Source organism: Oncorhynchus tshawytscha, linkage group LG12, assembly GCF_018296145.1.
Source record: "Oncorhynchus tshawytscha isolate Ot180627B linkage group LG12, Otsh_v2.0, whole genome shotgun sequence".
NCBI classification, from domain to species: Eukaryota; Metazoa; Chordata; class Actinopteri; order Salmoniformes; family Salmonidae; genus Oncorhynchus; species Oncorhynchus tshawytscha.
The window spans coordinates 61083665-61227287 of record NC_056440.1 but is presented as its reverse complement, the minus strand read 5'-3'; the positions used below and the strand labels follow the sequence as shown (position 1 = coordinate 61227287).

The window sequence follows — 143623 nt, the reverse complement described above, 5'->3', positions numbered from 1 at the left end:
CCATATCTACATGTACATACTAACTCAATTAGCCCGACTAACCGGTGCCTGTATATAGCCTCACTACTGTATATAGCCTCACTACTGTATATAGCCTCACTACTGTATATAGCCTCACTACTGTTATTTTTCACTGTCTTTTTACTGTTGTTTTTATTTCTTTGCTTATCTATTGTTCACCTAATATCTATTTTTTACTTAATAATCGCACTGTTGGTTAGGGCCTGTCAATAAGCATTTCACTGTTGGTTAGGGCCTGTCAGTAAGCATTTCACTGTTGGTTAGGGCCTGTCAATAAGCATTTCACTGTTGGTTAGGGCCTGTCAGTAAGCATAGCACTGTTGGTTAGGGCCTGTCAATAAGCATTTCACTGTTGGTTAGGGCCTGTAAGTAAGCATAGCACTGTTGGTTAGGGACTGTCAGTAAGCATTTCACTGTTGGTTAGGGCCTGTCAGTAAGCATTTTACTGTAAGTTTGTTGTATTTGGTGCACGTTACAAATAAACTTTGATTTGACTGTAACAAACGTGGAATTCTAACTAGTATGCCTCACTGCTACTTCTAGTAGTGTCACCAGATTCCGTATTGTTTACTCATACAGTATCGTCTCTCACATGTTGCCCACAGACTCACACACTCCAGCACAGAATAGACCCTATCCTCTCACGGCACCAGCGAGATTAAACCTGGGCCTAAAGTGGTCATCGCTTGCCTCATTCACAGGTTTGTTAATGTGAGCTCTTTTTTTTTACCCATCAGTATAATTTATGTGGAAAACACTTTTAAGAGCTTTCCTTCCCTAATCTAATTCCCACATTTTTAATCTTTCTGTTTTAACGGTATCCATTCTGTACACAATGGTGGAGCCAGGAACCTGTCCCCCTCAGGGTCACACTGTCCCCTGGTGCTGAGTGTACTGGAGAGTAAACACAGCTGGGGACACACAGGGAACCAGTAACCACACTGTGTAAATAGCAGGGGAGCAGGACAGACAGACGGTCACAGGGCTCAGGGCAAATAATCAAACTCCAGGTGGGACTCACCTCCCCTCTTCTCCCCTCTTCTCCCCTCTTCTCCCTCACCATCCCTCTCCTCTCCTCCCCTCTCCTCCCTCACCTCCCCTCTCCTCCCTCACCTCCCCTCTCCTCCCTCCAGGTCCTGCTGTCTTTTTATGGCAGCATTAGTGATAGAGATCTCTGAGTACTGGCTTCTCTTTGAAGGCCATATCAGAAACAGCTTTGACATTAAGTATCAAACTCTGTTACATTGGCCATGACCTCATAGCTCTAACTGTGGAGTGGAGTCTGAGTGTTAGGCCTCACGTGCAAACCTTTACTGCCTAAAGGTCTTGGGTCAAATGTGATCCTATCAAAAGCAACGTTTCCCCCACAGATTTCTTTGAGGCTGATTTCGGGGGGAGGGTAACAGACTGATTGATCTAAAAATGACAAAAGTGCATGTTGTGTCTCAGTTCAAGGGTTAATGCAACATTTATTACTGGTCATTTTGGGCCATCCTGGCCCTTTGATGACAGACATTCTCGGCAAAGGTGGCTCTCTGGGTGTACGTGGGTGTGGGTCTTTACTGGATATTAGCTCTGTAAGAACATTAAGCATGCACCACTTGATCTTTAAAGGTGTGAGAAAGGGGCGAAAGAGGGATGTGACAAAAAAAGCATTTTACGGCCCACCTCTAGAATATAACCCACCCTTTCCATGGTGCTGAACTCACTGCACGTACACAGCGGAAACGGAAACAGGAAGTGATATCACCTGAATCTCTTCCTTCAGGAAATGTGGATTTCTCAATTGGGACGTAGCCCTTCCTTTCTCTCTCTCTTTTTGATATCCTTATTCAGAGCATGAAACAAGTGTCCATTCTTTAACAGACAGGAAGTTCATTGTTCCAGGTGCCCTTGGTGTGCAGTAGCTCTGTCTCCCTGCCAGCCCCGGATCTAGACCAACCACCCTAACCCTAACCCATTAAAAATGTGGGAATTAGATTAGAGCAATCAAGGTGACAGACAGTGATACATTCAATATCGCCTTGCACACTCTTGCCTGCATCTACATGAACTAGGGTGTAATCATTAGTCCAACAGTCGCAAATGAGAGTTTCTATTAGACAAATTCAGGTATGTTTTCCCAGTTTCGTTCCGTTTGCTTCCGTTTAAGAAATGTTTTCAACAGAATTGGTAGAATGAATACAATCCTGATCACGTGCTCTCCTCTTCTCATCTTTTTGTTTCTCTTGTGGACTTCAGGTCACAACCCATCAGCTGTCTGTGACCAGGCAACTTTCTACTTTTTTTTTTTAAACCTACACACAGCCTACATTGTTATCACATCAATGTCAACATAACTAGTTACTAAAACAAATGCCTTAGTAAACCCGCTACAATCATGCAGTACAGTGTACAGTCAGAAAGCAGTTCAGCAGTTACACCAGCAGGACGCGGAGGCAATAAATTAATTAAACAAAAGCTTACTTTGACTTGGAAGAGTTCCAGTTTTGGATAGCCATAGCCATTTAGCTAACATAGAATCCCTCTCTGTTCGAGACGGGTGTTTGAAAAGGCTAAACTAGCTAGCTCCATTCTCCAGCTAAGTGAAAGTTAATACAACCAAATCTCTCTCTCTCTCTCTGTCTGTCCCGAAATTCTTCTCTTGTGAAAACTTATTGTTTCATCAGCTGTCCGGGTGGCTGGTCTCAGACGATCCCGCAGGTGAAAATTCCGGGTGGCTGGTCTGCGAGTGTGAGGTCGGTTGGATGTACGTTGAAGATATGGTAGAGAAATGAACATGAAATTCTCTGGCAAAAGCTCTGGTGGACATTCCTGCAATCAGCATGCCAATTGCACACAAAACCTGAGACATCTGTGGCATTGTGTAGTGACAAAACTTTTATTGTCCCCAGCACAAGGTGCACCTGTGTAATGATCATGATGTTTAATCAGCTCCTTGATATGCCACACCTGTCAGGTGGATGGATAATCTTGTCAAAGAAGAAATGCTCACTAACAGGGATGTAAACACTTTCTGCACAGAATTTGAGATAATTCTTGTTGTTGTTGTGAGTATAGAACATTTCTCAGATCTTTTATTTCAGCTCATGAAACATGGGACCAACACTTTGCATGTTGCATTTATATTTGTGTTCAGTAAATGTACAGGGGGATTACAGATTTCCAAAGGCCAAGGCGGTCCAACCAGCATCAGTGAGGGATGGACCCTGAATTATGATGAATAGGCATGACCTTTGACCAAATTAATTATACACATTGGAAATTTGCATGGTGGTTTGTGTCTTTGTGCATCAGTACCAAGAAAAGTATTTTGCTAAAAGGACTTTGCAAAGAAAATGTATCATAGGGGAAAAAGTGGCAGTTTTTATAACGTTATAAAATTGAGAATTTGTGGATTTGAGCTGAGCATATTGTTTCATTTACGCATTATCTGAACTCATAAGGACAGTGGTATGAACTGTTGATCCCTGAACTGCAATGATGAGTTGCTTGGCATTGGGTGAGATATGAGTTGGAACGTCATTAGGGAAAGGGATTTTGTGTGTATCAAAGATATGATTTTATATAGAATAGCCTAAAATCCTAACTGTCATCAAGACCAACATGGATTCCTGCAGACCAAATTCACAATGCACAATCTGAAAGGTCATTGAGAGACCATACGCTCATGACAAGGCAGATTCCAGCACATGGCCCTACCAGTCAAACAGTGTGAAATAAAATCCCATAGGAAATTCATCCCAATCATCTCTCTCTCATTGGATCGTTGACATTGAGTGATGTCATGCTCGTGCCTTGGCACTCAGATGACTGTATTTACAAACAGCCCCAGGGACTGGAGACGGGTGAGCCTGTGTCAACCTCCTGCCCCCCTCTATCCATTTTTACTTTTGTCAATCACGTCTGGTGCTCTTTGGCCTGGTGCTGTCTGAGAGCGACAAGAGTGGTCATTGTGGTGTGGGGATAGAACCCCCCCCCGCCTCCACATAGAGACAAACTCCACTGATTTGAACCACACTTTAATCCCTCCAAACCAATCCTCCCACCCAATCAATTACTAGCGAGCTAAGTCAGCGACGCCCTCATAGTAGACAGACAAGACTCACCACATTCACTCCCCTTTCCACTGAGGTGCATCAAAGCTCCAATCAACAACACGCATACCTGCCTTAGATGTGGATTTCGTAGGTGGCGGAACCGTCCTTACATTTGATTGCTGTTCCATAATCATGTTATTTTTTACCATGCCGTCTCCCATTCCCATTAAGATCTACGTAATTCTGTTCCCCTGCAATTGACCCCCTACGCAAGCAAACACACCGCGCCAGTCTGAGGCTACCCTGTTGTTTTCAGTGGTTAAGCTGTCCATGCCACATACTGTGCAATATGTGTTCAGCCTAGTGTGCACAGTCAGACCACATATAACAGCATTACATCAATTCCACTACAGTCCATATCCTTATGTCATTGGAGTGGGTCAGTGTGACGCCAGTGAAATCCAGATACAATCAGAGCCCCGCTAGTCTAGTGACGGGTATATTGTCACAGGACCCAGTCTACGTATTGATCAGTATCGGGAAATGCCCATTATCTTGAAACACAAGGTCACAAACAATAATGGGGGTTCACTGGGCAATAACTGCCACCACTGCATTGATAAATTCCCATCAAAGTGACTCAAGAGGAGCTATTACTATTACATACAAAAGTATTCATTTACACTAGATGAAGGGAGAATGCTGGCCTCGACTTGACCTTTATCTGAACTCTACTGATTCTGTACTAGCAGTACAGATGGCAGCTGTATAAATGAATTTTCCCCAGCGTAGGCCCCCTAACAGGCATAATTGCTGACCTCATTTGTTTACTGGAGACAACAACAGACTTTAGCCACTGCAATCAAAGACATGTTTAGAGAGCCAGTTTTGTGCAGATTTTTTGTATGCTGTAATTTACATAATTGGGGATTTGAAAAAGAATATGAATGTCTTTTGCTTCTCGTCATCTCCTCCAGATTGCTGGATCTAAGGGGGATTGAGAATACCTGCAGGAAGCATAAGCCACGCTGGGGGTCCCGAAAGAGGAAGACAGCTCACAGATGACAGAGAGAAGCATCAGAACTGCCAGTATTTCAGTCATAGACTGTCTGTTACCCAGAGCTCTTCTGTTCCTGGAGACGTAATGCCCAATCCTCAGTGTATTGTGGTCAAATTATAATAATGACAACTATCATAGCAACATTGATGATGAGGTTGAGTTTGATGAGTATGATGGAGTTCAGTTTAGTCAGCATCCTCTGCTCCATTTCCACTATAACCAGATGTGTGCTGGTGCGTAGTGTGTGTGCATGTGTTCCAGTGATCCCTCACCTCTGACGTTACTGCCCCCCCTCCCCCCTCCCACTCAGTCAGAGTTCACGGAGACCAGGGACAATGTGTAAAAGGGTTATATTGATGATTCTCCTTGCCACTTTATTGTTAAGCCAATGGGTTTTTGGTTTTAGTTTTGTATTGCCTTCATCTATTCAACATGGCATCTTATTGGCTGGATTTGCGTGGCTTGCTTACGAGGGAGGATTTTTAGGTTAGAATCGTCCCAGTGAACGAGCACTAAACTAGTGGTAAATTGTTGGTGCAAAGCAGTGTACTGTACATCAAACGTGATTTTTATACTCCCAAGTGATGATTGGAATGTACAATTTATATAAATGCATTTGTAAATGTTATTAGAACATCACACATAAGACGCAGCGTTTTTTTTTGCATATTTGTTGTGCATTTTGTTGTAGAGAATTCCAGCTAATGTTATATTATGTATTGTACTTCTTGTATAATTTTGGTAACTACGTTGCCCCAGTGAACAAGCACCAAACCAGCGTGCATGAGTGCAGAGTTGGATGGTGAACCGTGCATTGCATGACATGCTGTGCTGTTCAGAAACATCTATTTTGTATTTAGTATGGATCCCTATTAGTCTTCCTGGTGTCCAGCAAAATGAAAGCAGTTTTTACCATTTTAAAAACATTACAGTACATTCACAGACTGGGTGCCCTCAGGCCCCTACTCCACCACGACCACATACTGTATATACAGTACAAAATCTATGACTGGTGCTACAAGTAGGAGTCTGTGTCGATGTACTACAGCGCAGGAAGAGTACTGTTACATGTGCATGGGCACAGCTCTCATGTAGGGTACATTTGGCTGGGATATGATGTAGTTCTAGTTGCATGATGTAGCACCACTGCCATGGGACCTGTTGGTGCCATGGAATGGCGTCATTATTTGCTGTGCTGGTCCATTGAGGTCATTTTTTGGTGCCTAGTCTTCTAGCACGGTCCTGTTTTGGACATGTATTCACTTCAACTTCCCCCACGAGCCCTTGCCCCTCAATGAGGTGGATGACATCATAGGTTAAAGTAATAACCTGCCAAAAACACTAACACTAACCTGCACCCGGGACACCAAACAATGGCGCCGAGATCCTAGAGAGGCTGGGGGGGAAAGTCCTGCTGCAATTGGGGGTGACCTAACTCTGTCTGGTTTTCCCTTTTCACAGTATATAAAAGAGCAGTACAGGTCAGTAACCTTGCTCTCTTTGGCAGATGTAAATGACCTCATGCGTTATAGACCACTATCGGGATCACTGGCCAGCCAATCATTAGAGACCTTGCCTGGTGGATGTAGGAGACAGAGGCTTAGAGACAGGAAGACTATTTTATCCACATACTGTAGGCCCACAGCCATGTACCCTTTCAACCACATCTCTATCCCCAAGTTCCCACAGTCATACAATGTACTCTACTCTCGGATGTTATGGGATAGGGAGAATGGTTCTGTAAAGAAGACGTTTTTCCATGCAGCAAATGTTTATATTTGATACTGCATTAGTGTATGCATTTATATGCAGTAACCGCGCATGGGTTCATATTAACTGATATTAGGACTGAGAGAAGACGTTCTGGCCCAGCTCCCACAATGCACTGTGCCAGTCGTGTTGGCTGAACTTCTGGTGGACTCACATTACGTGGGAGTTTGAACTTGATGGAGCCAGCGGTCAGCGGGACTGAAACACTCCCCCACCCAGAGAGGAGCCAGCAGCTAGTGCTAAATTATACCAAATTACCCGGGGTTAACAAGGCACCTAATGGAGGGGTTACTGTAGTCTATTCCTCCTCCATGTGTCCCTGCCGTGTGTGTGTGTGTGTGTGTGTGTGTGTGTGTGTGTGTGTGTGTGTGTTTATCCATATACCTATGCGTGTGTACTTGTTTGTGCATACCTGTCCTCACTGTCTCCAAGGTTTTTGAAAGTCTCCTACGCTGGGAGTATCGCATTGTCTGGCTCTGCTGGTTCAGCGCACGCTTGACAGTTTTATAGGAGAACACAGTGTAGACAGGGGTGCTGGCGGCGGGGTGAGGCGGAGAGGGGGTGTCTGGCTTTAACAGGCGGATATGAGGAACGTGTGTGTGTCTGATCACTGCTCTGTGTATCTGTGGAGCATTAGAGAGACGCTGGCTGGCGGGGGGTAGTGTGTCTTTATTAAAAGCTCTATGTCTACTGCCACAGGTTGAGGTCATGGCAGATGTGGCCAATTCCTTTGGGTCAGGGAGGCAGATCTGCCGGAGGTGGAGGGGGGTTGGGGCTGATTGTAGAGGCATGGCAGCTGTGAGAGTGCTGCGTCGACTTCTTTGTGAACATGAAGCAGCAGACAGACAGACACAGGGTGACCTGGAGGTTAGGCGGGTTTAGAAGACACATAGACAGACCAGGGGCTCTGACAGAGTATCAGCCTCACTCCCACCATATCTTTACTCTGGCCAAACGACACAGATAGCAGAGCATATACGAGAGGGGAGAAATTGTCAAAGCCAGCAGATACAGGTTACATTTTTACATCAAACATGATGGACGGAGGCTATTATGAAGAGCTTTTTGATGTGAGCACCTGTTGACATATCTCTGGGATGAATGACTGACCAGACATTCAGGGGAAAAGGGTTAAAGGGGTATCTCTGTCTGTCTTGCAACCTGACCCTGGTCTTAAACTGGGTGTGTGGTCATCCTGGGAGAGGCACGGTGACGAAGACCAGGTCTATGCGTGCGCGTGTGTGTGTGTGTGTGTGTGTGTACGTGTACGTGTGCATGCGTGTGGGGCTCCAGGTCAGTTGGGTGGTCAGGTGACAGTCTGGGACTTTGGGTGACAGTTCCAAGTTTTTAATGCACTAGATGATTTAAAGACACAGATGCAGAGTCAACTTCCAGCTGGAGGTGTGACTTCATGAGGTCATAGTAACAAGTTTCACCCTCAGTGAGTACATTTACATGCATACTAATAATTTAATATTAAACGGCAGACTGGAGAATTATTAATTTAAACACCTTCATCTGTTTATCTTAACCGGCGTACAAGGACGGCTTGTACGTCATAAATCGGCTTGTACTTCATAAAGGACGTACAAGCCGATTTAAAACACTTTGTGTTCTGAGCAATATTCTGAAATATTAGCACATATAAGCACCTTAATCAGAGTTAGAAGCGCAGGCTTCTTTCTTTTGCGCAAGTGAAGTGATTTCGGGAAAAACCTTAAGTATTCATCTTCGAAGTAGTTTTTACATACAAACTATTTCTATCTGAACTCCGAATCAAATTGGCTTCACAAAAATAACATGGTCGCTGTGGTAGAATGTTTAACAAAAACAGTGGCGGGGTGTCTGCTTTGTTGTTGTTTGAACTGCAGATTGCGCTTTTAACTCAGAGACAGTCTCCTTGACGGGATTTCCAGAGTGTTTCCCAGAACTTGTCTTAGAAAGCCTTAGTGAGGAATCCATGGCTTGTCTCCTGGACTATGACATAGAGCAGAGAGACAGAGGGGTGCCTGGGAGTTCCCATTCCAAAGGTATGATCATATCCCTGTTCTAGTGAGAGGGAAAGTCCACCAACACACAGATATAAGGGATGTGGGGGGTCTCTGTGTGGTCCAGTCCATGGGGCCAGAGCGCCTAACACCTTTAGGTTGTCAGAGGTCAGTACCAGGGCTTCTGTCCTATCTGACACTGAACAGGGCACCAGTCATCCTGCCAAAGTAAAGCTCCTGTATCTGCAGGTCTGCTCTCACTGTCATGGTGACACATAGGTTAGATAGTCCTATTAGGGCAGAAAGAGACTCAGAATGCCCTCAGAGAGCCCCCCAACAGGGCATGTCCAGTACACACAGACAGAACATGGTTGTGTGTCCCTGATATTTCAAGGAAACACGCTTAGCCCAAACTAGCCTGTCATTAGCGGAGAATGCAGTGCACGGTGGGTTGTATGCATGAATGGGTTTTTATCTCCACCTAGCTCAAAGTGTGCATGACAAGAGTGGATATAATAAATACCCAGGCTGCCTCCTGTGGCGGGTAGGGGGAGGGATGGGGAGAGATAGCTATCTGTTTGCATTCCAGAGTGGCACACAACAACACAATCAACACATACCATGCCAGCCCACAAGGCAGGGGAATCAGACACGAGAGTGACTGGCAGAGGGGTGCCAAAGACGGCACCATGCTCTCCCAGAGGAATGTCTTTTAACTGCATGCATTCTCTCATTTTCTCTCTCTCCGTCTTGTGCCCTGTTTGTCCATCAGATCCATTCTAGCAACAACACTGTGTGTGAAACATTATTGTGCAGATTCCCTCACTCACTCACTGATTCACACAGTGTTGCTCTCACTTCAACCACCGTTCCCCTGAGGTTCTCAGTACCACCCTGCTGAAGTAGATATAGTAGTTCTATGAACTCAATCAGTCTTCCACTCTTCTCTCCTCCCTTCCAATGCAGGCCTATAGGGGAGACATGGTGCAACTCTGTCATTTGTCTGGCTTATCTGGCCTTCAGAAGTCCTTTCATCCAACCTCTCTCTCTCTCCCTCCCTCTAATCCCCTCTGTGTCTCTGCTGATATAGTGCTTTTTGAGGAGTGCTGCTGCTAGAGATACTCTGACTCGTCTTTTCTTGTGGGGAACAGACTTGGATACTTGTTTATACACAGCTAATCCATCCTGCTAATTCTCTATGATGCCAGTCAATAGAGATATTGTCCAGTCAATAATAATTACACATTGCCTTAATTTATCTACGTTCTGTCCGTATTACACGTTCCGCAGATGGAATCCCCGCTCACTCAGACAAAGTAACTGTCCTACCTTCCGGATACAGATCCCATGGCACAGTCAGAGCACAATGAAACTATTCAATTAACAAGTGCCCTGGAATGGAATGTGGGCAAGAATGCATGTTGAGGCGAGAACTGGACCAGACTCTCTCACCCTGCAAAGGCTCCTTTATTATCCTTTATGTGGAAAAAAAGTACTTATTAAAACCAAGGCGAGGAAGGGAGGGGAGGAGTGACAATGCAAGCATCTGCATGACATAAATGAAATGACAGGCATTTGAGGAAAAGGGGGATAGTCTCTATATTACACTTCCTCCTGCTCTCCATCTGTGGTACGTCTCCTTCACAATACATTTTACAGTGTCCCACCTGGATCAGATCTGAGGGGACTGGATTCTTCTGAGGGTGTATGGTGGCCCTCAGCTGCAGACCTTTACTGCCATACTGCAGTAATGTCATCATTTAAAAGGGCCAGCTGGGTGAAGGCAGGGACATGTGTGTCCAATACTGTCCTGGGTCATAGAGTGATCAGGTATCAGATCAGGGGCTCTAAAGGAACAGATGAGATGCAATGTAGAGGGAGGGAGTGAAAGAGCATGACAGAAAAACATGCGGCGGGGAGAGATAGGGAGGAACACTGAGGAGATAGGGAGGAACACTGAGGAGATAGGGAGGAACACTGAGGAGATAGGGAGGAACACTGAGGAGATAAAGAGAGAAGTAGATGCTGACATGAAATGAGAGGGTGGCAGGCATTGAAAAGCCCCTGACAGGGCTGAAACCTCAATTGCCTTCATTGCTGTGAGCGTGCAGCCATTGTAAACAAAGCCTGGGACGTGACACAACAGTGGTAAGCCTGATCACCGACAACGATGAGACAGCCTATAGGGAGGAGGTCAGAGGCCTGACCGTGTGGCGCAAGGACAACAACTTCTCCCTCAGCGTGATCAAGACAAAGGAGATGATTGTGGACTACAGGAAAAGGAGGACCGAGCACACCTCCATTCTCATCGACGGGGATGTAGTGGAGCAGGTTGAGAGCTTCAAGTTCCTTGGTGTCCACATCACCAACAAACTAACATGGTCCAAGCACACCAAGACAGTCGTGAAGAGGGCACAACAAAACCTATTCCCCCTTAGGAGACTGAAAAGATTTGGCATGGGTCCTCAGATCCTCAAAAGGTTTTATAGCTGCATCATCGGAGCATCCTGATGGGTTGTGTCACTGCCTGGTATGGCAACTGCTCGGCCTCTGACCGCAAGCCACTCCAGTCCATAGACGGTTCTCTCTGCTACCGCACGGCAAGCAGTACCGGAGTGCCAAGTCTAGGTCCAAGAGGCTTCTAAGCAGCTTCTACCCCTGAGCCATAAGACTCCTGAACATCTAATCAAATGGCTACCCAGACTATTTGCATTGCCCCCCTCCGTCCCCCCGTCTTCTACGCTGCTGCTACTCCTTGTTATTATCTATGCATAGTCACTTTAATAACCTCTACCTACATGTACCTATTACCTCAGTTACCTCGACACCGGTACCCCCGCACATTGTTGTATATAGCCCCACTATTGTTATTTACTGCTGCTCTTTAATTATTTGTTATTCTTATCTCTTACTTTTTTTGGTATTTTCTTAAAACTGCATTGATGGTTAAGGGCTTGTAAAGTAAGCATTTCACTGTAAGGTCTACTACACCCCCGTTGTATTCAGAGCATGTGACAAATACAATTTGATTTGACTTTAGTCTCCGTTTAGCATGTGCATCTCTCTCTGCTTTATAAGAGGCCTTCTGCACTCTACCTCATCTGGGGGGAAAACATGACTCCATCTACAGAGCACCACCTTCTCAGGGCTCACCCCTCTTAGGCGACCCACAAACACAGCCTCTCTCTGGGCAGTGTGCCCTCCAGATGCTGCCTGGCTGCCCTGGTGGGGGTCTCCGGAGCTGGTGCCCAAGCAGCTGCAGCAGGATCCCTAGACATCATGGGCAGGGAATGTCTGACTAATCTCCTCTCAGGGCACTGAACAAACAGTGTGCTGCTGCTGAGTCTGTTGAATGACTCGCTATGAACAAACAGGTCTAGTCCTACACTCACACATGGAGGGGAAAGCAAACACACACCTATCAAAGTTATTTGCTTTGGATGCTGTCTGTTGTTTTCTGCTTCATCTCTTGGAGAGAGAGAGTGGGAGAGGGAGAGAGAGAGAGAGAGAGAAAGCGAGAGACAAAACAGATAGACGAAGAGACAGAGAGAAACAAAGACAGATAAAGGGAGAGTTTACAGCAGTAAAGTTTGTCCGTGTCAGTTCCTCGGCGTACATATCACCGGCAAACTGAAATGTTCTCCCTGTTCACCCACGACTGCGTGGCCAAACACGACTCCAACACCATCATTAAGTTTGCTGACGACACAACAGCGGTCGGCCTGATCACCGACAACAATGGGACAGCCTATAGGGAGGAGGTCAGAGACCTAGCAGTGTGGTGCCAGGACAACAGCCTCTCCCTCAATGTGAGCAAGACAAAGGAGCTGATTGTGGACTACAGGAAAAGGCGGGCCAAACAGGCCCTTATTAACATCAATGGGCTGGAGTGGAGCGGGTCGAGAGTTTCAAGTTCCTCGTCATAAACGATGAGACCAAGGTGCAGCGTGATATGAATACATTCCTCTTTAAATGAAGAAATAACACAAAACAAACTAACAAAATGAACGTGACGCTACAGTGTATCACACGAGTGCTGACAGGCAACTACACATAGACTGTCACAGACCGCCCCTCTGTCCCGAGCTGCCCCTCTGTCCAGTGGGGTCATTAAGTAGGGTCGCCTTGGCTAGGAGGCCACGGAAGCGGACAAGGTGGGGGACTAAGACTATGGTGAAGTGGGGGCCACGTCCAGCACCAGAGCCGCCACCGCGGACAGATGCCCACCCAGACCCTCCCCTATAGGTTCAGGTTTTGCGGCCGGAGTCCGCACCTTGGGGGTACTGTCACACCCTGACCATAGTTTGCTTTGTATGTTTCTATGTTTTGGTTGGGCAGGTGTGATCTGGTTGGGCATTCTATGTTAATTGTCTAGTTTGTCTAGTTCTATGTTTGGCCTGATATGGTTCTCAATCAGAGGCAGGTGTTCATCATTGTCTCTGATTGGGAACCATATTTAGGTACCCTGGGTTTCACTGTGTGTTTGTTCCTGTCTCTGTGTTTTGCACCAGATAGGGCTGTTTTGAGTTTTCACATTTCATTGTTTTTGTAGTTTATTCATGTATAGTGTTCCTTTATTAAACAAATATGAATCATCATCACGCCGCATTTTGGTCCGCCTCTCTTTCACCTAAGGAAAACCGTTACATAGACAATAACCCACAAAACCAAAATGGACAATGGCAACCTAAATAGGATCCCCAATCAGAGACACCGATAAACAGTTGTCTCTGATTGGGAACCAATTCAGGCCACCATAGACCTACAAATACCTAGACATACAAAAAACCCATAGATATAGATAAACCCCTAGACAAGACTGTTAAATAGCCATCGCTAGCACAGAGAGGTTGCTGCCTACGTACACAGACTTGAAATCATTGGCCACTTTAATAAATGGGACATTAGTCACTTTAATAATGTCACTTTAATAATGATGTTTACATATCCTGCATTACTCATCTCATATGTATATACTGTATTCTATACTATCTACTCTATCATAGTCTATGCCGCTCTGACATTGCTCATCCATATATTTATATATTTTTAATTCCAATCCTTTATTTAGATTTGTGTCTATTAGGTATTTGTGGTGAAATTGTTAGATATTACTTGTTAGATATTGCTGCACTGTCAGATCTAGAAGCACAAGCATTTCGCTACACTCACAATAACATCTGACCCCCCAAAAAATGATTTGATTTGATTTGATAAAGGCTTTTGTCATGGACATGGTGAATGGCATGTGAGCAAGTGTGGAATCTGTTGCCATGGCCCCCTATACTGAGGCATTGAAAAACATCAGTTGCCGAGATTAACTACAAAACAAATTGATTATTTTCACCACAAATGCCCATTTTACTAAACCCAATGGTATTTTGTGGCTCGGCCGTTGTTTTGACGGGTCACCAAGCAATCTTCACAACACTAAATGCTACATTACTTCCCTGACCCAGTCACACGCATATTGTGATAGCTTCTTTATGGAGAGGCCGTGTGCTTGCCACCATATGACGTCAGCAGTAAGATTCCCTCATGATGCTCTCCTCTTTAACCCAATTACACCATGTCATTTCATAGCCTTTCCTCCTCATTACCGTAATGGGTTTAGCATCAGTCAGACCACGGTCTGGTTCTGCTCACTCATTCACTCAGGGGTCCAACATACACCTGTTCTATATACAGGCTTAGTGGGTGCATCACACACATAGGTGCACAATAACTAAACACACACCCCCATGCACATAACTACACAAGCATGCACATAACCACACACGCACGCACGCACACACACGCACACACACACACAGTGTTACAGGTTCCACTATCAGAGGGTGTGTTTAATAGACGCTTGGTCGTTGCCCTCTGTGTTCCAGGCTGATCCCTGGGGTAGGGTTGTGAGGCTTGTGTTTAATGTGACATGGAGTTCTGAGAGGGAAGACTTACCTCCTCTCTCCTAAACATAAACCTCCGGTTAAACAGGGTTCCACAGGGTTTTACTATACAGAGGAGAGGGGGCCTGCATCATAAAACACGCATATCAGGTCTACCATTTATTTCCTCATCTGGAGCCCTTTGTACTTTAAACGGCATAAACAGTAAATTACTCTGACAGATGACAACGTTCGTGCGGCCTTCCAGTTAATCTGGGACTTCATAAAAATGTGGTATATTCTGGTAATATTAGGGACAGACAATTTGTGTAATATGAAACATGCTACAGTCGCTATCTGTGTACTTCCAATACAGTTGTGAGGTCTGTGTCTCTTGAGTCCTCCACACTCAAATGTCACAACAGCTGGGGGGGGGTTGCGGGAACTAGAGTTAGAACTCAGGGTCCACAGGACCCTGTTGCCATGGCAACAAGGACAGAACTTTCTCTCGGGAAAAAGAGTGACCCGGATAGATCATGTGACCCTAACGGAGCCACTTCCTCTGACCCTGGACTGTATACGAACACGCAAGCGTGGGGAACAATAATTCTCTGATGAGGAATACGCTACAGATGTACTGAGGATCACTGTTGACCATCATGACTATAATCAACATCCATCATCCTCCCTTGAACCCTTCTAGTGTCCTTCTCTCCTGTGCGTGCCGGCCTGCATGCCCGAATGTGTGGTTTGAGCCAGCGGGACTTGAGTAAGCGTGGCGGTAAGGTGGCTGTTTTTGCTGCGGGCCAGAAACAGAGCTGGTGCTCCACTGAGACTCAGACTGTTTACAAGGTTACCTCTCTGCCCTAAAGCAGGTGGAGTCTAATCATGAGCAAGCATGGGCCAGATGTCACAGCTTGCAAAGCCACGATGCCTAAAATACAAGAGGGACACAAATTTCAGTACATTAAACAAAGTGAATTTCCCTCGATGTACCCATTTCATTAAGCAATCTAGACATAAGCAAATAGGACTCCAGAGAAAGTGTATTGAGCTGTCATTTAGGCCACAAACTGATCAAAACACATCGAATGTTCCCATTCCATATGTGCACTCTGTTTGCTCAAAGTCTAACACACACTCCATATGCATGTGTAGTTTATGAGTAATGGGTTGGTCCTGCTACAAATTGAGACATTTCTCCCTTTACTTTGTTTTTGCCAAGTGCCCAAACATATCATGCTACAGCAGATGTTCTGCACATTACACCATTACCTCACTTTTTAACACTAAGAGGGTCGGCCCATTCCCGCCACACCCGAAGTTCTGACTAGGAGTTATGAGATAGTAAGTCATATTTATGTAATAATCCAAATGAATTAGTAAGTCATTATTATGGGATAGTAAGTCTGGATCATGGACATTGAATAGCCCTGCAGGTTGACGCTTTTTAAAGGGGTAATCTGGGATTCAAACAGTCAAAAATCATTCTCATCGCCACTTTGTTTGGTAAACAGCTGAGGGATAGGGTAACCACTCACATATGGATGCAATGGCGGACCATCCATGACATCAAAATGATAGTTTTACCATGTTTTGAAGCTATACAGTGTTTGTCCAGAATTACATTGTTTCCAAACAATGGAATAAAAAGCATATATTTTGGGTTCTGATGGGGTAAGACTAATGCTCATGGGGAAGTTGTATTCTTAAAGAATCAATGTCTATATATGAATAATTTCAATGTAAAAAAAAAAATGGATGTGTAAGGTCCTGGGTGTCGTGAGGGTGAAATCAGGCGCAGGAAAGCAGAGAGTTCATTAAAGTGCTCCTTTAATGCACACACGGTGAACCACAGCCACCCCACTTTTGGGTGCTCAAACAAAATGCCCCAGACACAGGGAACGAAAACAGTCTAGCACTAGATACACGAAGACGTACGTCTTTAGCAAACACCAGAGTTACAATGATCAATCCCGCACAAAGAAACGGGCGAGCCGGCTGACTAATAGAGCCCAACTAATACAACCAACTCAAAACAGGTGTAATCAATAAATACATAAGGAGGGAGCGAAAAGAATCCGTGGCAACTAGTAGGCCGGCGACAATGACCGACCGCCGAGCTCCACCCGAACGGGAAGGGGAGCCACCTTTGGTCGGAGTCGTGACAGGATGTACCAATCCCAGATTGCCCCTTTAACGAATTGAATGAATCAATTCATTAAATCGGATGTCAACCAGATATTAAATCGGATGTCAACCAGATGTTATAAAACAGGCACCAACTCACTACAGATTGCCTAAATGTATCTGACTTGCCATCTAATAATTATGGCTTGGGATCTCATTATTATGACTAGATTTCTAAAAGATATGACTTTCTGTCTCATAGTAATGTCTTTCTATCTCATAATTATGACTTACTCTCTCATAAGTCAAATTAGTAGTCAAATTTGATGTTCTTTGTGCAGGAAAGGGCTTCCATACGGTTGGACAAAGACATATATGAAGAAATAGAAAGGGTGGTTAAGGGGACAGGGTAAGGACATACCATTAGCTACTTTTTTCAGAATATTACGTATTAACTTACTATTTTTATATATGGTAGGTACAGTAGTACAGTAACAGGTGGGTTTGTTCAATATGTAGGCCTAACAGGTGTGTATGTGAGGTTAATAACAAGGTTTGTTTACCTGTGGTTAGGTATTTCTGGTAATAATTAGTCCACTGCTCAGGGGAGCAGCCAGTATAAGTGAGCTAATTTAACAAGGACTAGGCCAGGTGCTCAATTCTAGGTAGAGGTCGGGAAATGATTAGAGCTCAGCAGGTTCAAAGCCCTGACAAGGCCTACGAGAAATGCATTAGCGAAGCCGTTGCAAAATGGCTACAAAGAGGTCTAATCGCATCAGGGCAAAATATGTAGCCATTTTGAGACGGTACCACTATGGTTCGTTATCTTGCCCTGTCGCGTGTAGTTAAAATGGCCTGTTTATTAATGTTCAGATGAGTGCATTTACAGTGCCTTCAAAAAGTAGTCATACCCCAGACTTATTCTACATTTTGTTCCACAGCCTGAATTCAAAATGGATGAAATACATATTTTTCTCACCCATATACACACAATATTTTGCCAATTTATTGAAAATGAAATACAGAAATATCTAATTTACATACACCACCGTTCAAAAGTTTGGGGTCACTTATAAATGTCATTGTTTTTTAAAGAAAAGCAAATTTTTTAATCAGAAATACAGTGTAGACATTATTAATGTTGTAAATGACTATTGTAGTTGGAAACGGCTGTTTTTTTTGGTGGAATATCTACATAAGCATATAGAGGCCCGTTATCAGCAACCATCACTCCTGTGTTCCAATGGCACGTTATATTAGCTAATCCAAGTTTATCATTTTAAAAGGCTAATTGATCATTAGAAAACCCTTTTGCAATTATGTTACTTTAATGGACAGAAAAATTGCCTTTCTTTAAAAAATAAGGACATTTCTAAGTGACCACAAACTTTTGAATGGTTGTGTAAGTATTCACACCCCGCGTCAATACATGTTAGAAACACCTTTTGCAGCGACTACAGCTGTGCGTTGTTCCGGGTAAGTCTCTAAGAGCTTTGCACACCTGGATTGTTCAATATTTGTACCATTATACTTTTCAAAATTCTTCGAGCTCAGTCAAATTGGTTGTTGATCATTGCTAGACAACCGTTTTCAAGTCTTGCCATCGATGTTCATGCCGATAAAAGTACAACTGCAACTGGGCCATTCAGGAACACTTACTGTCTTCTTGGTAAGCAATTTCAGTGTACTGTAGATTTGGCCTTGTGTGTAAGGTTCAGTATTTATTTTCTTAGTCAACCTTGTATTCTGTTTCTTAGTGTTTTTGAACGTCCCTTATTTCATCTCATTTTCTCACATTGTATATAGACTTATTTTTCTACTGTATTATTGACTGTATGTTTGTTTTACTCCATGTGTAACTCTGTTGTTATATGTGTCGAACTGCTTTGCTTTATCTTGGCCAGGTCGCAATTGTAAATGAAAACTTGTTCTCAACTTTCCGACCTGGTTAAATAAAGGTGAAAAAAAGTAGCCCTGTCTTTCATTTTTGTTCATTGATTTCACCTGTGTTAGTTACCCACCTGGTCTCATCAGCTCCTTATTTAGTTCAGTTCATTCTGTTTGTGCCTTTGTGAGGTATTGCTCCTTTTGACTCTACTAAGCCTTTTCCTAGCTTGTTTGTGACAACCGGTTATATCCTTCAGTCCTAGTTTTGATTCACCTGCCTGTTTGCCTACCTGTGTATGACCATTGCCTGCCTGTGACCACGATTCCTGCCTTCTGCGAAGGCAAAATATACACCTGCCGCGCTCTGCGCGTGAATCTACACCTTTTTCTCCCTGAGTATTCATTACATTGTGTTTTAGGCCATTGTCCTGCCGAAAGGTGAATTCACCTCCCAGTGTAAGGTGGAAAGCAGACTGAATCAGGTTTTCCTCAAGGATTTTGCCTGTGCTTAGCTCCATTATGTTTATTTGTTATCCTAAAAAACTCCCAAGCCCTTAACAATTACTAGCATACCCATAACATGATGCAGCCACCACTTTGCTTGAAAATATGGAGAGTGGTACTCAGTAATGTGTTGTATTGGATTTGCTCCAAACACAACACTTTGTATTCAGGACAAAAAGTGAATATTTCTTTAGTGTCTTGTTGCAAACAGGATGCATGGAATATTTATTTTATTATGTACAGGTTTCCTTCACTTCACTCTGTAAATTAGGTTAGTATTGTGGAGTAACTACAATGTTGATTCATCCTCAGTTTTCTCCTATCACAGCCATTCAACTTTGTCACTGATTAAAAAAGTCACCATTGGCCAGATGGTGATATCTCTGAGCAGATTCTGGCAACTGAGTTAGGAAGGACACCTGATATTCAATGTCTGCTTTGTTTAACAATCTACAGTACCAATACTGTATGTGCCCTTCTTTGCAAGGCATAGGAAAACCTCTCTAGTCTTTGTGGTTGAATCTGTTTTAAATTCACTACTCGACTGAGGGACCTTAAGATAATAGTATGTGTGGGGTATAGGGATGAGGTAGCTATTAAAAATATATTTTAAACACTATTAATGCACACAATGTGTCCATGCAACTTATGTGACTTGTTAAGCACATTTCTACTCCTGAGCCTATTTAGGATTGCCATAAAAAAGGGGTTGAATACTTATTGACATTTCAGCTTTTCAGGTTTGATTAATTTCTAAACATTTCTAAAAAACCTCATTCCACTTTGACGTTATAGGGTATCGTGTGACCAACCTAAACAAGAAACATAACAAAGGAACTAAGGTCAGGACGTGACACATACCATTGTTTGTACAGATGAACGTGGTACCTTCAAGCGTTTGGAAATTGCTCCCAAGGATGAACCAGACTTGTGGAGGTCTACAATTGTTTTTCTGAGGTATTGGCTGATTTATTTTAATTTTCCCATGATGTCAAGCAAAGAGGCACTGAGTTTGAAGGTAGACCTTGAAATACATCCACAGGTACACCTCCAACTGACTCAAATTATATCAATTAGCCTATCAGAAGCTTCTAAAGCTATGACATAATTTTCTGGAATTTTCCAATCTGTTTAAAGGCACAGTCAACTTAATGTATGTCAACGTCTGACCCACTGGAATTGTGATACAGTGAATTATAAGTGAAATAATCTGTCTGTAAACAGACAGTTGGAAAAATACTTGTTGGAAGAATTACTTGTGTCCTGCACAAAGTAGATACCATAACCGACTTGCCAAAACTATAGTTTGTTAACAAGAAATTTGTTGAGTGGTTAAAAAACAAGTTTTAATGACTCCAACCCAAGTGTATGTAAACTTCCGACTTCAACTGTAGGTTACTACTGTATCGAAGGGCACCAGCCCTGACCAAACTACTGTACTTGCTTCCTCTCATCTCTGTAGTATTTGGGCTGTTGCTGCCAAATCTCCCTCCCAGTTTCCCATGGTCCATGGTTCTTGAGAAAGCGGAAGTGTGGCCCTGGCCATGGACTGTGATCTTAGATCAGGGAGAGTTTGAAGAAAAGGTGGGACATTGTCAGAAGGGGTGCAAATACTTTCGGGAGGCACTGTAAATATTTGAATATAGATATCTAAGTGAATAGGATTGTGAATGTACATCTGCTTCCACATCTGCATTACTTGCTGTTTGGGGTTTTAGGCTGGGTTTCTGTATAGCACTTTGTGACATCGGCTGATGTAAAAAGGGCTTTATAAATAAATCTGATTGATTCAATCTACCATATATTCTCTGTCATGATTTGGATATACAGTTGAAGTCGGAAGTTTACATACACCTTAGCCAAATACATTTAAACTCAGTTTTTCACAATCCCTGACATTTAATCCTAGTAAAAATTCCCTGTTTTAGGTCAGTTAGGATAACCACTTTATTTTAAGAATGTGAAATGTCAGAATAATAGAAGAGAGAATGATTTATTTCAGCTTTTCTTTCTTTCATCACATTCCCAGTGGGTCAGAAGTTTACATAACCTCAATTAGTATTTGGTAGCATTGCCTTTAAATGGTTTAACTTTGATCAAATGTTTCAGGTAGCCTTCTACAAGCTGAATTTTGGCCCATTCTTCCTGACAGAGCTGGTGTACCTGAGTCAGGTTTGTAGGCCTCCTTCCTCGCACACGCTTTTACAGTTCTGCCCACAAAATGTTCAATAGGGTTGAGGTCAGGACTTTGTGATGGCCACTCCAATGCCTTGACTGTGTTGTCCTTAAGCCATTTTGCCCCAACTTTGGAAGTATGATTGGGGTCATTGTCCATTTGCGACCAAGTTTTAACTTCCTGACTGATGTCTTGAGATGTTGCCTCAATATATCCACATAATTTCCCTACCTCATGATGCCATCTATTTTGTGAAGTGCACCAGTCCCTCCTGCAGCAAAGCACCCCCACAACATGATGCTGCCACCCCCATGCTTCACGGTTGGGATGGTGTTCTTCGGCTTGCAAGCCTCCCCCTTTTCCCTCCAAACATAACGATGGCCATTATGGCCAAACAGTTCCATTTTTGTTTCATCAGACCAGAGGAGATTTCTGCAAAAAGTACCATCTTTGTCCCCATGTGCAGTTGCAAACCGTAGTCTGGCTTTGTTATGGCGGTTTTGGAGCAGTGGCTTCTTCCTTGCTGAGCGGCCTTTCAGGTTAAGTCGATATAGGACTCGTTTTACTGTGGATATAGATACTTTTGTACCTGTTTCCTCCAGCATCTTCACAAGGTCCTTTGCTGTTGTTCTGGGACTGATTTGCACTTTTCGCACCAAAGTACGTTCATGTCTAGGAGGCAGAACGCATCTCCTTCCTGAGCGGTATGACGGCTGCTTGGTTCCATGGTGTTTATACTGGCATACTATTGTTTGTACAGATGAACGTGGTACCTTCAAGCGTTTGGAAATTGCTCCCAAGGATGAACCAGACTTGTGGAGGTCTACAATTGTTTTTCTGAGGTCTTGGCTGATTTATTTTGATTTTCCCATGATGTCAAGCAAAGAGGCACTGAGTTTGAAGGTAGGCCTTGAAATACATCCATAAGTACACCTCCAACTGACTCAAATGATGTCAATTAGCCTATCAGAAGCTTCTAAAGCTATGACATCTTTTTCTGGAATTTTCTAAGCCGTTTAAAGGCACAGTCAACTTAGTGTATGTCAACGTCTGACTCATTGGAATTGTGATACAGTGAATTATAAGTGAAATAATCTGTCTGCAAACAGACAGTTGGAAAAATACTTGTTGGAAGAATTACTTGAGTCATGCACAAAGTAGATACCCTAACCGACTTGCCAAAACTATAGTTTGTTAACAAGAAATTTGTTGAGTGGTTAAAAAACAAGTTTTAATGACTCCAACCTAAGTGTATGTAAACTTCTGACTTCAACTATAGGTTACTACTGTATAGAAGGGCACCTGCTCTGACCAAACTACTGTACTTGCTTCCTCTCATCTCTGTAGTATTTGGGCTGTTGCTGCCAAATCTCCCTCCCAGTTTCCCATGGTCCATGGTTCTTGAGAAAGCGGAAATGTGGCCCTGGCCACGGACTGTGATCTTAGATCAGGGAGAGTTTGAAGAAGGGGTGGAACCATTGTCAGGATACAGTTTGTTTGTTTACTGAAGTCCTCAATTGGGAATCATACATTATAGTGGACAAAATAAATCATGGTCCCACACAGCTTCTGTATTGGTGCAGTGCCAAGCATCAAACACAAAGTCGCATCATGAGTAGGTCATTGGGATAGTTCAGAAAATGCAGTATCGCTTTCGACTAGTAGACTTCTTTGTTTTTAGAGCATTTTATTGTGTACATGTCCAGCATGGATAGTCAACACACTCAACAAGAGGTGAACACACAACACAAATGTATAAAATCTTCACTTTCTACAGCAAAATAAAATAAAAACACATACGGAATGTTATTAAAAGTACAAAAAGAATCATACGGAGTTCAAAGAAAAATTCTAAATTAATATTACAAATAATCATGATAATCATACAGACAAATTAACTTTTTATTTTCATCCCATCAATGTTAATAGGCGTGGTGAGGTTTGGAAAAAAAAACGAACTCACTGAAGCATTGCCCGGGTAGTAACTTTCACACAACATTTCTGTAACGTTGTTAAAACATTTGCGAGATGTAACGTTGCGCTGCCATAGCCTGGTAGGCTTTTAGTTGCCTGGCTTTCCAAGGATCTGGGAGGAGCAGTCTACCGTATGTCAGTTGAGAGTTAATAGCATGTGGTTTCAGTTGATCAGGCTCAGCTGAGTGAGTAAGGTGAGATGCGCTCTGGGATAGGGATGCACACCCACTGAGTGTGTCTGGAGCTGAGGCATCGAGACTCAGTCAAAGCGCATCGATCATCTTCCCACCAACCTCTGGATCTGACAAACATCTAACAGAGGATTGAGAAATTGAAAGCAAGGATCAAACTGAACCCTTTTCTGTTGACATGTCTTCCATGTCATCTTTCTAACATATCTCTCTTTCTCTCTACAAAGATCAGTTTGGCATCCTGTGTGGTTGTTGTTTGCAATGAATAACAAAACAATTTTGTCAAGCTAGTGGTTAACTGTGAGACATGATATGAAGCAACTGTACAGGATGCCTGTGAAATGCACTGGCCACAAACAACAACTAATGGAATATATAGAATGAACATAGTCTGCTGTGTTCCTCTCTATCTTGGATATAAAACATCAGACTGCCTTGGCTGCTCTGCTCCCTCCCTGACCAGGACAGAACTGTGGGGTTGGGAGAGAGTGGGATTGTGGGAGGAAGGAAGAAAGGAAGCTTCCCGATCCTGAACTAGGGCTCAGCCTGCCTTCCTTCTGGGCTGGAGCAATGACAGCATGGAGGACAATGCTGCACTTTGTGTGAGAGCCCATTGTTACAGTCCCCCTGGGGCCAAGGCTGGGCCTAGACGGGCTTCAGAGAGGACCAGACCAGCACAGAAGAGTACAGTGGTGTTGAACAGAGAGAGAGCGAGAGGAAGAAGTTATTACTATAAGGCTATAAGGAGACTACAGAGTAATAGCACTCGAAAATATACATACTCACACAAAACACATACACACAGAGTGTTGATACCTCAATCATTCCCTGACATAATATTTCAGAACTGTATTTTTCATTGCTGTATTTTGCATTGCATGAGAAAAAAAAAAGTTAAACAAAACTAAGCAGTCTTGGACTCAATCCCAGAGTGCTCTTTTAAAGGTTCTAGTTTACTTCAAGCAGGCATATCCTTTGTGAAATTTCCCACTTTTCTGTTGCATCTGCTCGAGCTAGTTCTTAGGCAGGCATCGTTGGGGACTACAGTGTCTTATTGGGGAGATGTCTCAGACACACCGGGAAACAGTTGTAAAATAAATCCACACTAAGAGATAGACATACTAGGAAACACAAACAGCCACATAGGCCACTACGGCCTGGAACTCGCAGAGATAGTCTACTCCATACAGGCACAAAGATACGAGCTATCCCAGATAAAGAGCGAGTAAGGCATGGACTGTGTCTCAGACAATGAGTGAGCATTTTTTGAGTGTGTCCAGATACCTTCTAGGCCTGCTGATGGTGAGTTCCCATTGATTTGGACAGGATGGGTGGGTGGATGGGGACGGGTGGGGGAGGCAGGGGGTTGAAGAGAGAGGGAAGGCTTTTACCTCTGATTAACTCCTCTCTCAACCTCGCAGCACAATGAGAGGGCAATGGGACGGAGTTGGTCTCCTAGCAACCCCATCGAGCGGGATCCATCACTGACACACGCAAGACGTCTCATGACTGTGATTCCTCTCCGCTGTCAAGAATATTTATAATAGCCCTTTTAACTGGCCATCCGCCATCTCAGTGGTATTATGGGAGCATCTCACGCGGCATCCTCTGTACACCCCCTACCTCCGTCAATGCCTCAGACAGACATGCTCATCACAACTACTGTTTGACAGATGGTAAACAGTGAAACCTGTCAGGTATATGAGTATAAAATGACCCATCTCTACTTTACAGCAACACCTTTCTCAGTATCTTTAGAGGGCTGCTAGCAAATCTACCTGACGTATGTGTACTGTACATGGGCCTTGTGGTGGTCGAAGAGAAGAGCATAGGGAATACATAACAATGTGAGAAATAAAGAGGTCACATACACTGCATGCTACTATTTTCCTTTGGTATCAGAATAGACTCCACAGTTCCTTCTCTGGAGCTAGTGAATGTGGGTCATACAGTATGACACAGTGCCAATAAGGGTCCCCAGTGAGCTCCTCTCCCTCACTCCCCCTACTGCCCTACTCAGCTGTAGGAAGGGATCTCTGGTCTCTCACTCAGCCTGCCCTGCAGCCTTCCCAACCCCTTCCGACAATCACCAACATCTGGGTAACACAATCCAGGAACAGACCGTAAGCCTTCCCAAATACTTAACAGATAAGGTTTCTGTGTTTGAACTCCTTTAGTAGATCTCTAGCCTCTCACGCCCTCTCTTGTCCCCCTTCTCCCTCTCTGGTAAAGTCTGTCTCTCTGTTTGGACCTCTCACAAAATGAAAATAAGCCTGCTTTGGTACAGAGAAGGCTTAAGACACGAGGCTGGGGTTGAACAATATTTTAAAACACCTGCTGTTTTTAAATGAGAGGATTAGCTGTATGTTCAGAGGACTAACTCTCTAGAACAAGCTCAGCGAGAGAGAGAGAGCGAGAGAGGCCCTCCAATCTATTTAAATCTAGGGGAGAGGGTATTACAGAAAGAGGGCTCATTGTGTGGTACATTACTTGAATTATATGTATAAATACATTTCAGTGGAGGCTGAAGTATCATTTGTTCCAAATATTTCTCAGATTAAAAGCATTAGTCAATCTCTTATGCACAGATGTTATTTCAAACTCTAGTTTTGATTTAATTTTGGTTGAGTTGTCAACTAACTTCAATTCAAAATGAAATCAACAAAACATTTCAGCATGTCATTCCCAGCTAGCACATAATGTTCTGAGAACCATATGTTTCTTAGAGCTTGGTGAGAGCATGGTTGTCCTATGGTTATTTTTGCATAAAACCTCCTCACAATGTTCTGGGAATGGTGCAGGGTACCCAGCTAGCACACAACGTTCTGAGAACCATGTTTCTTAGGTTGGAATTTCAGTACTGCATCATAACATTACCTATAGGTTTCCTCATGGTTCTATTTAAAGCCATGTTCTCAGAACGATCAGAGAACGTTACGAAACAAAGTTCTTCTGTGAGAATTTCGGTACTTCTGAAGGACTTTTTCTACAGATTTTCTCATGGTTCTATTTAAAGTCATGTTCTCAGAAACATTAAGAAAAGGTTCCATAAAAACCACAAGAAAACATTAGTAACGTTCAAAGAACGTTTTAAGAATGTTATTTAAAAACATATACACTCCGTTCTCAGCATCAATGGACTAATTCCATGGATAGAGAGCAGAAGATCATAAGTTCCTAATCATAAGAAGATTAATTAACATGTGTCCTATCTGTGCTTGGAGTTCAAAACAGTTAACCTAAGCTAGCAGTGGTATTAAAAGTAGTTTTAAGTTTATTTAATTACCTTCAAATAACCTATAATTTTCATTCTCAGAACATGAACAAAACCTCACAGGAAAACTTTCAGGGAACCATAGTAAAATGTTCTCGCAACCTCCCAGCAACCTAAAAATGAACGTTCCCAGAACAGGCTAAATGTTCACTTCCATTCTCAGAACGTTTAAAAAACGTATGGCTTCGTTCCCAATGTGCTAGCTGGATTGGATTTAGGTTAAAAGTTTGGTGGGAAAATTAGATTCCCTTACGTTGATAACTTTTTGCAAATCCAATCAGTTTCCCACATTGATTCAACATCATCACATTGAAATGACGTGGAAACAACATTGATTCAACCAGATTTTGCCCAGTGGATATTCATTCAATACCCCGTCTCTCTCCTTCCTCAGTACCTCAACTGCTCCCCCAAGTCCCACACACAGTAATTTCACAGTGAATTGCCTTTGTCTTACATTTTTTGGGAAAGAAGCGCCTTTCTTTTCCAACCCTTCCCTATCATAACAACTCAAACTCTCATTGCCACGGTTTAATAGGACCGAAACAAGGTTCGAAATGAAAGAGGCACCACGGGACCATGTTTGGTTGAATAACCCAAACGTTTGTGAAAGTTGTCTATAAAGTATGGACAACATTTACAATATCATCCATGGTGCCCTTGAATTAAAAACAGATGAGAAAACCAAAAGTTCAGTTAGTGGCTGTTCAACATGGAAGGTGTAGTGATAAAAAGCATTGGGTGAGTTGCAGTTCAAAAAGTGACACTGTTTACACTGTTCTCTCTCCTGTTGATACCTGACCTGCAGTAGGCCTGCTTCAGCTGAAGGAGTCCTGAGTGAGGGAGGAGATGGGAGGGAGGGAGGAGGAGTGGAAGAGGGGGGTCTCTCTGCTTTTCACAGAATCAAACCTCCTTCACTCCCTTCATTCTGCGCTGCCGTCTCTCTCTATCGCTCTGTTTTGTCTCTGTTTCCCTTTCAAAGGCTAATCCAAGAACCAGATGGAAGTTTTCTCAGAGAAACCCCCTGTAACGGGGCGGAGAGAGAGAGAATAATGCAGACACTTCCTGGTTTAGAAGAAAAAAAAGACTCACACACAATATGAACCAAACAAAAACAAAAAACAATGTGCAAACTTTCTGATATAAATAGACTACAGACAACTCATTGGGGAGAGCACCATGGGAGGGGGACGAGTTAGGTGTATGTGTTTATGTTTGCTGTGTGTGTGAGGGTGTGTATGCATATGTGTGTACGTATTTGCACTTATGTCTCTACTACCATGTTTTGGATGAGAAGATGGAGGAACGAGGATAGGATTCAGGTGGGGGGGTTATTAAGTGGGTCAGAGGTCACACCCAGTCCTGCATGGAGCGTTTGCAGTGGACCAGCAGTTTGGGAGCTCCTTTCCTCTTCAGTGTGTTGATGATGGCGTAGATCAGTCCCAGGATGCACAGCACCAGGACCAGGGGTACTGTCACCATGATGATGTTCATAGTGCGCGTCTCGCTCTCGTCGATCTTCAGCACCACGTCCACCTCATTGGTCTCCTCTTCTCTCTCGTCCTTATAGTCTACATCGTTGGTGCGGTCTCGATCCTTGTCCCGCTCCTTGTCCTTCTCCTTGTCTTTGTCCCGGCCTGCATCAGGGTTGAAGGGAGGGCGATCCACGTCGGGGACCTTGCGGCCTGCGTCGGTGTCCCCGTCTCTGTCTGGGTCCAGGTCCACACTGCAGCCCATGAAGTCCCTCAGGATGGATTTAGGGTAGCCCGGCTCACTCTTCATCCTGTGGTTGTCAAACTTCCAGTATTTGGATCCCTTGTAGAAATATGTATAAGCTGTGAGGGGAAGACAGGAGCAAGATGTTAAGTACTAAATACGCTGTTATGATAATCAAATACTTATCCACGGCATTGAGTGAGACAGCAAATAGAGTACAGTTCTGGGGGAAAGAAAGACAGCCAAAAAAACATTGTCTTTTTCTTCATCCTTTCAAGATGTCACTTTTGTCCCTACTCAGCTCATATTGCCTACACTAAGCCCCCTCTCTCTCTCTTATTGACCAGACCCACCCTTCTCCTTTGTTCAGAGTGTTCATTACTGGCATTTTCCTGGCCACCCTCTCGCCTCTCTCACCTCCATCATCGCTGAGGAAAGCCCCCTTGGGAGAGGACGGGACCGCAGAGCCCCACACACTGATTGGTTTGGGGTAGTCCTTGTCGACTGCACGGGACTGTTCATTAAAGCGCCAGTACCTAGAGACGAGAGGGAGAGAATAACAGTATGTCAAACCCCTATTCAGCGCTTATGTTAAATCAGGCATTCAAATAGAACTCAGAGTGTATGTGTCTTCTAAGCCAAAGCAGTCAGCACAAAAGAGATGACGCCACATCCTTACATGCCAAGAGATCATACAATTGTAATCGTGAAAAAACATATTCCAAAGCCAAAACAATAGAAGACCATTTACAGTAGTAAACACATGATGGAAACTCCCATCTGTCAACGTGGAAAAGGGCAACAATTAACAGATAACTGCGAGAGTCCCTTCCTTACCAGTCTCCTTTGAAGAAGTATGTGAAACCTGATGGTTCCCACCAGATGGCTGTCTCTATCTTGTCATAGGGGATGTCCCTGCCGTAGTCTGTCAGCTCCTGGGGGTAACCAGGCTCCAGGTTTGCCTCCCTGAACAGCCAGTACTTATTCCCTACAGGTGGAGGAGAGGAGGGGGAGGAGAGGAGAAGTACAGTGATGTGGTGGAACATACATCAAGGAGATGACAGAAAAGGGAGGACAGATATTGGGTGGGACATAATAATTCAGGAGGGAAGGAGAAAGGCATCCGTGGTTAACGGTCCTTTGTGGAGCAATGCATAGGGACTTTCCCTTTCCAACAACTACCACTCATCAACCTGGAGATCGCTATGGAAACTGTTAACCTGCCGTTACATTACAGTCTTGTTTATTCGCTGGCTAGCATGCGCCAATAACAGACATTATAGAGAGTGAAATTGCGTTTATGCACAGCTTTGGTTAGATATAATGAATTTGAAGTGGTTCGAGTGGAAATGTTGAGGACATGGCGAGTCGTTTTTTATTGTTTTACAGTATGTTAGACACAGAGGCACCATCTGCATGCCCTGCTTTCTGTTCTCCTGGCCCAGCTTTTCATTGAAAACAAAAACCTTTGCAGTCAGCATCTGGAAACAAACGGCTGATGCAACTCTCTCACTCACATCTGCCAGATGTGGCAGGCCAACTTTTTTGTCCCTTAGTTTCTTTCCTATGGCTGTCATCCAAATTTCAGAAGGCCTTGCCAATGACATCACTTGCCCTGGAGACTTTCTTTAGGGCGAGCCAGCTGTCTTAAAGAACTACAGCCTCAAATGTATCCCCAAAAAGCGGTTTCACTACCTCCATCTGTCTTTCACTGTTTCTGGTTACAAAACCCATGGAACAAAGAGATGCCAGCGGGATCTATAATAACCTCTACTGACAAATCATATTGTGTTGGTTCTCCTAAGGATATTATTATGTGTGGTTTATCAATTGGGGAGGAGGTGGGGTGGGAGAATCAATAGAAAGCTGCAATGAGTTCTGGGAGAAAGCCTTATAGCAGCGAAAGCTCTTTTTATGTCAATATAATGAGGGAAAATGATCCAAAATTAAAGTGAAAAACCTTAATGTTAGTGGGCATGGGACGGTTTCTATGGCAACGGTGCAGGGAGGAAAGAGGTAGTTGTGACCGAATGAGGAGGTCTGGGGAGGATTACAGCTCGAGCCAATGAGCATTCACTGCCACCATGGAGATCTCCTGTCTAGCCCAATCCGATTGCATTTTAGCACAAAACTCTAGGGATCTCCAGTCCTCCCATTTTAACTTAACGATGTCATTATCTTTTCCATTTCGACAGAAAGATCATCTCTTCTATCAAAGACCGTTTGTCCATAATATACTATCCGGGGTTACAATACGTTTGGGGCTACAAGCTGAAGTGAATGTGGAGATCAAGGAACAAAAATAAGTGTTAATGTGGAATTAGCAATGTTTACTCACTACTCAACTGTAATTAAATTGTAATGTGGAAAATACTAACAGCTTTAGGTTTCGGCTCCAAGGCACACTGGTGTGAAAAGAAAATACACGCACTACACACACAGAGGACTGAAACAATGTTTGTGAATCTATTTTAGTATCAGCAACATTGCTTCATTACAGTGTAACCAAAGCGTTCAGTTGTTTTGTGATTGCTGCTACTTCAACACATAAACAAACACAGTTTCGGTCCTCTGAGTTGAACTATTTCTCTTCTGTTTAACCCTCATTTCAAAAACAACAATGACTAACTGCGTGTGCATGTGTGCGTGCGCTAGCCTATAGTCTTACGTGTGCGTGCACGTGAGGTACAACGATTAGGAGAGAACAAAAACCTTTAAAGAAGACAAATTTCCCATCGTGTCTCTCGTAGGCTGCATCGATGTCCCCAGGCAGTCCCCTCCAGAAGTGACCAATGGGCATTGGGTAGTTGTCCAGCACCCTGTTCCTCCGCACCCTCCAGAACCAGCGACCCTGTCAGAAAAAGAGCGGGGAGAGCCGTTAGATGGCACATCCACTGGAGCTCTATTGCTCAGCATGACCTCTAACCTGTGACCCTGCCTGTGACATGGCTCTCTGGAGCTCCAGACCTAGCTGGGATCTGCTGCCTGCATGCCAGATATGGACACAGCACTGAGTATCAGCAGTTTAGTACCATCATGCAATCCATAAATTGTAGAGCCGTATGGGAGAGAGGAACAGAGAGTGCCAAACATGATGGGCCACGCGCCTGGTAGTTCCTGAACATCCCCTCTCTATCAGAGCCTGTTCAGCACATTGCCTGGAGGAGGAAGTCTTCACAGTTACGTTCAACAGTTTGGATCAATCAATAGGAGAAATACTTCAATAACGTACGCATACACTACATAAACATCCCGGCACACACACACACACTCACTCTCTCACTCTCTCTCTCACTCAGTGTGTCCTTAGTAAGTCCCTAGTCACATGGTGCGGTGGGCGTCCGAGCTTGACCATCACATTCCCTCCATCTCTTTGGCTCAGGCCCAGACCTTGAGATGACTTCAGACATGTCTAATATCTAAACCAGACCCAGGAACGCAGCCAAGGGCCTCTAAAATGAAACCGTCTGTTCTAACACCCAGCCCCCCTCCTCTACATCCACTAACCCCCCTACCCTTCTCCACGCCACACACTCCCCCATTTTCATTTCACCACCACGGCACACTCTGCGGTGTCTAAAAGAGAGGGTAGGGTCCCGTCTATAGAAAGAGAGGGCACATTCAAGTTCCATTTAAAAGGTGAGGGAAACAGCTTCTAGCCCGTACTCTCTCTGTCACCCGACTTCAACACAGGCTCTGTTCCAGCAGCGTTTGGGGTTCAGGAGAAGCCTGCTGCTGGGTGGTCGGGATCCCAAGCGCATCCGAATGCCTGCACTACATGACATGCCTGCCAGAACGGACAATGAAATAACTAATGCTTGAAGGCTATTAATACCCACGACCACAGCACTGAGCAGATCGCATGTCCAATTACTGTGGGAACTGGTTTGGGCTTGCTGCATGTTGCATGAGGAGCGTTTTACGAGTAGGACTTATATAAAGTAGTTAAACTGGTCGAACTGCTCTGTTTGTTTTAAGTCAGCACAAAACACGTCTGAAACGGTACAAGAGGGAAATCGCCCTCTCAGTGTAGGCCTAGGAGTGCTTTCCAAAAATGACCTCACAGATCTGCACGCTCATTCATTAGTGGTACGTTAATAGCATTGGCTGTCAGCATCAATGGTAAAAGCTAAGAGTTGCATCTTCGTGGCAGCAGCTCTTGTCTTTGTCCTTGAAGCGGGGAGTGCAGCCTGTTAGTGAACAGAACATAATTTAAAGCAGACCTGCCCTGCATCCAATCTACTCCAATCTTCTGTGAACATGGAGAGGCAGGAAGAGAAGAGGATAACAGAAGTGTAATTACGATTCTGAAAAAAGCCCACCCCTACTAGTCAAATGTACTGACTGTGGAGCCTCACTGGCGGACAAGAGAAAAGAGAACTGACCAGATATGATTTACTATGAACACTGCTCAATGTCAGAGACAGTCTGGGCCTGATGGTACCTTTCCTAAAATAGGCTGAGGGCATTAGCAGGAGATGGCTTTGTGACGTTACAGTCGATCGTAATCTAATGCATGTGTACTTCAAATAAAGCCCGATGACAAAAGAGCACAGCACAGTCAAAGATGACTCTTTTCCTCACACCCCTTCAACTCTATGCTGCCTGTAGCGTACACCCCCTCCGCCCTCTCCCACAGAGACCGTTGGTGAGAGACCGATAACTGAAGTCAGGGCAAATGGCAGTTTATGGGAAAAAGAGACATCCAACTCCAAGTTCAGTAGAGTGAGAGTGCTTGACTTGGACTGAAATAGGTGCCGGCACTCATTTTGGGTATTGTTTATATTTACATGTAGGTGCAGGAGCTCCACAGTACTTTTGAGCTAATATTCTATAAGAGGAACAGGAGCTCCACAGTACTTTTGAGCTAATATTCTATAAGTAGTGCAGGAGCTCCACAGTACTTTTGAGCTAATATTCTATAAGTAGTGCAGCAGCTCCACAGTACTTTTGAGCTAATATTCTATAAGTAGTGCAGGAGCTCCACAGTACTTTTGAGCTAATATTCTATAATTAGTGCAGGAGCTCCACAGTACTTTTGAGCTAATATTCTATAAGTAGTGCAGGAACTCAAGCAGTAGAACATATTAGGTGCCGGTACTCAACTCAGGCGAGCTCCTGCCCAAGTCAAGCACCGGCTCTTTTCATACGAAAGAGAAGTGTTGACCACCTCAACTGAAGCATAAACAGTGAAATTCTCTCCAGCTGTTGGCAAATGGCCTAACAAATGGTTCAAACGAGAGCCATCTCCACAGCCCTGGACTGGTTGGTCCTGCAGTTGTTCAGGCACATCTGAGACCTAGAGAGGGCTGCTCCTCTCCTCTTTACGGGGCTCCAGGTCATAAAATAAAACGGCTCTGGGGTTTTACAGCTTGCTTAGGGCCCAATTGAACCCAGGCCCTGATCCACCTTCCCATAAGGCTCTCCAGATGCTCCTAACCTGGGGATAGCAGCTTTTACTGCACTAGTGAGAGACACAGACAGACAGCATCATGGTTATCACGCTCACTGGCTGCAATACGAGCAGCCTTTGATCAAATGACCTACTAGATCAAATCTAATCACATTTTATTGGTCACATATTTAGCAGATGCTATTGCGGCTGTAGCGAAATTCTTGTGTGCCTAGCTCCAACAGTGCAGTAATATTCAACAATACACAATAATACACACAAATCTAAAAAGTTAAAGAATGGAATTAAGAAATATAGAAATATTAGGACGAGCGATGTCAGAGTCTGGAGTATAAATATATATATACTGTATATATATGTGACGGGGTGTATAGATCATATAGACAATATATGGATAGAATATCTAGTATATCTGAAGAATAGTATATGTACAGCTATAGTTAAATAGGATAGGCCTTGACTAGAATACAGTATATACATATGAAGTGGATTAAACAGTATGCAATCATTATTAAAGTGACCCGTATTCCAAGACTTCAGTATGCACATAAGGCAGCAGCCTCTAAGGTGCATGGCAGAGTAACCGGGTGGTAGCCAGTTAGTGACAGTAGGTAGGTCATGCAGCCATCCAAGAGCATCAGTCCCTAGCAGCAGCACTGAGACTGAATCAACTCATTTCATGTGTGTGTGGGGGCAGTCTGAGGTCCTCACCTTGAACACAAACATCTCTCCCCTGAGCATGGTGACCGCGTCGAAGTTTCCTTCACAGATGTTTGGGCCGTAGTGGTCCGGGCGGTCAGTCGTGTGGGGATTGTCTGGCTTTCGGGGTGGGGCGTTGGGGGGAGAGTTAGGGGGAGATCTGGGCGGAGTGTTGGGAGGAGAGTTGGGTGGTGACTTGGGGGAGAGTTGGGTGGAGAGTTGGGGGTGACTTGGGGGAGAGTTGGGTGGAGAGTTGGGGGTGACTTGGGGGAGAGTTGGGTGGAGAGTTGGGGGTTTGGGGTCTGGCTGGGCTGGCCGGCGAGGAGTAACCGTGGGAAGAGCCTGGGTGGGTGTACCGTCTGGCTGACCTAAAGAAGATAAAGTGATAAACGCATTAATGAAAAGCAGTTAGAGGTTACTCTCCACTCAAAAATACTAAAAGGAAATCAAGGGCTCAGAGATTTGTCCTCCAACTGATCTCATAATTGGTAGCTGTGTCCTGGTTTTGCCCAAGCTAGATAAGTTGATATGTGAGTCAGTAGGCTGATTTTCCAGGAGGAATGTAGAGTGGAAACACAGACCTCCGACTACTCCAACTCAAATCAGGGTTCTAATCACAGGGGTGCCCTGGGCTGGAACCCCCCCACTCTTATACAGTTATACTGCAGTGCCCAAACAGACTAAAACACTGAAAACCAAAGCTCTTCCAGTCAACATTTTCAGGTCCATACACCAGCAGTTTTGTTATGGAGGGCCAACTCACCATATATCTGTTGTATTCCTCTGAGGTCATCCTCGGGCAGTTGAAAGTCGTCCGTTTCCATCCACTGGTAGAAAGGAGCCATGATGGCCATTGGGTTGTTGGAGTGTTCCAGGCCCAGGGCATGGCCCAGCTCATGTACAGCAACAAGGAACAGATCATTACCTGAGAGAGAAGAGAGAGTGATATAGAATATAAAAAGAGACAGAGCGAGAGAGAGAGCGAGAGCGAGAGAGAGGAGGATAGTCATTATCATACTCAAGGCACTTAAGAAGTATACACCTCGTCACGACTAAACCTAAAATAGACAGTGAGTGAATAAAGTGAGAAGTCCCCTTGTGTAACACCACTGACACTTGAGCTGTGATCACAAGCAGGAAGTGTTAACGGAGTTAGACGGTTTCCTCAAGGGGGGAATGGCAGACAACAAGTGGAACAGGCCATTCAGGCAGCATCTCACACAATGTGTCTTTATTCATCCTCTAACTAACTGTGTGTTGGTTCAGGAGCCAGAACACTTCATTAATTAATGCTACAAAAGGCACTGGAAACAGGACAAGCTAGTAGTGTAGACTTATGTAACTGAATGAAAGACAGACATGTACTGTACATGGCTTCCAAAAGAATGCGTCTAAAATAGAAAGCTCAGGGCTGGGGTTGGGTTGGGGCTTGAGCTTAGGTTGGAGCTGGACCTGGGGTTGGGTTGGAGCTGGACCTGGGGTTGGGTTGGAGCTGGACCTGGACCTGGGGTTGGACCTGGGGTTGGGTTGGAGCTGGACCTGGGGTTGGGTTGGAGCTGGACCTGGGGTTGGACCTGGGGTTGGGTTGGAGCTGGACCTGGGGTTGGGGATTGAGCTTAGGTTGGAGCTGGACCTGGGGTTGGGTTGGAGCTGGACCTGGGGTTGGACCTGGGGTTGGGTTGGAGCTGGACCTGGGGTTGGACCTGGGGTTGGGTTGGAGCTGGACCTGGGGTTGGACCTGGGGTTGGGTTGGAGCTGGACTAGGGTTGGGACTTGAGCTTAGGTTGGAGCTGGACCTGGGGTTGGGTTGGAGCTGGACCTGGGGTTGGGGATTGAGCTTAGGTTGGAGCTGGACCTGGGTTGGACCTGGGGTTGGGTTGGAGCTGGACCTGGGGTTGGACCTGGGGTTGGGTTGGAGCTGGACCTGGGGTTGGACCTGGGGTTGGGTTGGAGCTGGACCTGGGGTTGGGTTGGAGCTGGACCTGGGGTTGGGTTGGAGCTGGACCTGGGGTTGGAGCTGGACCTGGGGTTGGAGCTGGACCTGGGGTTGGACCTGGGGTTGGGTTGGGGCTTGAGCTTAGGTTGGAGTAGGACCTGGGGTTGGGGCTTGAGCTTAGGTTGGAGCTGGCGCTAGTGTTGGAGCTGGGGGAGGGTTGGAGCTGGGGGTGGGTTGGAGCTGGGGGGTTGGAGCTGGGCCTGGGGTTTGAGCTTAGGTTGGAGCGGGCGCTAGGGTTGGAGCTGGGGGAGGGTTGGAGCTGGACCTGGGTTGGGTTGGAGCTGGACCTGGGGTTGGACCTGGCGTTGGAGCTGGACCTGGGGTTGGGTTGGAGCTGGACCTGGGGTTGGACCTGGGGTTGGGTTGGAGCTGGACCTGGGGTTGGGTTGGAGCTGGACCTGGGGTTGGGGCTTGAGCTTAGGTTGGAGCTAGCGCTAGGGTTGGAGCTGGGGGTGGGTTGGGGCTTGAGCTTAGGTTGGAGCTGGCGCTAGGGTTGGAGCTGGGGGTGGGTTGGAGCTGGGGGTGGGTTGGGGCTGGGGTTGGAGGTGGGACTTGGATTGAAGCTGGGCCTTGGGTTGGAGGTGGGGCTGGGGTTGGATGTGGGGCTGGGGCTGGGGTTGGAGGTGGGGCTGGGGTTGGGGCTGGGGTTGGAGGTGGGACTTGGATTGAAGCTGGGCCTTGGGTTGGAGGTGGGGCTGGGGATGGGGTTGGAGGTGGGGCTGGGGTTGGAGCTGGGACTTGGATTGAAGCTGGGCCTTGGGTTGGAGGTGGGGCTGGGGTTGGAGGTGGGGCTGGGGTTGGAGCTGGGACTTGGATTGAAGCTGGGCCTTGGGTTGTAGATGGGGCTGGGGTTGGAGGTGGGGCTGGGATTGAAGGTGGGGCTGGGGTTGGAGGTGGGGCTGGGATTGGAGGTGGGGCTGGGGTTGGAGGTGGGGCTGGGGTTGAGGGGGAAGTCAAGGGGTTTTCCCATTTTGATCCTGGTTATTGGTCCCAAGTGCTGGCCAAGTGAGGAATGCAGTTACCTCATTCTAACTGAGACTACATGGTGGTGGGGCAGTAGTCCACATGTTCAGACAGTAAGATCCTCCCATTGGGATTATGAAGTCAATGGACAAAAATGTGCTTGTTGAGGGTTTTTAATGGTGCTCTCTGTAGATAAAGTGGTTGATCTAACGTCTAATGTCTTCTGATAAGCATCAAGACACGCACTCCTCCTACCCCAATCAAAGCCTGCCGTTGTACCAGACAGACTGACAGTGACGCATTGTCACTGCAACAGAGACATAGTGACCGCCACTTCAACCGCCCTCCACAAAGAACATCCTGTGGACACTCACACAAAAATTGCCTTGAATTGAATTGACCTACTGTAACCTATAGGTTCCCCTTTGAAGTTGGTTCTAAGTTTTAGCATAGTACTTTCCCAGCGAATGACATATTATTCCTTTCCAGTTTGACCTTTGACCTGATCTGTGGACCATCTTGTCTGAAAAGAAGGCTGAGGGTGGTTGGTGAGGTGACTGTAGGGATCGCTCTATTATACTGACAGACAGCATCGTGTGGTACTACATTATGTCATAGCTTCTGTCATCTGAGGAAGTTGAGATGTTCAGCATTCCTCCTTTTGTCAGCTTCATGCTCTCACCCCCCCCCCTTCCAACTTTTCCTCCAACCACAATCTGTGACTTAGTGGGGAATCAGCACATTCATGTGACTCTAAAAATATACGACAGGATACAGCGAAAGAAAGGGAGAGAGAGAGAGAGAGAGAGAGAGAGGGAGGGAGGGGAGGGAGGGAGAGAGAGAGGGAGAGAGAGGGAGAGGGAGAGGGAGAGAGGGAGGGAGGGAGGGAGGGAGGAGAGAGAGAGAGAGAGAGAGAGAGAGAGAGAGAGGGAGGTAGAGAGGGAGAGAGAGAGAGAGAGAGAGAGAGGAAGAAAGAAGGCTCTGTAAGGTAACCCTGACAACCATGTGGCTCACAGAAGAGCAAACTTATCTCTCTTCCTCCTCACTAAAATGAACACAGCAGCACATAACCCTGTCTATGAGCCTAATGAATAGACTTGCAGCTTTGTTAGCTATCAGTGTGTAATAACCACAACACTTGTCAAGTGTGTTTAATCTTTGCCAACAATGTCCTTAATGTGCCACGAACACTTAGTTGACCTTTACTTTTAGAATTGTCGTGGTTTAAAAGGCCGTTAAAAGTAATGTGTCAGAGAGTTTAAAAGAACCAGGCTACATGAGGATGCAACGGTGTTAAAAGACAGGGTCAACATAAAAACCGGTCTCCCACTGTGGAATTACCTCAACACCCTCGCTGTGGCATTTAGACTTCTCTGTGATCTGTTGAGTAACACCTCCTACTCTCCTGACCTCACCAAGCATTACCAATCATCTGCCATCTGCCTCTGCTCTGACTGGCTCAGGAAATGACAACGTTCACCTCCACAAGGCAGGAAAAACCCTCCGTCACTCAACAAGATCCCTCTGGGCAAAACACCAGTGTGGTTAATGATTGAAAGTATAAAAAAGGTCGGATTTAGAAAAAAAGAATACTACCAATCCTTAAAACACGGCTTTGGAAGCCGGTGGGAGCTGTAAGAGCAGTATGATGTCATCCATCTAACTTTGAAGTTTAATGGAGGTAACGGCGGAGTGAAACTGCAAAAAATGTCAACAAATGAGTGATGATGTGGTTTGTCATGGCAACTATGGTTGAACAAGTGGAAGGTAGGAAAAGACCAGCTGAAGTAGGTGAGGAGAGAGGAAAGCAGGGACGCTGGCGTTTAATTCAGAAGAATGTACAAGATGTAATGGTTCTGGTGTAGAGCTCAAGAGACCGGTGTCCATCCACATCCATCACCTACCTTGCAAGTTCCCATTGCCGATGGTCCACGGCTCATCAGAGTCAAAGTGAGTATCACCACCCATACCAGGACCAGGGAAGTAGGCGTGGGCCAGGAACCCGCCCTCGCCATCGAAGGGTGAGCTGTCTCCATGGAAACCCGAGGCAAAGAAGATCATGATGTCAGGCTCCTTCCTGCGGCCATATTTGATCTCCTGGTAGGGGATCTCATCGAAGGTCAGCGGGGTCACCTTCTGCCACACCTTGAAGGCCCTACGGATGGCCTCATACGAGTTGTACTCCCCAATCTTTGGTGTGTAGTTCTGTATACTGCAAGGGAAGAGGAGGAATCCAAATGAAAACTCATTTGGAATTTGGTTATAGATTAAGATTGACCAAGATGAAGTAAATCCTGTTATTTACCTGTAGGTGAGGTGGCTCTTGTTCCATTTGTGGCCAGTGAGTGCATAACGTTTCCGCCGAACGTTGGTCTTGATCTGACCCCCAAACTTGTCTGGGACTCCACAGCGCGGCCTCCGCATGGCTCTAGGGGAGGACGTCAGGGTTACACTCCCCACTCCTCTATACAGTGTCACACTGAGGTTTTATGAGATACACTGCCCGTGATACCAGCCCAGGTGCTGTACCATTGAAAAGTTCATGCGTTTTATGTGCAGTAACTGATCTGTGGGTTCAAGATAGGCTGCCCCTAAAGATAGGCAGATATTGCTCCCTGTTGGGGTTTTGCTATCTACACCCCAGACCAGACCACCTCACACTCCTATTAACTTATCACTCCAAAGCTCAAATCCTTCCGTCTCCCTCATACTGCACAGATCCATTACAAACTAGGAAATGAATCCATTGACATGATTGGACCCCATAGGCATCAGAGAGAGAGGGGTCTGGTTCGGGACCATTAGGATGGCAGCAATGGGAGTAACGACAGAGCACAACAGGGAAGGAAGTGTGACATACGTCACCGTGCCGTGGTCCATCGCGCCGGTGACCTGCAGGCCGTAGAAACGCTGCATGTCGCTGACGGCATTGGAAAGGGTGTGAGCTGACCGCATGGTGGACATCTGTCTGCTGGCCTGAGGTAGGTAGCCATACATCCGCAGCCATGACTGAGAGAGGGGGGGGGAGAGAGAGAGAGAGAAACTTAACACTATACCGAGTGTACACTGCTAAGGACTCATTTACACATGCAGCCCAATTCTAATTGGTCTTATGACCAATCACATCAGATGTTTTTCAGAGCTGATCTGATTCGTCAAAATGACAATTAGTGGGAAAAAAAGATCTGAATTGGGCTGCCTGTCTAAACGCAGCTTAATAGGCATACAGAACAGCGTAACTGCTGTGTGGGGGAGGAAGACATGAAGGGAGAAACCTGATACAATCACAGACTTCAGATTGACCGTTCCACCTGTTAAAGGGATATATAGCACCACCACAGGCTGTGCCAGAGCGTCACGGCAGATATATCCACAGATGGAGACACTCAACAGGGTGGGCGAGGAACTCTATCAGCTAAACCATCGTGAAAGAGAGCGATCAGGAACTAACCAGGCGCACCAAGACGACCACCCCTCAAAACCCTCAGCGGATGGGATATGCCTGAGACGCTAAAGGATAAGGAGAGGCAGGGTTGGCTTTTCTCTGAAGCCCACGCTACTGTATAGGAGGCTACTGATCTTTAATTATGTAATTAGTGCTAATTACATAAGAAGGCCCCCCACACATATACTGTAATAAGCACAATTAACCCTATACTGTGGTTGCTGAATCATCGCCCTGCCCTGCCTGCTGTAACCAATGTGGAGGCAATAACAGGGCTAGTGATTGAGAGCAGGGTTAACACAGCGGGTTAACTTTATGCATCTCTGAGTTTGATTAAAAACAGCTGTGCTAGGACACCATTTCGTTGACAGCAGTTTGTGTCCGAGAGATGATAAATCCCAGTGCATGAACCAGTGAGGAAAAAGAGACACAGGCAACACGTGGCATACATTTCCTGATCTTCAAAAGAGCCATTGAACATCCAGTGATATGTTTTATCTCTCTGCCGTGACTCATTCTGCACCACTTCCATCTGTTAGTAAAAAATCAGAAGCCACATGGAGGGAGATGTGTGAATGGCCACACTTTTGTTGATGTCACTCCTCTGATATATGTACGCCTGCCTTGTGAGACTGCGTGTGCGAAGCGGCCACGTGATTTACACAAGAATAGTAACAATCTCTGACCCTGTCACACAAGCAACCATGGACATCTTGAGAAACTCTGAAAGACACACCTCCTCCCAGAGCAGTAAATTTGTGAATTACCGGGGTGAGCAGAGAGGAGGGGGAGGAGTGAGCAGAGAGGAGGGGGAGGAGTACTATAATGCCCACTTCACTTCTAGCTAAGAACCAGGCCTGGGTAGCTGGGGCTCCCTCTGGTTTCTGGCTGGCATGACCTCCCCTTCCAACCCCCCTGCTTATAGAAGACACTGGCCTTTGTGGTCCCCTCCCTCTGCTGTGGACCAGGACTGAATAGCCGGCCCTGTTTCTGGGCACAGGCTGAATGTAAACCCCTCTTTCTCCAAGGCACCAACTGGAGCCCCCAGATCCCATGCTGCTGTTGCTGCTTCTGGAAACACGGCTGACGAAGAGCCTTGAAGAGAGACACTCTCTCCAGCCTCTCCTACTTTCTTCCCCTTCATTCTCTCTTATATCAACTTCCTCTCTCTTTCCTGTCACATTCTCAACCCCCTACTGGCTGGCTCTTTTTTGCTTCCCTCAATCTATAATTCTCTCTCTCTTTCATACAAATTCAGGCAGATACTTTCCCTATATTTTCATTGGATATGGGTGGAAGCGGAGAATGGCTGGTTTATAGTTGGTTAAGGTGGGATCCACCTTATCTACCAGATAAGCCCTTATCTGTGGGACACAGACATTCCCACAATCTGAGTCCGGGGTTCTGGAGGTTGTAGGAGGTGAAGGGGTGTGTTCATACAAGACGGAAAATATATTATCCAAGCTTGTAAAATACACAACAACCAGGTTTCTATTCTCTCTGGCATAGTTCTGGACAGTATTTATTGAAGGGCGTTGGAACCAGAGAAATAGGCTACACCACATTATAGATATATGAAAGAACCCTTTTAAAAAGTAAAATGCTTTGTACCCTACCCTCTAAGAATCATCTGTAATGAATACAAAGCACGGCTATGGTTCCAGGGGGGAGTGAAGTGCTGGACTTCCTTCAGTCCAATCAGCCACCCTGTCAGCAGCTCCTTCAGCTCCAAAAGGCGCCCTGAATCCAGCAATTCACAAGGAATTGTAAAACGAGCCTCACTCGGTGTGTGTGGTTGTGTGTGTGTGTGTGTCTGTCTGTGTCCCACACAATGTCAGCCAAGACACTAACAAATGGAGAATGCTTTTATTCCTTGGACTTGGTAGCCTGCCATCTTCTGGTCCTAACCTCCAGCAGAGAGAGAGAGTAAAAATGAAGGAGAGAGAGACAAGGGGAGGAAATAAAAAACACACACCGGCACTGTCCTCCTCTGTAAGGGAGTGTCTTGTGAGAGAGAGCGAAACAGAGATGGAAACAGACAGAGAGAGACAGAGAAAGTAGAGAGAGAGAGAGAGATGGAAACAGAGAGAGAGAGAAAGAAAGAGAGAGAGAGAGACAGAGATCCAGAGAGAGAAAAAACTAAGAGAGAGAGAGATCCGGAGGGAAGACAGTCACCATTAGAGGTTAATGGCATTTCCCGTTCTCATCGCTACTCATTACCACTCGCCATGGCGATGAAAGCTTGCTTTTACCCATGGCGACGGGCAACCTCAAGGGAACACAAAGGAACTGGTTGAAATACAGAGAGTAGGCATGCTTCAGATTCCATGGATAAGCAGAAATAGAGGGAGGCTGGCTCTGCCAACGTTAAGGGTTAAACTGGGGATAAAGATAGGGTTTCAGGAAGCAATATAGTCGGCCTCCTGTGTTCTGCAGATTTAATAAACCCTAGCCCCTCTCCACCTCTTCTCTATGCTGGTCTCTCTTTCTCCCTCTCGCTCCCTCTTTTCACTTTGAAACAGTCCTCTCCAGACAAGAGCTCTCATTGTTGCTCCTCAGCTGCCTGGGAGTCCTGCAGGCCTAAATGTCTCTCCTCTGTTTGTGTCTCATTTGGAAAACAGCTGTCATACTTACCCATCACATGCAGTACAGCTGAGCAAGCCGCCTAGTTCACACTTTCTTTCTCTCCCTCTCTCTATCATTTATTGCTCTCAAACACTCCCACTCCATGTCTGTTCATCAGACAGTGTAGGAGTCCAGCCTCTTCTGATAGGTCAAGCTGTAGGCTCAGGGAGGGAGCTGATGACCATTGCGTCAGTGAGAAAGTTCAGTAAAAATGCAAAAGGAGGGAATCCATTCAAGACAGATCTCAGCTGAGCTCATATGCATATTATTCCTGCATGCCGATGAATCCCTTTATATTGAATTGAATGGAGAGAGAATATCAGCTGTAGGCTAAGTGTAACAGTTTAGCGAAGACACACACAAAGCTTGAAATTCTCAGGTGAACACCAACCCACACCTTGAGGACAGACGTTGGCAGATAGGCTTTGACTAACAGGCTGTCTGTTCTCGTCAGTCTCCACCCCGCCCCAGATTTTTTTCTTCTTCAAACAATCCCTCAGACAACAGGTCTCCCTGACTACAATTAAAGACCCCATTACCACCTAAACACTACAATGCTAATACTCAGCCAGGATGTGGCTCGTTGGGACAAGAAAGGCCCCCAGGTCTTTATGTCTGGTAAACAATGGCTGCCAGGTCAGCAGTAACAACTTGTGTATGAGCCTCATTCCTCATTGTAATCCTTCAGTCGAGTTAGTCACCAATCTGCCTCACTCAGAGTGCACTCAACCGAAACTCAGGTAAGAATGCAGTGGCACGCATTGGCCCGACCCATATTGACTAATGACAATATTGGATTTTCCTCAGCACAGTGTTTCAATCTAAGAGTCTGTACTACATTCATTAGTGAATGATGTATTATGTGACAAGAATGTTCTATACATCTTTATGGGTTTGTCTTACATTTACATTGTCTCTCCTAAATATTCCATATTATAGTATTATAATGCTATTATTACATTATAATATTGGTAATATACCTTGTTATAACAGCGCATCTCCGTTTCTCACACCAGCTGTATGTTCTACTGAGAGCCAGGCCAACAATGAGAGGCTGTGGACCACAGTGGCCTCACCACACACACCCTAACACCCCAGAGACTTACCCAGTCCCACACTGCACCACCACAACACGGCCACACTGGTCTGGTGGCAGCCACATCATTTCATGTGAGAACACCATCGGCACGGTTACCAGGGCTCTGAGAGTCTAGTGTCACATAAAATCACATTCATTTATTTTTTTTAAAATATGTATTTGGCAGTGGTAAATCCATTGTGATAACTGTATAACTGTCAAATCTGCCACAGGCCCCACAGGTGTGAGAAACGTGTATACACATGTGTTGGCAAAGGATCCAGGCAGATTGTGGTAGTTCAGACTGCCTCACGTGGGTTTGTTTTACTACTATGACTTCAAAGTGGCTTAACATTTTTATTAGTCAACAACCGACCTCAACAGCAGTGGCCCGTGAGAGAGGAAGAAACAACGTGTGCATAACTGACCCCTTCATTAAGCCTTGACCTGACGGGAGAGGCTAAGCACTAAAGTCAACACAGCATGGTTAAGTGGGTGCAGCTGGGACAAAGTCCACAAAAACACAGACCTATACAATAACAAAGGAGAAAGGGTATTACAAACATTCAACACTGTTGCGCTGGATTGAAACTGGCCCTCCACATTCAGTTGGTGTGTTGTAAAGGAAAACTAGAGGGGTTTATTCTTCTCTACACACTTGTTGGTACATTTGATTCCCCCTGGCACACATGTTAATTGCTAAGCTCTCCGCCCCAAACATTAGCCTACATCTCAGCTCACTCTCACCTATCTGGAGCAGGTTGGGAATCAGCACTACCTGTTGCTGAAGACAGAAAGAGTGACGCTCTGGAAATGAACCGTGAAAGCATTTGCCTATTCCCCCCCAACATTTAATCATTCAGTTGATTCATACTTTATGTCCAAAGCAGGGGGCAACTAGTGAGATGAGCATGGCTCAGTCAGTGATGCAGATATCTTTTCAGGTACTGTTGTAGTATTTCAAGAAAGCAAAACAACCCTACCTGTAGGAAGGTAAAGTGCTGGACCAATACTATGGATATGTGCTTACAGAATGTGGTTATAACAGTGGGATTACTTAACCTGACCCAGAGATCCTCTAAGAACAGCAGCTTTCCACATATGGTGCTGACTGCAAGAGTGTGTCAGTGTGTCAGTGAATGAGTAAAATTTGTGTAGTTTGGCTAGCAGCATGGCCTTTTTGGGGAGAGGTTCCAACCCAGGAGGACCCAATTGGCGGCGCACAAGGGATCGTCCTGTTAATATTGGAACAGCTAGTCATGAGCAGGATATGCAGCTTGGTGTGCTGGATTGAGTTCCTCAGACAGAATGACCTGGGTCATTAAGTTCAAAATGTGTGTGCAAAAGTGCCCAATTTGCAATCATGAATGTCTCATGAATAAGCAACATTTATAATAGTGATCTGACTTTTTTGTTTCAAGACTGGAACAAACTTGACCAAACATATATTTAGGTTTTCTTGCAGAAAATAACACATAATTGTTATTTTGGACCAATTGTTATTTTGAGCGCAAGGTTGTCAAGGTTATTCGCGGCTATCTCTATTGAAAGATGGGCAGTCAAATAGCAATGTCAGCAAAAGTTAACTGGGATTTGGTGAGAGCTTTAAAAAAAAATGGTATGTGTTTTGCAGCATATTATGATACATTAAAACTAGTTTTTGTATAAACACTACAGCATTGTTGTAACACAGGGAACTTTCTGAACATTAACAGTTTCAGGGAAGATGATCCAATTACCTCTGCATTAAAAGCTCCATCCTCTCCTCCGTGTGTCCCGAGACAGGTGACCCAAAGCACGAGGAGAGAGGGAACTAAAGTCCGTCTCCATAGTAGCCAAATCCAGTTTTCCCATGAAGATGCCATAGCCTACTCTTGGCTTGCATAAACCCCGGACAAGGAAATTGATACCTTGTCCAAGTGTCCACTGTGCCACTGGGTACAAAAACGCGCTTCAAGTTGTTAAGAATAGTTTATGTTGGTCACCTTCCAAGGAGTCCCTCTGAAATACTGTAAATTTTAAGAGGAACAAATATTACATCCGCTATGGCGAGGACACCAATACGGACAGTGACATTCATCAACTCCAGACAGTATCGCTTCCAGAAAACAAGGTTCACTCGAGTTGCCAGAGGTGTTGCAGCTGTTCGAAAGGTTGTCCTTTTTGATTGCCACACTACAAGTCTTCTCAACAGTTCTGTTTGAACAGACCACAATCCCAGGAGGGGGATCAGAGAAGTATTGCACTGTTGCCAGGATTTCTAAAAAGCTTGGGTAGCCTATTATTGCTTGCGGGCGTGTCCCAATTTTACTCACAATTCCATATCAGGACGTGCGGATAGAAACTAATTTCCTAACAACTAGCTTTATGGTAAGTGACATGTTGGTGTCACTGCACAGAAGCCAGCTCACAAATTCATTTACTGAACTGCTGTGTATAACACGCTTAATGTTGACAGAATAAACGAATTCCTCTTGCAAATGTGCAGATGAGCCCAGAGCAACGGAAGACGGTTGAAGGTTAAATATCGGGTCCAAGTTTGTTGACCATTATTTACGGAACCTGACAAAGAAGTTGGTCGGCTGCAGCTGTCCAACACTCGTGCAAATCTAGCGCTGAATTGCGGCGAGTCTTGTGACGATTTAATATGATGGTTCTCTGCCCGTTAAAATCCAAAATGTTCTTCCAGTTTTCCTGGACTCAGTCCACCGCCAGGGTGGGTTTAAGTGCGATTTATAGAGCGGGGCAGCTCAAAGCTGGACTGTCTGCTTCACCAGTGACTTTGTACCTTGTGCGTCGCGGTCAAAGTCGTTTCTCCAGCTATCGGATGTAGCCCCCCACCCCGTTAGCGGATGTAGCCCCCCACCCCCTTGGACACTATCGAGCTCGTATATGTTACGGATTAGTATTTTGATGGCATTTACGTTTTTAGAGGTTTCACAAAACGTTTTTATATATATATATTGTCACTGGCAGAATTCATTCATCTTCATGGTTGGAAATAACAAATAGTCTAGCCCTAAACATGATTATACTGTAGGCCTACTGCCTGGTAGCTCTAAAACTTCAATTCACCTCTCTAGGCTAATTGACCATTGACAGAAGTGTCATGGTGAACGAGATGACGGACGCCTTAGTAGGCCTACATTATGTTTTTTTTGGAGTCCCTCTATTATTAAATATATTATTCGTTGTCTATAACAAAATTGCATTTCTCAGGAAGGGACTAGCAGTCTCTCGACAGAGACAGGTATGTGTATAGCAGGCCTCTTATTAGTTCTGGAACATTCAGCCAACTCCTTTGACTGACCTATGTCCTGTCCTTACTCCTGCCTAATGGCAGCTGGGGACAGACATGTCTGTAGGGTCAATGGCGCAGTCCTCTCCAAAGAAAGTGGATTCATACCTCAGTTAAGCAGCCCAATACCTCATCTCCACGAGTAAGGGTGCTTTCCAACAAAGGAGGCACATTCTGGTTATATCCTCACCTAATAACAGGAAGTTCACCTTTATTGGATATTGCCTCAGTCTCACCACAGAGTACACAGGCAGTGTCATCACATTTGATGCACGGGATGTAGCTCACTGGCATACCACACATCCTGCATTCTCTCTGCCCCATGGAAATATGTGTATAATTACAGGAAATTAGCTAAATTCTCTCAACCTCATTGCAAAATGTGTAAAATAGCATGAGATTAGCTATAAAACTGTACATTTTTCTCTTTACCCCATGGCAAAATGTGTAGAATTGTAGGAAGACAGCCCCCCCCCCCAAACGTATACCTTGCAGGGGCCCCTGTATGCTACTGATGTAGCTACATATGTTATTGCTTGCAATAACATAGTAGGTTAGTCATTTTAAACATGAGCAGAGCAAGGACCTCTGTGTCTGCGGTGTGCATGTGCACCACCACCTGAGAATGTGGCCTCCCGTCCCATGTGTCCAGCCAGCCGCTAAACATGCTGATTGATAAAGCAGTGTCCAGAGTGGACTAAGTGACAAAACAAAGATGGGGCTGGAATGTATGTAGAATGAATGGCCGCAGCTGTACACTGGGTATGTATGACTACTGGGTAGGATTAGGACCTGTGTTTCTGTCACTAATAGGGCCCGTATTTATTAAGCCTCTCAGAGTAGAAGTGCTGATAGAGGTTCAGTTTTGCCTTTTATTTCATAATGAATTAGATTATTATGGACAGAGACCACCTGATGCTAGATCAGCACTCCTACTCTGAGACACTTGGTAAATACGGGCCATGTAACTTTACCTTGAAACGGCTTCAGTAGAGTTGAGAGAGATTTGGTTATCTCTGGGCGCCCTCTACTGGCATTGACTCTCAGTCAGAAGTGACCTGTAGTGTAGTGTCATTGGTAGACTGTGATTGTGATTCATTGGAGAGGTCGGTTACCAGTGTACAATGAAGACTCTGTGGTTGTGATGGTGATGATAGCGATGATCAAATGAATCATCAGAAAATGTTTGTTTTTCTTCCTGCGGCTCCTAAGTGAGCATTCACACTTGCAAGTCAGCCAAAGCCTTATGCAATGACCAATGCGAACCAAAACGCATTACAGGATTTTGTATTGAGCCTCAATAAAGTGAAAGGGGAAGGTGAAAGAGGATTTTTCTTGGAAAAATATAATATCTCCCCAGTGGTTTAGCCAGCCAGAGTCCTCTAATCTTTACTGGCTGTGGAATCTCAGTCCAAAGAAAACATCTTCTCTAGGGCAGTGTCTACTATTATGACAGACCTCCTATAATAGTGCTATAAACCAGCAGCTAGAACAAACAACCTCTGTTTAAGTTTGTTTGGCATTTAAGTTTGTTTGTCATAGACCACATGATAGTGATGAAAGAATGTCAATGCGCAGGTAAGTGTACAGCAGGGGTATAAGTTGAAACAACACAGACAAACTGTGTAACACAGTATCTGTCATATACTGTATCTACTTCCTTTGTGATTCTATTTGCTCACACATCACTTCCTTAGAATGCTCCTCTCTTCTTTGAGTGCTGTCGTCAAGACTTTTACCCTGAACCTTGACTTCCCAGGTTGATAGGTAAGTTCTACTTTGACTTTGAGACACATGGTTATTACTACACCCAAAGATGTATTGCTACAATAATCATAATTGCATAAACTTGATTCAATTTTAGTATTTGCAACCAGTATTAAGTGGTGACTGGTAAGTGAGAAGATGGGTTATTTACAAAATTATAGCAGCATTTCCTCTTACTGTGCTTTAGGGTCATTTACTGTAAGGTCACATGAAAGATGTAGGTGATGAGATTGAATTTGGTTTTATTAAAATGGATTGTTTCTGAATTAAAGGCAAACAAATATTTTGTGACTGACCATTTTCCCTGGATTCAAGTATAGGTCCTTAACACATAAGCTACTCTATTGGTGCAATACAGAGACAGTGTGAAGTTGAGTTAGAATATTTGGGCATTGCAACACCTGGAAGATTGAATCAACCAATACGTGACATCAGATAAATAGTCAGAATAATGGTGTAGGGGATGTCTTTGCACCTCATGTTTGACTTTTACCCACACAGGATGAAGTCCACTTTTTCTACATCATGGTTCTGCTCACAGGAGATCTCGCTATGAACGAAGGAAAAAACTATTCGTGCTCCAACTACACTCAGGTTAGCTTACAAATATGAGTTAACCGGCTTACTTAAGAAGTTAAATTGTATGAACTTGATTATTATGTTACGGATATTCTGTTGCCTAGTTTTATCACTTTGATTTCCTGATTTTGCATCAAATGTACATTTTATTTTAAACAAATGTAATGAACTCAGATTTTTCATGAATCGTATTGTTTGTACAGTTCTGTCTTATGTTCCGTCTGTAGTCGATGTGGATGGTGCAAGATGCTGGATGGAAGTTGTCAATGAGCAGTTTAAGACGGAGAACCTCAGCACTATTTTCAAGTATGCATCAAATGATTTTTCACAATAATATAGATGATATAGCTCATACATTTTATACACTCCAAATGTGGTATTGACATCTGTATGTTTGCTGAACCTCAAGGAATATGTATTATGTTTGTCTGTGCTTTGCTTACAGATCTGTGGAGAAACGAGAAAGGGTTCTTGGAAACACAGCATTGAATGAGACGACTTCAATCATTGTTGAGAGGCTTGTGGCCCACATATTCAGGGCTGAGGGCAAGTTTACTGGGCTTAATATATCTGCCACTCGAGAAGGGGCAAGATGACAGTGACCCACAATGAAATGCTTGAGGAAGTTTAGACACAGTTTTTTGAAAACCACGTGCAGTTTGGCATTTCTTGGGAATGGGATGAATGTTGTCCTGGAGGCATTTCTGCAGAGTGGTCACTAGCTGCCTTAGCCACACAAAGTTATAAAATCTGACTTTAAGCCTCCCTAATATTAACCCTTAACCCTTAACTCCCTAACCTTAACCACACTGCGAACCGTATGCCTAACCCTAACCTTAAATTTGTTTTTATAAAACATTTTACGATATAGCCAATTTGACTTTGCGGCTGGCCCATCTAGCGGAAAGCGCTCAGCTCGGCCTCCGTGACAAGATTCATCTCAATAAACTTCAAACCTGCGAACTGCGTCACATGCAAATACAGTTGAAGTCGTAAGTTTACATACACTTAGGTTGGAGTCATTAAAACTAGTTTTTCAACCACTCCACAAATGTCTTGTTATCAAACTATAGTTTTGGCAAGTTGGTTAGGATATCTACTTAACTACTTAGTAATTTTTCCAACAATTGTTTACAGACAGATTATTTCACTTATAATTCACTGTATCACAATTCCAGTGGGTCAGAAGTTTATATACACTAAGTTGACTGTGCCTTTAAAAACAGCTTGGAAAATCCCAGAAAATTATGTCATGGCTTTAGAAGCTTCTGTTAGGCTAATTGACATCATTTAAGTCAAATGGAGGTGTACTTGTGGATGTATTTCAAGGCGTACCTTTCAAACTCAGTGTCTCTTTGCTTGACATCATGGGAAAATTAAAAGAAATCGGCCAAGACCTCAGAAAAACAATTGTAGACCTTCACAAGTCTGGTTCATCCTTGGGAGCAATTTCCAAGCGCCTGAAGGCACAACGTTCATCTGTACAAGCAATAGTACGCAAGTATTAACACCATGGGACCACACAGGCGTCATACCACTCAGGAAGGAGACGCGTTCTGTCTCCTAGAGATGAACGTACTTTGGTGCGAAAAGTGCAAATCAATCCCAGAACAACAGCAAAGGACCTTGTGAAGATGCTGGAGGAAACAGGTACAAAAGTATATCCACACTAAAAGTCCGATATAACCTGAAAGGCCGCTCAGCAAGGAAGAAGCCACTGCTCCAAAACCGCCATAAAAAAGCCAGACTATGGGTTGTAACTGCACATGGGGACAAAGATCGTACTTTTTGGAGAAATGTCCTCTGGTCTGATGAAACCAAAATATAACTGTTTGGGCATAACGACCATCGTTATGTTTGGAGGAAAAACGGGGAGGTTTGCAAGCTGAAGAACACCATCCCAACCGTGAAGCACGGAGGTGGCAGCATCGTGTTGTGGAGGTGCTTTGTTGCAGGAGGGACTGGTGCACTTCACAAAATAGATGGCATCGTGAGGAGGGAAAATGATGTGGCTATATTGAGGCACCATCTCAAAACATCAGTCAGGAAGTTAAAGCTTATGTCACGTTCTGACCTTAGTTCTTTGTGATGTCTTTGTTTTAGTATGGTCAGGGCGTGAGTTGGGTGGGCAGTCTATGTTCTTTTTTCTATGATTTGGTATTTCTGTGTTCTGCCTGGTATGGTTCTCAATCAGAGGCAGCTGTCAATCGTTGTCCCTGATTGAGAACCATACTTAGGCAGCCTGTTTTCACCCTTGAGTGGTGGGTGATTATACTTTCTGTTTAGTGTGTGTTGCACCTGACGGAGCTGTTTCGGTTGTGCTTTTTGTTTCTTTGTTAGATGTTGTTCAGTTTTAAATAAATAACATGAATGTTACGGTTTTCTAGGTGTGAAGGAGAGTCGGACCAAAATGCAGCGTGTAGATTGCGATCCATGTTTAATGAATAACGTAAACACGAAGTAACACAAACACTACAAAACAAAGAATGTAAATAACGAAACGAAAACCGAAACAGCCTATACTTGTGAAAACTAACAAAGATAGGAACAAGGACACTAAGGACAATCACCCACGACAAACTCAAAGAATATGGCTGCCTAAATATGGTTCCCAATCAGAGACAACGATAAACACCTGCCTCTGATTGAGAACCACTCCAGACAGCCATAGACCTTGCTAGATAGCCCCACTAGCTACAATCCCAATACATACACACCAAAACCCCAAGACAAAACACACCACAATACAAAAACCCCATGCCACACCCTGGCCTGACCCAATACATGAAGAAAAACCCAAAATACTTAGACCGGGGCGTGACAATGAACAAGTACCACGCTGCGCTTTGGTCCTCACCTTCTTCCACCGACGACCGTTACAGCTTGGCCCAAAATTCACCCAACTTATCGTGGGAAGCCTGTGGAAGGCTACCCGAAACGTTTGACCCAAGTTAAACAATTTAAAGGCAATGCTACCAAATACTAATTGAGTGTATGTAAACTTCTGACCCACTGGCAATGTGAAATAATATCTGAAATAAATCATTCTCTCTACTATTATTCAGACATGTCACATTCTTAAAATAAAGTGGTGATCCTGACTGACCTAAGACAGGGAACTTTTACTAGGATTAAATGTCACGAATAGTTTAAATGTATTTGTCTAAGGTGTATGTAAACTTTGACTTCAACTGTTTATAATTTCAATGAAAATATTAATATAATATTTGAGGTATGACATTTGGGGCGGGGGGATGATTTGAGATGGGGATGACATCATGATAGAGTTCAGTTTCACAGAAATAGTGAACTCTGTGCCTGATCGGGGCTGCAGGTATCCTAGTGGTTAGAGAGTGGTTAGATCAAATTCCCGAGCTGACAGGGTAAAAATCTGTTGTTGTGCCCCTGAACAAGGCAGTTAACCCACTGTTCCCCAGTAGGCTAGGCTGTCATTGTAAATAATAATTTGTTCTTAACTGACTTGCCTAGTTAAATAAAGGTTAAATCATATATTTTTTATCATCCCTTTTACCTAGGTAACATCAGACAGTGACCATGTGGCCAACACTACCGTCAAGGTCCACCTACCCAAAAGAGCTCCTGATAGCCAAAGAGAACGATACCATCATCTTCTGCATGATTACCTCACCTGAAAAATATGGGGTAGGTGTGTGTGTGTATGTGTGTGTGTGTGCGTGCGTGTGTTTGTGTATGTGCATGGTGCATGCATGCATGTGTGTGCCTGTGTGGGTTTTTAGTACCATGCTTAATTATTTCAGTTTAGCAGTATTTTGAAATGTTCCTCTAGCCATCGGGACTTCTTGATGGCCAAGTAGAAGGTCTGGCTGTGAGCATGAAGACAGTGTTAGGTCTGCAGGACAAGATCAACTTCTTCATGCCTCTACAGCGCCCCACATTGGAAAGTCAGGTGAGTGCAATATCAACTCTCAGCTACCTACACCAGTTCTATGACTGTGATAGTGGCAAGAATATAAACTTAGATGACTCATTTCTGTTGTTGTTCATAGGCTGACAAACAACCATCTTGTCAATGCTTTAATTTTTCAACCAATTGTAAGTGCCCATATGAAATGTTATAATACTCATTATAATACTGTTATGAAACTTTTTATACCTTTAAGGTATCAATTCATGTGATGTCACATGGCTGTGTTTCCTCTGTACAAATGAATGTTTAGAGTTCTACCAGGATGACTGCACCACAAAGTGGAAGAGAGACGAGGGCCGTGTGGTGTGCTCATGTGATCACCTCATATTTTGCTGTGCTGATGGTAGACAACTTTACAACTACCACAGTCCTTCCTTTGTTTCCTTATCACAGCATAAGCACTTCTTAAATGGAAGAGAATAAAAATAAAAGTCTGTGAAGTATACCCATCTACTAAGATACACTGTAGCATTAGTTGTATTTTCCTGCGTTTAGGTGTCTCCATCTCTGAAAGCGATCAGCAGATCCTAAGCTACATCACTCTGATTGGCTGCAGTCTGTCTCTGTTCTTCCTGGTGGTCACAATCTTTCTGTGCGCCACTCAAATATATGTCACACTCTGGGCGTCATGGTCAGCTCACAGGAACCCCTGGTTTGTCATAAGTTTGACGTCATCAGAAAGTTACACCAAGATGTACATGAACTGGAGGGAGCAGATTAAATTACATTTTTAAAGCAACGGACCTTGTTTTCACCATACTCTCTCTCTATTCCTTTGTTCAGAGGTATATGCACAGACATCTCCCTGAAGGTGCATATCAACCTGTCTGTGGCCCTGATCCTCCTCAACCTACACTTCCTGCCCAGCCAGCAGGTAGCAGCATTATCCTCCTCTGGGCCATGTATCTATGTTGCTGTCCTTCTTGCATTACTCTCTACTGGCCACCTTCACATGGACAGCAAGCGAAGGCTTCCACCTTTACCTGTTGCTGGTCCGTGTCTTCAACATCAATGTCAGGAGATACCTGTTCAAACTGAGCCTGGTAGAATGGTGTGAGATTGCACTTTACAACCTGAAACTGGCTGTATGACTGTAAACAGTAAGCAATAATAACGGTAGCGAACGAGATGGCTGTCGTTTTATGATCCCGTAACCAATTGTGCTATTGTGAATGTTTTTTCACATTATTTGTAAGTTATTTTGTACATAATGTTTCTGCCACCATGTCTTATGACCGAAAATAACTTCTAGATATCAGGAAAACGATTACTCACCCCGTACTGGAGGAATAGTTTTTCTTCAACGAGTCAGGCGGGAAGGATTTACTGCAGACGCCCGACAAGGCCCTTATCCTCGTAATTCACAGGAGAAAGAGACGGTGGTATCGTGGATGAAGATCCGGGTGCCTTGTTAGGATCTGTCGCCGAAAGGGTAATCTACCTTTTCCTTTCGGTCCTAGTAGCCAATGTACAATAAATCCATAATAAAATAGACGAACTACGATCACGTACAGTGGGGCAAAAAAGTATTTAGTCAGCCACCAATTGTGCAAGTTCTCCCACTTAAAAAGATGAGAGAGGCCTGTAATTTTCATCATAGGTACGCTTCAACTATGACAGACAAAATGAGAAAAAAATGAGAAATGAGAAATCACATTGTAGGATTTTTAATGAATTTATTTGCAAATTATGGTGGAAAATAAGTATTTGGTCAATAACAAAAGTTTATCTCAATACTTTGTTATATACCCTTTGTTGGCAATGACAGAGGTCAAACGTTTTCTGTAAGTCTTCACAAGGTTTTCACACACTGTTGCTGGTATTTTGGCCCATTCCTCCATGCATATCTCCTCTATAGCAGTGATGTTTTGGGGCTGTTGCTGGGCAACACGACTTTCAACTCCCTCCAAAGCTTTTCTATGGGGTTGAGATCTGGAGACTGGCTAGGCCACTCCAGGACCTTGAAATGCTTCTTACGAAGCCACTCCTTCGTTGCCCGGGCGGTGTGTTTGGGATCATTGTCATGCTGAAAGACTCAGCCACGTTTCATCTTTAATGCCCTTGCTGATGGAAGGAGGTTTTCACTCAAAATCTCACGATACATGGCCCCATTCATTCTTTCCTTTACACGGATCAGTCGCCCTGGTCCCTTTGCAGAAAAACAGCCCCAAAGCATGATGTTTACACCCCCATGCTTCACAGTAGGTATGGTGTTCTTTGGATGCAACTCTGCATTCTTTGTCCTCCAAACACGACGAGTTGAGTTTTTACCAAAAAGTTATATTTTGGTTTCATCTGACCATATGACATTCTCCCAATCTTCTTCTGGATCATCCAAATGCTCTCGAGCAAACTTCAGACGGGCCTGGACATGTACTGGCTTAAGCAGGGGGACACGTCTGGCACTGCAGGATTTGAGTCCCTGCTCTCTGCAGGTCATTCACTAGGTCCCCCCATGTGGTTCTGGGATTTTTGCTCACCGTTCTTGTGATCATTTTGACCCCACGGGGTGAGATCTTGCGTGGAGCCCCAGATCGAGGGAGATTATCAGTGGTCTTGTATGTCTTCCATTTCCTAATAATTGCACCCATAGTTGATTTCTTCAAACCAAGCTGCTTACCTATTGCAGATTAAGTCTTCACAGCCTGGTGCAGGTCTACAATTTTGTTTCTGGTGTCCATTGACAGCTCTTTGGTCTTGGCCATAGTGGAGTTTGGAGTGTGACTGTTTGAGGTTGTGGACAGGTGTCTTTTATACTGATAACAAGTTCAAACAGGTGCCATTAATACAGGTAACGAGTGGAGGACAGAGGAGCCTCTTAAAGAAGAAGTTACAGGTCTGTGAGAGCCAGAAATCTTGCTTGTTTGTAGGTGACCAAATACTTATTTTCCACCATAATTTGCAAATAAATTCATTAAAAATCCTACAATGTGATTTTCTGGATTTTCTTTTCTCATTTTGTCTGTCATTGTTGAAGTGTACCTATGATGAAAATTACAGGCCTCTCTCATATTTGTAAGTGGGAGAACTTGCACAATTGGTGGCTGACTAAATACTTTTTTGCCCCACTGTATACCCTACCAATGGGACATTAAAAACTGTAATATCTTATGTTTCACTGAGTCGTGGCTGAACGACGACATGAATAACATACAGCAGGCGGGTTTTAAGCTTCTCCAGCAGGATAGAACGTGATCGTAGACGAACTACGATCACGTATACCCTACCAATGGGACATTAAAAACTGTAATATCTTATGTTTCACAGAGTCGTGGATGAACAACGACATGCATAACATACAGCTGGCGGGTTTTAGCTTCTTCAGCAGGATAGAACAGCAGCCTCTGGTAAGACAATGGGTAGCGGTCTATGTATTTTTGAGCTGTATACGGCCATAAGCAAACAGGAAAACGCTCATCCAGAGGCGGCGCTCCTAGTGGCCCGGGGACTTTAATGCAGGGAAACTCAAATACCTAATTTACCTCATTTCTATCAGCATGTTAAATGTGCAACCAGAGGGGGAAAAAATCTAGACCACCTTTACTCCACACACAGAGACGCATACAAAGCTCTCTCCTGCCCTCCATTTTGAAAATCTGACCATAATTCTATCCTCCTGATTCCTGCTTACAAACAAAAACTAAAGCAGGAAGCACCAGTGACTCGGTCAACGTGGAAGTGGTCAGATGAAGCAGGTGATGTGGTGTACAGGACTGTTTTGCTAGCACAGACTGGAATATGTTCCGGGATTCTTCTGATGGCATTGAGGAGTACACCACATCAGTGAGCTAAAGGGTAGAGCTGCTGCTTTCAAGGAGCGGGACACTAACCCGGATGCTTATAAGAAATCACACTATGCCCTCTGGAGTGCCAAGTCCAGGTCCAAAAGGCTTCTTAACAGCTTCTATCCCCAAGCCTTAAAACTCCTGAACAGCTAATCAAAGGGCTACCCAGACCCCTCTTTTACTCTGCTGCTTCTCTCTGTTTATAATCTATGCATGGTCACTTTAATTCTACCTACATGTACAGACACAGACTGAAGCAATGGGGAAAACGCTGGTAGGCTTGACAAACAAAACAAACTGGCAACAGACAGAGAACTAAGGTAGTAGGGATAATGGGGAAGATGGGCGACACCTGGAGGGGGGTGGAGACAAACACAAAGACAGGTGAAACAGATCAGATCATATTACCTCATTACCAACATTGTTGGTTAAGGGCTTGTAAGTAAGCATTTCACTGTAAGGACTACAACTGTTGTATTCAACGCATGTGACAAATACAATTTGATTTGATACAAACAACCAAATAGTACAAACAAATAGTACAAACAGCATCAAAAAAGGTTCATACCCTGCTTTCCATGAACCACTTTTTCACGTTTTGTGTGAACTCACCAACACTTGCAACACATTTTAAACCTTCTGGAAGTTGTTTGTAATGCTTTTACAGCTTTTACAGAAAATTACAACTTTGAATAAGTATTGACATTTGGAATATATTGTGTGGGTTGTGAGAGGTCGACTGAATACTGTAATGAAGTTCTGTTTCGAAGAGTAAAATGTGTCATCTTCTTTTGTACATTTTATTCATCTTCCTCTGGTTTTGTGTGTTCAAATGGAAGACTGAGGACAGCCAACCTGGTAGTGACACTCACTGTACCAATACCTGATCTGCCTGAGAACAAAAGTCTGTTGTCAACCAATCCAGCACTGTTGTTATCAATGTTAATTTCAAACTTTATTGAGATTTTGTTATTTTGAGAATACTTGCCCTAAACTGTGGACCTTCGAAAGTGTCTACAAACCACCCACTTGTTTTGTACCAATACAATAGCATGTCATTGTTTAGTTATGGAATAAAGGAAGGTGTTATCAGAACTGTTTTCGTGTGTGGTTTGTTCAATTATAAACAGGATCTGATGTAATGCTGTGAGATCCTATCCCTCACTAGTTGATACACCTACAACAGAAAATGAATATGTTGACGAAAGCTGAACTATAGCCCATTCATTGATGCTCGGCTCGAGCAAGCTGAAGTTCGGACTAGATTTGCATAAAACAAATGCAATGCCACCAGGTTCCTCTAAAGGTAACATAAACGTACATTTTGCAGTCACAAAATGATATATGACTATGAACAATCATGACATAAGCTAACATTAGAAGAGAAGGGATTTTACTGTGTTCTCTCTACAAAGCACACAGTGGTTTGACGGACCATTTTCTCACCCCAAAAGAACATCAAATGTGAGTGAAATCAACTCCTAGCATGTATGTAAGTGTATGTGTTCGTGTGTGAGGAATATGATTCAATCCTATCTTGTCATTGTAAAGTTCAGCTGTTGAGTTGTTTTTTTTTTGTTCCAGAAAAGTACTTTCATTTAACTTGATAATGTTGTGTCATTATCTTACCTGAGTGATGGCAAAATGATATGCCTGGTAATAAGCAGACATCACTGTGTTGATAATCAGAAAGCATGGCCAGGTTTTGTTAGTGCTGACGCATTTTTTAAAACAAACAGAATGTGTCAGGGATATGTTGTGGTATTAAGTAGTGTTAGCCTCGGTGTCAAGATGAAATGTCATTCTCGGGCTGTATTGTGTACTTTACTGAGTGTGATGTTGAATGAGTGGCGAGGGCTATGACAGTATGTTGAAAACAAGGATTACTTTGTAATGTATGTTTTTGTCATTCATATTTTGTACTGTTCTACCCTTAAAACAGCAACAATGTTTCCTCTGCATCTACTCCTGCTGATATCTGGAACACTGGCTATGAATTGCTCAAATTCAGGTACTAACACACTAATGATCTCAAACTGTGTTTCATTTTAATGCACTGTGGGACCAAATCAGTGGAGGCTGCTGAGGGGAGGACGGCTCATAATAATGGGTGGAACAGAGCTAATGGAATGGAACCCATGTGTTTGATGTATTTGCTACCATTCCACCTATGCCGCTCCAGCCATTACCACGATCCCGTCATCCCCAATTAAGGTGCCACCAACCTCATGTGGACCAAATATTGTATAAAGTATTGATAGGGAGGACTTAAGTACACTTGATTTGTGTTAATATTGATCACTGACAACGATGAGACAGCCTATAGGAAGGAGGTCAGAGAACTGGCAGTGTGGTGCCAGGACAACAACCTCTCCCTCAATGTGAGGAAGATAAAGGAGCTGATCATGGACTACAGGAAAAGGTGGGCCGAACAGGCTCCCATTTAACATCAAAGGGTTGTATAGTGGAGCGGGTCTAGAGTTTCAAGTTCCTTGGTGTCCACATCACCAATGAACTATCATGGTCCAAACACACCAAGACAGTCGTGAAGAGGGCACGACAAAACCTATTCCCCCTCAGGAGACTGAAAAGATTTGGCATGGGTCCCCAGATCCTCTAAATGTTATACAGCTGCACCATTGAGAGCATCCTGACCCGTTGCATCACCGCCTGATATGGCAACTGCTCGGCATCTAACCGTAAGTCACTACAGAGAGCACTGCGTACGGCCCAGTACATCACTGGGGCCAAGCTTCCAGTCATCCAGGACCTATATAATATGTGTCAGAGGAAAGCCCATAAAATTGTCAGAAACTCCAGTCACCCAGGTCACAGAGTGTTTTCTCTGCTACCGCACGGCAAGCAGTACCGGAGCGCCAAGTCTAGGACCAAAAGGCTCCTTAACAGCTTCTACCCCCAAGCCATACGACTGCTGAACAATTAATCTAATGGACCCCCCTCTCCATTTGTTTTGTACACTGCTGCAACTCCCTGTTAATTATCTATGCATAGTCACTTCACCCCTACCTACATGCACAAATTACCTCTAACCTGTACCCCCGTACACTGACTCGGTACCGGTACCCCCTGTATATAGCCTCGTTATTGTTATTTTATTATTTTTTACTTTAGTTTATTTGGTAAATATTTTCTTATCTCTTTTTGAACTGCACTGTTGGTTAAGAAAGCATTTCAAGGTAAGGTCCACACTTGTTGTATTCGGCGCATGTGTCAAATAAATTTTGATTTGATTTGATATTGGAACAATTGGCAACTGTTGTAATAATTAGGCAACAAGTTGTAAATAAACCCATTCATGGTTGTTGTAACTCCTCATTTGAATTATGGGATATCAACCAAATAATAATAACTTAATGCATGCTATTTCATATCCATAGACAATACCTTTTATTTCAACACCACAACTGGGGTGATTTCAATGGCAATGAAGATTCTACAAGAGAATATCACCATCGACGATAAAGCTGAGGATACTCTGAAATGCTATTGGGCGTCCAGGGAAAGCTATGTTGATTGCACCTCGATGAATGTGACCTCAATGAACCTAACTGACTGTCGGACGGTGCAGATTTCTTTTGTCAGTCACTCAATCAGCAAGTTCATCTTCAACATATGTGAGCAAATCAACTTATTTTCTTTGTATATATATTCACAATATAGAAATTCTGGATGAAATGTGAAACTGTGGCGGTGATTCCTCTGTAATGTCATAGGTTTGATATAACCCCTCCTAAACTGTAATGTTAGTACAAAAGGCTCTTTTTTTGTTGTCCCTCAGCTTCGTCCACGTGTGAAGTCACCAATTGTACAGAGACAGCAATCAATGCCCTTTTGAGAGAGATACAAGACCATCCCGGTGGAGGTCCAAAGAAACTTAGAAAGATCTTGAACATACGAAGTATGTGTGCAGACCTGTTTAATAACAATCGGACCATGGGCATGATGTTTATTGAGTAAGTAACCAGCCCACCTATTTCCATTTACTTCAGACAGAGACGTAACTTTGACAACCTGCCCTGTATCTGTGCTGTACTCGCAGCATTGAACGGGGCCTCATACACAGCATCATGAACATCTCATTCACTGGAGAGTCTGTGCACTACAACCTCAGGGATCTGGCTCTGACTGTGTTCAACCTGGCCAACCTAACCAGTGCCGATGACAAGATGGTGCACATAAAAGCTCCAGAGGTAGGGCTGCTTTTATCTGGGGTTTTGTGTTTGGGCATCTTGTTTCAGATTGAGGTCAGAGAGGTACCCAACCTGTAGAGCACGTGTAAACGCCAAATGTATACACTACCGTTCAAAAGTTTGGGGTCACTTAGAAATGTCCTTATTTTTGGAAGAAAAGCAAATATGGTGTCCATTAAAATAACATTAAGTTGATCAGAAATACAATGTAGACATTGTTAATGTTGTAAATGACTATTGTAGCTGGAAACGGATGATTTTAATGGAATATCTACATAGGCGTACAGAGGCCCATTATCAGCAACCATCACTCCTGTGTTCCAATGGCACGTTGTGTTAGCTAAGTTTATCATTTTAAAAGGCAAATTGACCATTAGAAAACCCTTTTGCAATTATGTTAGAACAGCTAAAATGAAGCTGCCAGTTGAGGACTTGTGAGGCGTCTGTTTCTCAAACTAGACACTCTAATGTACCTGTCCTCTTGCTCAGTTGTGCACCGGGGCCTTCCACTCCTCTTTCTATTCTGGTTAGAGCCAGTTTGCGCTGTTCTGTGAAGGGAGTAGTACACAGCGTTGTACGAGATCTTCAGTTTCTTGGCAGTTTCTCGCATGGAATAGCCTTCTTTTCTCAGAACAAGAATAGACTGACGTGTTTCAGAAGAAAGGTCTTTGTTTCTGGCCATTTTGAGCCTGTAATCGAACCCACAAATGCTGATGCTTCAGATACTCAACTAGTCTAAAGAAGGCCAGTTTTATTGATTCTTTAATCAGAACAACAGTTTTCTGCTGTGCTAACATAATTGCGAAAAGGGTTTTCTAATGATCAATTATCCTTTTAAAATGATAAACTTGGATTAGCTAGCACAACGTGCCATTGGAACACAGGAATGATGGTTGCTGATAATGGGCCCCGGTACGCCTATGTAGATATTCCATTAAAAATAATAAATTTCCAGCTACAATAGTCGCTGGTAATGATTTACAACATTAGCAATGTCTGTACTGTATTTATGATCAATTTGATGTTAATTTAATGGACAAAAACTGTGCTTTTTTTTCCAAAAACAAGGACATTTCTAAGTGATCCCAAACTTTTGAACGGTAGTGTATGTCCTGAGTAAATATGTTGTCTGTGTATATTTTATGTACATATTGTAATACTCTGACTGCAGAAGGGTCCTTCTAATGAGAATGAGTATAGTATTCAGCTTGGTACTTATTTTCTCGCTGAAATCATTTAGCTCTTCCCTGAGAACAACTCTTACATTTCGGAAATATGGATCCCTATTGATGCACTCCAGAACATCCCAGAGGGAAAGAGGAAAGTGGGCGTGGTCACCTATAAATCATCCAATGAGTTCTTGGTAGGACTTCTCATATTGTGCCTCTATTCTATAATTCAATTCAATCGTTCTTTCAATTCAATCAATTTAAATAAATTAAACATTTTGTGATTTGATGGACGAGGCTTTCATGAAATCAGAACCCTCATAATCCTTCATGTCATTATCACCCTCTTCTATCCAGTTTAAAGAGGAACTCGTGAGAACCAGGGTCATGCGGATAGAGATGGAGGGCGGCAGACGACTTCAGAACTTGACCACTCCACTGAAGATGAAGTTCAAATTGCTTGACCCTATAATACCGGTAAATTGTCATCATACAATTTAGGATGTTTCTGTACAAATCAACATTTTTGGTTGTTTTGGCTCTGTACTCCAGGACTATGAGTACAGAGCCAATTACTATGAGGTTAAAGTGCAGACTGCCAGCTTTAATTTTAGGGTATCCATATCGGGTGAACTGTTTAGAAATTACAGCCCTTTTTGTACATAGTCTCTCCATTTTAGGGGACCAAAGGTATTGGGACTAAGTCATTTATATGTGTATTAAAGTAGTCAAAAGTTTAGTATTTGGTCCCATATTCCTAGCACGCAATGATTACATAAAGCTTGTGAATCTACAAACTTGTTGGATGCAATTCTTGTTTGTTTTGATATTCGTACGTCTGTAACTTTCTCACTCGTCATTATTATTATTTATCAACCGATATGGATGAAAATACCCTCAAATGAAAGCGGACAGTCTGCACTTTAACCTCATTGTCATCAAATATGGAGTACAGAGCCAAAGCATCTACAAAAATGTGTCACTGATCCCAATACTTTTGTTTCTCACTGTAGTTCACAGCTGATTCTATTATTGCATTACCGTATCAGTGGTTTTTCTCTACAGGTGAATTACAGCCTGTCTTGTCAATATTTCAATGAATATGGTGGGTATATTTCTGTTCCAGTTCGTAACAGTGTTTGCATACAACTACAGTCCTTTGCATACCACAGTCCTTTGCATAACATTTTGTTATTGTCTCATATGGCAATAGAAGCTGTACACCTACTGACCGCATTTGTGAATGACTAAAAACAGGTACTCTCTTCCACACTGGGAACATAAGCCTCCCAGACACTGTCTTTTGGAAGACGGATGGATGCGTTACTAAGATCAACGGCAGCGTGGTGGAGTGCCTCTGTAACCACGCTACGCCGTTTGCCGTGCTGCTGGTGATCCATTTATATTCAATCCATTGACCTATCTACGTCATTCTATCATAAATGTCATCTGGTATTCGTCGTCATGCCTTATACGTTCTTATCCCCTCCAGATCTCTGACCTATCTGTTGGCGGTGTGCACTGGCAGGTCTTGTCTTACATCAGCTATATTGGCTGTGGCTTGTCTGCCTTCTTCACCGCCGTATCCTTCCTCACCTACATCATTACCACGTATGTGACCCCCACCTCACCAAAATGTTGCGTGCCCACTTTTCCCTTTGTTCTCCATTTTGGAATTGGATCACTTCCGCTGTATATTGTATCCCGTGCCTATTTCAGCATGGCCCGTGTAGTTATCCCCGCGTCTGTATAGATGTCTGCACCCGTACTAGTCATCTATCCACCCTGTTTTATCAGCTGTCTGATACTGTTGTGCCCTTACTTTAGAAACTCCAGGGGGGACAATGCCAACAGCATCCACGTGTCACTGAGCGGGGCTTTGTTCCTGCTCAACACCTCTTTCCTGCTCAACGAGTGGGGGGCCAGCCTGGACATCAGGGGCGTGTGTATCTTCATTGCGGCGGCCATTCACTACAGCCTCCTCAGCTGTTTCACCTGGATGGCCATTGAAGCTGTCCACCTGTATCTCCTCCTGGTCAAGGTGTTCAACACTTACTACCGACACTATATGGCCAAGCTGTCTGTAATTGGCTGGGGTAAGTGAATCAGTTATAAACATGCTCATTCAGGTGAGAGATACAGTGGAACAAGACATTGCATACATGGAACCGGGGTCAGATATGTGAATACACTCATCCTGTGTGTGCACTGTTCAGGGGTCCCTGGTATCATTGTGGGAGTTTCATTGGCAGTCAAGGATATCAAACCATTATATGGACCTACAAAAATGACTATGGTAGACACTAACCAGACGAATACAATGTGAGTAAATGTTATCTTTCTCTTTATGATTGTTCACTTTATATCAATACAATTTCAGGGGTGGCCCAATGTACCGTGTAGTTATGCTCCTAATGTGGAGATCAATAGGTGAACGTTAAGGACAAGGTGATTATGTGTTTGGTAAAGACCAGGTGCAGTTTGTCCAATATAATCTCTGTTTAATCACTGTGTCACTGCAGCTGCTGGATCATGGACATCCCCTTCTTCTACTGTATGAACGTGGCCTACTTCACCCTCATCTTTGTCTTTAACTCTGGAATTCTGTTAACGGTGACCACACGGATCTGCCAGCTACAGTGCTATAGCAGTAAGGGCAAGCCTGGGAAGGCAAGCCTGGCCTGGAAGGACATCTGCACCGTCCTGGGTCTGACCTGCCTGCTGGGCATCACCTGGGGCCTGGCCTTCCTCAGCTACGGCTATGTCAACCTTCCCATCCTCTACCTGTTCAGCATTTTCAACTCCCTTCAAGGTGACCCAGGGAACATCACGAAAGACAGGGACAGAAAGAGATAGGAAAGCTGATGTTTAGGGTGTGGAAGGGAAGAGAGTGGAGATCAAATAAGGTTATGTACAAAGGGAGAGGAGTGACAGGTAGAGAAACTTGGCCCCATGATCTTGAATAGTTTGAAAGCACCTATTATTTAGCACCTATGTGGGTGGAGTCTGGGTGATGATCTGTCTGTGTTTCTCTCTCTAAGGATTCTTTATATTCCTATGGATCTGTGGCACTGCCAGGAAAGACAGGGAGCAGGCGGCGAAAAACAAGATCACATCAGCAGCTCTACACACCTCTACAGCCAAACCCAAGGAGGAGATGTATCCTGGCAACAACCCCGACCAGTAAACAATGTCTGTCCACAATGGAGATCACTCATATCTACTTAGATGGCAAGGGGAGTTTTTGCTTTGTGTCTAATGGCATGTGCATTGTCTCTTTCTTTCTCTTTCACAAATATCATTCCCCTTGCCATCTAAGAGGTAGTCACCTCATACAAGTACTTGGGAGTATGGCTAGACGGTACACTGTCCTTCTCTCAGCACATATCAAAGCTGCAGGCTAAAGTTAAATCTAGACTTGGTTTCACCTATCGTAATCGCTCCTCTTTCACCCCAGCTGCCAAACTAACCCTGATTCAGATGACCATCCTACCCATGCTAGATTAGAGAGACATAATTTATAGATCAGCAGGTGAGGGTGCTCTCTCAAGCGGCTAGATGTTCTTTACCATTCGGCCATCAGATTTGCCACCGATGTTCCTTATAGGACACATCACTGCACTCTATACTCCTCTGTAAACTGGTCATCTCTGTATACCTGTCTCAAGACCCACTGGTTGATGCTTATTTATAAAACCCTCTTAGGCCTCACTCCCTCCTATTTGAGATATCTACTGCAGCCCCCATCCTCCACATACAACAGCCGTTCTGCCAGTCACATTCTGTTAAAGGTCTTAAAGGTCCCCAAAGGACAAACATCCCTGGGTCTTTTCAGTTCGCTGCAGCTGGCGACTGGATCGAGCTGCAACAAACACTCAAACTGGACAGTTTTATCTCAATCTCTTCATTCAAAGACTCAATCATGGACACTCTTACTGACAGTTGTGGCTGCTTTGCGTGATGTCTTGTTGTCTCTACCTTCTTCCCCTTTGTACTGTTGTCTATGCCCAATAATGTTTGTACCATGTTTTGTGCTGCTACCATGTTGTGTTGCTACCATGCTGTGTTGTCATGTGTTGCCACCTTGCTATGTTGTTGTCTTAGGTCTCTCTTTATGTAGTGTTGTGTTGTCTCTCATGTCGTGATGTGTGTTTTGTCCTATATTTATATTTATTCACTTCTTAAAATCCCAGGCCCCCGTCTGCGCAGGAGGCCTTTTGCCTTTTGGTAGGCCGTCATTGTAAATAAGAATGTATCCTTAACTGACTTGACTAGTTAAATCAATTTTAAAAAATAAATAAAGTTGTGTTGATGTATTTTCTTCTTTCTCATTCCAATGTATTTATTGGGAAAGTGCTTTGAGAGAATGATTTCATTGAAGTGTATGTTGTTTATGATTATCAACCTTCATTAATATGCGATCTCAAGTTGCTGAACTGACTGTTGCATAATTAGCCAGTGACAAACCAAAGGATTTAGTTTCCTGCATACCATGAGGTTTCTCTATGATTGCTCTGGTAAAGCAGAATGAAATCTCAACTGTACTGATAATAAGGCACACACATTTAAAATAAATGATACTGTCAATATTCTGTTTCAAATGAGTTACTGTAATGTTTTACAAGAAGAAAGTCCATGTACCATCAAAGTGAGTTTTTGCGATCTTGTTGACATAGTGCAAGAAAACGTAAACTGTGACTTAGGTTTTTCTGAATTTTAGGATAAAGCCCACATAATACATGTTGAGACAAAGCATTCTTATGTGATAGACCTTTTCACACAGCCTCGTCCTTATTAGTTTGCTTTTCCACAGTCTAACCAACTATGATTAGTGTGTTGCAATCTGGTCATGTTTTTTACATTTGAAATAATATCACTTCTGCAGAAAGTGTCTTACTGTGAGCAGTAGGTTCTCAAATACACTCACATTTGACCATTTCCTTATGTTTGGGAAACAGAGACATCCTCTTTTCTAGTAACTTTCTGGCGAATGGCAGAATGAGTCTTAGAGATGTTGTAACGATGAAATCCGTATCAGAGAAATGCCACCATCTAGCATTTGTTTCTGATTCTAACTGAAATTCTTTTAATATATTAATTTACCTAACATTAACCCCTCAAACACCCCCAAAAAAAAAAAAAAAAAAATAGACTCCAAAGGAAATATGCTTTTAAGCTTTATTGTGTTATTATTGATGATTTTTCTTAAATTGTATGTTGTATGTTAACAAATTGAATCAAGCACTAATAAAAGTGCTGTATTCATTACATGCTGTGTTTACAATAGCCTTCTTGTATTCATCCTGTTTTGAAATGACACAGCCTACTTTATACTCTATGTCGAATTTGAATAAGAAATCAACTTCCTGCATGTCTAAATATGTCCAACCCCCTCTCTATTAGTGGGGATGATATGAAATCAGGAAACAGCAACACACAAGCAAAGATCAACAAAGAAGACAGACCATTAACCCATCGGCGGTCACAGACTGAAAAAGGGAGAGCGTGATGAAGATCTGTGATTTAATTCTCATATTTATATGCATCCCTGCAACCCTGAGTACCAATGGTAAGCTCCTGTTCTGTTTCTATGTGTTGATCAAGTGTTAAAATGGATGGCATGTGTGGATGAATATAGGTCAAGGTTATGTAAACATGTTTGGACATTCATGGACATCAGTGAAAATGAGTTGACCAGTTAAATATTAATGTGCATTACTTATATCTGGGGTGGACAACCCTGGCCTGGAGAGCTGTCATATTCAAATAAGATACCCAATCAAGGTCTGTTAAATATACATGATTAGTTCAACCAGGTGTGTCTCAACTGAGCTGAAAAAAAGCTTGCACTCATTGGGGCTATCGAGGACCAGGGTTTGCCACCCCTGATTGATGTGGTCCCCACTGAGTTTTTGTCACCCACAATGGCTTTAGTGCTAGAGTGCCTACAGTAGTTTTTCATCTGGTTGTTTTGATGTGGTTGTCTTGAAATTAAGCATTGGTACCTTGTATGTATTTTAGTCGTTTTCAGAGTGATACATGCACCATAATGGCTAACCTTATCGATAACGTTTCCAGACCATCTTCCAAACTGTAAAGATGCTCTTGAAGATTGCCTTCACCAAGAAGTGCCATGGACCAGGTACTCCAATAAAAGCCCTGCACCTATCATCCCCCATTGTAAGGGGATTTTAACATGCCATGGATATTACAAAGAAAGTCAGTACCTGTTTATCATTTTAGCTACACAGTTAAACATCTAGCTAGTCCATATGGGAATGTCCATTAGGGTAACATTTTTGTTATTTAGAGCTCTCATCCAGAGCAACTTACACTAGTGAGTGCATACAGATTTGTATTTTTATATACTGGTGGTCCCCTGTGGGAAACAAACACACAACCCTGGCGTTACAAGCACCATGCTCTACCAACTGAGCCACACGGGATTTGATAGCCATGTATTAGATTGATTAAGTTGAATATAAGAAAGGGGTCAAATCGTGTAAGATGATTTGGGTTTTTGGTAGGTGTTATGAGGATAGAATTACAAGATGCATTCAAAAGGGCAGACTGCACATCCCAAACTTCTACAGATGGTCTGTCAACGCATCCAATCAGGTGAGATCATGAATTCATTGCTGTTGATCTCACAACCTTCTGGTTCAGTCATATATACTGGGGTGCAGCAACAAAGACTTCAGATACAGCCTTATCTCTTTACTGTTGCATATTGCAATTTTTGCTATTTCCGATGGGTGTGTTGCACTCAAAATGTAAATGTCCGTTAATAATTCCACCATAGGCAGAAGCGGGCACGGATTCTGGACACAGAGTGCACTTCCCTGCACATGCCCTCCAGAGAAGCAAGAGGAACGACTCTCATACCAATGACTATGTGCACATTACTATGGCTGTACTCAACAGCTCTCTATTCAAGGTTGGTAACTGACTCATAGGCCATTCTTAGTTTTAGCTGAAACCAACCAATGGTAACGGACAAAATCGTATCACTGCTACCATATCAGGTATGCAATTTATCACTACAGTAAAACAATGAATATATGATTTAGTATCGTGGATTCGTTAAATACAGATGTTTCCCTTGAGGAAGGATTTTATGAAAGTAAAAGGCACATTTGACCTCTCTGAATGACATTTGCTCCTCTGTTACTGCTTTCTGTTGCACTTTCCTCCAATGTCGCCAACAGCTCGGTCTAGGTCGAGGCTATGGATCAGGGGAGGTCCTAAGGCAGTCTGTGCTGGCTGTGAGGGTGGGGGACCACGGTGTGAGTGACCTTGACCAGCCTGTCCGAATCGCCTTCAGAAACACAAATGTGGTGGGTGAATGGACAAACTGTGGAATGGAGGCTACTTGAACTTTAGACACTAATTGGACGAATAAGACTGTGACTGTGCATCTCTAAAACAAATATTAATCTAGTCTATACTTCAATGAAGTAACCATACATTTTACACACTGTGTGTTTTACATTGCCTTTGTTTCAGATGGAGAGAGGGACTTGTGTTTTCTGGAAGGACTCAGAAAATAATAATGGGGAAGGTAGGGTTATGGCTTGACTCATCTTTTAGTGGTTGAAACACTGCTGTGGACTACCATGTTAATATGTTATTTTTTGTGTGTGTGTGTGTGTGTGTGTGTGTGTGTGTGTGTGTGTGTGTGTGTGTGTGTGTGTGTGTGTGTGTGTGTGTGTGTGTGTGTGTGTGTGTGTGTGTGGTTGTGACATTTGTGGCTTTTCTGTCTGCAGGGGATTGGAGCTCAGAGGGTTGTAACACCACCCTCATTCACGGAGAGTTTGTGTGCAGCTGCAACCATCTCAGCTTCTTTGCTGTGCTTGTGGTAAATACGTGCTACAGTTGTTTAAATAGATGATTACTTTAATTATTTGAATGACTCTATACAAAGCATAGCTGTGTAAGACATGCAAAGACTGATATAGAAGTCTTCAAAACACTCACTTTAAAGGGATACTTCACCCAAATTACAAAATGTCATAATGATTTCCTTACTCTATAAGCAGTCCTTCGACAAGGTATGACTGCAGTCCATGCTTTGATTGGTTAACCTGGCCATGTTTCCAAATGCTAATGTTTTAGCATTTTTGGCATAAATCCAATGCAAGACAATGATACAGATATTATCATATTTTGCACTTCATGTCCAAATCATCTATAAGTAAGTTAATTGTGCTGTGCAATCAATAGTAGATATTTTAGGATAATTTGGACATGAAGTGGGAAAAATGATAATAGGTACCATTGACTTGCATTGGATTTGTACCACCAATGCCAAAACGTTAATTTGGGTGTACTATCACTTTAATAATGACATAATTTCTGTATGGTCAGTCCTAGCTGGTAACATACTCTTGATTCCTTGTGCTATTTTCCCACTGACAGAACTCAAAGTTGTCGGTAGACCCTGTGAATGCCGCAAACCTAGGCTACATCTCCTACATTGGTTCATCATTCTCTGTGGTTTTCACAACAGTAAGCCTTGTCATGTACACATGTCTTAGGTAAGCATTCTCTCTTCCTTAAAAATAAAGTAGTTAAACCATCCACCATGCAGCTACACAATAGTAGATATTCATAAACGTATGTGTCAAAAATATCAAGCAATAAAATTCAAAGTAGAGGGAAGCAAGAGAACTCACTTTAGCCCTTTTAATATGTCCACAGACTGATCAAAGAAATAGAGCATAAATGGTATACATTATATGAACATCTCTGTGGGCCTGAGCCTCTTGTTTTCTGTCCCCATAGGAAGAGGAGTTCTGAACAGTCAATAGGTATTCATGTGCATCTGACAGGAGCGCTCCTGTTTCTGCACCTCTCCTACCTCTTGAGCGAGTGGTGGGTGTGGCGTGAGGCTGATGGGGTTGAGGGACGTGTCTGTCTGGCCTTTGGGTTGATGCTGCACTGGGCTCTCCTGTCTACCTTCACCTGGTTGGCCATTGAAGGATTCCATCTCTACATGCTGTTAGTCCGCGTCTTCAACGTCTATGTCAAGAAATACCTGCTCAAACTGAGCCTGGTTGGATGGGGTGAGATCACAAGTTCCACTCATAAGTCTTTTTTTCTTTTTCTTTGACAGTTGAGTGATATTCTGCACCATACAATGTATAGTCTAAAAGCAGTCTTTGATTCCAGGCATACCCACAGTGACTGTGGTGGCCTGTGGTTTCTCAGGAGTCTACGGAAGACATAGCTTCTACATGAAGGGGGCCAATAATGGCTCATCAACAGACATGTGAGGTTCAATTCACGGTATTTTGTGACAGAAAGTTAATATTGAAATAAATATATAGCCATGAAAACAAACAAAGGTTCAAATGGACTCCTGTCTAACTGCAGATGTTGGATAAGCAGTGCTACAGACAGCCCTGGAGTGGTGGTCAGCTACGTCACAGTGAGTGGATACCTGGGCCTGGTCTTCCTCTTCAACACAGCCATGCTAGGTGTGGTGGTGGTGAAACTTTGGGGGCAGAGAGGGAAGGGTAGAATGTGGAAGGACTGGGCCACGCTCCTGGGGCTCAGCTGTGTGCTAGGAGTACCATGGGGGCTGGCGTTCTGCACCTACGGCCCCCTTTCTCTCCCTGGACTGTACCTCTTCAGTATATTCAACTGCTTCCAGGGTCAGTATCCTATCACACACAACCTCTCTAAGGAAAGATATATGATTGACTGCTTTAAATATGAGTGATCGCTGAGTGATTTGTGACTTTTCAATCCCTCCTACAGGTGTCTTCTTGTTCCTGTGGTTTCTTGCCCTTTTACATAAGGGCCGCCCAGAGCGCTCCTCTGTGAAAGACTCTTCCAGTCAAAAGATGATGGAGACAAACCTCAACTGATACCTGCAACACATTCCAGCATACCTTTAGTAGTGTTTGCAGACCAAGTCCCATTTTACCCATGCATACAATGAGTTTAAACCAGATGTGAAAGTCTAATTAATTTCTTCCCGGTACAGACATCTTATACCGAGAAATAAAATGTATGGGCCTATTCATAGCATTACATATATAATCCCTTCAATTCAATAGCATCTCTCTGGGCCTAGTCCTAAAGATTTGACATGTAACTTTTAAAATGTATGACCTTTTATTATGGCATAAACACAACCAGTCATAATATTTTCATCTGATTGTCAAACAAGGGCTCCTTTACTAGGCTACTTGCGCACGTTCACTCACTCGCAATATATTTCCAGCCTCCAAACAGTGGTGAATGGAAAGAGACAGCTATTACACAAAACACCAAAAAGTGTCATGACATTTGGCATTTGGCATTAGGCCAGAATGTATGCGTCCACTGTTGTCTGCGTGTATCTCGGTGTCGGACACTCATCTCTGCCTTGGCATAATTTCAGTGTTTCTTTTCGTCGAAACACATTACATTTTGGAGCATATGCCTACCACCTGTTTTCATGTCCATTTGCAAAATGCTCCTGACTCTGACATGCGGTAATGATAAAACATAGTATAATAGGCCACAGTTTTTTAAAACATTTTGATTTAAATGATTGTGATAGGCTCATATTTTACCCCCACCATTTATTTTGTGGACGCCAGACCGTACCACTTTACTTTCACCCCTGGTGTAAACATGACATTTATGATGACACATAAAGTGTGACACATGGAGCAAATAGCCATTAGCACACAGCCTATCTACTGGATAAAATGGTGTTGTGGTGTTAATCAGATAACTGAATAATTGAATGTTTTCTTATTGTTTCATTAAAATAATTTACCAACACTATCTAACCTATGATTCAGCCTTTTCCCCAATGGTTTAATGATACATAGAATATCACTTTGAACTATAATGTAATGTAATTTATTGTAGCAAGAGCATGGTGAATGGAGAGATGTGGTTATGGACAGCAAGGAAGAAGGAGAAGAGGTGAGTATAGTGGAAAGATGTGTGTTGAGGAAGAATGGCGCCAAGTATAAACCATATTCTGCTGTCTCTGATGGCTCAGAAATGGAACCTGACGCGAGTGAGAATGAATTACCTGTGGTGGCAGGTGTGTTGAAGACCTCCGAGCCCGGGCCTCACCCCGATGGTCATGCAAAGGATGATTCTGGCCAAGTGGGAGTGACATTTTGGCCCAGTGGGAGTGACATTTCTGTATTTCTTCTGTCCAGAGAGAGTGGGTGCTTCTTTTATTATTATTTTTTATTTCACCTTTATTTAACTAGGTAGGCTAGTTGAGAACAAGTTCTCATTTACAACTGCGACCGGCTAAGATAAAGCAAAGCAGTGCGACAGAAACAACAACACAGAGTTACACATGGAATAAACAAACATACAGTGAATAATACAAGAAAAAGTCTATATACAGTGTGTGCAAATGAGGTAGGATGAGGGAGGTAAGGCAATAAATAGGCCATAGTGGCAAAATAATTACAATATAGCAATTAAACACTGGAGTGATATATGTGCAGAAGATGAGTGTGCAAGTAGAGATACTGGGGTGCAAAGGAGCAAAATAAATCAAATAAATAACAGTATGGGGATGAGGTAGTTGGATGGGCTATTTACAGATGGGTTATGTACAGGTGCAGTGAAATGTGCGCTGCTCTGACAGCTGGTGCTTAATGCTAGTGAGGGAAATATGAGTCTCCAGCTTCAGTGATTGTTGAAGTTCATTCCAGTCACTGGCAGCAGAGAACTGGAAGGAAAGGCAGCCGAAGGAGGAATTGGCGTTGGGGGTGACCAGTGAAATACACCTGCTGGAGTGCTTGCTACAGGTGGGTGCTGCTATGGTGACCAGTGAGCTGAGATAGGGAGAGGCTTTACCTAGCAAAGACTTACAGCCTACTGTAGCATACCATGTTATATAATAAATATGTTGCTGGAGTCATTGCAAATCAATTTGTGCCACTTGTGTAGCCTACCTGGAGCTGACAAACAGATTGAATCAGTGGTGAAAAAAGTAAGTCACCCAAAAGTCATACTTGAGTAAAAGTAAAGATAGAAAAATTATACTCCAGTTTTGTAGGTGGCGGTAATGCAACATTTATTGGATGCCAACCGCCGTTCAACCTCATAGAAGAAGATACAATAGTGGAAAAATAAGAAGAACCCTGCTTCCTCTTTCACAAGTGCGACTATAGCTAGCTAGTTACGGTAGCTGGAGGAGTAGCCATGGATCCAAGCACCACTATTCTCCGGGTGAAAAGAAAGAGAGGAACTGACCCTGCCGATGCTTTGCTACTTGCCTGTAAACGTATTCGACCAGAGACCACATCCCAGACCGCTGGGGAATCTGTGCCTGAGCCGGATGATACAGAGGTTGAGAATTCGGTCTTCAAACTCGTGGCGACCGTAGCATCACAGGTATGGGCCGCTGTCAAACCACGGTGTCTCGTGGGCGCTGGACACAGTCTGCTGGTGCTGCGCAAGACAATAGAGTCTGCTGTTTAGCTAACTAACTATGGTTAGCTTATCAGCTGGTTAACGAACGTTATGTTTATGACTAGTTAGCTATCTAAATGAGATTTTCTCTCCAGCTCAAGTCATCCTTACTTAGCAAACTGGCTAGCTCGCTTTGTGTTGATTAGCAAGCTAGCCAACGTTAGCTGGCTAACAACACAGATAGCTATCGTTAGCAAGCTAGCTAGCCAGCCAGCCTACGTTCTAGATAACGTTAACTTCACAGCACCATTATCTGGTGTACCTGCCTTTTTTGTATTCATGCCATTTCAAGACCATGGGACAATATTAATTTGTATAGCTATCTAGCTATGAGGACATAATCCTTCGCAACACCTGTTGTTTGGGTAGAAAATAACTTGTTCGCAGATGACTTGTGTGGTCATGGTCCTGAAAGTCAGACAGTCATAGCTAGGTAGCTAGTTTCTATGACCTACTTCTTCTACATTGTTTTATTTTCAATCTTAATGTGTTCTTAGCACTCAAACAGTTCTGTTAGCTAAGTTAATTTAGTGAATCTTTAATAAGACTGGCAGTGCATTACATTAGTCTCGCAACCCTCTTTGTTAGGATAACTGTTTCCCAACTTTGTCACTATTCTCAGGATGCCCCGGTCCAGACACATGTTCGTGAAGCACTGACCCGCCCCCGCATGGCCCACGCCCTGCGCCCCTCCGCAGGCAGCTCCCAGAGGATTGTGGGAGATCTACGGAGCGCTAAGTGGAGCACCAGGCGGGAGGAGCGATACAGGATCCTCTCCAGCCATCGAGCAGGGCTGCCAGCAGAACAGCCCCCCTCAACGCAGCCAGAGCCCACAGAGGAGGAGCCAGGCAAAAATGCCTGGAGCCTGGGTGAAGTTCAGGTGTTTGACATTATCCAGGAAGATGGGGACCAGGACAAAGCTTCTAGCAAGGTAAGTGTGAGCCGGGCTCCCTAATGTTTAGCTAGAGCTGGGGAAACGTTCTTAAAACCAGGATATCCTATGTAAACGTATCAGTGCCAAAAGTTCCCATATGATGAATTCAGTTGATCCAGATTGTAGCCTACCTGCCACTGACATACAGGCCTAATATTTGGATGGCTTGAATATGATGCTTATTGTGTGACTGCATTCTGTTTCCCAGTTGCTGACCCCTGACCCAGAGACTATCCTGTGTAACTCGATGAAGATGATCCGTGAGAAGCTGAGTGTGTCTGGAGAGGGTGTGGGTGTTGAGCATCGTGAACGGGAGGACGACTACGTGTATGACCTTTACTACCAGGAAACAGTCACAGCAGGCTGGATCCAGGACATCCTGTCCGTCAGGCCCTACTCAGACGAGGGAGAGTTGGTAAGGATCAGAACACAATACTCAAATGCAATGCACATTCATGATACAAGTATGACCATTCACAGCCATGCAGATAACTTGGCCTAACACATAGACCAATCTCAATTGTACCCTCCTAATTGGTTTGGTGAACCGCTGTGGTATCTGACTAATCTTGTCTTCCAGCCGACTCTTTCTCTTTCAAACTGTCTGGTTTCACAGTGCCTCAGAAAGAGAATTGAATGGAGCCTATGGCAGGATTGGGAAGAAGTCCAGCTGGATTTCATTAGCTGATCTGTCAAAATTCAAAAGGCACTCGCACATCTGAGCAATGTCTTTGCAGGTGCATGGCAACAGTTGAACAAGATGAAGGAAACCGCACACCGCTCTTGGTAGTATCACTGATATTTAATAAGCGTATTGGCCTCGCGGCCTTCATCAGAGCTTTTAGCTGATCTGTCACCATCTACCAGTGTAGAGGGGAGGTTCTGAGGGATTTCAAAGCGCAAGCAGTAAAAGTGATTTTAGCCTAAACAAGGAAGGGAAATGGGAAAGTTTTCAAACTGCCCAGACTCAATTGGGCTTCCCAAAACTATGGTTGCGGTTATAACTTTTTACAAATTCTAATAGAGATTTAGCAGGCTCTCTCTCGCCTCGATTTTAACCCATGCCACTTTCAAATGGAAGGCCCACTTTGTTGCACTGTGTTTCCAGGCTCTATATGCGGTAGCAATTGAGCCTGGGATGAGGTTAGTATCTGAATAACATAAAATGGTGCAGGAGGGATAAACTCGATGTCTTGGTTTTCCAGGTGCCTGACTTGGTGGTGAATGAGGAAGAAGTGTATGAGGACGAGGATGATGAGAATGAAGAGGGGAACTGGAGGAATGACTACCCAGATGAAGACGGTGAGGATGGCAGCGACAGAGAGGAGCGCTATGGAGGTAGGCTAGTACTTTTTCTTTTTTTCATTGTACAAACTTCACAAAAGCTTCACGCAATGATTATCAAAGCTCCCGTATTAAGGATAGTTGTGTTACTAGTTTCTCTCCGGAACCTAATTTTGCTGTTCTCATGCTGAAGGGTACTGGGAAGAGGAGCACTCGTACAGTCGGAGATCCTGGGACCGGTACCAGAGCGAGGTGATGCAAGAATTGGATGATGACGATGGAGACAAGGATGACTCCGACTGATCTCCAACTTCGAGTATTGGTGGATGTGTTTGAGTGTCTTTTTTTACTGTGCAAGTGTTGGTGTGAATTTGTGTGAGATGTGTCGCACAACCGTGGTATACTTTGTGTGCTTCTTGTTAAATTTGTATGTTGGTGAGATGGTTTGGACTGCGTGTTTGCCTTTTGTGCATGTTAGTATGTACATGTAAGCGTATGGTAGTGAATCATTGTGTGTTAATGTTTGGGTCTACATTCCCTGTCACATGGAGATTGTACTCTTGAAGTGTGAGTGACGTTTGAAAGATTAACTCTGAATCCCTTTTGTAAATATGTAGATGTGTATAAAATAAAGCTTTCAAAATAAATGTGCATTTATTGCTGTAATGAATTAAAATATACTGCAAACTGGTTAAGAAGTTTTATTGTTAAAACTACACAAATTAGATCACCATCAAATCTCCCATGGGGCATTTTGTGAAGTTAGTTGGCTGTCATGTTTGCCAGCTGTCATTCCCCAGAACAAAATATACTGGAGTTCAGTGGCTTCATTGAGTATTGGCCCAGGATATCCTTTGCATGTGTTTAATTCACTGCTGCTGCCCCAATAAGCCCATCAAGTGATCCCAAACTGTTGGTAAAGCTGACATGACCTCGAGTAACCCTCCAAAGACCATGTTGACATTTGCCATTGCTGAGATTGCATGGCATTTAGTTGGGGCTGTTGCACATTTTCCAAAGCAATACAGAGAAGAATGTCTGGGTGGGATTGGTTTTTCAGGTTAATGAATATTGTATAATTTGATAGAGGTCCAGCCCCATTACAGAAAATGTGAGCGTATGGACAAATACTGTGGATATATAGTTTACATAATTGAATACATTAACCTTATTGAGATCAATCAGCAGTTCACAGAAAAATTAGCATGTGATAACTGAAGTTTTCCAGAGGGCTGGAAAAAACACTGAACTAAAGGACAGTAGTAGAGCTGTGGTGAACCACATGGCAGCAGACTGAGTCGTTTGTTCCCCTTTTCCAAAAATCATCCATAACTCAAGCTCCACAAAAACACAGACCGTAGCATCACTTTTAAGAAATACATTTTAATATTTATAAAAGTCAGTCTGTTTGCATGTCCCTTTGGCATATGCAGTGTACAAAACATTAGGAACGACTTCCTGATGTTGAGTTGCACCCCCTTTGGCCCTCAGAACAGCCTTAAGATGTTGAAAGCATTCCACAGGGATGCTGGCCCATGTTGACTCCAATGCTTCTCACAGTTGTGTCAAGTTGGATGGATGTCGTTTGGGTGGTGGACCATTCTTGATACACACGGGAAACTGTTGAGCGTGAAAAACCCAGAGTTGCAGTTCTTGACACACTCAAACCGGTGCGCAGGACAGCTACTACCATACCCCATTCAAGGGCATTTAAATATTTTGTCTTGCCCATTCACCCTCTAAATGGCACACATCCACAATCCATGTCTCAATTGTCTCAAGGCTTAAAAATCCTTCTTTAGTCTGTCTCCCCCCTTCATCTACACTGATTGAAGTGGATTTCACCTGGATTCACCTAGTCAGCCTATGTCATGGAAAGAGCAGGTGTTCCTAATGTTTTGTACACTCTGTGTATATGTTTTTGACAGGCACAGCACATTCAAATTCTAAAAATGAAAGTGTACTCTGAGATCATAAAACAACATTTTCTAACCTCTAGGTAATTCCATCACAAGATACAAGATGTATAGCCATCTTACATGGATCTCCAGCCCCTGAGAAGGGAGAGACCTCCACAGGCTCTGATGTGGATCTCACCCCCTCAGCTCATACACCAGGCAGGGGACAATGCTATGTCAGGAGATGGGGAGAAGTGAAACTATGAGTAGTATAATGACATAAGGAGGAGGGGATGTCCTAGAGTACTGGTCAGATGACCATGGGTTTCCTTGGGATCTGTCCTGGCCCAATGCTTAACTTCACATGAACCATCAGGCACCAGGTTGGTGACAGTGAAAAGCAACTGGAGTCCCACACTGTCACCTCTCTATACCTGTCTGTGTGTGTAAACGTGTGTATAGTGTCCCAACTTGTAAACTATAGACTAATGTAGTAGTGAGACATTCAGGTAAAATGTATAAATATTTCCTTGTTTTTGCAAAAGAGATGAATTTCCATGAGTTGGTCCCATGAGTCTGTTTGTGAATTGCAAAGGGTGGTGGGTAACATGGTGAGAACCTTGTGTCATGGTTGGGAGTGAGGTTTACTCATTGATGTCCATCTCAGTGAGCACACAGAAACAGGTGAGCTGTGTGAAGCGTGTGAAAGAACCTGGCACAAGAGAAAGAAAGAGTTAAGAGCAGTCATAAATTACTAAAATAAAATACTGATTCCACATCTCTCAATGGAATTATTTTAAACTATTATACAAGACAGGAATATAAATCAGTTCTTATTTGAAAACAGGCTGAGGAAAGGGGTCTTATTTAGAGAGGGAAACTCACATAGTAACTTCGTAATGTAGGGTGGGCGTTTGGACTCGGGCAGGTGGATGCCCAGGAAGTAGATTGGCACTCCTGAGATGGCAATGGCGATGCCAATGAGAGAGTTGATGGTGTCACTGTAGAGTGGCACTGCCACAAGGAACACAGTGCAACAACAGAAGATGATGGGGTACAACAGGGTCATCTGCACACAGGAACACAAGGACAGACATGGAAGGAAGAAGAAGAAAATAACATTTATTGTTGCCTTACATGTAACTACTTATCTTTAGTCTATTAATTGGTAAAGTATGAACATACTGGTTCACGGGTGAGACAGTCAAGTTATCTCATCTCACCTTGAGTGGTCTGGGTCTGTCTGGTTCCTTCCAGCGCAGGTAGATCTGCCCAGCGATAGACAGACCCATAAAAAACCAGTAGCTGAAGCTGTAGTAGTTGATCAGCTGGAAGACATCCTCCACAGTCAGGTATACCAAGGCCATGGCACACTGTGGATACACAACAACAACAACAACAAAGAAGACACTGGTCAACAGAGGCAGAATGTATGACTCGCCAACAGGGGGAGACATGGCTCATCAGCATCATCCACACCAGAGAGTCAGGAAGCTGCACTGGGCATGTCCATCCACCAGGTGTCAGCACTGACAGCAGGATTGCATTGATGTGGACAGTGGAGATTAATCTACTTTGTTTGTTTGGCATAGAAGTTGATGACATTTCTCTAAAGTTTGTGATGTAAGTGATGTAGGAAAAGGGGGTGCTTACGTTGAAGAGCAGAGCAGGGACAGGTGTATACCTCTCCGCATGAATCATTGATAAGGCGTCCGGGAGGTGACCTTCACGAGCACCCACGAAGAACAGCCTGCCAACGGCAGAGGTATCACTTAGAGATCGTGCTGAGCGATTAGTGCTTTGTTTGGTCAGTTCAGTTTCGGTTACATTGTTTAATGCACTATGCATTATGTGGGTTGAACAACACAGAATTTTAAAAAATCATAAAAGTCCCATGATGGTAGTGCCTGCCCATTACTGTTTATCACTTATTAATCATCAGTTATTCACATGATTTTACTTAAATTAAGTATTTCAGTTGTTGTATAAATTACATTTGATGACTTTATTATTTAATTCCAATTCATCACCTCATCTCTATAGAGCTCCTGCCTATGTTGTCTGACAAAATCATATTTTCTTATATTTAACCTTTATTTAACTAGGTAAGTCTTATTTACAATGACGACCTACCCCAGCCAAACCTAGACGACGCTGGGCCAATTGTGCGCTGCCCTATGGGACTCCCAATCACAGCCAGATGTGATACAGCCTGGAATCGAACCAGGGACTGTAGGGATGCCTCTTGCACTGAGACGCAGTGCCTTAGGCCGCTGCGCCACTCAGGAGCCCAAACTATTTCAATAGTTCTTCAAAGTAAATAAGGCCTACTTTTATGACTGCTGAATACCAACTGTCCATCACTTAGATCATGTATTTTCAGATAGAGATACCTCACGGAGCAACTGCCCTCTATCCCTCTCAATCGCGCCTCTTCTGTCTCTTCTCTCCCTCTCCGTGGCTGCCCCACACAAACCAGACAAATAGCCGTGCAATGGATTATGGTCAATGTGGTTAATAATCATGTTTTCTGCGCTAAACTACGTAGAAAATTGGCCTATTGGTAACTACAACTCCCTGCTACATCGCACAGTTCATGCATGATCTGATTTATGACGAGTGAAACTGCAGCCAACGTGTGAATTGAGAGCTCAAAAAAAAGAGAACGAAACTGAAATCAAATAATTTAACAGATGTCGGTCAATTACAAAAATAACATACATTTCGGTTAATCGCTCAGCACTAGCGGCCCCTAGAGTATCTAGACAACATAATGGTAAATCTGTGGCATACAGCATATACAAAAGTATGTGGACACCCCTTCAAATTAGTGGAATCGTCAATTTCAGCCACATCCTTTGCTCACAGGTGTTTAAAATTGCGCACACAGTCTTGCAATCTCCATAGACAAACATTGGCAGTAGAATGGCCTTACTGAAGAGCTCAGTAACTTTCAAATTGACACAGTCATAGGATGTCATCTTTCCAATAAGTAAATTAGTCAAATTTCTGCCGTGCTAGAGCTGCCCCGGTCAACTGTAAGTGGTGTTATTGTGAAGTGGAAAAGTCTATGAGCAGCAACGGCTCAGCCGCGAAGTGGTAAGCCACACAAGCTCACAGAACAGGACCACGAGTCCTGAAGAGTTCCAAACTGCCTCGAAGCAACGTCAGCAAAAATAACTGTTTGGCGGGAGCTTCATGAAATGGATTTCCATGGCCGAGCAGCCGCACGCACACAAGCCTAAGATCACCATGCACAATGCCAAGTGTTGGCTGTAGTGGTCTAAAGCTTGCCGCCAATGGACTCTAGAGCAGCGGAAACGCGTTCTCTGACAGTCCATCTGACGAATCTGGGTTTGGCAGATGCTAGGAGAACACTACCTACCCGAATGCATAGTGCCAACTGTAAAGTTTGGTGGAGGAGGAATTAATGGTCTGGGTCTTTCATGGTTTGGGCTAGGCCCCTTAGTACAGTGAAGGAAAATCTTAACGCTACAGCATACAATGACATTCTAGACGATTCTGTGCTTCCAATTTTGTGGCAACAGTTTGGGGAAGGCCCGTTCCTGTTTCAGCATGACAATGCCCCCGTGCACAAAGCGAGGTTCATACAGAAATGGTTTGTCGAGATCGGTGTTGAAGAACTTGACTGGCCTGCACAGAGCCCTGACCTCAACCTCACCCAACACCTTTGGGACGAATTAAAACACTGACTGCGAGCCAGGGATAATCGACCAACATCAGTGCCCAACCTCACTAATGCTCGTGGCTGAATGGGTACGAGTCCCCGCAGCAATGTTCCAACATCTAGTGGAAAGCCTTCCCAGAAGAGTGGAGGCTGTTATAGCAGCAAAGGGGGGACCAACTCCATATTAATGCCCATGATTTAGGAATGAGATGTTCGACGAGCAGGTGTCCACATACTTTTGGCAATTTAGTGCACCTCCGTAGCCATTACCAGAAAGTAACTCCAGATGGGTTTTATTATAGAACGTCACTATAAAAACCAGCGGAGCTCAACATAACCAGAGATATAACCAGATGGAACATGGAAATCGAGACCTTAGACTGTACAGCAAGACTATAAAGTTTAGGGCATTGTATGGGAGTGTATGTGTGTGTCACAGGGTTTACCTGGATGCGGCGATAATAGATGCGTTTAGCCCTCCATAACAGGACAGAGCCACAGCGATGGGGATGGTCCAGCTCATCACTCCCAGAGTGTGGTCGGCAAACGTCTACAGAGAAGATTTAATTTTATCACAGAATCTCAAAAACACACTTTTCCAGGGGGCACTTTTACACATTTATAAAGAAAGATCCATATCTAAATGGGAGTCTGTTGGCCTGCAATTAAACATCCAGACTCTCACTGGGCCGGGCCAGCCGACAGCGTTGCCTGAGGGTGAGCAGACGCTTATAGAATCAAAAGCCAAACAGGCCTAGGAACAGAACATCAACTCAATGTATACATAAATAAACAGCAAGGGCATTAATCGCCTGGTAATAACTTCAACATGTGGCATGTGGGTCGGTGCTGCATGCAATTTACCTCTCAAACTACATTCCCAGAAATCAGAGCAATAATCTGCTCTTCAACAGCTCTATTCCATGATATAAAAGTGAGAGCTCTTAATTCTGAACTCACCACAGCCACGGCATCACTGGCGAGGATGGCACTCATGTCCAGCACGGCGTAGTAAGCCACGTTAGTCATGATATATATGATCGTGACAATGGGCATGGAGATGGCAATGGACAGGGGCAGGTTCCTATGGAAACAGGTCAAACATTATCATTCATACAGTATACGTCTCTCTCTCTGCTTGGCATATACTCTTACCGGAGTTTACTTGCTTTAACCTACAGTGCAACATGGTGGTAAGGTTACATGTCAATGGCGTTAATGTGTGAATGTACATACAGTAGGTTCTACTTTGGAATAACAGCCAGCTGCCAGCGATCACTATGGCACTCCATTATCTACCACTGCATTCACACATCCTTGTTACCAAAGCTTCCTCCAATTAGTAACAGAACCCAGTTACCGTTCTAGCACGGGAGTGGAGCAGTTTGTGCTTCAGCCGACCGCTCTGTTGGATTCGTTGTCATGCCAAACTGTCATGTACGACAAAGGAGTTGGCTACAGCACAAGCAGATCTGTGGCCAGGCTAGTTAATGACTGACTATAGAGGCGGAAATCAAACAGGTCAATAACGGTATGTTTGGTATGTGTTTGTCAGGGTGTCACGAGTACCTCTCTGGGTCCTTGATCTCCTCAGTAACAAAGTTGAGTGTGTCCCAGCCCGAGTAGGAGAACAGGGCAGAGTACAGGGCCAAGGCAATGTCTCCTGGGTCTGTAGAAGAGCCCTGGAACGACGCCTCCAAGTTCACGGTGTATCCTGAGAGGATAATTACTAATTACAATAATTACTATACAACCTCTCATGCAAATGGGATAAAAATCTGATATGAAAATGAATCAACAGTAGTGTGTTGGCAGCAGTGTTAGTGTCACTGACCTTGGCATAGTTTCACTATGCCTGTGATGATGATGACGATGAGGGCGAGAACTTTGGCATAAGTGAAGACATCCTGCACCCTGGTGCCCCACTTCACGTAGGCCGAGTTGATGAACGTCAGCAAACCTAGGCCAACCGAAGACAGTGTTCACGCAACATCAGCCGACGAGCACTTAGCAGAAGACTGGTAAAGATCAAAGATCAGAGACAAATTGTTTTACTGTGCTGTGAGACTTTCAATCACACAGTACTCTTTCAATTAGTTACATGTTATGTGTTACAATTCACAGGTCACACGATGAGAGGACTCGAAGCTTCTTAACTTTGAGAGTAGTTCTGCCTGCTCTATTGGGCTTCTGTCTGTACAGATGCACAGTCCAGTGAGTGCACACACATGCATGAAAACAGATTTGGAATAAGTTCAAATGTACACCCTGTAATGCAGGAACAGTATGTACTATTTCTTGGCCCAAATGTCAGCATACCGGTCTGCTGAAGTAGCGAAGGGTTAATGGGTATGAGGTAGGAAGGTACTGGAAAACCTAGAGAGCAAGTCCTACTAAGAGCAATTTAAGAGCATTTTTAGTGACTCAACTTAAATTAAACAGTCTGCTAATATTCTATTTTTACAGTGTCTGCATTTCAGAGAGTGTCCTTTGACACTTTGTTTGCCACTTGTGAGAGAAGGATAAAGGAAAAAGTGAGGCAGAGAGGGCGTAAGCGCGTCATAAGTGTTTACTCACATATGCAGGCGGCTGCGATGAGGCGCGAGGCTGAGTAGGGTGGCTCACACGTGGGAAACAGTGGCTGCACCAGGTAGTTAGCGAACGTTATGGCGATGACCGCCTGACTGGTGGGCTCAATGATGAGCAGTGATGTCCACAAGCGAATAAAGGCAATGAATGGACCAAAGGACTCCAGGATATAGGCATAGCTGGCCCCGGACTTGGTGATGGTGGTGCCCAGCTCTGCGTAACACAGAGCGCCGACCACTGAGAATATTCCACCGATGGCCCAGATGACCAGCGACAGGCCGTAGGAGGCGCTGTAGATGAGCACGCCCTTGGGAGACACGAAAATGCCGGAGCCAATCATGTTGCCCACGATGAGGCTGACTCCGTTGAGCAGGGAGATCTCCTTCTTCATCTGCATGCTCTCTTTAGCCTGCTCGGGGGCCACGGCTGAGGTGCCGTCGGGGTGCAAGGAGCTGCCGTTCAGCTTCCTGGTCTCGTCCTGGTTCCCCATGCTGGGATTGTCTGTCTGGGGTCCTAGCTGGCTGGCTACTTCTGGGAAAAGGGTCCCCTCTGACTAGGTGCTATCTGCCCTAAGAGACTAGAGACAAGAAAGGAGAAGACAGAGAATTAGAGATTTGAAAGAGAGAAAGAAAACTAGCATGGCTAATGCCTCTGAAGCAAATCTCTCTACTCTCCTTCAAGCCCACTCACCGGTGCAGCGGAAACCTCTGCAGCTCTGGGAGGCCCCATCATTGCCCATCATCTCACACCCATGTCTAAACTGTATGAACGTTTTAAAGAAATAATTGACAATAACCCTCCTTTTTAATTTCCACATGTAAGCAAGCAATTTTACAGTTGCATCGTCTATGACAATGTTTGACAGCCATCGTCGACGGTGACGACATTGTGATGTCACAAACAATGGTGTAGTATATTTGAATTTGACTGCAGGGCGACATGCCAAATGGCCTATTCCCTATTTGCCATAGTCCTAATACATTTCAATGCATATGTGGTAGTTAGACTATAACATTATGCAAGAGAACAACGTAGATTGTAGAAAGAGCAGAGAGCACCAACACAGCCCGAAATGTCAGATAGGCCTATATCATTGGCTGTTTGGGAAAAAGGACCCTACACATAGGCTACTGTGAATACAAATGGCAGTAAACGTTACTTTCACAAGTGAAACTTTTAAACAAATATGTATAATATTGTTGAAGCGTTTAGCCTTTTAATGTCCTTATATTGCACAACCGGCAAATCAGGGTAGAAGCTCTCGCAGCAACACTTTCAATAAGCAGAAAAAATATATAAAAAAATAGGCTAAATGAATGATGAATCAGTGCATGAATGAATGATGAGTCTGTTTTATATGGCTTACATTTGTGGCTTTTATATGTGCATTTGTATAAAAGTCAACAACAATCAGATTAAATAAATTATTATTTAGCCTATAACAATCTTTATAACACTTGAATGAACATTGATTTAGGCTAAAAACTAAATAGGCCTATTATTCCTTTTGCCTATCGAACTGTAAAAATCATAAATATACAATGAGATAAAATAAATGATTTATAACATTCTTTATAACTTTTAAAAACGAATGGCTTATAACCTTTAAAAACATTGGCTTATGCTAAAAATGAACAAGCCTATTAGGATATGGCTTTTGCCTATCGAACTGTACAAATCCTATAGGGCTACAAGTTTCAAAATAAATAGTAGCCTAAACAAAATAAGTACGAAAAAAAAACATTTGTGCAAAAAAACTGTGCAAATAAGTCTTTCCAGGTCTATGTCTCTCGATTAAGATGAACCTGGATTTGAATAAAGGCGACATTTAAAATGTAATAAAAAAGTGCAATGAGGAACCATAAGGTTGAGTTGTTTTTTACCATGTCTTAGGCCCCATAAAAAGTTTCTGGCAAAGAACACCAGCATGTTCACCCAGTGGCGAACTCAGCAGGATGATGAACTTGTAAATACTGTGCTTTTTCATACAGGAGTAATAAAGGCCTAGTTCAAAACTAAATCTGGTGCTTCAGCACCCTCACCACCCCTACTTCCCGCAGCTATGCTGATATGAGTATTTTTATAGACAAGAGAAACTAAGCCCTACCAATTTGAAAATCATGCGGCCTAGACTATATCAAAAATAACTAGGTGTAAAACTGTTTAGACCTAGCAATGTGTCCTTGATATATCTACAATCTATAGCAAAAAATTGCCTTAAATGATAACAAATAAAGTACATTCTTTGGGGCGAACCCTGCAATATAGTTTTCATGCATCTAATTAGCCTATTTCTCAGCCGCGCCAGCGGCTGGCCTCGGCCTCCTCACCTATTTGTTTATGAAGATGGACAAACAAAGGGCAAGACCAAGTGGTGCACAAAAACGCCCCCCAAAAAACTTTCTGGGAAAACTAGAAAACAGGAACAAGAAAAAGACAGGAGCAAGGGGAGAACGGGTGGTAGGCTTGACGAACAAAACAAACTGGCAACAGACAAACAGAGAACACAGGTATAAATACACTGGGGATAATGGGGAAGATGGGTGACACCTGGAGGGGGGTGGAGACAAGCACAAAGACAGGTGAAACAGATCAGGGTGTGACAGTCTGAGTGTTGGAGTGTGCCCCTAGCTATCAGTCAATTTAAAAACAACAAGAAAATTGTGGTGGCTGGTTTGCTTAATATAAAGAATTTGAAATGATTTATACTTTTGAAACTTAAGTATATATTAGCAATAACATTTACTTTTGATACTTAAATATATTTAAAACCAAATACTTTAAGGCTTTTACTATAGTGACAGTTCCTCTAGTGAGAGTGCCGACCCTCCTTCTCCTCCACTCCCAGGAAACCAAGCTGACGACTGCCAAAGACCCAGTGGCGCTCATGAGAGCAGGAGGAGTGTTCTGTGAACACTGATAAGATGAGATGGATTGCCCCAACATTGTGAAGTCCGAGTTCCAATATGTAATGTAAATAGGCTACCAGCTAACTACTGTATGTCCAGTGGCTTGCGAAAGTATTCACCCCCCTTGGCATTTTTCCTATTTGGTAGCCTTACAAATTGGAAATACAAAATATTTTTGGGGGGTTCTATAATTTGATTTACACAACATACCTACCACTTTGAAGATTCACATTTTCTTTTATTGTAAAACAAACAAGAAATAAGACAACTTGAGCGTGCATAACTATTCACCCCCCAAAGTCAATACTTTGTAGAGTCACGTTTTGCAGCAATTACAGCTGCAAGTCTCTTGGGGTATATCTCTATAAGCTTGGCACATGTAGCCACTGGGATTTTTGCACATTCTTCAAGGCAAAACTGCTCCAGCTCCTTCAAGTTGGATGGGTTCCGCTGGTGTACAGCAATCTTTAAGTCATACCACAGATTCCCAATTGGATTTAGGTCTGGTCTTTGACTAGGCCATTCCAAGACATTTAAATGTTTCCCCTTAAACCACTCGAGTGTTGCTTTAGCAGTATGCTTAGGGTCATTGTCCAGCTGGAAGGTGAACCTCCATTCCAGTCTCAAATCTCTTGAAGACTAAAACAGGTTTCCCTCAAGAATTTCCCTGTATTTGGCACCATTCCTTCAATTCTGACCAGTTTCCCAGTCCCTGCCAATGAAAAACATACATAGCATGATGCTACAAACACCATGCTTCACTGTGGGGATGGTATTCTCAGGGTGATGAGAGGTGTTGAGTTTGCGCCAGACATAGCATTTGCCTTCATGGCCAAAAGCTACATTTTATTCTCATCTGACCAGAGTACCTTCTTCCATATGTTTGGGGAGTCTCCCACATGCCTTTTGGCAAACACCAAACGTGTTTGCTTATATTTTTACTTTAAGCAATAGCTTTTTTTCTGGCCAGTCTTCCGTAAAGCCCAGCTCTGGAGTATACGGCTTAAAGTGGTCCTATGGACAGATACTCCAATCTCCGCTGTGGAGCTTTGCAGCTCCTTCAGGGTTATCTTTGGTCTCTTTTTTGCCTCTCTGATTAATGCCCTCCTTGCCTGGTCCGTGAGCTTTGGTGGGTGGCCCTCTCTTGGCAGGTTTGTTGTGGTGCCATATTCTTAAAAATTTTTAATAATGGATTGAATGGTGCTCTATGGGATGTTCAAATTTTCAGATATTCTTTTATAACCCAACCCTGATCTGTACTTCTCCACAACTTTGTCCCTGAACTGTTTGGAGAGCTTCTTGGTCTTCATGGTGCCGCTTGCTTGGTGGTGCCCCTTGCTTAGTGGTGTTGCAGACTCTGGGGCCTTTCTGAACAGTTGTATATATACTGAGATCATGTGACACTTAAATAAAGTCTACCTGTGTGCAATCTAACAAATTCTGTGATTTCTGAAGGTAATAGGTTGCACCAGATCTTATTTAGGGTCTTCATAGCAAAGGGGGTGAATACATATGCACGCACCACATTTTCCATTTAGATTTTTTTTTTAATTGTTTGAAACAAGTTATTTTTTTCATTTCACTTCACCAATTTGTACTATTTTGTGTATGTCCATTAAATGAAATCCAAATAAAAATCCATTTAAATTACAGGTTGTAATGCAACAAAATAGGAAAAATGCCAAGGGGGTGAATACTTTTGCAAGGGCTAGACTGCATAGTCTGCATAATGAAACAATCCCTAGTAAAAGCTATTGTTTTGATGGTGGACTGATAGTATTTTATTTATTTTTTATTTTTAGGGTGTAAATCAGCTTTTAATAGTGCAGATAGTTTTTTGATCCCCCAGACTTGCTTGGGCCAAGAAATACGAGCAATGGGCATTAGACCGGTGGAAATCTGTTCATTGGTCTGATGAGTCCAAATTGAGATTTTTGGTTCCAACCGCCATTGTCTTTGTGAGACACAAAGTAGTTGAACAGATGATCTCTGCATGTGTGGTTCCCACCGTGAAGCTTGGAGGAGGAGGTGTGATGGCGTGGAGTGCTTTGCTGGTGACACTGTCTATGATTTATTTAGAATTCAAGACACACTTAACCAGCATGGCTATCACAGCATTCTGCAGCGATACGCCATCCCATCTGGTTTGCATCTGGCTTGTGTGTGGCTGATCGGCCATGGAAACCTTTTTCATGAAGCTCCTGACAAACAGTTCTTGTGCTGATGTTGCTTCCTGGGGCAGTTTGGAATTAGGTAGTGAATGTTGCAACCGAGGAAAGACGATTTTGGTTGACTTATAGTTGTTCGGGGCAGCTCTATCAGGGCAGAAATTTGACGAACTGACTTGTTGGAAAAGTGGCATCCCATGACAGTGCCACATTTAAAGTCACTCAGATATTCAGTAAGGCCATTCTACTGCCAATGTTTGTCTAAGGAGATTGCATGGCTGTGTTCTCAGTGTTATACACCTGGCAGCAACGGGTGTGGCTGAAATAGCTGAATCCACTTATTTGAAGGTGTGTCCACATACTTCTGTAAATATTAAATATGTATTTTTAAGGCAATCTGCAAATTCCACTATTGTGCCTAATCCTTATTGTGGCTAGCTCCACAACACATAATCAGGTCCGGTCAAGCATCACTAGCCAGATGAAGCTAGCTGGCTGCTTATAACGTTAGCTTTGGGCAATAGGGTTAAGTAGCTGGCTAGCCATTTATTTTCATGAACTGAAGTTCAATTTCAATAGACGAACAACAATTGGCAACCTAGCTAATACTTACAAGGACTCCTAAAACATTGCTAAGAATAATGAAAATGACTCCTGTTTCTCCTTGCTCATTGTTTTCAGGCTGGTTGTAGTGGTGCGAGCTAGGCACCAAGCTAAAGCTAGCTACCCCAGATGTCGGTGTTTGCTTGTTTGCAGAATTTTTTGTACAGCTTTGACAGTGCTACTGTATCTTTTTTCACACGCAAAGACCCAAACAGCGTTCCATACTATGGATGCCGTGAAGCTAATAGCACTGATGCTATTACTGTGTAACTCCGGTAGGGCAACATCTGAAAAATAACACACTTGGTAGTGTGTACCGGTGCTCGACCAGTCGGCGAAAGCCAACATCACCCACGACAGAGAATGGTTGATTGTCAAGGGCAATGAATTCTATTATCTTGGCTTTAATGGATTTCGCCCTTGAGTTGTCTCGCTGAAATGTTCTTACTCTTTCAAATGACTGCTTGACTTGTTGACTGCTCGATCCACACAGCAGACATTGTGTGGGCTATGTTAGGAATGCTGTGTTTTTTTCACCTTTATTTAACCTAGTTGAGAACAAGTTCTCATTTGCAACTGCAACCTGGCCAAGATAAAGCAAAGCAGTTCGACACATACAACAACACAGAGTTACACATGGAATAAACAAACATACAATCAATAATACAGTAGAAATATCTATATACAGCATGTACAAATGAGGTAGGATAAGAGAGGTAAGGTAAGGTAGGATGTGCAGAAGATGCATGTGCAAGTAGAGATACTGGGGTGCAAAGGAGCAAGATAAATAAATAAATACAGTATGGGGATGAGGTAGATTGGATGGGCTATTTACAGATGAGCTATGTACAGGTGCAGTGATGTGTGAGCTGCTCTGACAGCTGGTGCTTAAAGCTAGTGAGGGAGGTAAGAGTCTCCAGCTTCAGAGATTTATGCAGTTAGTTCCAGTCATTGGCAGCAGAGAACTGGAAGGAGAGGCGAACAAAGGAAGAATTGGCTTTGGGGGTAACCAGTGAGATATACCTGCTGGAGCGCGTGCTATGGTGGGTGCTATGGTGGGTGCTGCTATGGTGACCAGTGAGCAGAGACTTGTAGATGACCTGGAGCCTGGGGGTTGGCGACGAGTATGAAGCGAGAGCGTACAGGTCACAGTGGTGGGTAGAATATGGGGCTTTGGTGAGAAAACGGATGGCACTGTGATAGACTGCATCCAATTTGTTGAGTAGAGTGTTGGAGGCTATTTTGTAAATGACGTCGCCGAAGTCAAGGATCGGTAGGATGGTCAGTTTTACGAGGGTATGTTTGGCAGCATGAGGGAAGGATGCTTTGTTGCGAAATAGGAAGCCGATTCTAGATTTAATTTTGGATTGGAGATGTTTAATGTGAGTCTGGAAGGAGAGTTTACAGTCTAACCAGACACCTAGGTATTTGTAGTTGTCCACATATTCTAAGTCAGAACCATCCAAAGTAGTGATGCTGGACGGGCGGGCAGATGCTGGCAGCGATCATTTGAAGAGCATGCATTTAGTTTAACTTTCATTTAAGAGCAGTTGGAGGCCACGGAAGGAGAGTTGTATGGCATTGAAGCTCATCTGGAGGTTAGTTAACACAGTGTCCAAAGAAGGGCCAGAGGTATACAGAATGGTGTCGTCTGAGTAGAGGTGGATCAAAGAATCACCAGCATCAAGAGCGACATCACTGATGTATACAGAGAAGAGAGTCGGCCAGAGAATTGAACCCTGTGGCACCCCTATAAAGACTGCCAGAGGTCCGGAGAACAGGCCCTCCGTTTTGACATACTGAACTCTATCGGAGAAGTAGTTGGTGAACCAAGCGAGGCAATCATTTGAGAAACCAAGGCTGTTGGGTCTGCCAATAAGAATGTTGTAATTGACAGAGTAGAAAGCCTTAGCCAGGTCGATGAATACGGCTGCACAGTAATGTCTCTTATCGATGGAGGTTATGTGTAGCGCAAAACTTTACACATAGGTATGCACGGTACCTTTGACATCGGTTTTTAACATCGGCGTTAAACTAGACATCGACATCGACACCGATACCAATGTTGGCATTTTTAGCTAATATCGGCTGATTCCGATATGTTCACCGATATATCGTGCATCCCTAGATGACAACCAATGAATTCTAAGTGGTTTAAATGGGCTTTCTCCATTCTGATTGTTTTATACTCAACCCCAAACTAGGACAAAACTGACAGTAAACTAGTCCAATTTGTCCAACTTTTCATTTATTTAGCACTGTATCATAGACTGTATTTTTCTTAAAACAGCGGTACGTGGATCCATACCAGTATACTTTAAAAGACTATATATTGCCCAGCCTTACCACCATACTCACAAGGTCTCTACACAAAGGAAAGTAATGACTTATGACTATGAGTCTTTTAAATTACCAGCCTTTCGTTTTCAGTAAAAGGATCATTCTGGGGTATGGCTTATCAAAATCTCTCAAACCAGGTAGACATAAATCATGCATCTGACCAATGTTCCCTCAAAAGAAATTAGGCCCTGAGCAAATTTCTGGTCTGCTGACCACGAACTTGAACATTGCGAAAATTTAGTGCAACTTCTGCCGCGCATTTACTGTTAACACTGAGGATGTATCCACTTTAAGTTAGTTTTAACAGTAGACTGCTGTGGCTATTTGTTCATAACGTAGGCCTACCAACCATCCAACCACCAAAAACAATAGAGAAAAATGCACCCCATAACATTTTAACATGGAAATAGCTGTTCTATCATTCAGCCTACAGTAGCAGCAAATTATTACACAAGCCCCAATGGATTTTGAATAAGCACTGTGACAACCAACCCCGTTCTCCCCTACAGGGAAATCGAGGATTTGAATTTTTAGCCTAAATTAGATTGATTTTGGTCTGTTTCTAAAACAATATTGACATTATGTTTACTGTAATGTTCAGTAAAACATACAGTAAAACCCTTTGCAAACGCAAGGGACCAGTAATTTTTTTCATATTCTTTCCAGGAAATAACAACGGCCTTTATCCTACATGGCAGGTAGGCTGTGAATCAGGCATTTACACCAACTAGTGAAATTAGTAGTAACCGCTACATTTTGTATCGGCTATTTGTCTTACCTTGTTCTTGTTTTCTGTTTATCGCTCTTGACGACCTGCCAAGATGTGTGGCTGCGGCATCCCCACTCAGCAGAGATCAATTATCATAGTCACGTAACAACGGCAATAAACGATCACACGAATGGATACGGTCTCTCAAATACAGTATATTGGAACACTTGTATGATTCACTATTTACTTTAAAAAAATTAAAAAAAAAATATATATATATATATATATATATAAAAATATATATATATATATATATATATATATATAACACTTTGTGTTCAGTGCATTTGTTTGATTTACAACTGCACTGGACCAAGAAACAAAAATGAAACCGATTTTTCATTTCAACGTAAAATAATTACCTGGAATCAATTATTCGGAATTCAAATCAAATGAATTTGGTTGGAGGTAAGGGAAGTGATTCTCGTTTACTGTGTAATTTCTCATCTGTGGAAATTTGCAGGTGCTTTCGGGGTGAAAAAAAGCCATTCAACCACTTTTGAAGCGAGAAAAAACCCGCTGGGCACAGATGACAATTAGTCGTCTATTCCACATTGGTTCAACGTAATTTCATTGAAATGACGAGGAAACATTGATACAACAAGTGTGTGCTCAGTGGGCTATATATTTGAGCGCAACAGTAATAGGCAACAACTCTAGAAGTAGACCTAGTTTAAGCCACTGGATGAACATTACAGCCTTTATTAAACATCTGCCTTTGTTTCTGAGTGCATGAACTCAAAAACCAACAAGAAAAGAGCTGCTTGAGTGTCAAGGAGGAGTCTTGATCTAATCATGTCGTTATATATTAATTTACTTTATTATACAGCTCCAAATATTCCAATCATTAGGCTATTCACACAGACAGTGGTTGGGGAAAGTACTGTCTTCTGTTCTCAGCATGATGTTAAACAGACCAACAACAAAAAAACCTGTACACTATGGCCAATACTTCACTGGGCCTCTCATTTTACCCTTTTAGTACATACACGTCTTTAGACTCTACTTGTGTGACAATTGGTACTGTGTGAAGCCATTGGTGGTGCAGTGTGAACACCAGACATGCAATTAGACAGGTACTGTTAAAAGGCGTGTTGCGCGAGATGGGCAACAAAATCAAAGGGTACCCTGAGGGGAATGAGACAATGACCTATAGGTTCAAGGATTTAACAGGTTTACAAACACAAATAACCAACAAATGTGGCATAAAATGAGACTCAAGTTCAGTTATTTTATCTGATAAACCAACAAATAATAATCTTGTTTCAAGATACCAAGTCAGAAAGTGCTGAACAGGACAATCCAAACTATTTTGAACATATAGTTTCGTACAATATGTACTTTACAAACAGGCTGTCAAAAGACGAGCAACATTGTGGCACCACACAATAACCCACAGAGCAGAGAGAGGGTCAAAAGTCACAACACAACACAGAAAATGTAGCATATAATATAGAACAAACTGTGTTTTGTGTGCTAACTCAGTAGTCCCTCAACACATAGCTAACACTCATTATCGCTAGTGATGGGTCATAAACATGATCAAAGCAGATGAATAATCCACACAGCTATTCACTTTCATTGGTTTCTCTCCAACACGATTGTTTCTATCATTTGACTGTCACAGTAGCTTCCTCTAATCAAACGTTTGATTGACATCAACTTCAGAGGTTGCACCACTCTGAATGAATACTCAGACTTATCAAAGGCATGGACAGGTGTGTCCCCAACATGGATCTCTATGGATATAGATGAGTCATTGCAGCTGTTCTGATGAAATTAGGAATCTCAGGTTCTCCAATTGATATTCACTCTGACTGACCGTGGTCTGTATTAGACCTGAGTGAGTATAGAATAGATTTGGTTAGGGTTCCTCAGCTCTTCATTCCAAGGCTCCAGTCTCAATTGACACTCTCTGAGATACAGTATGACATGATAAACCGTAAACAGATACATTTGGTTAGGGGCCCTTCACAACACAACCCCCCCATTCTAATAACCATCCATCCACCTTCAGTGAGGCATCTGTGGGGGGCCACGATTGGTGGCAATGGACATCAGACCGAGGGTGGTAGCTACCAGGGAAGCTGCATGTTCCCCCTGACAGGCACAGGTGTCCAGTAGGGAGCGTGTGCGAGAGGTCAGTGTCAGAGAGGCAGAGATGACCTCTAAGGCCTCCGGGGGAAGGGCTCGCCGTGAGATGAGCACATCCAGCAGGTTGTTGAGTCGTCCCTCCGTCATGCCTCGAATGATGCCTTCACGTCTCTCGCGCAGCATACGACAATAGCTCACCACCACCGGAGTCGCAGACACACACCGTGCAGCTGCGGACAAAGAAGGGAGGGTGAAGTTTCAGGGATGACACAAGAACTATAATATCACATCTCTCTCAAACACTCATAAGACACAAATCATGTAGAGAGGACTTTGAGAAAAATACCTGGACACCTCAGAGAAAGAGGACAAGAGACAAGCAGTAGCTATATGATATGAAAGACAGTAATACGTACCGTAGATTCATAGCCCTACTAGACAAGTTACCCTCTTATTCAACACACTGGTCACAATCATAAATGTCTAGTAGCCATGTATTGCTTTTTAAAAAGACAAAATGTTTTGGACTCAGAGCATTTACTGGGACAACAGACAACTTGTAGAGAGAAACAAAGATCCTCAAGGGAGGAAACGCATTGGACACTGATAAGACTGTGAAAGGATGGCCATGCAGGAAACCAGCAATCCCCCAAACTGCTTACTGTGCACATACAAACACACAAATGGAGGCACTGTTTGTAACGTCTACTCATTTTCATATTGCTTTACTTTGTCTTCACCTTTTTCAGCAACATTTTAGACACGCTAGAGAAAGATAAGTCAATTCTAGATAGCTACAGTCTGGCACTGTACATACGTTTGCAGACAAAACTGGGTAATAGGTGGGAGGTCTAAGCTTAAACACATTTTCTACCATGGGAGCTGTCAGTGGGCTGGTTGAGAGGGCTTTGTCTGAGGGCTTTGGAGGGACTGGAGGAGAGTGGGGGTGGTGGGCTGTGTCTCTGTCCCTGGGAGACGCCTCCTGTCCATCTGGAATGCTCAGGACCCGGTCCACTGCTGGGACATCTGGGACTGGTGGAAGACAACACAGAGCCAGACACACAGTCTGGGGAGAGACACGTTGCTGTTAGACTGTTCAAGATACGATATCAATTAATTATTATTTAATAAAGAAGATAAACAACAGGGTGGTTTCACTGACAACAAACTGAGCATATTCACAAACTGCTCTCATTATCAATCAGTTTGAAGTTCTTACCCTGACAGTGCTTCCTCTGGGGTGCTTCCCCTGTATATATGGCTGTAGTGGGATTAGGGAGCGTTTCACTAGGACAGGAGGTCTGTGGAAAGGGCAGTGTCTTGTTGCCCACACATTTAGTGTCTCCGGAACCAGCGCAGGCCTAGTAATGAGATAAGTAAATATTGTTTTCAATGTAAGACATCACAAGCATTAAGTACAATCAGAATATCACAAACAAATGTGAACCAAGCTCACTTCTAGGTTATTTATCTCAATGGGAATGTCCTTCACAGGATGTATTTTAGAGTCATGTAGCGCCCTCTCCTGGTAAAGGGACAGAAAACACATACGCATGTTTGCTCATGATTAGTGACTGGTCTATTTACTATTTTCAGTAATAACTGTTGAGAGATTAAAAGCACATGAAACATATCCTGATTTCCTCAGTCAAAACAAACTGATAGCAGATCAGGCTTGTGGAAACAGAGAATATCGGACTTCGTGGTGTAATAGAACTTATTAAATTAGGATGATCCGTACCTTGCTTTCCCTCACCCTGAGGGTAGCCCTTGTCATGGCATCGGGATCAAAGGTTCCTATGACGCTCCTCAGTTCCAGTGCACAGTCTGTGGACAGAGAGCCAGAGAAAGAAGAGGACATGAGAAAGATGTCCTGCCAAGTAAACATCACATTGAACATAACGCACCAAAAGTTTCCGTTTTTTTAAATACCCACATGGCAGTCATAGGCAAGGAAATACATGGATATGAACTAACATCAGAAAATAAACAATTGAACACAATTTAGACGAGAAGACTCAAAGAGTCTTATTGATTAAGTGGCAGAAGTAGGGTATGGGATTGTATCTCTCAGTCTCGGCATGTGGAACAGAGAGGAAGTGGGTGCTGCAAGTGATTCTGCTTGTCACTCGTCCTCAACAGGCAGGTAGGTAAGCAGTCAAGGAAGGGGGACTTGTAGGGAGAGATCACAAAGACCAGGCACAGCTGCTCTCTTCACCATTATATATCTACACTCTGATTCACCCTCACAGACAGACTTACCCTCTGCTGTTGGACGGCTGTGTGGGTTAGTGCTCCAGCAGTTGGTCATCAGCTGAGAGAGGGTATGGCAGTGGGGTACATGCTTGGGTAGCAGCTCATCCTTCAGGCCTGAACCAATCCCATCATCACCCGAAAGCAGCTGGAGCAAATCTGCTTGGGCATAGACAATGACAATGATGTGTTACAAATGACAAATGTAATAAAATATTGAGACTGTATGATATACGGCCAGGTATAACCTAGTCTCTGCTGATAGAAACAGAGTTGTGCTTTGAATGGACGGAAAGAAATAGAGACACCTTCACATGGTGGTCTTCTGTTCAACGTCTCCCACAGCAGCACACCAAAGCTAAAGAGAGAAGATGCTCATTGGGTAACTGCATGGTCATTAGTAAAGGCATCTGTAGAAAAGTGGTAAACATATCCTTCCCCCACCTGGTAAATTTCATTGGTGAATATGACTGTTTGAAGTGGCAGGATCATGAAAGGTGACCTCACCTGTACATGTCTGCCTCCACAGTGGGTGTGGTGCCAGTCAGGGCCTCAGGAGACAGGTACACCAAGTCCCTGAAGCAGGGCCCCCCTCCAGCAGAGAGAGAGTAGCCAACCCTCCACTCCCTGGGCAGGCCCCAGTCACTCACCTGGGGGTAGAAACATGAACACCCACACAGATGAACATAAACGACAACACACACAAACATAAACACCCCCACAGATGAACATAAACACCCACACACAAACCGACAAAAAACACCTGCTCTAACACAGACTCAAACCCACGTACGTACACTGTAAAGCTTACACCTGCAACTGTTCACAATACACCATATCCCATGGAAAATATACCATCAATCAAAGGGAGTTCTTTCTCACATTAGTTTCACCACTCAGAGAGAAGACTTGAGTCTCTGTAGTACAGGACTGGGTCAGTTATCAGTCACTGTTCTCTACCTTGGCCCGGTACTGCTGGTCCAGGAGAACATTGGTGGGTTTCAGGGCCTGGTGGGGGAGTGGTATGCAGTGGAGGTGGCACAACCCCTCTATCACATCTAATAGGATGCTTAGCCTGAAACTCATGGGTAGACCTGGATACAGCTGGGTCTGACAGGGATAACAAAGGTTACAATCATTCAAAAGATGCAGTATCAAATCTATTCACTTCATTATAATGGATAATAAATAAAAGGGAACTGAAAAAAAAGCACATGACAACACGAAGTTGAAATTGTGAACTGAAAATACTATAGAATTCAACATGACCACAACACAACTTACTGTGTGTAAATACAGTTTAACCACAGATAGACTAAATCATGTGCAGTGTCACGTCTACTGTCTGAACTTTCTCCTGAAACAGGAAGAGCTCTTTGTGTAAATAAGGCAGTGACAGTGCTGATGAAAGATAGATCTCTTTTTGCATCTGCCAGGGGCTTTCCAGGCACAGCATGTGGGCGACAAGCACAGCACTGGTCTCCATGAAGACACAGGAATTGTAAATAAAGCAATCAAAAGAAGGACATTACTTGACTAACTTTATGTGCATCTATCGACCACCAGTTTGTCCACCAGTTTGTTGATACACTGAGTGTATAAAACATTAAGAACACCTGCTCTTTCCATGACAGACTGACTAGGTGAATCCAGGTGAAAGGTATGATCCCTTATTGATGTCACTTGTTAAATCCACTTCAACCAGCGTAGATGAGGAAACAGGTTAAAGAATGATTTTTAGGATTCTCTTTTTTTGAGGCAATTGATACGTGGATTGTGTGTGTGCCATTCAGAGGGTGAATTGGCAAGAGAAAATATTTCAGTGCCGTTGAACGGGGTATGGTAGTAGGTGCCAGACGCACCGATTTGTGTCAAGAACTGTAACCCTGCTAGATTTTTCATGCTCAACAGTTTCCCGTGATCATCAAGAATGGTCCACCACCCAAAGGACATCCAGCCAACTTGACACAACTGTGAGAAGCATTGAAGTCAACATGAGCCAGCATCCCTGTGGAATGTTTTCGACACCTTGTAGAGTCCATGCCCTGACAAATTGAGGCTGTTCTGAGGGCAAAGAGTGACTCAATATTAGGAAGTTTTTTTGAATGTTTGGTGTACTCTGTGTCTACTGTATGCTGCAACACAGGGAAGCTGTAGAACCAACTTAGATGAATCAATTAGCCTACTGCCACACACTATACATGCATATTCATATTTGAGTTAGACTGAGCGCGCATATATAACACTGACCTGGTATAGTAGAGAGTGTAGAGAGCCCTCAGGCATCCAGTCATAGAGCAGGCCCATCAGACACCAGGCCTCGTACACACCCAGAGGAACCAAAACCCGCTCTGAATGGACTTGTCTGACCACATCCACATCTCTCATCCACTCAGTCCACTTACTGGGGAAGAACAGAACACACAGTAAACACACCACATACAAACCTATGCACACATATACAGTAAACGCATAAAAACACACAAACCCTCAAACAGACACGCACCTGCTGCAGTGGTCTTGGTTCACAAGGCTTTTGTTTCCACTAATCAAGTAACCACAATAATGTGTCAGATTTTTAAAAAATATTTTGGAAAGTTGTGTGTGAGAGAGAGAGAGAGAGAGAGAGAGAGAGAGAGAGAGAGAGACCCGACCTCACCCTCCTAGAATCTGAAGTAAAATGTTAACTGTTTGCTGATAATCTGGTGCTTCTGTTCCCAACAAGGGCCTACACCAGCACCTATAATATAAATAATGGGGATCCAAAAAAGGTTCAATTGCCAGGACCACAAATACAAATTCCATCTAGACACCGTTGACCTAGAGCACACAGAAAAACACACCTACCTCGGCCTAAACATCAGCACCACAGGTAACTTCCACAAAGCGGTGAATGATCTGAGAGACAAAGTAAGGGCATTCTAAGCCATCAAAATGAACATAAAATTCAACATCCCAATTAGGATCTGGCTAAAAGAGCCTTTATATTCTACAACCACCTAAAAGGAAGTGATTTCCAAACGTTCCATAACAAAGCCATCACCTACAGAGAGATTAACCTGGAGAAGTGTCCCCTCAGCAAGCTGGTCCTGGGGCTATGATTCACAAATACACGACAGAGCCCCAGGACAGCAGCACAATTAGACCCAACCAAATCATGAGACAAGAAAAATAGATAGTTCTTTCCAATGTGTCAAGTAATTAACAAAAAAACAAAGCAAACTGGAATGATATTTGGCATTAATGATATTTGGCCTTCTCCCGGCAGGCAGTCACTGAGTCCGAGGTGCTAAAGGAGCTCCTTAAACTTGACCCTTTCTTCTTTAAGGTTGCTGACCCTATCATCGTCAAGCCTATATCAAACCTTTGTAACCGGTCTCTCCTTTATGGTGAGGTTTCTATTGCTTGGAAGTGAGCCACGGTTCGTCCTTTACTTAAAGGGAGAGATCAAATTGATCCTAACTTTGCCCTGTTTATCAAAAGTGTTGGAAAAACTTGTCAATAATCAACTGACTGGCTTTCTTGATGTCTATAGTATTCTCTTGGGTATGCAATCAGGTTTCCGCTCAGGTTATGGATGTCTCACTGCAACCTTAAAGGTCCTCAATGATGTCACCATTGCCCTTGATTCTAAGCAATATTGTGCTGCTATTTTTATTGACTTGGCCAAAGATTTTGATACATTAGACCATTCCATTCTTGTGGGCTGGCTAAGGAGTATTGGTGTCTCTGAGGGGTCTTTGGGCTGGTTTGCTAACTACCTCTCTCAAAGAGTACAGTGTATAAAGTCAGAAAATCACAAACACCATTGTAAATACATACTATATGTATCTGTCTACTTATTTTCCCTTTCGTAGCCTAATTCAACTAGTTGCATATTGTTGCAACACTGTACATGGCTAGTAACACAACTTTTAAAATGGCTCTATTATTTAGAAACTTTTGAGAGTGTAAAGTTACTGTTAATTTCTGATTGTTTATTTCACTTGTTAATTGTTTACTCCATGTGTAACTCTGTGTTGTCTGTTCACACTGCTATGCTTTATCTTGGCCAGGTCGCAGTTGCAAATGAGAACTTGTTCTCAACTAGCCTACCTGGTTAAATAAAGGTGAAATAAAATTAAAATAAAAAATCTATTCCACTTGCTTTTTCCCACAATGCCTATAAAGCCACTTGACTTGACTTGAGAGAGAGATTTTGTCATTGCATTTGAGATTTGCCAAATTTACCTTCCACCTGCAGTTCGAGACGAGAGGACCTTGATTGACACCTGTAGCTCTGTTCTCTTGTAAGTACCCTGAAGACACCCGCCTGCGCTGGTTCGGCACAATATCACATTTAGCACATCCTCTTGATGAACAGTTTCCACCGCCATCTGATAGTAGGAACAGAAACCAGTCGACTCTATAATAATACAACTTTATTTTATCTGGCTTGTTGCTCTGCCATGGATTAATGTATCTGTCTTTCAATGCACTGACAAATTGAACAGGAAGCATCGAGTTGCTGCGTGTGCTCTGAAGACAGTGTATGTACATCGACACGATTGGCTGCTTTGTTCACGGAAATCTCCTGGCTAGCTACAGTAGGCTATAAAATGAGGGATGAAGTCATTTTTTTTGGCAATGGCGTAACAACAGATAAAGGCAGCGACATAACTTGGCTTGAACAACTCCAGATTCAACTACGGGTTGGTCAAAAACGGGTTGAACCAACGTAGTTCCCACGTGATTTCAACCCGCAAAATCTACATGACAATGTTTAATCAACGTGGGAAACTAATTGGAAAACTGAGGGCATTTCATCTTTTTCCCACCCAATGTTTAACCTAAATGACAATGACATAGTGAATATTTTTGTTAGTTGACAACTCAACCAAAAGTGAAAGGGCTGTTAGGGGACAGAGTTGGGAAATTAATTTAAAAAAAAGTTGACATAATGTACCTTTCCCCTCCTTCCAAGCAGAAGGGCTGCAACCAACTGACTCTAAATGCCATCTGTGTCAGGAAGCCTGCACTAGTGAAATATACTACATATCCCTATATAAACAGGGGGCTGAGGGTATGTAGTCCAATAGCCTACCCACTTTTCTATTTTCTACACTGTTCCGACAGAATTGACTATGTTACCTGTAAAAAAAAATGGCCAATGTTTATAAGAGCACTTTTCAAACAGTTCCATTTTCACAAAATTCTTGCCCGCATAAGCCTTCTTATATACATCCTGTTTGCATGCCGGCACCTGTTGGTTACCAGTGGGAGTATGTGCTGATATTCTAATAAATCCATTGAAAATACATCACAAAGAAATCCATTATTAATTCATTTAGGCAGGTTCTAAGAAACATAAGACTAAGAAAAATAGAATAGCATATTTTGAGTTTAATGATGTTACTGGTCTGTGTAGCCTATAGGCTGCGCCATGCAAATGAAATCAATAGTTCATTATATTGTTCATTAAACAGTAAACACACATATTTTACAGTCAGAAAATTATGGAATATAACAGAATAAAACAACTTACACTACCGTCAAAAGTTTTAGAACACCGACTCATTCAAAGGTTTTTCTTTATTTTTACTATTTTCTACATTGTAGAATAATAGTGAAGACATCAAAACTATGAAATTACACACATGTAATCATGTAATAGCCCAAAAGTGTTAAACAAATCAAAATCTATGTTGTATTTGAGTTTCTTAAAAGAGCCACCCTTTACCAAAGAAGTTAACTCCCCAGTCGCTGTGCCCACAAAGTGGTTTTCAGCCAACCAGCGGAATGTCGCAGAGTAGTCTGCGGAATACACCACCTGTCAAAGCGACTAGTGCCTTCGCACACAGGGCGACAGCCCACCACAGTCTATGCGACAGCCACCGGTGACCATAGCAATGAAATAAACAAACATTGTCAACATGCGAAAAGAATAATCGCTATAACAACATAAGCATGCATTTAAACGTACTTACAGGCAACAGAAATTATTCACAAAAAAATACATTACAAAACAATGATCTTTATTGTTAAACGTGACAGTGAGCAGATTGTGCTAACCAGCTAATTTAGCTAGCTAGCTAGAGTGGGGAAGTTAGCTGTGATGGTGTGATAACATTGACTGATGATGATCAATGTACTGCAGTAGCCTATTAGGCCTAATAATTAGCCAACGAATGATGGGATAATATGAATGCTACACATAGCTGACGTTTCACCACGCATGCCACATTTTCTACTGTGATTGGTCAACAATGAAAGGCACTTCTTGAAAAAATAGAGCAGAAGCCAATGGGCTGTGTTGGAGAGGATCAAAACAGCAGTTTATCATGGATACATTGTGACTGACTGATCTACAAATAATAATGAGTTGTAATTTATGATGCAAGGTGATTTGTTGATCAGTCAGTAAGCAGTCACTTTGATGCTCTCGAACACGGTCATGTTCTCCTCTCCACCTGGACAGAATACCACCCCCACCTGGGCTTAATTGAAAATGTAGTGGCCACCGCTGTTTGTCAGCACCTTAATAGAGATAGTCCTAACCTTGTAGTCCTAACCTCTTGTTCTTTCAGCCATTCCTACAGTGTGGCGAAAATAAATGGGGAAAGAAAAGGGTTTGGGATAAACGGCGGAAATAAGGTATGAGGTTAACACACGCTTAGGAGATCGTATACGTTTTGTTCTACGAGATAATATTAATAAGTTAACATGACCTTTATGAATTATGAAGCCTTTATGTGCTTTTTGAAATGCTACAAAATTCACAAAATGTGACTTTAGCTGCTGAAGATTTTCATAGAACAATGCGTATAAGATCTCATAAACCTGTCAACCTCACCTTATTTTCGGCGTATATCACAAAACGGCGTTCATTTCCACATAGACTTTGTCCAACGAACCATGGCGGAGTTAGTGCCTACAAAAAGACGCCATTGCTATTGCTCTCTGGATTAGCTTATTCTCAAACCTGTGCTCAGTGGCATGCGAGCCACCGCCTAGTCAATCTCCTTCTTCTTCCATGAGGTTTAACGGTGGTTTGCATCCAATAAATGTTGCATTACCGCCACCTACTAGACTGGAGTACAACCCCCTTATACTTTGCTTAAAAAAATAAACAAATAGCATCCCATCTAACACAACACTCACAAAAAATGATCTAATAACCCAACACAACTCCAGGCTTTGTAAGGGCTATATGATCAACAACGAGAGTGATGGAGTTGCTGCATCAGATGACTTGGCCTCCACAATCACCTGACCTCAACCCAATTGAGATGGTTTGGGATGAGTTGGACCGCAGAGTGAAGGAAAAGCAACCAACAAGTGCTCAGCATATGTGGGAACTCCTTCAAGATTGTTGAAAAGCATTCCCGGGGAAGCTGGTTCAGAGTTTATCAAGGCAAAGGGTGGCTACTTTGAAGGATGTCAAACAAAAAATATATTTGTATTTGTTTAACACTTTTTTTGGTTACTACATGATTCCATATGTGTTATTTCATAGTTTTGATGTCTTCACTATTATCCTACAATGTAGAAAATAGTACAAATAAAGAAAAACCCTTGAATGAGTAGGAGTGTCAACTTTTGACTGGTACTGTATCTGACTTGGATCATCATTTTGTCCATGTGATGATTTTATGACTGGCCTGGATGACTCCGACACAGAGGAAGTGATATTTGTTGAGACGGATGAGGTAGACACAGGTGATGGAGGTATAAAACAGAAATAGAGAAGAGCATGGCCTATGTGTCTATCTTTATTCTTGTTTCCATTTACTTTAAGGGCGTTATGCTATTTAACAATAGGCTACAATGTATGAGTGTTCAATGAGTAGGTTGAAATGTTTGTGGGTATGAAAACTGTGACTTTGTCTTATTAAACACTATGTTTTACTCACACCTGCCTTTGGGCATTAAACGCACAGGGAGATAGTGTGGACACAATCGGTTTGCTGTATCTAAGTCTGGTAACAGTAAATTCTAATGTAGGCTAAATATAGTATAAGTATCAGTTTGATGGCTTACTTCCTCATTCTCCCCCACTCTTTTCCATCATGTGTTTTTACAGTGCATTTACCCTGCTCCCTGTCACTCTGAAGTAACCCAGTGTGTGGGCCACGTAAAAACCCTGTTGTGCAAGTTTCCACACTGTCACTGTAACCATCCTGCAACTAAGCAATCATGACACTCTGTTTTCCTTAGAACCTCTGCAATTTACTGTAAACCAGAGCTACAGCGTCATACACTTAGTGTACCAAATATAAGAACGCCTTCCTAATATTGAGTTGCACCCCCTTTTGACCTCAGAACAGCCTCAATTTGTCGGGGCACGGGCTACAAGGCGTCGAAAGTGTTCCACATGGATGTTGGCCCATGTTGACTCCAATGCTTCCCACCGTTGTGTCAAGTTGGCTGGATGTTGGGTGGTGGACCATCATTGATACACACGGGAAGCTGTTGAGTGCGAAAAACCCAGCAGCGCTGCAGTACTTAACACACTCAAACCGGTGCGCCTGCCACCTACTACCATATCATGTTCAAAGGCACTTGCCTATTCTCAAAGCCATGTCTCAAACCTTCAAAATCATTCTTTAACCCGTCTCCTCCCCTTCATCTACATTGATTTGAAGTGGATTTAATAAGGGATAAGGGATCCTAGATTTCACCTGGCTTCAACTGGTCAGTCTATGTCATGGAAAGAGCATGGGTTTAATGTTTTGCACACACATTGTAGTTGTATACAGTGCAGGTATTTCGCGTATGAATTGTTAAGATCAATTATGACCTATTTTTGTAGTTGTACATTCAAACTAAGGTCCTGGTGTTCTTTTCTTATACAGTAAACTTTTATTGAAGCAATATACATTTACATCCACACAAATACAATACGTTTTCAAAAGTTGCAAAAGATATACACACAATAATGTCAGTGGCACAACCAGTCATGTTTTCTAAAAAATACATCTCTGTACAATAAAGTGCTAAACATAGTCCAGTAACTATGATCTGAAAATACAGTGTTTGTCACAGAATAGAGCAAGTTTCCAACTTCAGCCAAATGTCATTGTACAATGCCTGCTGTCTTTCAGATGATGGCCTGAGTGACACTTCTATGAGTCCTTTTCTGAGTAAAGTAACTACCAGTCTCTGGAAAACTATGTATGAAAGTTTCTTACATACCTGATTCTACAACATGATGAATGGGTAAACGACAACACTAAGAAGCTAAAGTGCTACTTCAAAAGTTTGAAATGAGCGATGACTGATATCTATGAAATGATACGTTTAACACAGAATAAAACAAGCTTATCAAGGTTCGCCCTGGGCATAAAGCTGAAATCTGTAGGGGTGAAACTGCCACATCCGTTTGCAATATTACAACAAAGACGTTACTTCAAACAACGAACACATTTTTTTTTCATTGCACATGCGATAGATCAGCAGAGTACTATGATATATATTTTTTTACCAGGATGCATCTCTGCCCCATAATAAATGAATAACAAATGTGCCTGGAGTGACCAGTGGCGCTGTTTCACCTTACGTCAATTATAGCTTTAATTTTGACGGTATTTTTTTTTACAGTCACTCAGATATGTGTATGGAAACGCGCTTGTATAGTGCAATATTCTGAATCTCAACCCCAGAGTTGGAATGTTCTGAGTGACAGAGTTACATTTGGTACATTGCTCCTCCTTTAGCCTACAAAAAAATGGTATCCCATGTACCCCAGCTCAGCTCTTCTCCTGCAGCATTTGTTGCCTGGTGGAAGATGCTGTGCTACCATCCAAACTAGACCCCGATTGTTTCCGCATCCGTTCAAGAATGTAGAATCGGAGCATCAGGAAGAAACCTATGGGACAGACCACACAATGTTTCAGATTAGTTCTGTGATGGACCAATAATACAGTACAGAAGCTAGAATCTATGCTCCAGAATTAGATTCCAGATTCTGAATTCAAAACAGCCTATAATCAACATCATTCTAAACTATCTGTAACAGCTAAATGCTTAATGAATGTCACTTATTTCAACAGTAGTGAAATAAATGACATGGAAACAAATCCATATTCACTACCGGTCAAAAGTTTTATAACATCTTCTCATTCAAGTTTTTTTTTTTAATTTGACTTTTTTTTTTACATTGTATTATTGTGAAGACATCAAAACTATGAAATAACACATATGGAATCATATAGTAACCATAAACTATATGTGTTCAAAAAATCTAAATATATTTGAGATTCTTCAATGTAGCCACCCTTTGCCTTGATGACAGCTTTGCACACTCTTGACATTCTCTCAACCAGCTTCATACAGTAGTCACCTGGAATGCATTTCAATTAACAGGTGTGCCTTCTTAAAAGTTCATATTCATGTCTTTCCTTGTTAATGCGTTTGAGCCAATCAATTGTGTTGTGACCCAGTGTGTGTGTGTGTGGGGGGGGGGTATACAGAAGATAGCCCTATTTGGTAAAAGACCAAGCCCATATTATGGCAAGAACAGCTCAAATAAGCAAAGGGAAACGACAGTCCATCATTACTTTAAGACATGAATAAGGAACATTTCAAGAACTTTGAATGTTTCTTCAAGTGCAGTCGCATAAACCATCAAGCGATATGATGAAACTGATACTCATGAGGACTGCCACAGGAATGGGAGACCCAGAGGTAACTCTGCTGCAGAGGATAAGTGCATTAGAGATACCAGCCTCAGAAATTGCAGCCCAAATAAATGCTTCACAAAGTTCAAGTAACAGAAACATCTCAACATCAACTGTTCAGAGGAGACTGTGTAAATCAGGCCTTTGTGGTCGAATTGCTGCTAAAGGAACCACTACTAAAGACTTGCTTGGGCCAAGAAACACGAGCAATGGACATTAGACCGGTGGGAATTTGTCCTTTGGGTTGGAGTCCAAATTGGAGATTTTTGGTTCCAACCACTGTGTCTTTGTGAGACGCGGTGTAGGTGAACGGATGATCTCCGCATGTGTATTTCCCATCATAAAGCATGGAGGAGGAGGTGTTATAGTGTGGGGGTGCTTTGTTGTTGACACTGTCTGTGATTTATTTAGAAGTAAAAGCATACTTAACCAGCATGGCTATCACAGCATTCTGCAGCGATATGCAAACCCTACTGGTTTGGGCTTAGTGGGACTATGATTTGTTTTTCAATAGGACAATGACCCAACACACAAGGAGAGTGATGGCGTGCTGCATCAGATGACCTGGCCTCCACAATCCCGACCTCAACCAAATTGAGATGGTTTGGGATGAGTTAGACCGCAAAGTGAAGGACAAGCAGCCGACAAGTGCTCAGCATATGTGGGAACTCCTTCAAGACGGTTGAAAAAGCATTCTAGGTGTAGTTGCTTGAGAGAATGCGAAGAGTGTGCAAAGCTGTCAAGGCAAAGGGTGGCTGTTTGAAGAATCTAATATAAAATATATTTTGATTTGTTTAACACTTTTTTGGTTACTACAAGATTCCATATGTGTTACTTCATAGTTTTGATGTCTTCACTATTATTCTACAATGTAGAAAATAGTAAAAATAAAGAAAAACCTTTTGAATGAGTAGGTGTTCTAAAACCTTTGACTGGTACTGTAGGTATTTTAAAAAGGTCACACCAGCAATAAAGAGCAGCTTTTTTGTGAACTTCTAGCAGACAGAGCTATACACTAGCTTCTAATCTAAGCATGTAGCTAATAGCTAGTGAATACAACTGGAAATCGGTTGCAGGGAGGTTTTTCCTAATACGCTGTTGAAACAGAACACTTTTACAGGGCATTGTTTCAAAGCAACACAATAGACGGTTCGCTCTGACAGCCTCCTCTGGTCATGTGACCATATTAACCTTTTGATAGACTCAACAGAGGTGGACCTACCCTGTAGGGAGTTGAGGATGCAGAAGAGGAAGGGGATGAACTCCGAGAGCTGTCCAAAGTCCAAGAATCCCAGGCCCCACGTGGTCCCGAACAGGCAGCTGAGACCCCAGATACTGAGGAACGCCACCTTGTTCTTCCGCCACTCGTCTCGGTTCTGGATATTTCTCAGGACCAGGAAGAGCATGATCAGACCAGAGAGGACCACTACAGCCAGGAAGGTCAGGTTGATGAAGTAATGGGCTAGTAGGCCTACAGAGTGTGGAGACACATCCATCCAGCACCTAGAAGACCATGGTGAAAAAGCATGAACCACTGGGCTAACTTACTCATCACCTCAGTCAAATGTCAAAACTTTAACTACTGTTCATCTTACAGGTACAGTAGATCCAAAGTGCACTCACATCAAGTAGGGGTTGTTGACATCCTCACTGGACACAACCTCTATCACACCATAGACTTTTCCAATGGCAAGCAGTACTATGACCGGAACAGCTGGGAGACCTAGACAGAGGATCAAAATGATGGTAACAGTCAATGGTTTAAAGGTGTATTCATGTAAATTGTATTCATCTACCAATGTGCAGTGGAATATAAACCGATTCTTTGTGTACGTTTTCACTCACCAAAGCCAACCAGGTGCCAAACATACGGATTGGGGGAGGGGCTGAACACCATGTAGACCAACCAAAAGGTGTGTAACACTTCAATAAACATCCAGGAGAAGGAACTGAGCAGAGCATAGTGGAGAGCCGCCCCAAAAACCCAGCATGCCTTGTTACCTCCCACGTTGGCCACAGTCCCTGTCAGGAAGAAGAGGAGGCTAAGAAGGAACAGTGCCATGGCCAGACCCCGATGGACTGCAGTGGACTGGTCCTTCGCTCTCCTGCCACAGTGCAAGAAGAGGAGATAAAGTTAGTGAGTGAGAGAGAGAGATGGGGGAGGGGGGATGGAGAGAGAGAGAGGGTAACTGCTATGAAACAAATATCACTCATTTTTTAAGCATTTAGGATTTCACATGATCTCAGATATTTGCACAACATGATTAGGAAGTATTGTCACATGTTGAGGCCTGGTAGGAGATATTATGCGTAGGACAGGCTGCAGGGAGACAGATTATTGCATGTGAGGAGAAGTACCTCTGTGTGTTAAGGAAGTAGATGAGGACAACACAGCTCAACGTAGAGGCAGCACAGCCCATTGATGTAATGACAGTTAGAGCCACCAGATGGCGGACTGGTCGTGGTTCCAATTGCTGAGGTGAATAGAAGACAAAACCAATTTTAGGTCTACTATTACCAATCTACTTGAGATGAGTTCTTATTTATTTATTCAAATGATTGCCCATGTAAATATTCTAGATAGAGGTTATAGCTCACCACTAGGATGGCAAAGTATGTGAGATGGTTACAGTGGCACTCTGTATCCTCCACACCTTTCTGTATGGTCTCACAACCTTCCTTTTTCCATGTGACCTCTGCTGGATCTGCAACAATTAAACCAATACCAATAGCCGTAGCAAGACCTGGAAATGCTAACACTGCATAATTAAGCGTTAAGGCCCAAGGTGGTGTGCTATATGGCCAATATACCACAGGTAAGGGCTGTTCTTACACACGACGCAACGAGAAGTGCCTGGATACGGTCCTTAGCCTTGGTATATTGGCCATATACCACAAACTCCAGAGGTGCCTTATTGCTATTATAAACTGGTTACCAACGTAATTAGAAGAGTAAACAAGTAATTATGCATCATACCTGTGGTATATTATCTGATATACCACGGCTTTCAGCCAATCAGCATCCAGGGCTCGAAAGACCCGGTTTATAATAATGAATAAACATCCTCTATATTCAATACAAATAATAATATAAATAAGTACTCTATTATTGCAACCAAGTTTAAACATGCTTCTTTACAAACCTTTCTTTGTGTCCCAAGAAACACATTTTCTTGAGTGACTTGTCTGAAAAAGATAAGTTACAAAAGGGAGATAAGAGGCAAGTAGGGACTAACATATTTAATTCACCACTAGATGGTGACCTGGATACTGAACAACAACACATACCAAATACTGTATATCTGTCTGGCATGCAAGATGAGCTGCAATCATATTTTATAAGTGCTACTGTTGACCAACTCACACACTGAGTCAGACCAGAAAGAGGGATCAAGTGTGCAATGATGTGACCCACAACATTTTCAATTTAACTGATACACCAGAATCAATCAAAATATCTAAAAGTGATAACAATAAGTCCATGCTGAGATAAAGTCCAGAAACACTAAACACTACAACCATACAACAGAAAGTTAACTTTACTCTAACTGTACAACTGTTTAAGGATACACATCTACTGTACTCAGGGGCAACACCCCTGTGATGTACAGTGTTGAATAAAAAGCTACTTGCTACAGTACAATTGCTAGAGTGACTCATTCTGTGATGAAGCAGACATCTTTTTCTACAAATCTTTCACTTTGTTTCCTTTTGCTTCTGAAGGGGCTTTTGAGGTGGTTTGTGCTCGGAGGATTTGAGACAGTAAAATACATCAAGGCAAGGAAATGGCGTGCTTCCAGTCAACTAAGACACACAGATGCATTCAGGCAAGCACGCACACACTTACTGGTATGGCAGAATGATGGAAACCAATCCTGATTGGCTCTGGAAGGTTGGTGATGATCTCATTCTCCACAGTGATTCCGACCACATCTTCTAGAATCCTGATGTCATTCTGGTCTACCTTAGAACTCCCCTGTGAACACAACAACCAGAATCACAACTACACTTCATACTATACGGGACGGTTTCCCCGGACCCAGATTAAACTTTGTCTAGGACTAAGAAGCATGTTCAATGGAGAATCTTCATTGTCTAATTCTTAGCTTAAATTATGTCTGGAAAACCGGTCCTGCTATAAGGAAGCATTACCAACGGTTTGGTACTTCAGTGTAAACTGTAATGTACAGTTTACATAGACTAGGTTAGCAGCCAAGTGAAAAACCCAATTGGCTCTTACCTGGAATAAGATACTGTTTTTGAAGTAGGTGCAGACAACCTTGACCTTTTTCTTTTCTGGAGGTTTCAGACAAGAAGGCAGGTGAACTGATGGAATCATTTGAGGAGGAACTCCTTGAGGCGCCTGCACAACACCAACACACAAGTTAGTTATAATAATCATATAACATCACGTGTTTGTGTGTCTGTGTGTGCGTTTATGGTCTTACAGGCAGAGTGATGTTGTAGCCCTGAAAGCCTTCCTCCATCTCCACCACAGAGCTCAGGGCACAGGGCAGCACCACGTTCCCAAGCACCTTGGACCTCATCACTGTCTCCTCTATCCTACAGACCAATACAGACAGTATTTACAACCCACTCTATCTCATACATGTCATTTCTATGCATTACATACAGTGCCTTTGAAAAGTATTCAGACCCCTTGACTCTTTCCACATTATGTTATGTTACAGCCTTATTCTAAAATTGATTAAATAGTTTTTCCCCACCCTCATGAATCTACCCAGAACACCCCACAATGACTAAGCAAAAAACAGGTTTAGAAATTTTAGCTAATTTATAATAAAGAAAGCCCTGAAATATCACATTTACATAAGTATTCAGACCCTTTACTCAGTACTTTGTTGAAGCACCTTTTGGCAGCGACTACAGACTTGAGTCTTCTTGGGTATGATGCTACAAGCTTGATACACGTGTATTTGCGGAGTTTCTCCCATTCTTCTCTGCAGATCCTCTCAAACTCAGGTCAGATTGAATGGGGAGTGTTGCTGCACAGCTTTTTCAGGTCTCTCCAGAGATGTTTGATCGGGTTCAAGTCCGGGCTCTGGCTGGGCCACTCAAGGACATTCAGAGACTTGTCCCGAAGCCACTCCTGCGTTGTCTTGGCTGTGTGCTTAGGGTCCTTGTCCTGTTGGAAGGTGAAGCTTAGCCCCAGTCTGAGGTCCTGAGCGCTCTTTTCATCAAGGATCTCTCTGTACATTGCTCCGTTCATCTTTGCCTAGATCCTGACTAGTCTCCCAGTCCTTGCCACTGAAAAACATCCCCACAGCATGATGCCACCACCACGCTTCACTGTAGGGATCCTGCCAGGTTTCCTCAAGACTTGACGCTTAGCATTCAGGTCAAAGAGTTGAATCTTGGTTTCATCAAACCAGAGAATATTGTTTCTCTGAGAGTATTTAGGTGCCTTTTGGTAAACTCCAAGCGTGCTGTCATGTGCCTTTTACTGAGGAATGGCTTCTGTCTGGCCACTCTACCATAAAGGCCTGATTGGTGGAGTGCTGCAGAGATGGTTGTCCTTCTGGAAGGTTCTCCCATCTCCACAGAGGAACTCTCGAGCTCTGTCAGAGTGACCATCGGGTTCTTGGTAACCTCCCTGACCAGGCCCTTCTCCCCCGAATGTTTCAGTTTGGCCGGCTGACCTGCTCTAGGAAGAGTCTTGGTGGTTCTTGGGGACCTTCAATGCTGAAGACATTTGTTGGTACCTTTCCCCAGATCTGTGCCTCAACACAATCCTGTCTTGGAGCTCTACGGATAATTCCTTCGACCTCATGGCTTGTTTTTTTCGGTGACATGCACGGTCAACTATGGGACCTTTTACAGACAGTTGTGTGCCTTTCCAAATCATGTCAAATCAATTGAATTTATCACAGGTGGACTCCAATCAAGTTGTGGAAACATCTCAAGGATGATCAATGGAAACAGGATGCACCTGAGTCTCAATTTTGAGTCTCATAGCAAAGGGTCTGAATATTTATGTAAATAGGGTCTCTGTTTTTAAATTTTTTAATACATTTACAAAAACTTCTAAAAATCTATTTTTGCTTTGACATTATGGGGTATTGTCACGTGTGCTCCCTCTCCAGCCTCTAGGTCACCAGGTTGCTCGTTATGGCGCACACCTGTCACCATCGTTACATGCACCTGCGCGTCATCAGACTCACCTGGACTCCCTCACCTCCCTGATTACCTTCCCTCTTTATGATTACCTTCACTATATATGTCACTCCTTTTGGTTCCTTCCCCAGGCGTTATTGTGTCTGTTCCTAGGTCATGTCTGTGTGTTGTTTGTGATACGTGTTGGTTTCATTTACTTATTAAAACACTCACTCCCTGAACTTGCTTCCCAACTCTCAGCACACATCGTTACAGAATAACGCCTCACCTAAGGGAAGCATCAGGGAATCTTTTTTTGTTTGTTGTTTCAGTGTAAATGCAGTCGGGTCCGGGAGCCACTACAGGCTCTCATGCCTCAGCCGGATTGCCAGGCTCTCATGCCTCAGCCGGATCGCCAGGCTCCCCTGCCTCAGCCAGTCTGTCAGGTTCCCGCACCCCAGGCAGTGACAGGTTCCCACGTATCACATGGGTGACCGGTCTGCTCCTGATCCCCGGGATCGTCCCTTTGGTCGGCATCCTGCGGCTGGAGATGCGCATCTGGGAGGGGGTACTGTCACGTGTGTTCCCTCTCTGGCCTCTAGGTCACCAGGCTGCTCATAATGGCGCACACCTGTCACCATCGTTACGTGCACCTGCGAGTCATCAGACTCACCTGGGCTCCAACACCTCCCTGATTACCTTCCCTATATATATCACTCTTTTTGGTTCCTTCCCCAGGCGTTATTGTTTCTGTTCCTGGGTCATGTCTGTGCATTGTTTGTGTTACGTGTTAGTTTCATTTATTTATTAAAAACACTCATTTATTTATTAAAAACACTCACTCCCTGAACTTGTTTCCTGACTCTCAGCACACTTCGTTACAGCTATTGTGTGTACAGTCGTGGCCAAAAGTTTTGAGAATGACACAAATATTAATTTTCACAGTCAATTAATTGCAAAGTCCCTCTTTGCCATGCAAATGAACTGAATCCCCAAAAAACATTTCCACTGCATTTCAGCCCTGCCACAAAAGGTCCAGCTGACATCATGTCAGTGATTCTCTCGTTAACACAGGTGTGAGTGTTGACGAGGACAAGGCTGGCTCTGTCATGCTGATTGAGTTCGAATAACAGACTGGAAACTTCAAAAGGAGGGTGGTGCTTGGAATCAATGTTCTTCCACTGTCAACCATGGTTATCTGCAAGGAAACACGTGCCGTCTTCATTGCTTTGCACAAAAAGGGCTTCACAGGCTAGGATATTGCTGCCAGTAAGATTGCACCTGAATCAACCATTTATCGGATAATCAAGAACTTTAAGGAGAGCGGTTGAATTGTTATGAAGAAAGCTTCAAGGCGCCCAAGAAAGTCCAAGAAGCGCCAGGACTGTCTCCTAAAGTTGATTCTGCTGCGGGATCGGGGCACCACCAGTATAGAGCTTGCTCAGGAATGGCAGCAGGCAGGTGTGAGTGCATCTGCACGCACAGTGAGGCGAAGACTTTTGGAGGATGGCCTGGTGTCAAGAAGGGCAGCAAAGAAGCAACTTCTCTCCAGGAAAAACATCAGGGACAGACTGATATTCTGCAAAAGGTACAGGGGTTGGACTGCTGAGGACTGGGGTAAAGTCATTTTCTCTGATGAATCCCCTTTCCGATTCTTTGGGACATCCGGAAAAAAAGCTTGTCTGGAGAAGACAAGAGGAGCGCTACCATCAGTCCTGTGTCATGCCAACAGTAAAGCATCCTGAGATCATTCATGTGTGGGGTTGCTTCTCAGCCAAGGGAGTGGGCTCACTCACAATTTTGCCTAAGAACACAGCCATGAATAAAGAATGGTACCAACACATCCTCCGAGAGCAACTTCTCCCAACCACCCAGGAACAGTTTGGTGACGAACAATGCCTTTTCCAGCATGATGGAGCACCTTGCCATAAGGCAAAAGTGATAACTAAGTGGCTCGGGGAACAAAACATTGATATTTTGGGTCCATTGCCAGGAAACTCCCCAGACCTTAATGCCATTGAGAACTTCTGATCAATCCTCAAGAGACGGGTGGACAAACAAAAACCCACAAATTCTGACAAACTCCAAGCATTGATTAAGCAAGAATGGGCTGTCATCAGTCAGGATGTGGCCCATAAGTTAATTGACAGCATGCCAGGGCGGATTGCAGAGGTCTTGAAAAAGAAAGGTCAACACTGCAAATATTGACTCTTTGCATCAACTTCATGTAATTGTCAATAAAAGCATTTGACACTTATGAAATGCTTGTAATTATACTCCAGTATTCCATAGTAACATCTGACAAAAATATCTAAAGACACTGAAGCAGCAAACTTTGTGGAAATTAATATCTGTGTCATTCTCAAAACTTTTGGCCACAACTGTAGATTGCTTTTGGGCATGTGATAGTGATATAGAAACTGCTGTACTATAGATGGACATTTTGTGTACAAACCAGCCACCACCCACTATTCACAATGAGCTCAATTTTCTGCTCTGCAGCTCACTCATAATAGATGACATCATACTTCACTGCTGCCCGAACATGTTTACAACCACATCTTGTCATGGTGGTTAGTCAACTCAGGAGGATAGGCATAGCCATAGAGGATAAAGGAGTTTGAGAGATGACATGGAGGGGTGTAATTCAAAATAAAGAGGTAAAACTTACATGTTCACCTTATCACCAGATCCCTGACTCGCCTCATCACAAAACTTGTTTTCTGAAAGGCAAAGAATCCATTCAGAAACAGTGTAGTATTTATATTTTCAAGACTGTATAACACACCCAAAATGTACTTAGATGAACAATAAATTATTAAAGTTGATTTCCTCATCAGACAACTTAACTGACAACCTAAAGGCTTGCTTACTGCAGTTGATAATTTCGCCAAAAAACTCATAGGCTGGGTGTGTTTTGTAACTTATGATGTCATCCCGTTGTGTCGCGTTGAGTATCCCGTACGTCGAAATCCCTTTGTTTTCGCCTTGGGACAGGTCAGTGCAGCAGTTCCCCTGTAGACCAGACGGCCAGCACAGAGTGTGGTTCTGTCCATTCACCTCTACCCAGAGCAGGTCCAGAAGGGGCTCCCAATACACACAGAAGGGTCTCTCTCTTGCCTCTGGGCTCGGATCCAGCTTGATGACAGAGGAGTTCTCACATTGGGCCGTTATCTCACCTCGGATGGACAGGGAGCTCTCATTGGCTGAGATTGTGATGGTGCCACAGCCCCTTTTCAAATCGTGAGCCAGAGTTAAGAGCCCGTTGCCATGGCGCCAGGTTCCACACATTTTGAAGTCCCTGTCGTTTTCCCCTGATCCTGTTTGGACAATAGTTTTTGAGAATTATTTATGTTTTACTTTTAAACTTTTTAAGAAACAGAATCCCTCTCAGTTCATACAGTATTTTTCTTTATTTGTAGGACATTGCAAATAAAATGTTCACTTACCTGATGCAAAGAGGGCAAAGAGAAAGATCATCCACAGGGTCCCTCCAAACCCCTGGTTAGGCTCCATTGTTACTGTATGGTTTCACCTTTGACCTCTATAGAACGGCAAGAAGAACAACACAGTTGTAAAACGTGAATACTGCTCAACTTTAATTAGTGTTCTGTGAAAAGCAGGATAGATCTGTCCCAGGGTGATTGCAGTCAGTCTGAAAGCACATATCTGTACCACTCCTTCCAGAGGCGATTCTCAAATTATTTACCATGTCTTCTCTAAACAACACATTTCCTAGACACCATTCCTCTTCTTAGATACACTTATTCTTAAAAAAAAATGTATAATTAACTATTTCCTTATCAATAAAAACATTTGTTCTAAAAATACATTCAGTGTCCTTTATTGAGTTCTTATCAATGAGAACACTCTTTCCTTCCAACGATCACACAGACGACACCAGTCACTGTGTCTTGTATTCACTGAGTTTTCAATTACATGTATGTGTTCTGAGGTCTCACAGATGCAGACTTACCAGTGAATGCAATGCTAATTCACTGTATTCACACTAATTCCCTTTTTGAGAACTAAAATATCTATATCGTGGCTGCTGCCATGGTGATCGATGTATCTTCCCACAGACACACGCCACAGTCTTTTATTTCATATCCAACTGAGTTGTAGTAGCAGACAAGTGACCTACATATGCACAATTTAAAATGTTGGGGAAGCTACTCTGAAAATGTAGTTTACCAAATTGCACTTTCACAAAAAAAAAGGGTTCCAAACAGGTTCTTCAGCTGTACCCATAGGAGAACCCTTTTTGGTTCCAGGTAGAACCCTTTGTATAAAGGGTTCTACATGGAACCCAGGACAGTTCTACCTGCGACCACAAAGGGTTCTTCAAAGGGTTAAACACAAAAATGGTGTTTCAAGTAAGAATTATGCAGGTCTGATGCCGAAAAATAAAGGAAATTCTTGCCTACTTCATCCATATTGTATTTTTGTTAAAACAGTAGTGTGTCATTCCAGTAGTTAGCTACACCACTACATGAAAGCTAGCTAAGGGTGAATTTCGCTACATTAGTCAAATATGTTTAGTGAGATCTATCTCTCTTCAACATCAGATTTACAACTTTTCTGTTTAGACTAGCCTCTGATGTGGTATGGCCAAAGCCACGTTACTGCTTCATGTGTGAGTGCAGCTATTAGCATACTGTAAATACCATAGTTTATAGACAAACAAAATAAGGACACCAATTCAAACTATACAGGAGCTTCTCATCTAAACCATATTGAGCACAGTGTTGCACACTTGGTTGATGCAGTGATTTATTTACAAATATTTTTGTGGATATTTTTAGAGCCTTTAATTTATAATTTGGCTAACAGAGCAAAAATCCCATCTACTGGTATTAAGATAATTAAGGTAATTCTTGCAGGGAAATTATCTTCACGTTGTACGACTCAGAGGGGGGTATATGGTGTAGATGTCTCCCACATTACCTCAGGAGAAAGTGTTGGAGACATCTCTTGAAGAAAGATTTGAATCTAGATCTGTTTCTTTACACCACAAAAGTATATTTCCTGGGACTAGTTTGTGTCGTCAAAGTAGTGTAGTGTAAAGAGGCCCTAAGATTGAGGGGACAGGACGGGATTTTAGCTAGCTAACATTAACAATGCTAGCTATTTTTGACAAACTTTGCTAGCTAATGGCAACATTGCCATCTCTCTAAAGTAAATTTGACGACATGATAATGATGGCAAAGTTATTTCCTACTAATTATTTGCCTACTTCAGTAATGCCATAATTTAGACTAAATAGTCATTAGTCCCCTTTCAGAATGACTGGATATCAGTCCACTTTTCGGCAGCAATATAGTGGACAGTGGCTTTAGAACGTTTATTACAATGGCATTCCCTGAACGAAGGACGGCAGTGCAAGCTATAGGCTACATGCTTTGGTTTCTGTGGGAAAACTGCACTCCTCCATTAACAGAAGACAGACAAAAAACTGCACACAGCCATTGAACCACAATCTAGTGGGGTTTGTGGAGGAGACAGTTTATGTACAACATACCTAAGAAACCTGTCATCTGCAAATGATATCCACGTACAAGCACTGAGCTAAATGTTGAGACAGAAAGGTTTCCTACAGGTGAAGGCCTATTCTCATCTATGCAAAAATATACTTATTATGTAATGAGTGTGAGCACCAACACAAGTGAGTTATCGATCAATCCCACAATAGGCCTACTGTATCACCCTTGCATGACCTACTCCCTTGTAGCCACCTCAACAAGCAGTGTTGCACACCTATACCTATCTGTCACATTACTGCTAAAGTGGGCATTAGATCATTTGCCAACAAGTTGAAGTACAAAAACAGTGTAACAGTAGTGTTATTATCATGCAAAAAGTGAGCACAATAAGAGAGGTCTTGATTATGTGTCTATGAGTAAATGCAATGCAGCACATTTTTGAAAGTATGAAGACAACGTCAAATATCAGACAATCGTCAACAGCATGGTCTTCATGGATTATACAGTGGACTACACCTTAACCATACTTATAAGAAACGCACAGTCTCCCCCACCACATAATCAGACTTCACATAATCAACAAGCGCACACACGGTGGTGCTCAGTTCTCTTTTGTTTGAGAAGGGCGAACCCGACCTCCACCCAGTCTCTGCCCCCACCCCCTCTCCATTGTTTGATGGCCTAAATGCAGTGAAAGAATGTCCCTTTCACTTCTCAACTTGTGTGTGTGTGTGTGTGTGTGTGTGTGTGTGTGTGTGTGTGTGTGTGTGTGTGTGTGTGTGTGTGTGTGTGTGTGTGTGTGTGTGTGTGTTGACCCGGTTCAGACAGTTATAAATGTTCAAGGCCACAAAGCATATTGTATAGTAGCTAGCCAAATAACGCAAGAGCTTGGTAAACTTAAGTTTACATTGTGATACTTCTGAGGTGACAGAGGTAAATTCACACACACACACAGTCATAAAAAAGATTTGAACTGCTTACTGTAATATCTTTTCACACTTCCCTCAACTGTTTCACCCTTTCTTTTCAAAGATGCTGCATGTGTGAAATTGTGGCCTCAATCGAAACTTCCGCTATCCCTTGAACTCTTGTTCAAACTTTAAGCTGCAGTATTTTGATGTTATTCAACAACAGTGATTCATCCTCTCTGTCACGGACAGCATCTGTATATCACTTCAGAGTAGTATAGCTCTGAGTGGCAAAGCAGTCAAAGCAATTGTGAGTCAGACAGACATGCAACAAGCTTTACTCCACCACCTTTTGTCTGAGAAGAGCAAACAGAGCATAAACGCCCCGCTATGGCAGAGAAATGTGACCTGGTCCGTGACATCAGAGCTGAACAAAAAAGCTCTGTTGGGGCCCTAACCTAAACAGACAAAGAGCGTGAATAAAGTTCAAGGTTCAAACGATGGTCCAGCATCTGCTTTAGCTATGTTGACCAGTGTCCCCTCAAAGACCTGATTTCAGCCATTTAGATGAACAGGTGGGCAGAGTAGCTGGTTCAGATCAGAGATGAAAGCAAAGCTAGGAAACTCAGCTGTTTCAAGAGGGCCAAAACAAAGATGAAAGTGCCAAAAATATTCATATTTACTACATTTTAATATAGGGGTATACAGTTCATCCAGTAATTGAATGTGACTTTAATATTGCTTCCTTCTGTGAGGAAGCCATGGCGCAGTAAGCAACAACATTGCCAATGGGGTGGGAGGTAGCTTAGCGGTAAAACAAAAACTAGAGTCGATTTTATTTGACCTTTATTTAACTAGGCAAGTCAGTTAAGAACAAGTTCTTATTTTCAATGATGGCCTAGGAACAGTGGGTTAACTGGCCTAGGAACAGTGGGTTAACTGCCTGTTCAGGGGCAGAACGACACATTTTGACCTTGTTAGCTCGGGGATTCGATCTCACAACCGTCCGGTTACTAGTCCAACGCTCTAATCGATGTGTGCGGGAATCTAATTAGCATAAGAAGAAAATCCCCATAACAATCTATCAGTTAGACCTAGAGATACTGTGCATACGGAAAGTATTCAGACCCCTTGACTTTTTCCACATTTTGCTGCGTTGCAGCCTTATTCTAAAATTGATTAAATAGTTTTTTCCCCTCATCAATTTATACACAATATCCCATAATGACGAAAACAAAAAACTGAAATATCACATTTACATAAGTATTCAGACCCTTTACTTAGTACTTTGTTGAAGCACCTCTGGCTGTGATTACAGCCTCGAGTCTTCTTGGGTATGAGACTACAATCTTGGCACACCTGTATTTGGACAGTTTTCCCATTCTGCTTTGCAGATCCTCTCAAGCGCTGTCATGTTGGATGGAGAGCGTCGCTGCACAGCTATTTTCAGGTCTCTAGAGATGTTAGATCGGGTTCAAGTCCAGGCTCTGGCTGGGCCACTCAAGGACATTAAGAGACTTGTCCCGAAGCCACTCATGCATTGTCTTGGCTGTGTGCTTAGGGTCCTTGTCCTGTTGGAAGGTGAACCTTCGCCCCAGTTTGAGACCCTGAGCGCTCTGAAGTAGGTTTTCATCAAGGATCTCTCTGTACAGTATTTTGCTCCGTTAATCTTTCCCTCGATCCTGACTAGTCTCCCAGACCCTTTTGCTGAAAAACATCCCAGCAGCATGATGCTGTAACCAACAAGCTTCACCGTAGGGATGGTTGTCCTCCCCCTGATTGCTCCGTTTGGCCGGGCGACCAGCTCTCGGAAGAGTGCTGGTGGTTCCAAACTTCTTACATTTAAGAATGATGGAGGACACCGTGTTCTTGGGGACCTTCAATGCTGCAGAAATTTTTTGGTACCCTTCCCCAGATCTGTGCCTCTACACAATCCTGTCTCGGAGCTTTATGGACAATTCCTTCGACCTCATGGCTTGGTTTTTGCTCTGACATGCACTGTCAACTGTTAACCCCCAACAACAACTGCTACCTGGGCGCCTATGATGCTGATTAAGGCAGACCCCTGCACCTTTCTGATTCAGAGGATTTGGGTTGGGTTTGGGTTGAATATGGGAGACATATTTCAGTTGAATGCATTCAGTTGTGTAGCTGACTAGATATCCCCATTTCCTAAGGTGCATTTAGTTAATGCCAGTAGTTATTGAACTTTGCAGTCTTTGCATGCATTTAGTCCCAATGTTTATAGCAACAATTGTAATCTGCTGGTTAAAAGGCTTATACTGATACAGGAACTGTATTATTTTGCCAACCTGGCAAGCAAGCGGACAAACATTAAACTGCACCAAAACCATCACCCATCACCCAAGCATTGATATAAATACTAGCAGCATCTCATTCTTCGATTCTGCATTTCATAATAGTAATACCATTACAATTATGCCTATTAAAAGTAAGAACAGATAGAATTTTGAAGAAATTCAGCCAAAATCAACTGTCACGTACTTCAGAGCAAGTTATTTATGTTTTGGTCAACCTGACAAAGTTATCAAGTTAACGGAACATATTCCTATCAACATCAGAAGAAGAAAAAAAGAAATGAAAGAAAACACAAATGTAAGAACTGGTTTCTAACGGGTTGTAGACTAATTTAGCGCAATGTGAAGCAGGCCAAACCTGAGGTTCACTATTAGACCTAAAATACAGAAACACCTGCCTCTGCTTTGTCAATAAATGAATTGTCTCCACACTGCATGTATTAACCGGTAGGCTACACATGTGTTCTGGTGAAATTAGGAAAACAATTAAATATCACAGATTAATGCAGTAAAAAACGGGTTTACATTTGTTTTGTTTTTGTTACCTTTACACAGTCGGACCCCTCTGCGCCTCTGCTGAACGTGGTGGTTATGGTTTTCCGTCGATTGTTTTCCTTCGATGTCTAAAAATGTGTCAGAGGTCCTCCTATAAGCGATGCTCTTCACAACTCCACACGCGGACTATACACTAGTGACAGAAACATAAACTGACGGTGTGAAATGGAATGCGTAAAAATCCGGATTCCTCCCCAAAGCTCACACACACTCAGACACTCACAGCAGCGTGTGAAAATGAGCTCAGTCATACATGACTGAAAGTTACTCTTTCAAAGACTCGGGTATTTTTTAAATGTCATTAGGCAACTTCCAGACACTTCAGACCATCCGTCACTGCACTGGCACCCGTGCTACACAGTACACCCACAAAGAAAAGGTCCAGTATTGTTTGAGCTGCCTAACGCTGTACAGAAAGCCACTCCTTAGGGAATAGCTGTCAGCACGGACAACGTGTGAGCGCCAGACTGCCTGCGGGTGGTTGGTAAGAGGAGGGCCACCGTTTGGTGAGCTTTCTCTCTACAAGAAGAATAGAAAGTAATAGGCTATTCACTATACAATCTATTTTAGGCTATACCGGGTTCCTAGCTCTCACTTTCTGTATGTTTTCTTAGAGAACGTCATTATCTATAAGTGAAGTCTACATACTACTGTATGTCTTATTGTTATGCTCTGTTATTTCCCCAAGGTTATCAGGCTCGCCAACTGTGGTATTGTGCCACGTTAATGTTTAACCATGGGTAACAATTACCTGTAGACTTTGACAATTGACATTTTGTCAAGTCACATTTTCCATGAAAAACCTTCTCACAGGAAGGAGAGAGAGAATGAGGTAGAGGCTCCTCTTCTGTCTTCAGCTGTCTGTGTTTGTGTGTCTGTACAGGAGGGTGTGCACATGCCTGCATGTGAAGAAAGCAAGCTAACAAAGGGATACTTGTCTGTGGAGTGGAAGTATTTTCCAGTTGTATTTTATTATATGGCTGTTGCCCTCAACGAGATAAGGATATGATCCACTTCACTGGTGATGAAAGGTGTCTGCTGATTCCCTGTGGCTTATTTTTTTGGTTGGTATCGGGAATAGGACAATACAGAATTCATATAGGTATAGGGGGCTACAGCTGAGAGTCACAACTGGCCGTCCGTCCAGCAATGCATGCACCCTGACCCCCCAGTAACTGTTTCGCCTACCCCAGGATTTAAAAAGGGAAGCAGAGATTTGTCAAGCCTCCATATAAGAGACAAAGAGGAAGATTTAACAAACGTCACCATCTCTTTTCCAATCTCCAGACAGTGGTTATCATGGTTGATGATTAGGCTTTTTAACTATTAGGATTAGGACATAGTGTTTTTGTGGTGAAGGTAGTAGGCTATTAACTGTGGCAGTCAGCTCAGTAACAACTTCACAATGGTTCCTCAGCACGCACGCACGCACACACACACACACACACACACACACACACACACACACACACACACACACACACACACACACACACACACACACGCCTATCATCTGTTCTAGAAGGTCTGTCATTTGTTAAAGATTTGTAAAACAGTGATGGTCTTTGTTAAAATTGCATGTTGGTGTAGTTTTCACTGGGAGACCAATAGGTAGTGATGAGTCAGCTCAGCTGCATGCCTTTATAGGTTTGGTGGCCCCTGTCTGGACTCCAACATCCTGCAATTATGGTTTTCACCTTCAACCTTTCATAAACAAATATCAAACACAAATGTGCTTTGCTTTTAACCACTTGTGAAAAAATTGTCTGTCATTTTTTTGCAGAGAAGTCATCATAAAAATGTAGAAATAAGATATGAACTTGGTGTTAAAGGAAGCTGCACTTCCTCAAACCTTTCTTTGAACATCATGTCATTTGTAGGAGGTTTCATTCACTTGTTAATGCTCTGAAGCTCAAAGTTTAAAACATTCCGTAATATCTCAGACAGTATCGGGTAGATTCCCCTCATACACTTGCACACTCACAGCTATGGCTCAAATACAGCAGGTGCCTTGTGCTCCGAGATACTTTTGTTAACCTCCTCACACCCTTTCTCCCTCCCTCACCCCTGGAATTCCATGGCGCTCCAAGGTAATAACACTGATGTATTGTGCCTAGGGTCTCTCTCTCTCTCTCACACACACACACACACACACACACACACACACACACACACGTGTACCCTATTAAATATTTGATGGATGCAAACCAAGACACTTGGACTCACGTTCTCTGAGGCATCCTCTTGTTATTGTCCAAGTCAATGGTTTCATAGCAATTTGGGTGAGTTGGGGCCTCACCACTAACTCCAGTCAAAGGTTATAGCACATTAAGCCACACTAAAGAGTATAATACCACATTAACAGCAAACACAAAGATGTAATAGTATTTTGGACATGTAATGCTGAGTTTACTACACTTTGGTATCACAGCTTTTTGGCATCTCTGAGTTTATGTGCCCTCATTGTCACCACAGGCCCAATCATGACTACACATGCATGTGTTGTATTTGTTATTCCAGGGTGCTGAACATTGAGACTGGCTGCCTGCCAATGAGGTGCCAGCAGACTTCTTAAAACCACCGCCCATATCCCTACTCCCACACCTGTTTTGTCTAACTCCTACTACCAACGGTGATAGAATGTGGGGGAAATCCAGGTGGTTGCCTCACAGGAGAGATAATATCTGTTTAGGTGAGAGACTCTCTCACACTTAAAGCTCACATTGTAGTGTTTCCCAGACTATAGTCTATGTTTTTCAAAATTTAGTTGAGTGTGTACTGATGATCAGTGGTGTAAAGTATTTATGCAAAAAATACTTTAAAGCTAATCATGTAAATGTAATTAACTAGAGTCGGGCACCACAAAATAATATTTATAGAGCTGTTATTTTCCGAATAAACTCTTAAAGACCTCGTAATATTTTACATCAATAGCAGTCAATATCAATCGTCATCTTAATTCAGTCTCATCTGAAAGTGGTAAATTCTTGGTTATCTGCACGAACCCTGGCTAACAATTTGAATCAGCAATACAAAATTGGGTTTAATTATTTATTTACTAAATACCTAACTAATCACACAGAATTACTCATATACATAATTAAATCATAACTTGATTACAAATGACGTCATAAAGGAAAACGTCCCTAGCGGGCGGAACAGATAGGTTGATGAAATCCGAGCAGGTTGATGAAATACGAGCAAGGGTAGCATTCCAGAGGGACATCAGAGACTGTAACATTCTTTGCTTCACGGAAACATGGCTCACTGGAGAGACGCTATCGGAGGCGGTGCAGCCAGCGGGTTTCTCCACGCACCGCGCCGACAGAAACAAACAACTTTCTGGTAAGAAGAGGGGCGGGGGCGTATGCCTTATGGCTAACGAGACGTGGTGTGATGAAAGAAACATACAGGAACTCAAATCCTTCTGTTCATCTGATTTAGAATTCCTCACAATCAAATGTCGACCACATTATCTACCAAGAGAATTCTCTTCGATTATAATCACAGCCGTATATATCCCCCCCCCCCAAGCAGACACATCTATGTCACTGAACGAACTTTATTTGACTCTTTGCAAACTGGAATCCATTTATCCGGAGGCTGCATTCATTGTAGCTGGGGATTTTAACAAGGCTAATCTGAAAACAAGACTCCCTAAATTTTATCAGCATATCGATTGCGCAACCAGGGGTGGAAAAACCTTGGATCATTGTTACTCTAACTTCCGCGACGCATATAAGGCCCTGCCCCGCCCTCCTTTCGGAAAAGCTGACCATGACTCCATTTTGTTGATCCCTGCCTACAGACAGAAACTAAAAAAAGAAGCTCCCACGCTGAGGTCTGTTCAACGCTGGTCTGACCAAGCTGACTCCACACTCCAAGACTGCTTCCATCACGTGGACTGGGAGATGTTTCGTATTGCGTCAGATAACAACATTGACGAAAACGCCGATTCGGTGTGCGAGTTCATTAGAACGTGCGTTGAAGATGTCGTTCCCATAGCAACGATTAAAACATTCCCTAACCAGAAACCGTGGATTGATGGCAGCATTCGCGTGAAACTGAAAGCGCGAACCACTGCTTTTAATCAGGGCAAGGTGACTGGTAACATGACCGAATACAAACAGTGCAGCTATTCCCTCCGCAAGGCTATCAAACAAGCTAAGCGCCAGTACAGAGACAAAGTAGAATCTCAATTCAACGGCTCAGACACAAGAGGTATGTGGCAGGGTCTACAGTCAATCACGGACTACAAGAAGAAAACCAGCCCAGTCACGGACCAGGATGTCTTGCTCCCAGGCAGACTAAATAACTTTTTTGCCCGCTTTGAGGACAATACAGTGCCACTGACACGGCCTGCAACGAAAACATGCAGACTCTCTTTCACTGCAGCCGAGGTGAGTAAGACATTTAAACGTGTTAACCCTCGCAAGGCTGCAGGCCCAGACGGCATCCCCAGCCGCGCCCTTAGAGCATGCGCAGACCAGCTGGCCAGTGTGTTTACGGACATATTCAATCAATCCCTATACCAGTCTGCTGTTCCCACATGCTTCAAGAGGGCCACCATTGTTCTTGTTCCCAAGAAAGCTAAGGTAACTGAGCTAAACGACTACCGCCCCGTAGCACTCACTTCCGTCATCATGAAGTGCTTTGAGAGACTAGTCAAGGACCATATCACCTCCACCCTACCTGACACCCTAGACCCACTCCAATTTGCTTACCGCCCAAATAGGTCCACAGACGATGCAATCTCAACCACACTGCACACTGCCCTAACCCATCTGGACAAGAGGAATACCTATGTGAGAATGCTGTTCATCGACTACAGCTCGGCATTCAACACCATAGTACCCTCCAAGCTCGTCATCAAGCTCGAGACCCTGGGTCTCGACCCCGCCCTGTGCAACTGGGTACTGGACTTCCTGACGGGCCGCCCCCAGGTGGTGAGGGTAGGCAACAACATCTCCACCCCGCTGATCTTCAACACTGGGGCCCCACAAGGGTGCGTTCTGAGCCCTCTCCTGTACTCCCTGTTCACCCACGACTGCGTGGCCACGCACGCCTCCAACTCAATCATCAAGTTTGCGGATGACACAACAGTGGTAGGCTTGATTACCAACAACGACGAGACGGCCAACAGGGAGGAGGTGAGGGCCCTCGGAGTGTGGTGTCAGGAAAATAACCTCACACTCAACGTCAACAAAACTAAGGAGATGATTGTGGACTTCAGGAAACAGCAGAGGAACACCCCCTATCCACATCGATGGAACAGTAGTGGAGAGGGTAGCAAGTTTTAAGTTCCTCGGCATACACATCACAGACAAACTGAATTGGTCCACTCACACAGACAGCATCGTGAAGAAGGCGCAGCAGCGCCTCTTCAACCTCAGGAGGCTGAAGAAATTCGGCTTGTCAACAAAAGCACTCACAAACTTCTACAGATGCACAATCGAGAGCATCCTGGCGGGCTGCATCACCGCCTGGTACGGCAACTGCTCCGCCCACAACCGTAAGTCTCTCCAGAGGGTAGTGAGGTCTGCACAACGCGTCACCGGGGGCAAACTACCTGCCCTCCAGGACACCTACACCACCCGATGTTACAGGAAGGCCATAAAGATCATCAAGGACAACAACCACCCGAGCCACTGCCTGTTCACCCCGCTATTATCCAGAAGGCGAGGTCAGTACAGGTGCATCAAAGCTGGGACCGAGAGACTGAAAAACAGCTTCTATCTCAAGGCCATCAGACTGTTAAACAGCCACCACTAACATTGAGTGGCTGCTGCCAACACACTGACACTGACACTGACTCAACTCCAGCCACTTTAATAATGGGAATTGATGGGAAATTATGTAAAATATATCACTAGCCACTTTAAACAATGCTACCTAATATAATACCCTACATTATTCATCTCATATGCATACGTATATACTGTACTCTATATCATCTACTGCATCCTTATGTAATACATGTATCACTAGCCACTTTAACTATGCCACTTTGTTTACATACTCATCTCATATGTATATACTGTACTCGATACCATCTACTGTATCTTGCCTATGCTGCTCTGTACCATCACTCATTCATATATCTTTATGTACATATTCTTTATCTCCTTACACTGTGTATAAGACAGTAGTTTTGAAATTGTTAGTTAGGTTACTTGTTGGTTATTACTGCATTGTCGGAACTAGAAGCACAAGCATTTCGCTACACTCGCATTAACATCTGCTAACCATGTGTATGTGACAAATAAAATTTGATTTGATTTTTGATTTGAGATATGACAGCTTGTTACACAAAGGAAAAGGGCTGGGTTTGAGTGAAGGAGCGGGAAGACTGAGGAACAAAGGCGAAGCTGCTGTACTATAGTAAATACAGTATCTTATGCATTCTAAATTACCGCCCATTTGGAAAAGGAAAATGCAATAAATATTTACTCTGAGCTGCGCTTCGGTAGGTTGGTGGTAGATGGAAGGCCGTGTTGCCAAACTGAGTCCTTTGAAGAATGTCTCTGGTTGTCAATTGGATACGTTGTGGTAAAATCGTTGTGTGGTAGACGGGATACTCTGTCTGTTCCTTCCTAACCTGTGTTTGCATCTGCTGTTGCTAACTCAACGGATAGGAGGTATCACTTCTGTAGTGAATAAGAGTTCAAAGTTCATACCATTCGCAACCAAAGCTCACGCTGATGTTGGCTTCGTTCTGTAGTTATTATCTGAACCATTCTGACATAGGACCGTCGTCCTCACATCTTTGGAACAGATAGTTATATTGTCGTCAAGGGCTTATATAGGAAGGGAGAGGAGGGCGTGTTTGAAAAGTTTTATAGCCCATGTCCCTTCACAGTGCGGGCCACTGATTGAGCAGCCCTATCTTATGAAAATCCAAATCTCTCATTTTAGAAGCTAAAATCACATTTCATCCCATCACAAATCATTTCATATTCAAACATTTAAATTGAACAACAATTCCATGTGAATCCGAGAACTCTGATGTGTAGACTTTCCACTGTAGAGTTTGTCATCTTATCATTGATGAGAATGTCTCAGATGACAACCGAACTGACATCATATTCCCCCACCTATTGATGTTCCCAGAACCTCTATGTTAACCAAGGGTTTTGGCAAATCTAACCTCAGTAAGGTAGAGAGAGGAAAAAGGGGGGAAGAGGTATTTATGACTGTCATAAACCTACCCCCCAGGCCAACGTCATGACACTACATTCCTAAAGAAAATAATGTACTTTTTACTCCATACATTTTCCGTGACACCCAAAAGTATTCGGACAGGAAAATGGTCCAATTATCACACTTATCAAGAGAACACGTGGTCATCCCTACTCCCTCTGATCTGGCAGACTCACTAAACACAAATGCATTGTGTATGTTTGCAGTTGATGTTATTCTTCAAAAACGGACCCCAAAGCAAATCAGGGAGAAAAATATGTTATTCAAAGAGAACAAATTAAAGTAGTTATACTGGGAAGTAGAGGGTAGATGTTCATTCTTGGGTGACTTTCACTTTTACTTGAGTAAAAGTATGACATTTGGGTACTTTTTCCACCACTACTGATGATTTGGTGCTGTTTGTATAGTTGCTGGCAGGTGGAGTTAATCTAACAGTCAAACGCTGATAAGAATCTCTTATTTTAGATAGAATGCAAACACTTCCCCTCTAGTCTACATGACCTGTGTGCAATCAAACAAGCAAAATGTGAGTATAAAGACAAAGTGAAGTCGCAATTCAACGTCTTAAATACGAGACACATGTGGCAGGGTCTACAGACAATCACGGACTACAATATGAAAACCAGCCACGTCACGGACACCGACGTCTTGCTCCCAGACAAATTTAACACCTTCTTTGCCCGCTTTGAGGATAATACAATGCCACTGGTGCGGCCCGCTGCCAAGGACCTGGGCTCTCCTCCATGGCCGACGTGAGTAAGACATTTAAACGTGTTAACCCTTGCAAAGCTGCCGGCCCAGACGTCTTCCCGAGCCACGTCCTCAGAGCATGAGCAGACCAGCTGGCTGGTTTGTTTACAGACATATTAAATCTCTCCCTATCCCAGTCTGTTGTCCCCACATGCTTCAAGATGGCCACCATTGTTCCTGTACCCAAGAATGCAAAGATAACTGAACTAAATGACTATCACTCCGTAGCACTCATTTTTGTCATCATGAAGTGCTGTGAGAGACTAGTCAAGGATTATATCACCTCCACCTTACCTGTCCCCAACTCACGCCCTGACCATACTAAATAATGACAAAACAAAGGAAATAAAGGTCAGAACGTGACAAAAACCCTTTTGCAATTATGTTAGCACAGCTGAAAACTATTGTCCTGATTAAAGATATGCGTGTATTTATGTCCTTATTCCATTCCTTTACTTAGATTTGTGTGTATTAGGTATCTGTTGTGGAATTGTTAGATATTACTTTTTAGTTTTTGCTGCACTGGAACTAGAAGCAAAAGCATTTTGCTACACTCACTATAACATCTGCTAACCATGTGTAAGTGAACAATACAATTTGATTTGAGTTACAGTTACATACACCTTAGCCAAATACATTTAAACTTAGTTTTTCACAATTCCTGACATTTAATCCTAGTAATAATTCCCTGTCTTAGGTCAGTTAGGATCACCACTTTATTTTAAGAATGTGAAATGTCAGAATAATAGTAGAGAGAATTATTTATTTCAGCTTGTATTTCTTTCATCACATTCCCAGTGGGTCAGAAGTTTACATACACTGAATTAGTATTTGGTAGCATTGCCTTTAAATTGTTTAACATTTGTTTAACAAATGTTTCGAGTAGCCTTCCATAAGCTTCCTACAATAAGTTGGGTGAATTTTGGCCCATTCCTCCTGACAGAGCTGGTGTAACTGAGTCTGATTTGTAGGTCTCCTTCTGACACACGCTTTTTCAGTTCTGCCCACAAATGTTCTATAGGATTGAGGTCAGGGCTTTGTGATAGCCACTCCAATACCTTGACTTTGTTGTCCTTAAGCCATTTTTCCACAACGTTGGAAGTATGCTTGGGGTCATTGTCCATTTGGAAGACCCATTTGCGACCAAGCTTTAACATCCTGACTGATGTCTTGAGATGTTGCTTCAATGTATCCACATAATGTTCCTTCCTCATGATGCCATCTATTTTGTGAAGTGCACCAGTCCCTCCTGCAGCAATGCACCCCCACAGCATGATGCTGCCACCCCCATGCTTCACGGTTGGGATGGTGTTCTTCAGCTTGCAACCCTCCCCCTTTTTCCTCCACACATAACAATGGTCATTATGGCCAAACAGTTCTATTTTTGTTTCATCAGACCAGAGATTTCTCCAAAAAGTGTGATCTTTGTCCCCATGTGCAGATGCGAACCATAGTCTGGCTTTTTATGGCGGTTTTGGAGCAGTGGCTTCTTCCTTGCTGAGTGGCCTTTCAGGTTATGTTGATATAGGAATCCTTTTACTGTGGATAAAGATACTTTTGTACCTGTTTCCTCCAGCATCTTCACAGGGTCCTTTGCTGTTATTCTGGGATTGATTTGCACTTTTTGCACCAAAGTGCGTTCATCTCTAGGAGACAGAACGTGTCTCCTTCCTGAGCGGTATGATGGCTCTGTGGTCCCATGGTGTTTATACTTGCGTACTATTGTTTGTACAGGTGAACGTGGTACCTTCAGGCATTTGGAAATTGCTCCCAAGTATGAACCAGATTTGTGGTCTAAAATAAAAATGTCAAAAAGTATTTTTATTTTCCCATGATGTCAAGCGAAGAGGCACTGAGTTTGAAGGTAGGCCTTGAAATACATCCACAGGTACACCTCCAATTGACTCAAATGATGTCACTTAGCCTATCAGAAGCTTCTAAAGCAATGACATAATTTCTGGAATTTTTCTAGCTGTTTAAAGGCACAGTCAACAGTGCATTTAAACTTCTGACCCACTGGAATTGTGATACAGTGAATTATAAGTGAAATAATCTGTCTGTAAACAATTGTTGGAAAAATGACTTGTGTCATGCACAAAGTCGATGTCTTAATCAACTTTCCAAAACTATAGTTTGTTATTAACAAGAAATTTGTGGAGTGGTTGAAAAATTAATGACTCCAACCTAAGTGTATGTAAACTTCCGACTTCAACTGTATGTGTTTGGTATGATATAACATTTGAATAAGAAAGACAATCCTAAATTCTGCTCCAACATGCTCCCAAGCACCGGTTTAATAATTTGGAATGTGCACAATTTTCAAAGACCGGTAGTTTGATGTTTTCAGTGGGTAGCCTACTTTTTTTATTTTTTATCTCCCAATCTTCTGCCGCTGTTATCTTATTGAAAAAGCAGAATAACAAATGTTCTTTCCCCTTCCCCACCATCTCCTGTTGAGAATTTCTGTCCTGAGGCAGTAGCCAGCATCTAATATTCTCTCTCTCTCTCTCCTTTCTGTGTCTGCCCACAAGCAGCATTGTAGCTGACTGACTGTGTGGTCAGTGGCATCTCTCACAATACTGTAGACAGATGGCAGGGGTTTGGCTTGGGCTGACAAAGACAACCACAGATGGACCTTGTCCCCTGCATTATTAAAACGATTTTAACTGAACATAGGGACTCACTAGGACACTGAACGACCCTGCGATTACATAAGGTCCTCATCTGCTGTGTCCTGTCACCAAGGCGACGAATGTGTGCCTAGGGACCAGCTAGTCAGCGTTGCTCCTCCCCAAGGCTCTCTCTCTGCAGTCAGTCAGCAACTGAGCTGCCTCTTTACAGCCATTGCTATATAGATAGAGCTTGTTTAGCCATTGAATGACTGTATCACTTATACTGGAGTACTGTATCATAAAAAAACTAATCTCACAAAATAGCCATATTGATAGGATTGTACTTTGGTCATTATGATAAAGGAATAATACCTCCCAATGCTATGGTTTATGGCTACTGAGTAGTGTGTATATTTTAGAACCATCGAACCCAGGGAAGTTGTAAGAACGTGTGGAGACCAGCTCTGTTGCTTGTAAGAGAGTCTACATGATTACAGAGTGAACATGCAAAGGTTTCCATTATATCACTCCATACTTACTCACTCACTCACTCATTTCCAGCTGCCTCACTCTAGTATGCTTTGTTAGGTTATATGAAAAACATTCTATTCTGTGCTGAACTGATCAATTATCTGCTGTTTTTCCCTGGCCTTACTTGATATGGATCCTGACACCCCTTACAAAAAAACTTGTGGAAAAACATGAGCTGTGTTCGAATAACCATACTAACATACTGTATACTACATACGTAATGAGTATATACTACATACTATATATTATTAGTTCATTTTAGTATACTGTCAACGAACAGTATGCTTTCAGTTGAGCGTTTCTACCGGAAGTTGATGCTGTTGCTATGCAACCTCTTGCTAGCTAGCATAACAAATGACTAGTTAGACATTTTCAATCTGGATTGCCAGAGTGCGCTCGTAAATTCAGAGCTTTGTCAGGTTGTTAGTTTGTAAATTCAGTGTGTTTTGCTGTCGGAGCGCACACTGGAAGCTCAGGACAAGGAGTAGGATTGATTTGAACGTTCTGATCTTACAAAAGCAGTCAAGCACCCAAGCTTGCTAGCTACTTCCAGACACAAATGAGACCACTCTGACCGTTTTAATCGCCCTAGCAGAGCTGGTTAGGCAGTTTTCATGTTATCCAGAGCGTTGATGACCATAACTGTGCTGATAATTACTCTTTTTAGCCAGGTGTTGAGCGCTCATCAATTCATTATTCTGGGCTCTAATACACTCAGACAAGAGTGCTCTGAAATCGAAGTAGATAGCCTGAGCAAATTTATGAAAGCACCCGAATGTCCATTAAGAAGGCACAATGACTATAACATTTAGCTAAGCGAAGAATGACGGGAATAATCAAGTCAATAAATGTTGGGTTAGATAGTTAGATAGTCTATAGTTAATATACTGGCAAGTTTGATGTATAAGTAGCCAACTAACATTAGGTAACGAGCTAACAATATACCGGCACATACTGCTGTAATGGTACGCTATGTGGTTCGTAAGGATTGTCAAGCAATATAACATGTAAGGTAACTAATTTGAAAAGTCATTACTTTGTTACATTGCTCAACCTTTTCTTAACATGTATCATAATTAGTTAAAGCAATGAATTTCTGTCTTCCCTCGTTATACTTCGACTGCACATTTTCCGCCATTTTCTTCAAATCTGGAAACGATGTGAAGCTACTCCCATTTCCTGAAGAATTGCATTATGTACCCTAAAGTACGGAAATAGTGTCCTTTGCGTGTACACTTCATATTACTATATTAGTATGTTTTGTGCGGTTAGTATGAGTATTCGAAAACAGCTGTGGTTTAAGACGTGTGAAATCTCACATGTTGATTTTTCCTAATGTGAAAAAGAAATTACCACACGATTTTTTCCCACAATTTTTTAAAATTATTGTTATTATTATTTTTGATCACTTCCAACTACAGCTGGTGTCCAATCCAGGGACGACCCTGCATAGCTTCAGAGGCAAACCAGCAGTGGGATGCAGGGGGCTATGTTGATGGAATGAATATCCCAGAACTTACACCTGGACAAAAGGCAGCAAAAGCAAAGGCCAGGGTAACATAACCAAAGATAGGGAAAATTGCAGGAAAGTGGAATGTGTTTTATTAATTGCTTTGAACCCTGAAAACATTTTTTTTTTGAACTACAATGAATTTGCTCTGGCATTTAAAAATGATATCCTTGCAATTTTCTTGTTGTTGCTATCAGTACTTTAGATTTTATCTTTATCTTTCTTTCAATATCATTATTTTTGTTTGCAATATTAAGAATTTCGTTTTCGACTACTGAGGTTTTGCTTGATATTAATGGCACAAAAGTAACTCAATCACTAGAGTAAAACATCTGTCGATGTGTTTTTGAGCCAGGCACTAAACCCTAACTTTCTCCAGGCTGCCATACTTCTATGGCTTACCCTGTAAAACAACACATGCACCTATCTGGTGTATGTGACAATAAATACATTTTATTTTCTTCAGGAAGCTGAAAAGATTTGGCATGGGCCTTCAGCGTTCTACAGCTGCACCATTGAGAGCATCTTGACTGGCTGCATGACTTCTTGGTATGGCAACTGCTTGGCATCTGACCACAAGGCCCTACAGAGGGTATTGCGTATGGCCCAGTACATCACTGGGGCCATCCAGGACCTCTATACCAGGCAGTGTCAGAGGAAGGCCCTAAAAATTGCCATAGACTCCAGCTACCCAAGCCATAAACTGTTTTCTCTACTACTTCACAGCAAGTGGTACCAATACACCAAATCTACAACCAACAGGATCCTGAACAGCTTCTACCCCCAAGCCATATGACTGCTAAATAGTTTGTTAAGTAGTTAACAAATAGCTACTCAGACTATCTGCTCCATGGACACTTTTTGACTCATCACATACTGTACACTGCTGCTACTGTTTATTATCTATCCTGTTGCCTAGTCACTTTATTCCTAGTTATATGTACATACTGTATCTTCCTAAATTACCTCGTACCCCTGCACTTCGACTCGGTAATGGTACCCTGTGTATATAGCAAAGTTATTGTTACTCATTGTGTATTATTACTTTTTTTACTACGTGTTATTACTTTTCTGTTATTTCTCAATTTTCTTTCTTTCTGCATTGTTGGATATGGCCTGTAACTAAGCATTTCACTGTTAGGTTATAGCTGCTGTTTACGAAGCATGTGACGAATACCAGTTATTCTCCTCACGTGACAAATGTAATGTATATGAAAATATGGTTTCACATGTAAAAATTTAAGCTCAACATTTGAAAACCAATATTTCACTTGTGAAAATGCAAATTTGACAAAAATGCAAAAAAAATTCCATAAGGGACATCTGTTTTACAGGAAGTCACATGGGGAAGAGGGGGATGGGGAGGCAGAATAATTTATCGGTCTTTGTGCCTTAATAACAAGAGATTCTTTCTGACTCAGCTAGGATTTAATCTCTTTTTGGTCAGTGTGTATCACCTCTAACCTCCTCCCCTTGCATTCCCTCAGCATTTCCTCCCAATCATATCGGTGTGATCAGGCGTGTATCTGATTTGATTATTTCCATTCTCATATGACAGTGAAATGTGTAGAAATGTGTTTATTCGTCCTTAACAGTCAGATAAAATGTATGTTTCAAATTTAATTTGAACCCTGAATATGTAATTGGAGTATTGTTCCTCATTACATACGAATCCTTGTGACTCAGATGTTACTGGTTATCCCTCATCATACTAGGCAGGGGCACTGAGTAATTTCATGTTTTTCTAATGTGAACACAGCACCATTGCGAATGTTTCAGTACCAGATATGGCATATTCTTGGCTGGTTTTCATACTTTATAGACTTTAAAAGATATTGCCTCAGATTAACCTTGGCCCCTAGAAACAGTATTGTCAAATCAGACCTTGCTTATTGTGTTGTCGACTGTATGCCTGTCTACACAGTGAATGAAGCAATTGCACTGATGCTACAGTGAACTTTCTAAAAAGAGAAAAGTGAATATATAGCGCCACGTTTGGACAGAATTTATATTGCATGCAATTAACTAGGAAAAGCACAGAGATCAACATTCCATATAACGCCTGTCTACTGTTTTTTGATTTACATGTTTATATAGTCCTTCCCTGCAGTGTGTTTGTAGGTAAGGCACAGCTGACAGTTGTGGTGTCCAGTGATGCAGAGGAATAGAGCAAAATTCCAGGTCCCACAGAATGGGAAAGAGTTGATTGTGCAGAAAGTGATTATCTTATTATCAGCAAAACCATATTCCTCCAGTTTCTCACATACCAAACATGGACGACATAAGAGAGCTCAGTTTCTCTGCACATTGTGATTTTTGCAATTCATTCCAGTCATTGGCAGCAGATAACTGGAAGGAAAGGCGGCCAAAGGAAGTGTTGGCTTTGGGGATGACCAGTGAAATATACCTGCTGGAGCACGTGCTACGGGTAAGTGTTGCTATGGTGACCAGTGAGCTGTGATAAGGCAGGGCTTTACCTAGCAAAGACTTATAGATGACCTGGAGCCAGTGGGTTTGGCGACGAATATGTAGCGAGGGCCAGCCAACGACAGCATACAGGTCGCAGTGGTGGGTGGTATATGGGGCTTTGGTGACAAAATGGATCGCACTGTGATAGACTACATCCAGTCTTCTGAGTAGAGTGTTGGACATCGCCGAAGTCAAGGATCGGTAGGATGGTCAGTTTTAAGAGGGTATGTTTGGCAGCATGAGTGGAGGCGGCTTTGTTGTGAAATAGCAAGCCGATTCTAGATTTAATTTTGGATTGGAGATGCTTAATGTGAGTCTGGAAGGAGAGTTTACAGTCTAACCAGACACCTAGGTATTTGTAGTTGTCCACATATTCTAAGTCAGAACCGTCCAGAGTAGTGATGTTAGTTGGGCGGGCGGGTGCGGGCAGCAATCGGTTGAAGAGCATGCTTTAGTTTTACTAGCATTTAAAAGCAGTTGGAGGCCACGAAAGGAGTGTTGTATGGTATTGGAGCTTGTTTGGAGGTATGTTAACACAGTGTCCAAAGAAGGGCCAGATGTATACTGAATGGTGTCGATTGCGTAGAGGTGGATCAGAGAATCACCAGAAGCAAGAGCGACATTATGGATGTATACAGAGAAAAGAGTCAGCCCGAGAATTGAACCCTGTGTGCACCCCCATAGAGACTGCCAGAGGTCCGGACAACAGGCCCTCCAATTTGACACACTGAGCTCTATCAGAGAAGTAGTTGATGAACCAGGTGAGACAGTCATTTCAGGAACTAAGGCTATTGAGACTACCAATAAGAATGCTGTGATTGACAGAGTCGAAAGCCTTGGCCAGGTCAATGAAGACGGCTGCACAGTACTGTATTTTATCGATGGCAGTTATGATATCGTTTAGGACCTTGAGCTTGGCTGAGGTGCACCTGTGACCAGCTCGGAAACCAGATTGCATATTTGAGAAGATACGGTGGGATTCGACATGGTCGGTGATCTGTTTGTTAGCTTGGCTTTCGAAGAATTTAGAGAGGCAGGGCAGGATAGATATAGGTCTATAACAGTTTGGGTCTAGAGTGTCTCTCCATTTGAAGAGGGGAATGACCCCGGCAGCTTTCCAATCTTTGGGGATCTCAGATGATACGAAAGAGAGGTTGAACAGGCAAGTAATAGGGGTTGCAACAATTTCGGCAGATAATGTTAGGAAGAGAGGGTTCAGATTGTCTAGCCCAACTGATTTGTAGGGTTCCAGACTTTGCAGCTCTTTCAGAACATCAGCTGTCTGGATTTGGGTGAAGGAGAAGCGGCGTGGGGCTTGGGCAAGTTGCTGCAGGGGGTGCAGAGCTTTTGCCCGGGGTAGGGGTAGCCAGGTGGAAAGCATGTCCAGCCGTAGAAAAATGTTTATTGAAATGATCGATTATCGTAGATTTATCGGTGGTGACAGTGTTTCCTATCAATCAATCTATCAAATGTATTTATGAAGCCCTTCTTACATCAGCTGATGTAACAAAGTGCTGTACAGAAACCCAGCCTAAAACCCCAAACAGCAAGCAATGCAGGTGTAGAAGCACGGTGGCTAGGGAAAACTCCCAAGAAAGGCCAGAACCTAGGAAGAAACCTAGAGAGGAACCAGGCTATGAAGGGTGGCCAGTCCTCTTCTGGCTGTGCCGGGTGGAGATTATAACAGAACATGGCCAAGATGTACAAATGTTCATAGATGACCAGCAGGGTCAAATAATAATAATCACAGTGGTTGTCGAGGGTGCAACAGGTCAGCACCTCAGGAGTAAATGTCAGTTGACTTTTCATAGCCGATCATTCACAGTGTCTCTACCTCTCTTACTGTCTCTAGAGAGTTGAAAACAGCAGGTCTGGGACAGGTAGCATGTCCGGTGACCAGGTCAGTGTTCCATAGCCGCAGGCAGAACAGTTGAAACTGGAGCAGCAGCACGGCCAGGTGGACTGGGGACAGCAAGGAGTCATCAGGCCAGGTAGTCCTGAGGCATGGTCCTAGGGCTCAGGTCCTCCGAGAGAGAGAAAGAAGGAAAGAGAGAAAGAGAGAGAATTAGAGAGAGCATACTTACATTCACACAGGACACCGGATAAGACAGGAGAAATAATCCAGATATAACAAACTGACCCTAGCCCCCCCGACATATTAACTACTGCAGCATAAATACTGGAGGCTGAGACAGGAGGAGTCGGGAGACACCGTGGCCCCGTCTGATGATACCCCCGGACAGGGCCAAACAGGCAGGATATAACCCCACCCACTTTGCCAAAGCACAGCCACCACACCACTAGAGGGATATCTTCAACCACCAACTTTCCATCCTGAGACAAGGCTGAGTATAGTCCACAAAGATCTCTGCCACGGCACAACCCAAGGGGAGGCAACAACCCGGACAGGAAGATCACGTCAGTGACTCAACCTTCTCAAGTGACGCAACCGTCCTAGGGATGGCATGGAAGAGCACCAGTAAGCCAGTGACTCAGCCCCTGTAATATGGTTAGAGGCAGAGAATCCCAATGGAGAGAGGGGAACCGGCCAGCCAGAGACAGCAAGGGGATTCGTTGATCCAGTGCCTTTCCATTCACCTTCACACTCCTGGGCCAGACTACACTCAATCATAGGACCTACTGAAAAGATGAGTCTTCAATAAAGACTTAAAGGTTGAAACCGAGTCTGCGTCTCTCACATGGGTAGGCAGACCTTTCCATAGGAGAAAGCCCTGACTCCAGCTGCTTGCTTAGAAATTCTAGGGACAGTAAGGAGGCCTGCGTCTTGTGACCGTAGCGTACATGTAGGTATGTACGGCAGGACCAAATCAGAAAGATAGGTAGGAGCAAGCCCATGTAATGCTTTGTAGGTTAGCAGTAAAACCTTGAAATTAGCCCTTTCCTTAACAGGAAGCCAGTTTAGAGAGGCTTGCCCTGGAGTAATATTATCACATTTTT

At 43.2% G+C, this 143623-nt stretch overlaps 7 protein-coding genes and 2 long non-coding RNA genes across 11 annotated transcripts; 5 read left to right on the top strand and 4 right to left on the bottom strand.

Annotated features, from left to right (window-relative positions):
- Positions 1–23122: 23122 nt before the first annotated feature.
- On the bottom strand, positions 23123–47635 carry LOC112263568 (matrix metalloproteinase-15-like). Its single transcript, XM_042330860.1, has 10 exons — positions 46566–47635; positions 40539–40687; positions 39984–40106; positions 39583–39890; positions 35483–35644; positions 34732–35087; positions 31320–31458; positions 29445–29595; positions 29025–29143; positions 23123–28726 (listed from the first exon to the last, which is right to left on the bottom strand). The coding sequence occupies exons 1-10, from the start codon at positions 46689–46691 to the stop codon at positions 28242–28244; spliced, it is 2118 nt and encodes a 705-aa protein (XP_042186794.1). The 5' UTR covers positions 46692–47635; the 3' UTR covers positions 23123–28241.
- Positions 47636–48481: 846 nt separating this feature from the next.
- LOC112264042 lies at positions 48482–51470 on the top strand. The gene is made up of 3 exons (XR_002955591.2): positions 48482–50485; positions 50698–50776; positions 50916–51470. It is a non-coding gene; the product is annotated as an uncharacterized LOC112264042 (long non-coding RNA).
- A 2455-nt stretch (positions 51471–53925) lies between these two features.
- Positions 53926–55945, top strand: LOC112264041. The gene is made up of 3 exons (XR_002955590.2): positions 53926–54133; positions 54279–54398; positions 55203–55945. It is a non-coding gene; the product is annotated as an uncharacterized LOC112264041 (long non-coding RNA).
- A 3520-nt stretch (positions 55946–59465) lies between these two features.
- LOC112264040 (adhesion G-protein coupled receptor G5) lies at positions 59466–67015 on the top strand. The gene is made up of 14 exons (XM_024440646.2): positions 59466–59668; positions 60147–60215; positions 61603–61839; positions 62004–62178; positions 62265–62415; positions 63656–63778; positions 63942–64061; positions 64650–64689; positions 64842–64975; positions 65077–65195; positions 65412–65680; positions 65801–65906; positions 66107–66396; positions 66626–67015. Exons 2-14 carry the CDS (start codon positions 60152–60154, stop codon positions 66769–66771), a joined length of 1974 nt encoding a protein of 657 aa, XP_024296414.1. The 5' UTR covers positions 59466–59668; positions 60147–60151; the 3' UTR covers positions 66772–67015.
- A 1991-nt stretch (positions 67016–69006) lies between these two features.
- Positions 69007–74366, top strand: LOC112263566 (adhesion G protein-coupled receptor G3). Its single transcript, XM_024439979.1, has 12 exons — positions 69007–69153; positions 69663–69726; positions 70112–70202; positions 70387–70521; positions 70793–70921; positions 71091–71145; positions 71351–71442; positions 72003–72121; positions 72369–72649; positions 72756–72855; positions 72960–73240; positions 73347–74366. The coding sequence occupies exons 1-12, from the start codon at positions 69093–69095 to the stop codon at positions 73454–73456; spliced, it is 1518 nt and encodes a 505-aa protein (XP_024295747.1). The 5' UTR covers positions 69007–69092; the 3' UTR covers positions 73457–74366.
- Positions 74367–75693: 1327 nt separating this feature from the next.
- slc7a6os (solute carrier family 7 member 6 opposite strand) lies at positions 75694–78893 on the top strand. The gene is made up of 5 exons (XM_024439980.2): positions 75694–75950; positions 76651–76959; positions 77171–77377; positions 78168–78300; positions 78440–78893. Exons 1-5 carry the CDS (start codon positions 75759–75761, stop codon positions 78547–78549), a joined length of 951 nt encoding a protein of 316 aa, XP_024295748.1. The 5' UTR covers positions 75694–75758; the 3' UTR covers positions 78550–78893.
- Positions 78894–80086: 1193 nt separating this feature from the next.
- On the bottom strand, positions 80087–95342 carry LOC112263565 (Y+L amino acid transporter 2). The gene is made up of 10 exons (XM_024439978.2): positions 95220–95342; positions 86410–86998; positions 85667–85792; positions 85402–85546; positions 84793–84916; positions 84279–84382; positions 81798–81894; positions 81368–81517; positions 81030–81213; positions 80087–80856 (listed from the first exon to the last, which is right to left on the bottom strand). Exons 2-10 carry the CDS (start codon positions 86909–86911, stop codon positions 80789–80791), a joined length of 1500 nt encoding a protein of 499 aa, XP_024295746.1. The 5' UTR covers positions 86912–86998; positions 95220–95342; the 3' UTR covers positions 80087–80788.
- Positions 95343–96006: 664 nt separating this feature from the next.
- Positions 96007–104247, bottom strand: LOC112263564 (receptor-interacting serine/threonine-protein kinase 2). 3 transcript variants are annotated; one of them, XM_024439975.2, is made up of 11 exons: positions 103788–104243; positions 101808–101961; positions 100518–100667; positions 100065–100207; positions 99866–99915; positions 99567–99716; positions 99046–99131; positions 98761–98829; positions 98524–98665; positions 98179–98370; positions 96007–97534 (listed from the first exon to the last, which is right to left on the bottom strand). In XM_024439975.2, the coding sequence occupies exons 1-11, from the start codon at positions 103931–103933 to the stop codon at positions 97224–97226; spliced, it is 1593 nt and encodes a 530-aa protein (XP_024295743.1). In that variant the 5' UTR covers positions 103934–104243; the 3' UTR covers positions 96007–97223. The 3 variants fall into 3 exon arrangements, 2 of the variants coding, with proteins under 2 accessions (XP_024295743.1, XP_024295745.1); XR_002955510.2 differs by having other exon boundaries at positions 97411–97534; positions 97721–98370; positions 103788–104247; XM_024439977.2 differs by lacking the exon at positions 98761–98829.
- A 4131-nt stretch (positions 104248–108378) lies between these two features.
- Positions 108379–126046, bottom strand: LOC112263563 (adhesion G-protein coupled receptor G5). Its single transcript, XM_024439974.2, has 14 exons — positions 125584–126046; positions 119779–119873; positions 119203–119649; positions 119001–119052; positions 114664–114778; positions 114456–114578; positions 114063–114191; positions 113359–113401; positions 112814–112920; positions 112574–112689; positions 112061–112320; positions 111839–111938; positions 111438–111718; positions 108379–109404 (listed from the first exon to the last, which is right to left on the bottom strand). The coding sequence occupies exons 2-14, from the start codon at positions 119843–119845 to the stop codon at positions 109286–109288; spliced, it is 1959 nt and encodes a 652-aa protein (XP_024295742.1). The 5' UTR covers positions 119846–119873; positions 125584–126046; the 3' UTR covers positions 108379–109285.
- Between the last annotated feature and the right edge of the window lie 17577 nt (positions 126047–143623).

Excerpts from the sequence above, each read along its gene's own strand:
- LOC112263568 (XM_042330860.1), bottom strand. The coding sequence starts at position 46,691 with ATGGCATCTTCATGGGAAAACTGGATTTGGCTACTATGGAGACGGACT. Across the intron at positions 29,144-29,444 it reads TACTTCTTCAAAGGAGACTG|GTACTGGCGCTTTAATGAAC; the intron begins GTAAGGAAGGGA and ends TCTCGTCTCTAG. Across the intron at positions 28,727-29,024 it reads TTTCCTCAGCGATGATGGAG|CTTATACATATTTCTACAAG; the intron begins GTGAGAGAGGCG and ends TTCCCCTCACAG.
- LOC112264040 (XM_024440646.2), top strand. The coding sequence starts at position 60,152 with ATGTTTCCTCTGCATCTACTCCTGCTGATATCTGGAACACTGGCTATG. Across the intron at positions 62,179-62,264 it reads ATGGGCATGATGTTTATTGA|CATTGAACGGGGCCTCATAC; the intron begins GTAAGTAACCAG and ends CTGTACTCGCAG. Across the intron at positions 64,976-65,076 it reads CGCCGTTTGCCGTGCTGCTG|ATCTCTGACCTATCTGTTGG; the intron begins GTGATCCATTTA and ends TATCCCCTCCAG.
- LOC112263566 (XM_024439979.1), top strand. The coding sequence starts at position 69,093 with ATGAAGATCTGTGATTTAATTCTCATATTTATATGCATCCCTGCAACC. Across the intron at positions 70,203-70,386 it reads CTGTCAACGCATCCAATCAG|GCAGAAGCGGGCACGGATTC; the intron begins GTGAGATCATGA and ends ATTCCACCATAG. Across the intron at positions 70,922-71,090 it reads CCTTCAGAAACACAAATGTG|ATGGAGAGAGGGACTTGTGT; the intron begins GTGGGTGAATGG and ends CCTTTGTTTCAG.
- slc7a6os (XM_024439980.2), top strand. The coding sequence starts at position 75,759 with ATGGATCCAAGCACCACTATTCTCCGGGTGAAAAGAAAGAGAGGAACT. Across the intron at positions 76,960-77,170 it reads AGGACAAAGCTTCTAGCAAG|TTGCTGACCCCTGACCCAGA; the intron begins GTAAGTGTGAGC and ends TCTGTTTCCCAG. Across the intron at positions 78,301-78,439 it reads CAGAGAGGAGCGCTATGGAG|GGTACTGGGAAGAGGAGCAC; the intron begins GTAGGCTAGTAC and ends CTCATGCTGAAG.
- LOC112263565 (XM_024439978.2), bottom strand. The coding sequence starts at position 86,911 with ATGGGGAACCAGGACGAGACCAGGAAGCTGAACGGCAGCTCCTTGCAC. Across the intron at positions 81,895-84,278 it reads TCTATTATCGCCGCATCCAG|GCTGTTCTTCGTGGGTGCTC; the intron begins GTAAACCCTGTG and ends TGCCGTTGGCAG. Across the intron at positions 81,214-81,367 it reads ACAGACCCAGACCACTCAAG|ATGACCCTGTTGTACCCCAT; the intron begins GTGAGATGAGAT and ends TCCTGTGTGCAG.
- LOC112263564 (XM_024439975.2), bottom strand. The coding sequence starts at position 103,933 with ATGGCGGTGGAAACTGTTCATCAAGAGGATGTGCTAAATGTGATATTG. Across the intron at positions 99,916-100,064 it reads GTGGAGGCAGACATGTACAG|CTTTGGTGTGCTGCTGTGGG; the intron begins GTGAGGTCACCT and ends TTCTCTCTTTAG. Across the intron at positions 99,132-99,566 it reads CAGCCGTCCAACAGCAGAGG|ACTGTGCACTGGAACTGAGG; the intron begins GTAAGTCTGTCT and ends CTCTGTCCACAG.
- LOC112263563 (XM_024439974.2), bottom strand. The coding sequence starts at position 119,845 with ATGGAGCCTAACCAGGGGTTTGGAGGGACCCTGTGGATGATCTTTCTC. Across the intron at positions 112,690-112,813 it reads CATACTTTGCCATCCTAGTG|CAATTGGAACCACGACCAGT; the intron begins GTGAGCTATAAC and ends TATTCACCTCAG. Across the intron at positions 111,939-112,060 it reads TTGGCACCTGGTTGGCTTTG|GTCTCCCAGCTGTTCCGGTC; the intron begins GTGAGTGAAAAC and ends TCCTCTGTCTAG.